General features: G+C 33.2%; 1 protein-coding gene across 1 annotated transcript; it reads right to left on the reverse strand.

The window, feature by feature from the left end:
- Positions 1-1,412: 1,412 nt before the first annotated feature.
- LOC114330951 (retinoid-inducible serine carboxypeptidase) lies at positions 1,413-53,175 on the reverse strand. The gene is made up of 8 exons (XM_028280402.2): positions 53,008-53,175; positions 52,126-52,401; positions 44,572-44,756; positions 42,104-42,214; positions 27,004-27,193; positions 18,312-18,536; positions 16,832-16,986; positions 1,413-1,565 (listed from the first exon to the last, which is right to left on the reverse strand). The coding sequence occupies exons 1-8, from the start codon at positions 53,051-53,053 to the stop codon at positions 1,497-1,499; spliced, it is 1,257 nt and encodes a 418-aa protein (XP_028136203.1). The 5' UTR covers positions 53,054-53,175; the 3' UTR covers positions 1,413-1,496.
- Between the last annotated feature and the right edge of the window lie 91,004 nt (positions 53,176-144,179).

The raw sequence follows: 144,179 nt of genomic DNA on the forward strand, positions 1-144,179 counted from the left end.
TTTATGTATTTAGCTTTTAGAGTCCAAGCTTCTACCCCATATAGTATTTGCGACCAAACATAACATTCTACGAACCTCAATCTAATGTCCATACTCAATTTCTAATTTGAGGCACTCAGAGCAACAGTGACCTAACCCACAAATTAAACATTTTTAGATTAATATATCAATAAAAGCAGCAACATTATCAACATCTTTCGATTAACAAGGGTCTACTCAACCTACCCCTATATTTGGCCAAATGGCTCTACATAATTTGTAGCGCCATGCCATAAGCATAATGGAAATAAGAATGCAAAGATTGCATTTATCTAACAACTTCGTTTTGGGGTTAGGTCACTGTTGCTCTGAGCACCTTATTTGTAAACATTGTCTTGTATTTTATAAATCCTTTTCGAGCTGGTTCTATTCTGACCTTTATCTCCTCATCTTGACCCAATTGTGAGTTTATAATTGCCCAATGTTAATAATTAAGTTACCCTCGAAAAATTAGCTTTTTAGTAGTAAATGGTGAAAATAGGCCTGGGATCCCAGACGAATATACATCTGATAGGCAGCATTTTTTTTAGAGTTCATTGTCCAACTTTCACAGCCATACAGCAAGCCAGAAAAAACCTAACATCTGAGCATTCGGATTCTGAGCTCCAGACTAAGGTCTAATTTAAAAAATGCTAAAAATGTAAGAAACGTCTTAGCAAGTGTAAAACCATAGTGAGGATATTTTACAATTGCATGCAAACCAACGAACTGTCAATACGGATGGAATGGCCACGTCCCATTTTAATAGTGAAGCGATATTGCCGCCAACATACAAGAGAGAGGTCCTAGAGAGAGACAGAGAATGACCGGAAAAATTTGACAGGCCGTGTAATTTGAGTTACCTATATAAATGGACCCGATTGAATCAGTATTGTCAGTTCGTTGAATGGCCCTCATATTTTAACTTGAAGGCTGATTGGCAGAACATATTTCAAAATTTAAATACTTTTTGTATTTACCAGAGTAAATAGAGTACAGAGTACCATACTTGGTGTTTAAATACTTTTCAGAATTTTTATTTGTTTTTATCAAAACAAATACTTTCCTAATATAAAGTATTTGGGAGATAAATAATTTTAAAACTATTTAAATACTAAATTAGTCAGTGTTTTATATAAAGTGAAAAAGTCCTGGATTATGTTTTTGTTACTTTTATATTTATAATTTTACTTTTATATTTCCCCGCTTTAAGTTTATGTAGGCAACTCAAATTACACGGCCTGACAAATCTTCCCGGTCATTCTCTGTCTCTCTCTAGAACCTCTCTCTTGTATGTTGGCCGCATTAATTATCTTTATGCCTATTCCATCCGTATTGACAGTTCATTGATGCAGATTTTTCAGGTTTTGATCTATGACAATGAAACACAGTGATTTTGTAAATAATTTATATTTTGTCTGGTTTCATTTAAAAATTTTGTGCATATTATTTTTCTCAACAATTATTTTACAAACAGACTAAACGGTAAAATTGTTTGTGACACACTCGAGTATGTAGTGCATGGCAGATGGATTGTCTTTTTGTACCTAAAAAATAAAAGATAATTAAATTTAACCCTAAAGTATTTATATCGTTTAAAAAAATAAATAAACCCAAATAATTTTTATTATGATCAACATAGGTACAGTTCCATTAGTGAAAACATCGGTACCTGGACAGGTTTTGTCGTTTTCTACTTCTTCTTCTTCACGTGTCATATCAGAATTATCCGACGTTGGCGATCACCATTGCGAAGGCTTCAAGATCTTCTGCAATATTGAATAATTGTCCTGCATTTGATATCTGAGTCCGTTCACGAAAGTTCTTTACACCTCTACGACCCTCTATTTTGTCTTTTAGGATCAGTTGTAATATTTTATACCGATTTCCTCTAACTATATGTCTCTGAGATGATTAAATTTGGAGGAAATCAGTTGTTAGAGAAAATCCATAAACTAATTAATAATATATGGGAACAAGAAATACTACCTGAGGAATGGACAGAAGCAATACTGTGTCCTATTCACAAAAAAGGAAATATGGCTGATTGTCAGAATTATCGAGGCATAGCGCTGCTAAACATAACGTATAAAATATTGGCTATCCATATTAAAAACAGATTAACAACGAAGGTTGATAAAAACATAGGAGAATATCAAAGTGGGTTCAGAAAAGGCAGAAGTACTGTGGATCAGGTCTTCACACTACGAGAAATACAGGCTGAAAGTTACGAATATAATAAAGACACCATGGTTATTTTCATTGACTTTAAAGAGGCTTTCGATCGAGTGAAAAGAAGCGAGTTATTCACAGCATTGCACGAGATGGACGTTTCTCCAAAGCTTATTAGAATTATAAAAGTAACTCTCCAAAGAACAATGAATAAAGTCAAGATAGACAATACTATAACAGAAAGCTTTGAGGTCAAATAAGGAGTGCGGCAGGGTGATCCGCTATGGTCTATAATGTTTAGCATATTACTAGAAAAGGTTATACAGGAAGCAAACATTAATAGAACAGGTCTGATCTACCACAAAAAACATCAGTGCTTGGCATTCGCAGACGATTTGGTAATCTTGGCTAGGAGCAAAATAGAACTTATAGAAACAGTCACGAAACTCGAAGAGAGGGCAGAAACCAAAGGATTGTATAAAAATGAAGCAAAAACAAAGTATATGGAATGGACAAATAAGCAATTCGTTCGGGGGCAATACATAACAATGACAACAGCGAAGGGAACACAGTATAAATTCGAAGAAGTTGAGAGATTTGAGTACTTAGGAACTGTCTTCACAAGAGATCCTAACTGTGAAGAAGAAATACAAAAGAGAATTATGTCGGGCAACCGCGCTCTATTTGCTCTTAATGGGTTGTTAAGAAGTAAAAATATATCACGAAGAGCAAAACTAAGAACTTACAAGACCGTAATAAGGCCGATAGTAACGTATGCTTCTGAAACATGGGTCACAACAAAAAAACATCAAGAGTTATTAGTTTGGGAGAGGAAAATACTGCGCAAAATCTTCGGTGGGAAAAACTTAAATGGACAATGGGTAAGAAGAACAAATAAGGAACTAACTGAGCTCTATCAAGATCCTAACATACTAGCAGTAATTAAGGCGCAAAGACTTAGATGGTTGGGCCATGTGAAGAGGATGATTCCATCTAGAATTCCCAGAATGGTACTATCTAGTGCATTGGCAGGGAAAAGACGAAGAGGAAGACCGAGGTCACGTTGGAGTAATGGAGTTAGAGAAGATATGAGAAGAATTAACGTAAGGAACTGGGAAAGAAAAGTGGCTGACAAAAGGGAGTGGAAAAGAATAGTACATCAAGCCATGGGCCTACTAGGCTCGTAGTGCTTACATATTATTATTATTATTATTATATGTCTCAGATAATATGACATTTTCCGGTGTTTAACAGTCTTTAGCAGTTATTTATCTTTGTTGACATTCCTTAGTACTCCTTTATTAGATTTTCGTGCTATCCAAGGTATCTTCAGCATCCTTCTCTGAATCAACCAATTCTCTTCATGATCGATACGTTTAACGTCTACACTTCTGCTTCATACAAAATTACAGACCAAACATAGCACTTAACAATTCTTTGTCATAGTTCGAAACTGAGATGACTCTTGCATCGAAATGACTTCATTTTAGTAGAAGTATTTAGTCATTGCAATTCTACGTTTTCTTTCCATGTCTGGATCTAGCTGGTCGTCCATTATCACAGTTCTCAAGTATGTCATTTTGTGAACTTTCTCAACTTGGACTCCATTTAATCGAAGTTTTGTATCTGGATGTAGGTCACGACTAAAAACTAAAAACTTGGTTTTGTTTGAGGTTATTTTAATGCCCATTTCCTCTCCTACCTCGTGAATACTGTCAAGCAGAATTTGGAGACCTTCAATATTATCTGACAGAATTACTGTATCGTCTGCATATCTAATCACATTAAGAAGTTCCCCATTGATTTTTATTCCATATGGTTCGACTAAACATTGAACAATATTGGCGACAAAATTGGCGTCGATTTCTACAGTGTTATTAATAGTATGTACTGGCTTTATTCAGGTGTCCTTTCTGACAAAGTTGTATCAGCCTTTCTCCTCTCTCGTTTGGTATACCCAAACCATAATATTTCTGACAATATCCACTCTTCATCAACTGTCTACCTATGCATTTAAATCCTCCATGATTATAATAATTTCTGAGGATTTTGGAGTAAATCGCCTGGAGGGGATGATTTCAGAAGCATCCCAGGAAATTTCACATATGATAAAATATTTATTACGGGAATTAGCCAATGGAACGATACAATGTATTGAACGAGAGGGAGGATATATTTAGCCATTAGTGGAATGATTGAAGATTAATTTTGCACTTACATTAATGCATAATATGTACAGTACACCTTATTTATTTATAAATTAGAAATATAATAAACTCAAAAACGAAAAGATTATTGTCTATTTATTAATCTCAAAGGATAAATGTTGGTTATTGAAAAAAAAAACCATTTACATAAATTTATAAATTAGAAATTTAACATGATTTTTAATTCTGGTTACTTTTTGTAATAATGTTTTATATTTCGTTAATAATAAAGGTACTTTTGAGCAAAATTTATATTTTTTACTAATAGGTCTGGATTCCGCGTATGAAAAAAATATTGATTAATAGCAAGCTGAAAATTTGTTAGTAGCTTAAGGGTGTCTAGTCGGATAAACTTTGATATAAGGGAACACTGGAACACGGGTAGTTTTAATTGTGGAACAGGTTAAAAATTTGGAACGGTCAGACCACGAAAACGGCACATTTATTTTGTCCGACAGAATAGACTTAAACTCTCCGAACAGAGCTTAAACTCTCATGCAAAAATTAGACTGCTATTTATCACCTGTCATAATTTCTGTCATTTGACATATTCTGTATGTTCCACTCATTAAAACGCCCATTTAGTGATAAATAGCAGTCTGATTTTTGCATGAGAGTTTAATCTCTGTTCGGAGAGTTTAAGTCTGTTCTGTCGGACAAAATACATGTGCCGTTTTCGTGGTCTGACCGTTCCAAATTTTTAACCTGTTCCACAATTAAAACTTCCCCTGTTCCAGTGTTCCCATATATCAAAGTTTGTCCGACTAGACACCCTTAAGCTATTAACAAATTTTCAGCTTGCTATTAATCAACTTTTTTTTCATACGCGGGATCCAGACCTATAACGACTAAAATAGTTTGATAACCTATTATGCTTCAATTATTGATTATGTTCAAAATAAGAGAGCTAAAAGAAACTACAACGTTAACGGGATTATATTGTTTCACATGGTCAATGAACCTTAAAATTTGAAAAGACGGAGTGCTAACATTTAAAGGGGTGCGTTTTTGAGAAAGGGGTGAATTAGAGTTCGATGCACTTTCAGTACCGTAAAATGGGGTGTAGTTGACCGTTTTCCAACTTCAACTAAAGATATTTTCTAGATAACAAAATTAAATATATCATATATTTTTGCATTATATGTGTATAAGTCTTAACTTTAATTTTAGTAGATAAAACAACGGGTATTTTAAAAAACCAAACTTGGAAAAATTAAATTGCTTCTTTGGTCAACTTCACCCCGAATGGGGTGAAGTTGACTGTGCATGGTTTTACTTAATAAAAATGATTTATAGTTAACTGGGATGAAGATAAACACACTAAAATGATTTTAAATTATAATAAACATTTTAATCAACTTTTTATTAAAAGAAAGTTACTTATTTAAAATTATATGCAGACAAGTCCAAAACAAAACATAGCTCGACCCTTCGGCAAATTTTGGCGCATTTAATACTTTTTTTATGTTACTTAGAGGAACATTGTCTTCGTCAAGAATATCAGGCCATATAAATTTTCCCCATTTTGAGAGTTTTAGGAAATTAACATTGTCCTTCACATTACATTTCGAACATTTGTACTAATGGTAGTGGCATTTTCTGGCCGCTGATCACAGTTTAAAGAAGAAGAATAAGAAAAAAGAAGATATTAGGCTTCTTGACACGTGACGTGGGCACATCACTGTTTTTTTCTGTGCGCGGCTAATCACACGCGTGTTCGAAATAATTTTATAAAAATTGTTAAAAAGCGTTTAAAATGCCAAAAAGTCATCAAAGAGTGATTGTTTATCCCGAAAGCGGCGGAAATATGAAGAGTTGCAACAGAAATTGGTAAAGTTGAGATAGATAATGGATGAAAAGGACTCAGGTATTTATATGATATCTTTTTTGATTTTCTTATGGTAGTTAAATTAAATTTAGCGTGAATAAATTGAGCTATATTTATTAATTATTTACAAAGTGACAATTTTAATCAACTTCAAACATGGAGACTTTAATTTTGTTGTTATCAATATATTTTTCTGTTCCCATAGTACCTGTTTTTTCGCCATCTTCCTGTTCGAGTAAAAAACAGGCACTATGTTGCCGGACTGCACTGGTTTTCCTATTAATGTTTATTTCGTAGAAAATGGGTTAACATAAATGACATGCAAAAACGTCACATTTTGCAAAGAAAAATTATATTGCTTGTCTCAATAAGGGTGCCTTGAGGTAGTCCAAAGTAATACAGACTAAATAATTAAGGATATAACAATAAATCAGAGGGTACTTTTAAGTTGCCCAGAAAATCTTTATGATTATGTGACCTGCTTCTATTTCTCAGAGGCACTTTATAGTAGCCCAGAAGTATAGAATGGAATATATTTTTATTTAACTAATTTTACATATTTTACTTCGAATTTATATCACAAGAATAGCAAGTTACTTACACAAAATTTGTGTTTGGCTTGTCTTCAAACATTAATACTAGGGGAGCGGGTATGTTTTAATAGCCCAGAAAACCTTTATGATTTATTTGAGATGCTCCTATTTCTTAGGCTCTATTTTACAGTAGCCCAGAAATTTAAAATACAATACATAATATTTATTTAAATATTTTTTTGTACATTTTACCTTCATTTCACTTTTCAAGCGTAGCAAGTTTACTTACACTAAATTTTTGTTTGGTTTTGTCAAAATATTAAAAATAATATTACAGAAACCATTGTGGAAGTGCATAGCCCGTCAGTTTCACTAAATAATACAGACAATGAGATCCAATGCAATTTGAGCATAATTGAAGATTTTGGGGCAAGTGAAGATCTACAACCAGCAGTACTTATTGAGGAGTCGCAACAACAAACAGAAGATTTTTTCATTGGAGAGGTACCTACACAAAAAGAATCTATTTCTCTAAATATGATTAACTTAATGGGGAAGACCCATTAAAAACTAACCTTAATGCTTCTGAAATGTTGCCAGATGTAGCAAAAAGGCTAAACTATTCTCTTTACAAAGGCTTAGACAAAAGTATTGTGGGTAAACTTACAGAAAAATTCTTACCTGCTACAAACTGCGAAAGACTTTGCCCACCTCAGTTGAATTCTGAGGTTTTATCTGCCATAAAAGATAAAAATAAAATTAGGGAAGATAAATACTTGCAAACTATGCAAACAATTTTAGCTGCAAGTATTATGTCCCTTTATAAAGAGGTCGAATTAGGATTAAACGAAAAAAAAAGGAATATCGAAACAATTGCCAATTCCATAAACTTCAATATAGAAGTGTTTTATAAGATGTCCTTGCACAGAAGATTTTTGCTCAGTTCTTCATTAAATTTAAAATTTAAAAAATTATTAGACGAACAACCTATAGATAAATATTTATTTGGGGAGAATTTGATTGAACTATTGAAAGAAAGCAAAGATACAAGATCGGCAGCTTTTCAAGTCAGCTCTATAATGAAACCACAAAAAGCCACTTTTTATCCGAAGACCGAGCCACAACGCCAAGCTGTTTTTAGCACTCAGCATACAACAAGAGTTCTTCCATAATCTAACAACTTCAATCAGCAGAGTTTAAACTTCAATCCAGCCTCAAACAGACCAAGATTTCGACAAAGCCAGTACCCAAATCATCCTCAACCAACATCGAGATACAAACAGTCGAGCAGACAACAGCACCAAAACCCAACCAGAACAACCAGGAGGTCATACTAAAGGTAAATAAAAAATCAGCAGGAAATGTGGCTAATTATTTTAAAAACCGGAAAAAGATTACTTCAGACATCAAAGTTTTAAGTTGGGTCCAAGGTTTTAATATTTTATTTAAAACAACAACGTCTCAAGAGAGATCACCAAAAGTTTTTCATAGACCCAAATGAGTCGTATGATTTAGCTATAAAGCAATTACTTGATAAGGGAGCTATTTCTCCTTCTTCACATAAAAGAGAGCAATTCCTTTCTTCATATTTTCTAGTGTCCAAAAAGGACGAAAGTCATAGATTTGTTTTAAATTTAAAACAGTTAAATTGCTTTATAGACAATTTTAAGTTGTAAGACTATAGGTAAACCCCACATTTTAAGTTGGAAGATTATAGGTCAGTTCTCAAGCTCATTTTCAAGGGTTGTTTTATGGCAAAAGTAGATTTACAAGATGCCTATTTTGCTATTCCTCTTCATGAAAATTTAAAAAAATATATTTAAAATTTGAGTACAAAAATATTCTATATCATTTCACTGCTTACCAGTTAGTTTGAATATCTCGCCTTTTATATTTACGAAAACCTTAAAACCAGCCTTAAACAATCTAAAAACAAGAGGCTTTACTTCTGTCATTTTTTTAGATGACACTTTACTGATTTCAAAATCATATTTGAAATTTAAAGAAAATATTGTTGAAACTTGTTCTATGTTTTCCCGCCTGGGATTTACTATAAATATAGAAAAAGTATACTTTCACCCACACAAATTATAACTTTTCTTGGTTTTACGTTTTATTCTAATAAAATGATATATTTTGCTCCTGCTGACAAAAAAAAAAAGAAAAAATAATTAATATTATTCAGACCATCAAAAATAAAATTACATGTATGATAAGATCATTTGCAGCTTTAATCGGTCAGTTGGTAGCAGTTTGTCCTTCAGTTAAATATGGAATATTATACTTAAAAAATTTAGAAAAAGAAAAGTGGCTTGCTCTTTCTAAAACTAATAGTTTTAACACAAAAATGACCATACCTAAATACTTGTAAAACGTACCAATTAGTGAACAAAATATAAAAGAATCTAATTATGTACTTGAAATATTTTGTGATGCATCTATTTTAGCATGGGGAGCATGCTGTAATGATAATAAAACTCATGGTTTTTGGAGTTATGAACAGCGAGAATTACACATAAATGTTCTTGAGTTATTGGCATCATATAATGACTTGAAATCCTTTTCCAAGGAATATAGGAATTGTAATGTTTGGCTAAGAATAGATAACACAACAGCTGTATCTTGTATTAACAAGATGGGGAGTGTGCAATACTCTAATCTTAACAACATTTGCAGAGAAATTTGGCAATACTGTGAAAATAGAAATTTAAAATACTTGCATCTTATATCAGTACAAAAGAAAATATTATTGCTGATTCAGAGTCAAGATCTTTTGAAAATAGGAACAGAGTATTCTTTAAGTGATAATTGTATTAATATAATTTTTAAGCAGCTTCATATTCCAGAAATCGATTTGTTTGCCACATATCTTAACAAAAAATGTGCAAGGTATGTATCTTGGAAACCTGACCCCGAATCGGAGAAAGTTGATGCCTTCACTATAGATTGGCATTGATTAAAATTTTATGCTTTTCCACTCCACCTTTTGCTATTATTCCAAGAGTTTTAGAAAAAATCATATGTGACAAAGCAGTAGGAATTGTGGTAGTGGCAGAATGGCCAAATCAGATTTGGTAACCAACCTTTAATAAACTCATATCAGGCAAAAAGATAATTTTAGGACCTGATAAAAATTTAATTTTGAACCCTTTTAGGCTTTCATATCCGGGACACCAACATCTTACCCTGACTATCGCATGTTTGTCAGGCAAGATTTTTTAAGAAAAGGTGTTCCTGAGCATTCTATCGCAATTGTGATTGCATCTATTACAACAAAAACACTAAATTTACATGATACAGTTTTCAAGAGATGGTGGAGGTATAGTATAGAAAAAATATGGACCCTTTTGCTTATGAATTATCAAATATTATTAATTTTATTAAATATATCGTAGATCAGGATTATACATATAGCTCTATAAACATTCATAGAGCTGCATTGGCATTGATAATAGATATACCAGAAAATCATAAAAACATGTTTAAAAAATTTTACAAAATTATATATAATCTCAAACCTTCATTGCCCAAATATCAATTTACTTGGGACCCTCAACCAGTATTATTTTATTTAGAAACATTATTTCCTCCCACAGGCCTTTCCTTGAAAGAACTTACTTGCAATCCCTATCTCTAATAAAAATTCAAAATATTTTCATGGATCAAGATAAAATTGCGATTTTGATACCAGATAGGATAAAGACTTCTTCGAAAAATAAAAATCAACCTATTTTAAGATTTCTCCATTTAAAAAAAAAACACAGTTGTGTGTAGCATCGACTTTATGTCACTATTTAGAGATTTCTAAAAATATTCGTCTTCAATCAGAGGACAAGTTGTTTATAACAATAAAAAAACCATATAAAGCAGCATCTACGCAGACTTTGAGTAGATGGCTAAAAGATGTTTTAAAATTAAGTAAAATAGACACCAATATTTTAAAGGGTATAGTGTTAGACAAGCATCTACGTCAGCAGAAGCTAGGGCTAGATTAAATAAGTATAGAAACTCTTAGAGAGACGGCGGGATGGACAGAAAATTCTCAAGTATTTAATATTTTTTATAATAAACCTCTAGCAAAAGATTACGGACTCTTTGAAAAAACTATATTGTCTGTTTAGTCCATATATGCTTCTGCGTTTGTTTATTGTTTGTTATACATTTGTAATTATATGTTTATATTATTATTATTACATAACAACATTAATTTTCTTATTATTTAAAAACATGACTCTTAATTGTTCTAATATATTCTCTCTTTTTTTTGTAAAGTTCCTAATAAAAAAAAAATGTAAAGTATCGATTTTTGGATTGCAATGTAGTTTTGTTTAATTATCGCACAATATTGCTTAATCTTTCAACAGCCTACCATTAGTACAAATGTTCGAAATGTAATGTGAAGGACAATTAATTGATTGGTTGACTTACCTGTTAAGGAAGGACAATCATAATTGTCCTATCTTACATTTCGAACATTTGTACGCTCCCTCCCTTTGATTCTTTCGAACCCACCCGTTTTTGTGCGATCAAAATAAAAAAAAAAAAAACAGTGATGTGCCCACGTCACGTGTCAAGAAGCCTAATATCTTCTTTTTTCTTATTCTTCTTCTTTAAACTGTGATCAGCGGCCAGAAAATGCCACTACCATTAGTACAAATGTTCGAAATGTAAGATAGGACAATTATGATTGTCCTTCCTTAACAGGTAAGTCAACCAATCAATTAATTAGCTTCATCATCTTTAATCGCTGAAATTTGTCCTACAAAATGTTTAATATTCTTCTTAGTTTAATATTCTATTACAACCCATGAATTTGCTTCTATATTATTAATGTGAAATTATTCTGTTTCCTCAGCAATATTACTTTGAATGTCTGCAAATTCATGGTCTTCTTATCCTTATGCTTATACACCCTCGGCATTTTACAAATTATTTATTTCGATAAGTAGGTAATTATCTTTAAAAATATTTTACGCGTCAGCTCCCTTCGCATTTCAAACTACGAATAAAGCAGCGTCGATTCAATGTAGGTCCTGCAAATTTTGACCTGATGACATCTTCACCCCGGCGGTCAACTTCACCCTATATTTAAGCGAAAAGTGCACAAGTTAACAAATTTGAAGATCGTAACGAAACTGAAAAAATCATTCAAAATTAGCAACTGGTATTTTTATCTACAGTTAATGATTCATTGAAATATTACCAACAATTGCCAATAATATTTTTAGTATAATGATTTTTATAACAAAGTTTAAGACTATTCATTTTCTTACAAATTAAGTTAATAATTTCGAGGCCGCGTTTTTGGTATATACAAGAAAAAAAACTCTTAATTTTACATAAAATATGTTCAACATACATTTACAATGAACAGAATTAGCATAAAATTTACTAATATTAATAACAAAAAAAAAATAAGCATGTTGGAATAATTTTCTAACTTTTCAGTCAAAGGACCAGGCAACACTCCTTATGGAAAAGTGGTCCCGGTCAAATTTGATGAAAGTTTGGTCAATGATACTTTTTGATGTGTAGATTAAAAAAGTCCATGGCACCTGGGTCTGAATAACTACTATTCTCGAGTTACAGCCTTCTGAAGTTATTGGATTCGGGTGCTCGGTTTACGTTAAGTGCACTAATTTACGGTCAAGTGAACGAAAATATTTATTATTTGAAGAAGAGAAACTCATGTTCTTCATACATACTTGCGTGTTGTATATGAATTCGTGGTCAAAAATAGTTGGATCGTATTGTAGTCTTCAGAAAGCCTCCGAAAAGTCTTCAGAAAACTAAAGAAGTGCAGTATAAAAGGTGCTGCTAGATCGATATAAGCATTATCATGTTTTCATGAATGCTTCTCAGTTATGGAATACCAGCAAAACTAAAGTTCCGCCTTATCTTTAGAAAACTACTGAACAGTGGCGGATCTAGGGGGATAGGGGCTCGTAACATGTTCCAGAATAATTAAAGAAAAAATTGTTGAAACATAAAAAAATACATTAGTTGAGATGAAACTTGTGCCGCATATCAGATATAAGACAGGTAGAGAACATGGACTTGATTTCAATACAAATAAAAAACAAAGTAAATGGTAGTTTGTTAATGCTAAATATTAATTAAAATTGTCTATGGAAAAATCGGGTTTAAATCATATTCGACTATTCGTGTGTTAACATTTTGCTGATTTCGGTTAGATGCATCATACATCGTGTTAACTAACGACCTATCAGGATACTTAACATTGGGTTGATGTCGTGCAAAGCCTAAAAACCATAACACACTGGTGATATGAGCACAAGTACCTACAGTTGTCGCACCAGATTGACAGGTACAGTAGTACCCGTTAATCGGTTCTTCTACAGGCTCATCTTCATCATTATCTTCATCAACCGTATAGAAAATGAATACTTGGTGTTTTGTAGCTTGCCGAAACCTAGAAAATATTCGAACTCTTATGAATCCCGGTTCATCCATATTCTCATCAATTTGAAACTCTTCGTCATTTTCTCTTATTATTTTATCTTGTATGTAAGATGGTGCCAGTTTAATTTGATATATCCCAATCGTAAGGTCTTTTAGGTAGTCTAAGTCGAAAACAGGAAAGTTAGCAAAATCATGATTATGAAGCCTTCTCATTTGACCATTTCTTCTATATGAATATACCTAAGAATGAATATTATAGTTGTTATAAAAATAACCCTACAAAATTATTCTCCATAATATTTTGTATTAAAAAGCTCATCATCATTGACTGTAGAACCCCTGGTGGACCTCGGTCTGTTCGAGAATCAGCTTCCATTCCATTCCATCCTCCGCCTTGGTTTTCCAATTTCGTACTCTTAACACCCGTAACTCATCTTCTCTGGTCCTTAAATCGTACTCTGGGCCATGGGCGCCCATACCCACGGGCAGGGGGGGCCGTGACCCCCCTGACTTTTCGGGTGCTTTGAATTATATATGGTTACTCAAAGTATACAAAATATAATGTGCAACATCTTCACGTTTGCCACCCCCCTAAAAATTTTTATATGGGCGCCCGTGCTCTGGGCTTACGTTTTTTCGTCACACTATCCGCTCTTTGGTTATAAATGTGTTTTGACGGCTCCATCTCGTTCATTTTCGTTAAATTAAGTTATTTCATTAATTCTGGAACATGTTACCGGTGGAATTACCCCTATCCCCCCTAGATCCGCCACTGTTCAGTAGTTTTCTAAAGATAAAGCCGAACTGCAGTTTTGCTGGGGTTGCATAACTGAGAAGAATTCATGAAAACATGATAATGCTTATATCGATCTAGCAGCACCTTTTATACCGCACTTCTTTAGTTTTCTGAAGACTTTTCGGAGGTTTTCTGAAGACTACAATACGATCCAACTATTTTTGACCACGAATTCATATACAACACGCAAGTATGTATGAAGAACATGAGTTTCTCTTCTTCTAATAATAAATATTTTCTTTCACTTGACCGTAAATTAGTGCACTTAACGTAAACCGAGCACCCGAATCCAATAACTTCAGAAGGCTGTAACTCGAGAATAGTAGTTATTCAGACCCAGGTGCCATGGACTTTTTTAATCTACACATCAAGAAGTATCATTGACCAAACTTTCATCAAATTTGACCGGGACCACTTTTCCATAAGGAGTGTTGCCTGGTCCTTTCAGCCCAGCGGTCAACTACACCCCATTTTACGGTACAAACACGTCTGCAAAACAATTGTTCCAGGTTAAATTTACTATCGAAATAAAATATCACTTTTTAAAGTCAAAAATGTTTTCTTTGACAAAAATATATTTAAAAAAAGCCAAAAAAGAAATCAATTTTGGTTTTTGCAATCTTACTTATCTTAAAAAATTGCACATAAAAAGTTACAACAGCCCGTTAAATTTACAAAATGAAAATCGATTTTCTCCAATATATCGAAAACTACATACACTGGGGTGCAAAATTTACCGGATACCTTAAAAATGGGTCATTTTGATGTCTACATATCGATCATTCCAATATATCGAAAACTACATACACTGGGGTGCAAAATTTACCGGATACCTTAAAAATGGGTCATTTTGATGTCTCAAATGTTCTGAAGCTGTTGTCCAATTTAAGTAATTTTTTTTTAGTATATTATAGTCTTATTCTTTAACAATATCGCTGTATTAGTATTGTTGCTAAACAGTTAAATTTTCATTATATACCGGGTGTACCAATCAATCTGTGTTTTTTCTCAAATTTCGCATCACCCTGTGGAATGTTCTAGCATTTATAAAATACTGAAATTAAAATCCAACCATAGCCTCATGTTTTCTCAACATTTTGTTTTTTGATTCATTCGCTTACATTAGACCATAAAAAAGTTAGACACCTTAACAACTAGCCATGTTTTTCATCAATACAAGGGTGTTTTTAAATAAGTATGGCAAACTTTTAGGGGTAATTCTATATGAAAAACTAATGACACTTTGCTTTATAAACGGTATGTCTGCAAATGCTTCGTTTCCGAGAAAGGGGGTCTTGAAATTTTTCTTACAAAGTGACGATTTATTTATTGCTTTAAAACCAGTTGAGATATGCAAATCAAATTTGCTGGGTTTTAAGAAGTCGTTTTTGCATATTTTTTGACATACAATTAAGAATTTATTGTTCACCATTGGCGCGCATACGGGTAATATGACGGCTCAGATTACCCGTATGCGCGCAAATGGTGAATATTAATTTTGTACTTGTATGTGAAAAAATGGTCAATAACTACGTCTTAAAACCCAGCAAATTTGATTTGCATATCTCAACCGGTTTTAAAGCAATAATAAATCGTCAGTTTGCAAAAAAAAATTAACACCCTCTATCTCAGAAACGAAGCATTTGCTGATATACGTTTATAAAGCAAACTATCATTATTTTTCATGTAGAATTACCCCTTGAAGTTTGCCAGCCTTATTTAACAACACATTGTATTGATGAAAAACATGGCTAATAAATGTTAAATTACTTAACTTACTTACGGTCCAACATAAGCAAATAAATCAAAATAGAAAATGTTGAGAAAACATGAGGCTATAGTTGGGTTTTAATTAGAGTATTTTATAGATGCTAGAATATTCCACAGGGTGATGCGAAGTTTGAGAAAAAACACAGTTTCATTGGTACACCCGGTATACAATGAAAATTTACCTGTCTAGCAACAATATTACTACAGCGATATTGATAAAGAATAAGGTTATAACATATTAAAAAATCACTTAAATCGGAAAACAGGTTTTGAAAATTCGAGACATCAAAAATGACCCATTTTTAAGGTGTCCGGTTAATTTTGCACCCCAGTGTATTGAGAGTTTGTATTGAAAATGGACATGTGGCAATCTTATTTCAGGAACATCTTAAAAAAATCAATAGTGAAATTTGTAGACCCCATAAAAATTTTATGGGGAGTTTGTTCCCGTAAACCCCCCAAAACTTTTGTGTGCGTTCCAATTTAGTTATTATTGTGGTACCATTAGATAAACACAATGATTTTAAAACTTTTTTCCTCTTAGTACTTTTTAGATAAGAAAGTTTATAACGAGATGAAAAAGAAGCCTTATCTCTATTAAAACTGGCTTATCGAAAAAATACTGAGGCAAAAAAGTTTTTAAGACATTGTATTTAACCAAAGTTACTAATATAATATTTAGTTGGAGCGTACACAAGATTTAGGTGGGTTTAATTGAACAAAACCCCCATAAAATTTTTAGGGGGTGGACAAATTCCACTGTTAGGTATTTTTTATGTTCCTATCATAAGAATGCCATATGTCCAGTTTCAATAAAAAGTTCTAATAGTTTTCGATATGTTGGAAAAATAGATTTTCATTTTGTAAATTCAAAAGAGTGTAACTTTTTTTTATGTGCATATTTGTACTAAGGTACTTAGCTCAATCGAACTGTTTTTGGTCGCAGAATATGTGATTTAATTTATGACTTCCCTTTTTGTTATACCCAGTATAATATTATCATTAATATTAATATTATCAATAATATATTATATTATTGATAATATTATATTAGTTGAAAATACAAAAATTTATGTACTCTTACCATATGACCAGCTCTATGAACCCAGTAGAAGCCAAAGTTTTGGTATTTTTTAACGAAACCTTCTATAATGCCATTTACAACAAATGGTTTTCTTTCTGATTGTTGCCACAAGTTTTTATCTTTGAAAGAAATATGGTTAATCCATTTTAAAGTTCCTAGAAAAATTACAAAATAATATTTTATTACGTTTTAAAATAATATACACTAATTTTTACCAAGTACCTATTTATGTAATACCGTCACCAAGTGACGGTATTACAGCATTGTAGCATTTCAACAAACTGAATTTACACAACGAAAGATCAGGAGCACTGGAGGCAACATCTGAGGAAGATGAATTTCTAGCAGTATGATGATGATGATCATGATTTAATATTTATGTTTATACTGTAATGAAAGGGAATCTGCGCACTTATGACAGCACATAATGTCAAGCTTCTTTACTTGTTAATTTTATTTAAATTGTTTTTTTTCTTGTTCGTTTTGTATATTAATTTCATCGTCAAATATTCTTTGTGACAAGTCTTGTCACAAACAAGGGGGTCACATTTTTACGGTACATACATGTGTCATTTGTCAATCCCCCTCCTTCCACTTCCACTTCCCCTACTCCTTATTTTAAAATTGGGAATAGGGGTCGTATGTTCACTCATTTGAAAGGTTATTCAATTATCTATTCAGTAATATTAATATTGACGTAATTATTTAATCCAAGAAAAATTATTTTGGATTATATTAATTGACACAAAAAGAAGAATGTATGCAATTTATTTAACTCAAAATACATTCTGCTGATGTCACAAAACAGAAAAAAATGTTTTTTGATAAATAAACACCCATCTGCCTCTTGGTAGGTTGAATATTGAATTTAAGCTACAAACAATGTTTATTTTTCAAATAAATAGAATGTATTTTGAGTTAAATAAATTACATTATACATTCTTCTTTTTGTGTCAATTAATTTAATTGAAAATAATTTTTCTTGGACACCCTGTATAAATAATTATGTCAATGTTAGTATTACTGAAGAGAGAATTGAATAAGCTTTCAAATGAGCTAGCACACGACCCCTATTCCCGATTTAAAAATAAAGGGCGAGAGAGTGGAAGGGAGGGAGTTGACAAATGACAGATATATGTACCGTAAAAATGTGTCTCCCTTATATCACAAATCGACCTGTGTCTTTATTTCCTTAAAATCTAATAAATACTACCAAATATCGAGGTCGACTCTTTTCTTTGGCCCACTCTGTATATTCCAACAGCATTGTAAAGTATTTTGGTGTGATGTGTTTATCTTGATTTAATAAAGATATTGTATTTTAAATGAAAGAGGTATGTAAATCTCAATAAAGAAAATATTGGCAAAAACTGTCGTAGTGTATAATCATAATCTAGTCTATAAGCTATATGCTTAAGTTTAATGAAGGGTTAATGATAAAAAATAAGTTTAAATGTTTTTTAGAACTATTGATACCTACCCGGTGTATCAGTAATTAAATCCAATTGTCCATTGTAAACAGTAACAGTAATATTTGTTGAATTTAAGAGCGTCTCCACCAAATGGGTAACGGGTTTCATGAAATCCGTATACAGAGCTTCAAACACTTTATCTGACTCTGCGACTCCTTCTGATTTAAGTTTTAAAGCATTTTTTACCTTAGCCAGTATTTTATTAAGATAGCTGTAATCTAAATCTTTATTAACTAAAAAATAAAGGTTTGGTTAGAAAATAAAAATTATTTAAATATGATAATGGACAATGGTAATATTTCGAAGAAACCAATTTTTATCAAGAATTATTCAACCATCAAAAATTACAAGTATATGGTGTATAGTACAGTATATGGCATAGAAGCATAATTTCTCAGACTTTTCGTTTGAATTAGTAAACGACACAGAGTGATAACGTTATTTCAGCCTTCTATGACCTCACCCAATGCTGGGTCTGACTATAGAATCAAACACGAAAGACCAACAAACATCTACTAAATGTTTCCCACTGAAGTGTTAGCTTTTAAAGGTGTTCTCTACTGTAATATTCATGAACGACAAAAATAGGTAATATTTTTTTCTTTCCTTTGCTCTATTCAACATGTATAAAATTTTACATCTTCTAGCACAAATTTGTAATTACTTTGATATATCTAAGACAGTATATGGCGTAAGAAGACAAGGACAAGAAAACAGGAACAGACTGGAAACAACACGATCGGAACAAGCGATCAACTACAAGCAGTAAAAGCCTTAATACAAAAATCGATAGAATATAACACATGACTGTACTTATCTTCTTAGACTTTCACAAAGCCTTCGACACCGTGGAACTAGACAGCATTATAAGTGCTCTGAACAACGATACAATAGACTACCGCTTTATAAAGTTACACTAGGTTCGCTTTCAAGATGCAGTAGAAATAAACAAACCAAGACACGTTAAATGCTACTAGGAGCACCCCCGAATCATAATAGACAATGTATAAACTTTGGAAATCAAGATTTGGGATTTACAATGTATATACATTGTAAATTATGATCGGTTGTGCTCCTAGTGGCATTTAACGTGTCTTGGTTTGTCTATTTCTACTGCATCTTGAAAGCGAACCAAATGTAGTATAAACAGTGTACCAGAATGCCGCAATGCTTGTAAAACTACATAATCCAAGCAGAGAAATACATATGAAATGAGGTGTTAGACGTTTCCTCATTGCTGTGTCGTGATTCCCTATAATACGAGCAACTATCTCTTTCCATCGGCTTCTATCCTGAGCTTCCCTCATGGATTCAGAGAATGTTTTTCCACTGGCTTTCTGTACTTGATCCGTCCATCGAGTAGGTGAGCGACCTCTACTTCTGCGCCCTTTAAGGTTTTCGGAAATTATAAGTCTCTCAAGATTATCATCACTTCTTCTTGCAATATGGCCGAAAAATTTAAAGACGGTGGAGAGGTAAATAAAGGAAAGTCGAGTCTGAATATTAAGCTCTTGGAGGATTGAGTGATTTGTTCTGTGTTCCGTCCATGAGATCCGAAGTATTCTTCTCCAGCACCACATTTCAAAGGCGTCAATCCTTTTTCTGTCGTCCGATTTCATTGTCCATGTTTCGGATCCGTAAATAAATATGGGACAAATGAAGGCACATACTAATCTTATTTTGGTGTTCTTCTACAAGGAGCGATCTTTCCAGATTTTCGATAATCGACTCCCTTTTGGCCATGCCTATTCTCCTACGTATTTCTGTTTCATCAAATCCTGTATTACTGATGTAGGATCCTAGATAATTGAACTCGTTAACCACTTCAAACTGGTCTAAGGCTCCTGTTGTCTGAAGTGAATTTGAATACCGGTTTCTTAATATTGTTTTGAAGCTATTTCCTTGTGGCATTTTTATAATCAACTATTTTTAATGGGAATAAACCACAGTTTTACCAAAAAAATTGTTTTATTAACGTTTCGAAGCCCAAATCGGGTTTCGTTGTCAAAATACAAAAACTATATAATATCGCAACTAATAAATATTGGCGATATCATTTTAAAGGCTTCTACTTTAAAATATATAATATACGTCTGAATTGCCAATATAACTGAGTCAGATTAAATAAATCATTAGAAGAATTTTTTTACTTAGCAACAACATTTTTGTTTATTTTAGTAGTATTGTATTTTGACAAAGAAACCCGATTTGGGATTCGAAACGTTAATAAAATCATTTTTTTGGTAAAACTGTGGCTTATTCTTATTAAAAATAGTTGAATTTGAATAATCTACTATCATAATATTTGTTTTTTGTTTATTGATCTTGAGACCACATCTATTGCTTTCGGCTTCCACTAGCTGCAGCAGGCTGGACATTTCTTCTTCGGATGAAGTTATTAATGTTTTATCATCTGCATATCTGAGATTTGAGATTTTCTTTCCTGCGATTCCATTAAATGGAATCCTTTTCCATGGCGGAAATACCGCCATTCCATTTGTCGATTGCTTTTCTCATTATATATTCCCCATAGAAATTAAAAAGACTTGGAGATATAATACATCCTTGTCGGACTCCTCTACCTATTTTAAAAGGATCGGACTTATGGTTTTCATTTCTTATTCTTGTTTCACTGTTCTCATATAGGCTTTTCACCAGAGCTGACAGATGATCAGAAACCCCCATCTCATGAAGAACTTTCCACAAGCCTGTCCAGTTTACACAGTCAAATGCCTTCTGATAATCCAGAAAGCAGATGTTCATCGGAATTTTGAATTCTCGTACTTTCTCAATGAGTTGTCGCATATTAAGAATTTGCTCCCTTGTGCCTTTACTCTTCACGAAGCCTGCCTGTTCTTGTGGTATTTGTCTATCCAGGTATGTCTGCATGCGACACTTGATGATTCTCAACAGAATTTTACTTGGGTGTGAAATTAGTGAAATGGTTCGGTAGTTACTACATTTTGTGGTTACGTCTTTCTTATGAATGGGAGTAAATAGTGCGGTACACCAATCACTGGGCCATTTGCCGATTCTCCATACATGATTGCACAGTCTCCACATTAATTGGAGACCATGTTCACCCATGTTCTGTAAAATTTCTGCCGTGATGTCATCGCAACCAGGTGATTTATTTCTTTTAACGTGTTTTATGGCTTCATGCGTGATGCACTATTCGCAACCCAAGTTTTAATTCAAAGATGCAGAGATGTAAATCATGACGTTTTCATGTGCGCGATTGATTTTGAAAAGGCCTTTGATAGAGTTCGCCATGAAAAAATGCTACATATTCTCAAAACTACTGGTCTGGACGGTAGGGACATTAGGATAATCGCAAATTTGTATTGGGGCCAGGCTGCATGTGTTAGAGTTGGGAATCAGTGCTCTGAAGAAGTAAAAATCAAGCGTGGAGTTCGACAAGGCTGTATATTGTCACCAATGTTGTTTAATCCTTACGCTGAAACAATCTTAAATGAAGTGTTGGAAAACGCAAAAGAGGGAATACTCATTAATGGTATGCTTATGAACAATATCAGATACGCAGATGACACCTTGATACTGACAGGATCAATTGCGTTATCGAATTCAAGCGTTATTGAACCGAATGGTGGCATTGTGCGCGATATATGGACTCAAACTCAACGCAAGAAAAACAAAGTTTATGGTTATTAGTAAACAGGCAGCCGTAAATAATAATAACTATAACGTAACAATCGGTAATGACTCAATTGAACGAGTAAGTAATATTGTATATCTGGGTACTCATGTTAATGAAAGCTGGAACCCTAGTACAGAAATAAAAAGCAGAATTGCCAAAGCAAGAACAAGTTTTATGAAATTTAAGAAAATCCTATGCAGTCATGATCTAAATTTGGAACTTCGCATAAGAATGGTTCGATGTTATATATTCCTAGTACTACTTTACGGGGTTGAAGCATGGACCCTGACAGAATCGCTTTTAAAAAACCTAGAAGCATTTGAGATGTAGGTCTACCGCAGTATTCTGAAGATCAGTTGGGCAGAAAGAGTCACAAACGAAAGGGTTTTGCAACGTTTGAATAAAAGTTGCGAAGTAGTGAACACGGTCAAAAGGCACAAATTGGAATACTTTGGTCACATAATGCGTCACCCAGAAAAATATGACATACTTCACCTTGTCATGCAAGGTAAAATAATGGGAAAAAGAAGTGTGGGCCGCCGTACAACTTCTTGGCTTAAAAACCTACGCCAATGGTTTGGGAAAACTAGCACTGAACTATTTCGTGCGACTGTAAATTTTTTTTTAACATCCTATTTATTTACAATCTGTAATAATGATTACAATAAGTAAATTGTTTAACAATTAAAAGAGACTTGCAGGAGACTGTCCAGTGACAATAACCTATGAAATCATAATTTTAGTACTTAACAAAATTATTTGTGACTAATAAATAAAACCCTATAAATATAACTCTATAATAAATAAAATATTTTTGAAAATTTAAAATTTAAAATCTTGTTCGTAGATCGCTTGGAGTGTGGCGCTTTAGCCTTCTGTTTGGCTCGGGTCTCATTAGGTTCTTCGCTAGCCTGTTGAGGTGGTTTTGTAGTCGGATGTCGTATTTTTGAGCGTAACTGGCAATTTCTTCTTTGACAGTCTTCATTTGGAGATCACGATTAATGAGTTCATTGGGCATGTACCACGGTGCATTTGTGATAATGCGCAAGGTTTTCGATTGGAATCTCTCCAGGATGTCGATATTGGATCTCGACGCAGATCCCCACAGTTGGATACCATAGCTCCATATTGGCTTAATCACTGCCTTATATACTAACATTTTATTGTACAAACTCAGTTGTGACCTTTTTCCTATCAGCCAGTACATTTTATTGAGTTTCAGACCCAACTGTTTTCTTTTCGTGAATATGTGTTTCTTCCACGTTAGTCTGCGGTCCAAGTGCATACCTAGGTATTTTACATCATCCTTTTGTTGTAGTACTTGATTATTTAATGAGACGGTTGGGCACGTATCTTTTCGATCAGTGAACTTTATATGTACTGACTTGCTTTCGTTTACTTTAATTCGCCATGTTTGTAACCAGATATTTATACTGTCGAGATTTGTCTGGAGCAGTTGCGAGGCGATGTACGGGTTTGAGTGAGCTGCAATGATTGCTGTGTCATCTGCATATGTGGCTGTGATGATGTTTTGGCTTGTAGGAAGATCTGCTGTGTAGAGTAGGTAGAGAATTGGTCCAAGGACACTACCCTGGGGTACTCGAGCTTTGATTGGATGTAAGTTGGTGCACTGATCTTTAACTTTTACAAGGAAATGGCGGTCGGAGAGATAGGACTTGAGGATTAGAAAGTAGTTGAGAGGAAGGACTTTTCTTATTTTGTATAGCAAGCCAGTGTGCCAGACTTTATCAAAAGCCTGCGAGACATCCAAAAAGGCTGCAGAGCAGTATTGCTTCTCTTCTAAGGCTTTGTTTATGGAATTGCAGACTCGATGAATTTGCTCGGTGGTAGCATGTTGTTGTCTAAATCCAAACTGGTTGTTGGGTATTAGCTGCTTTTCCACCAGGATTGGCTGTAATATGTCTAGTAAGAGTTTTTCAAAAACCTTTGACATCACTGAAAGTAGACTGATAGGTCTATAGGACTTAACTTCTTCTACAGGCTTGCCTGGTTTGGGTACTAAGATGATTTGTGCCACTTTCCACAAAAGGGGATAGTAACCATTTCTTAAGATTGCGTTAAAAATCTGTGTCAAATATTGCACGCCTTTCTTGGGAAGTTCTTTTAAAATTCTTGCAGTGATTAAGTCGAACCGTGGGGACTTTTTCGGATTCATATCTGTTTGGATTTTGTTGAAAACTTGTTTGGCTGTGAATTTCTTCAACGGTGCTTCTAGTTGGTATGGATATTCTAAATACAATTGAATATTATCTTCTGCATCAGAGTTGTTGTTTTGGGCATGTGGTTGGAACACTTCCTCCAGGTGTTTGGCAAAGACTGTAGCTTTTTCGTTGTTACTTTTAGCCCATCGTCCGTTACTGGCCCGGATAGGCGGATTAGAGAGTTGTGGTCTGTTAATCTTTCGTGTTGCCTTTCATAGCGAGTATTCGGAGGTTTCCGTGGCAGACAGATTTTGTAGATATCGATTTATGTCGTTGTTTTTATTGTTGTTTAACAAAGTTTTTAGTCGCGCTGTAGCTTGGTTTAATCTATTTTTAACCTGGGGTACGCGGGTTCTTTGCCATACTTTCCTTAGTCTTCTTTTTTCTGCGATTTTTTCTTTTATTTCGTTGGGTAAATCTTTGTGTATGATTGTTCTTGGTTGTGTAAGTGTTGACTGCCAGCCAGCTTCCTGAATTATCCTATTTAATTGATTTATTGCTTCGTCCGATTTTAGTGGGATTTTTAGGTCCAGACTCTCATCAATAATAGCCCGGAATTTAATCCAATTGGTATATTTACTACTTAGATATGGTGGAGGTTCTGTTTCGAGGATATTTGTGGATATCATAACCAAGACAGGAGAGTGGTCGGATGAAAGATCGAAACAAGATTGTGCTGTCTGGGATTCAAGTGGTATTCCTTTCGTCACACAGAAATCAACCAAACCGGAATTTTGTTTGTGTCTGTGGGCCAGTATATGGGTTCGCCAGTAGATATGTATTTAAGGTTCTTGGTTTCCATTGTCATGTATAATTGCCTACCTTTCGAGGTTATTAGCCTGGATCCCCAGTGAGTGTGTTTTGCGTTATAATCGCCGCCTGCTAGAAACCTATTTCCAAGTGTGTTGAAGAATTCTTGGTATTGATTTTTGGCTATAGTATGTCGTGGTGGACTATATGTTGCAGTTACTGTTAAGGGACCGTTCCAGTCTTCTATGCTAATACTTGTTGCTTGCATATAGTCTCTTTTAAACGTATTTAACTCGTGGTGTTTTATTGATGACTTAATTATGATTGCAGTTCCTCCATGTGCAGTGCCATCTGGATGTTTGGTGTTATATATTGCATAGTTGGGAATTCTCAGATAGCTTCTATTTGTAAAATGTGTTTCAGATTTTAACATTATATCGATGTTGTTTATTAGTATAAAAGCTTTAACCTCTTGAGCATGATTTGTTAGCCCGTTGGCATTCCAAATAGCTATTTTTAAGAATTTATGCGGCTGTAAATAAGACAATGATTGTTAATATGCTGGGCAACATGAGAGCCAACGATCGACAAACGGTCTCGGCACCTTAAGAAGAAGAAGATGGCTTCATCGACTTCAGACCTTAGAATATCTGGTTCTAGGGTTGTTGTTGAGACTTGCAGTGCTGTTATATAATTAATGTTAGAGGTTTCAGCTTTATAGAGTTCTGTGCAGTATTTCTTCCAAGTCTCCAGAACCGCATCCATATCTCTTACCATATTACCTGTCTAAAATTATTAATAACTATATAGATAGTATAAATAGGGAAAATAGTGGAATAAAAATATATGGAGAAATGCTTAATCATCTGCTTTTGTTCCGTCGACTTAGTACTACTTATCACCGAAGATCTGGGTGAAGAACAACAATGAACCTCAGTAAAACCAAATTTATGACAAATTTAGTTCCCAGGGAACATTAAGCCATCCAAAATCAAGTGGGCGAATTGACAGAAAAGGACATATATCTCGGTTATGAAATCAGAATAAACAAGGATAATCAGACTTGTGAATTTCAGCGACGAATAAGACTTGCTTTAGATGCGTATGATTCGCTAAGACACATATTTTTACGCGCAAAATCCCGATTGTTATGAAACGGAAGACATTTGACCAATGTGTTCTTGGTATTACGGCATACGAAGCAGAAAATCTCCCGCTCACAAAAACAACAGCACTAAAAATGCGGGGCTGGCACAAAGGCGCATGAAAAGATCAATTCTCGGCGTTAAAAATCAAGACAAAATAAGGAACCAAGACCTGAGGCAATGAAAAGGTATCACTGATGTCGTCAAACGTATAGCCAAGCTGCAATGGAATGGGGCAGATCACGTAGCGAAATATAGCAGAAAACTAATTGACTGCCGTTTAATAGAAGAAAAACACAGCAGAGAACGAAAACCAACACGCTGAATAGACAACATTAAACAAATGTCCAAGAAATGAAAACAAGATGAACAGAACCGTGGAGAGTGGCGAAAAATGGGAGACCTATGTCCAGCAGTGGGCGGGGGAGGTTGCATAATGCTGTGCTCTGTGAGTAAAGCGAGTTAAGCCCAAAAATGGTCGAAATTAGCCAATGCACTATCTGTATGTTAGAATTTGATATCTACATATGTGTATAATTTGTTAAGTCCAATTCCATTTTCTAAACTGAGATATTCATTTTTCACAAATGAAAAACATTCTATGTAAAGCGTATTAAGTCCTGAACTTAGACGCATGCTTATTTAAGAAACCGGAAGACTCAGTGTGTTAAGTCCCAAAATTGTGGGACTTAACACAGTGTACCTGTACACTAATGAGTTGTTAAGTTGACTCTCTGTGCGCCACGCGACGTTGCAAACTTTAAACGCGTTTATCTCAAAACGGTGTTTTAGGACTTAACTCTCTTTACGCACAGAGCACAGAATGATGATTCTCTGAGACCCAGAAATGTCTGAACGGTAAACAGCCATATGGGCCTAATAAAAAAAGAGAAAGTAGTTACTTAAATTTAAAAACAGTTCTTACCAAAATTAGGATCCGTATGAATCTTATTAAGAATATTGTAAAAGTCAACATTGGCCGTCTCGTTTACTATTTGAACTTCAGTTAGTGCCCAGTAGACTGTTGACATATTATAGTCCCCTTTTTCGTAACTTTTCTGAGCTTTTAGGGCTATACTATTAATCTGTTCAAAGCCTTTCTCGTCTAGTAGTCCCTGGAATATGTAACCTAATTAACATAGATGTGATATTCTAATATAATAGCAGGGCCGTCTTAACCATACGCGGCGCCGGGGTGCAAGACTCATCCTATTCATCTTATCAAGATTATACAGGGTGTCCTGAAAAGATTGGTCATAAACTATACCACAGCTTCTGGGGTCAAAAATAGGTTGATTGAACCTCACATACCTATACACAATAGTGAACACAAAAAAGTTACAGCCCTTTGAAGTTACAAAATGAAAATCGAATTTTTTCATATATCGAAAACTCTAAGAGATTTTTTATTGAGAATGAACATGTGGAATTTTTATGACAGTAACATCTTAAAAAAAATTAAAGTGAAATTTGTGCACCCCATAAAAATGTTATGGGGGTTTTGTCTCTTTAACCCCCCCAAACTTTTGTGTACGTTCAAATTAAATTATTATGGTCGCACCATTAGTTAAACACAATGTTTTTAAAACTTTTTTGCCTCTTAGTACTTTTTTGATAAGCCAATGTTTATCGAGATATTTTGAATATTTGTCGAATACACCACATATTTGTATATGGTTAAGTATGATTATAGACACCTGTTAAATCTGAAAATTTATTTATAACTTACATTTTTAGGTATATTTTGAAAAAGAAGCCACATCTCGATAAAAGGTGACTTATCAAAAAAAGACTAAGAGGCAAAAAAGTTTTAAAAACACTGTATTTAACTAATGGTACCACAATAATAGTTTAATTGGAACGTACACAAACATTTGGGGGGTTTAAAGGAACAAAACCCCCATGAAATTTTTATGTAAATATATTAAAAAAGAAGCCGCATCTCGATAAAAACTAGCTTATTCAAAAAATACTTACAGGCAAAAAAGTTTTAAAAACGTTGTGTTTAACTAATAATGCCACAATAATGAATTAATTGGAACGCACACAAAAGTTTGGGGGGGTTTAAGGAAACAAAACCCCCATAAAATTTTTATGGGGTGGTCAAATTTCACTATAATTTTGTTTTAAGATTTTCCTGTCATAAGAATGATACATGTCCATTTTCAATAAAAAATCTCTAATAGTTTTCGATATATTGAAAAAAATCGATTTTCATTGTGTAACTTCAAAGGGCTGTAACTTTTTTTATCAGCATATTTGTACTAAGGTAAGTTAGGTTCAACCGAACTATTTTTAACCCCAGAATGTGTGGTATAATTCATGACCAATCTTTTCGGGACACCCTGTATAGGTACGCTAAAATTAAAACTAATTATGTTGGCTTTCTTTATTTATACAGGGTGGGCCAAAGAAAACAGTCCACCTCAAGTTATTAGATTTTAAGGAAATGCCGAAACCGGTCGATTTTTATTTTTAAATTACAATTTTTTGATATATATTTCATATTAGTGACATCATCCATTTGGGCGTGATGACGTAATCGATGCTTTTTTTTAATGGGAATAAGAGTCGTGTGTGGTAGCTAATTTGAAAGGATGTTCAATTCTCTATTTAGAAATATAAACATTAATAACATTATTTATATAGGATGGACAAATAAATTAATCGACAGAAAAAGAAGAATCTATGTAATTTATTTAACTAAAAATACATTCTATTGCTGCAGAAAATAGAAAAACATGTTTATATATTTGGCAAATAAACATTGCTTTTCGCTTAAAGTAAATGTTCAAACTGCTAAGAGGTAGGTGGGAGACTCTTTGTGATTTTTGCAGCAGTACAATGTATTTTCAATTAAATAAATTACATACATTCTTCTTTTTGCGTTAATTAATTTAATTCAAAAAATATTTGTTTGGCCACTGTGTATAAATAATGATATTAATGTTTATATTACTGAATAGGGAATTGAACACCCTTTCAAATGAGCTACGCACGACCCCTATGCCCATTTAAAATAATGATCGATTACGTCATGACGCTCAGATGGATGACGTCACCAGTATGAAATATATGCTAAAAAATTGCAATATAAAAATAAAAATCGAAATGTTTCTGCATTTCTTAATCTAATAACTACTGCCAAATATCGAGGTGGACTGTTTCCTTTGGCCCACTTTGTATATTAAAAAACATGGTTTTAGTATTCAAAAGAGATCAATCTTATAAACTATACCATACTTTTTAAAGTAGGTATATCAAAGTCAACTTTTCTAGCTTTTAAGTTGGAAAAAGTTTTTATTGCTGCGGTGATATCTACATATTTTTACTTGATTTTCTATACTTATCACGGTAGACAAAGACTATAGTATAAGAGCTGTGAGACATTTTTGAGTAGGTATTTTAGGCAACCTGAAAATTTTTCAGGTGACTTTTCCATGATAGCTTAATACAAAAATGCCGGTCTGGCTGGAGCGTAGCGGTTATTTTCCCCAAAAATCCCCCCCAAAGTTAAAAAAGGGTAAAAATTGTTATTACAAAAAATATCATTGACGTGACTTTAAAGTAAATTTAAATATTCAAATATAAAGAAAATAAACAAGCCAGGCGATTTGAGGGCGATTTTAACTCTGCAAGATACTTGCATGGGCGTCCCAGGATTATTTTCAGGGGATGCATCTGAACTTCAGAAGATTTCATCTGAATCTGTACATACTATTAACGAGTATAAAATATACAACTATACATGCATAGCTATGTACATTCCTTCCGGACAGGGACGTGCAATTGTTATTTTGACAGGGTATTTTTTAATATTAAAAATAAATATTCTAAAAAAGACAGGTTTTTTTTGGTGAAATTTTCCAACTGCCATGTGATCAAACAATTTACGCGTGCATATAAATGAAAAGCGCTATAGGTAAGTACCAGTATGAGAAAGAGCGTATACCGATAGCTCTTTGCGTCCTCTGTTGTAACTGAGCGAGTCCGTTCGCTCAAGAAAAATCACGTGACGACCTGGCGACACCCATGTTGTTGTAAGTAACTTTTTTTTTATTAAAGGAAAATAATACGGACTATATAATAGATTTTGCAAATATGATAGAAAAAGACAAATTTATTATTATAAATATATAGGTAGCAAAGTATAAAACTATAAACTAAATTAATTCTGTGTCCGAATCTTGTACTTCTTCAAACTCCTCATCTGAGCTTAAATATTCGTTCTCTTTTTCTTCGTCAGACTCCACTCGAGACTCAGATTCCTCTTCTACCTGATCTGTAAATAGTTGTAATATGCATTTAGAGTTAATTAAAAATTAATTAGTGATTAATTAATTGAGTCGCTACGTAGTCTTACTTATGTAACCAATACTTATCATGTCAGGTTTTTTATTTCTTAATATAAGACCAAAGTAGCTCATTTTTTTCCTTCATAGTGTTGAGTATTTCTTTTTCCTTTTTCATCTTTCTTAATGTTTCCGTGTTTGCTATGTGTTGTGTCCATGATATTTTTTACATTATTCGATAACACCACATCTCACCAATGGCAAGTCTTTCTTCAGATGCGCCCGTGATTGTGCAGGCTTCGACTGACGAGTCTGACGAAGAAGAAGAGAATGAATATTTAAGCTCAGATGAGGAGTTTGAAGAAGAAGTACAAGATTCGGACACCGAATTTATTTAGCTTATAGTTTTATACTTTTCTACCTATATATTTATAATAATAAATGTGTCTTTTTCTATCATATTTGCAAAATCTATTGTATAGTACGTATTATTTTCCTTTAATTAACAAAAAGTTACTTAAAAAACTATAGTATATAATAGTTACTCTAACGTTTCGAGGCACAGCAACATGGGTATCGCCAGGTCACGTGATTTTTCTCGAGCGAACAGACTCGCTCCGTTAGAACAGAGGACGCAAACAGCTATCAGTATACGCCCTTTCTCACACTTCTGCTTACCTATAGCGCTTTTCATTGATATGCACGCGTAATTTGTTTGATGACATGGCAGTTGGAAAATTTCACCAAAAAAACCTGTCTTTAGAATATTTATTTTTAATATTAAAAAATACCCTGTCACAATAACAATTGCACTTGCCTGTCCGTAAGGAATATACATAGCTATGTATGTATAGTTGTATATTTTATACTCGTTAATAGTATGTACAGATTCAAATGAAATCTTCTGAAGTTCAGATGCATCCCTTGAAAATAATCCTGGGACGCCCATGCAAGTATCTTGCAGAGTTAAAATCGCCCTCAAATCGCCTGGCTTGTTTATTTTTTTTATATTTGAATATTTAAATTTATTTTAAAGTCACGTCAATGATATTTTTTGTAATAACAATTTTTGCCCTTTTTTTAACTTTGGGGGGATTTTTGGGGAAAATAACCGCTACCCTCCAGCCAGACCGGCATTTTTGTATTAGGCTATCATAGAAGAGTCACCTGAAAAATTTTCAGGTTGCCTAAAATACCTACTCAAAAATGTCTCACAGCTCTTGGACCACTATACTTATTAAAACCAATTATTTTTGATCAATTTAAGTTTAGAAAAAGACATTTCTCCTTTAGCTATTGTTACTGGAAAGGTTAAATATTATTCTTAGACATGTAGAAATATTTTGGGAAAACGGAGACGGAGAGTAAATTATATTAGAATATTATATAGCTTAAACTATCGAGTGGAGTTGTATCTATATTTTTAAAAAATATTGGTAACACTTCTAACTGATGGAATAGATCTTCATCATCTATATCAGATCTGTTTCCAAGCGCTAGTTTTTTTTGGAATTTTAAATATTGTGTTGTTTTTTAAGTTTTCTTCGGAGTTTCTCCAACTCAATATAACTTCCATGAAAGAAAAATTATAATTATGTTCCCTCAACATTTCAAATATTTCAATTAATTTTGCAATGGCAATGTCTAATATATAATAATAGAAGTTAACTTTAAAATTTTGTCTAGGCAGCGTTTAGACACAGCGATAAATCGCAGCAATTTATAGATATCAATCAAGTTGCTTCAATTTATCATTGTGTGTAAACGGTAAATCGCAGCGATTTATTGGAATTGAAATTGGATTGGAGTTGGTATCGGATTGCATCAATTTATTGTAAAGATCGAGTTATTTCAGTTTATAATCAATCGCAACAATTTATCGCAGCGTCTAAACAGCTTTAAAAGAATCAATAAATCGCAGCAATTTATCGCGGCGATTCGGATACACTGATAATTTTTACAATATGGTGATTCATTGTCACTCTACATTCAATATTGGTCAAAATAGTGTACGCATCACCTTTTTGAAATTATTGTCGGAATAATCTAAATGGGTTTCATATTTCATTTCTATATCGTAGGTATAGTAAGCCTTAATAGCCTTTGTAAAAAATACTAAATGTGCACTTGTATGTTTTTGTTATTTGTCGTTTTTTAAGGACAAAAAGCGCAAGTTTGAGCCTAGCAAGTGTTCAGATTGCGCCCCTTGGACTTGGCGCCCGGGTGCCTCGCACCCCTTGTACCCCCCGGGTTAAGACGGCCCTGTATAATAGATTCGGGTTAGAACGTCCTGCGAGTTGTCTGATGTCCAATTGCCATCGCGTCCTATCATTACAATATTCTTCTGTCAATCATCGTTCGCTCATTGATCTTCGAACTCCTTCCATCCACAATTTCTTTGGTCTTCCTCGTTTCCTGAGAGGAAGTCCTACTCTCACGTCCTCGAAGACACAAATGTGTAGCGTAACCACTGGGTACATGGCGCACAATGGGTGTACGTTTTGTAGCAGACTTGAGGGGGTGAAAGGCGAGTCTCCGGCGCCTGAAAACTGGAACTGCTCGACTATGGGAATAAACCCAAACAGAAAATTCTGGCCCTCCAGGTTGGGGGTTGTGACGATGGGCTTGCTCCTTATCTCACGTCAAAAAGACAAATGCAAAAAAGCCCAAGGGTAGCCTCGGAAATACAGAGATTAATATCAAAACGTTTTTTTCTGGAAACCATTTGTTAAAAACTGGCCATAATACAGCCAATTTTCTCTTTGTTTTCATCTTTTATTTATTTAGGAGCCCAATCTAGATTTCTGAAACCTTGTAGCACATATGTAGAAGATGGGTACTATCTACTTTTGAGACCAATCTGTAGTCTATAAAAAGTGTTTTATGTCTGGAAGTTAGTGCTTCAGATTCATGCAAAATATCGTTGATTAAGTTTTGTACATTAATGTACCGGGTGTCCCAATAAGAATGGCTCTCGGCCATATCTCAGGAACCGTTTATAGTAGAGCTTTGAAATAAAAAATTTTATAACAAAAGTTGCCTCAGGAAAAGCCTGGAAATTATTTTCATAATTGTGTGTCCACCGCTAGAGGGCGTAATTGAATATCAAAAATAAAAAAATCTAAATTTTACAAAATTTTCCTAATGAAGGGGCACTGGAAATCCGATTATTGTATTCTTCATAAAATTCTGCGCATATTTGATTTAACAAGTTTAACTCTACCTTTACAAATAAGAGGTGGGGGTGAGTGGGAACCTTGTTATGAAAAAATGGCTGTAAGTCCGGTTCTGCTAAATCAAATTTTGAAAACTGGGTCTTGTTGAAGACAGATCTTTTTCTTCAATGTAAGCGTGATAATTTTGAACCATCCTAATAAGTAATAAGCCAGCTGGGAAGCGTTATTTAATTTTTTTCAGAAATCTAGTTTTCTTTGGAAAATATTAAATACAAGTATGCATTTTTAATCATACTTTATAAAATAAGATTAAATTAGCAATAAAATAGCGAAAACCGCATGTCGATACCTTTTTTCTATCTCAGGATATCTCGAGAAACGTGTAAATTTTATACATAACTGTTACTATCACCGGTAAACTAAGTTAATGAAAAGTAGTGTGCTGTGAAAAAAAAAAACAAAATAACAGTTTCCAGATGTCAACGTATAAAAATATAATTAATTAAAACAACAATATAAAGAGAAACAATACTATTAAAATTAAATATAACACGGAACAAAAAGAACTACTTAGTGACGACCTAAATATTCAAATTGTTGGCCATCATACACTATTCTAGAATACATTATCCAGAGAATACTAAACGCCATTCAAAGCATATCGAGAGCAGAAATTGAGACTGCTGTTCAATCTACTCTTGAAAGAGTAAATGTTTGCAACGAAAATGATGGGCAAAAATTTGAACGTTTATGTCATCACTAAAAGTTGTTTTTATTTCTTTGTAATAGGGATTTTTAACGCTTCTCATTTGTTTCGAGCCTCTGTCATATGCCGTATAATCCGTGTATAATATTAATATACGAGATATGAACGAGGCTCGAAACAAATGAGAAGCGTTGAAAAGACCTAATATACGTTGACAGCTGGAAAATATTTCTTTGTTGTTTCCATAGCACACTACTTTTAATGAATTTCGTTTACCGGTGACAGTAACAGTTATGTTTTTAAATTTACACGTTTTGTAAGATATCTCGAGATAGAAAAAAGATATTAACATGCGGTTTTCGCTATTCTGTTGCTAATTTTGTCTAATTTTGTAATATGGTATTAAAAATGCATGTTTGTATTCAATATTTTCCAAGGAACACCAGATTTCTGAAAAAAATTAAATAACGCCTTCTAGCTGGCACATTACTTAGTAAGTTGGTTCGAAATTATAACTTTACATTGACGAAAAAGATGTGTCTTCAACAAGACCAAGTTTGCAAAATTTGATTAAGCAGAACCGGACTCACTGCCAGTTTTTCATAACAAGGTTCCCACTCACCCCCAGCTCTTATTTCCAAAGGTAGACCTAAACTTGTCAAATCAAATATTCGTAGAATTTTATGAAGAATACGACGATCGGATTTCCAGTGCCCCTTCATTAGGAAAATTTTGTAAAATTTAGATTTTTTAATTTTTGATATTTAATTACGCCCTCTAGCGGGGGTCCCATAATTATGAAAATAATTTCCAGGCTTTTGCTGGGGCGACTTTTGTTATAAAATTTTTTATTTCAAAGCTCTACTATAAACGGTTCCTGAGATATGGCCGAGAGCCATTCTTATTGGGACACCCGGTACAGTTCCTCATAAAACATTCCCATTGTATGCAGGTATCCCTTGACATTAAATCAGATATGCTAATTCTGAGCTGACCCCTGCTTGTTTTCCACAGTGCTTCAATATTAGCACATGTCCGTCTAATATACAGTGTGTAACAAAAATGCAGGCCATAAATTAAATCACATATTCCAGGACCAAAAATAGTTCGACTGAACCTAACTTACCTTAGTACAAAATATGCACATAAAAAAGTTAAGTACAGCCCTTTGAAGTTATAAAATGAAAATCGATTGTTTTCAATATATCGAAAACTACACACACCGGCAAAATTAGCCGAACACCTTAAAAATGGGACATGTTTGATGTCACGAATTTCCTAAACTACTGGTCCGATTTGAGTGATTCTTTTAGTATGATATAGCCTTTTTGTTTAAGAATATCGTAGTAGTAATATTGTTGCTAGACAGGTAAATACCACTTTATACCGGGTGTACCAATCATACTGTGTTTTTTTCTTAAAGTTTGGAACACCCTGTAGAATATTCTAGCATATGTAGAATATCAAAGTTAATACTTCGTTGTAGACTGAGGCTTTCTTAACATTTTTCTTTCTGATTCATTTACTTGTGTGAGATAATAAAAAAGTTATGTGCGTTAACAATTATCCATGTTTTTCATCAATAAATCCTCATAGTAGGGGGGGGAAAGTATACTAAATTTGCAGTTACTCGAGCGTTATGGGGACCTATTGGATTGTGAAGAGTATGTGCTAAAACCAGAAAAAGGTTAAGTTAAGTTTTCCATAAAGTGGGGGACTTTTCATTTTTTAATTTAATTTTCCATTTGAAACAATCATTTTTCTCCGACTATAGCGCTATCTATCCATAGTTTGAAAAAATCTGTCGAATAAAAGTTGTTACGTAAAGAATCCAAATCTGCAATAAAAATTGGGTGCTCCTATTTAAGATTTTAAATTAAATCCCCCACCCCACCTCCGTGGGGGCTCGTGACACCCCACAGAGAAGGGTTGGGGGGTAAATTAAAAATTTTAAATACGAACCCTGCGATATTTTGCGAAATGAACATCAGATCGTAAAAATGCAAAATACACCTTTTCAATATTTTTCAACAATCTACCGAATGGCACCACACAAGAGCCCCCACGGAGGTAGGGTTTAAATCTTAAATAGGAGCCCCCAATTTTTATTGCAGATTTGGATCCTTGACCTAAAAATAAGCAAATTTTATTTGCAATATTTTGTCTAATTATGAATAGAGGTCGCTATAATCGGAAAAAACGATTGGTGGAAAGGGAAAATTAAATTAAAAAATGGAGAGTCCCACACTTTATGGAAAACTTAACTTATTTTTTTTGGATTTAGAACCTACTCTTACACAATCCAATAGGTCCACATAACGCTCGTGTAACTGCAAATTTAGCATACCTGCCTCCCCTACTATGAGGATTTATTGATAAAAAACATGGCTAGTTGTTAAAGCACATAACTTGTTTATTTTCCAACATAAGCAAATGAATTAAAAAGGAAAATGTTAAGAAAGCCCATGTCTACAATCGAGTCTTAATTTTAATATTTTACATATGCTAGAGTATTCCACAGGGTCTTCCGAACTTTAAGAAAAAAACACAGTATGATTGTAACATCCGGTATAAAATGGCATTTCCTGTCCAGCAACAATATTATTACACCGATATTCTTAACTAATAAGACTATAACATACCAAAAGAATCACTCAAATCGGACAACAGGTTTAGGAAATTCGAGACACCAAACATGTCCCATTTTTAAGGTGTTCGGCTAATTTTGCCGGTGTGTGTATTAGAGATTTTTTATCGAAAATGGACATGTTGTATTCTTATTGGTATGAATATCTTTAAAAAAAATTATAGTGAAATTTGTGCACCCCATAAAAATTTTATAAAAATTTTATGGGGGTTTTGTTCCGTTAAACCCCCCCCCCCAAACTTTTGTGTACATTCCAATTAAATTATTATTGTGGTATCATTAGTTAAAAACAACATTTTTAAAACTTTTTTGCCTCCTAGTACTTTTTCGATAAGCCAGTGTTTAGCGAGATATTCTGAATATTTGTCGAATCTACCAAATATTTGTATTATGGTTAAGTACGATTAGAGAGACCTGTAAAGATGAAAACTGACAGAGCGTGTTGCGACATTATGAGTGAAATAAAAAATTGTAACAGAAAAAGATAAAAACTGAAGACGGAATTCAACCCAACGTGAAAAAGATTAAACGTAAGAAGAGATAGAGAAATTTCTGTCAAAATTTGGTACTTATGACCCTTAAAATAACACCAAATGCTAAAATTTATTAGCCTGTGGATAGTGTGGATGTCTCGTCAGCCGAGGGTATGATCAGTGGCGTGGTAGTTTTATGGTCAAACTACGTTTTGTTCTAATTTTTATCATTGTGAGAATTAAAAAAACCAACTAATATTTTTATCTCCACCACTGAGAGCGGTCAACTTTTTGGTTGCCTGTATTCTTCGGGACATTTTATCACAAAGTGTAAATATTACTAATTTTACCGTCTTGTGGGGTATCTGCGTTCTCTTTCTTTTCCACTATTATATATATTTATTATCTCTCTTTGCCGACGTTTAAATTAGGACCCACTTGAATCTCGCTTCAACACGCGCCTCGACCTCGTCCTGAGAATTCTCCATTAGTATCTGAAAGTTTATTTTATAATTTACATTTTAGGTATATTTTAAAACATTTTAAAAAAGAAGCCACATCTCGATAAAAGATCGCTTATCTAAAAAATACTAAGAGGGAAAAATTTTAAAAAATACTGTGTTTAACTAATGGTGCCACAATAATAGTTTAATTTGAACGTACACAAATATTTGGGGGGTTTAAAAGAACAAAACCCCCATAAAATGTGTATGTAAACATATAAAAAAGGAAGCCGCATCTCGATAAAAACGAACTTATCGAAAAAATACTAAGAGGCAAAAAGTTTTAAAACATTGTGTTTAACTAATGTTATCACAATAAAAATTTAATTGGAACGTACACAAGGGTTTGGGGGGTTTAAGTGAACAAAACCCCATAAAATTTTTGTGGTGTGTACAAATTTCACTGGTATAGTTTTCTAAATACTGCTGCGATAAGAATACCACATGTCCAGTTTCAATAAAAGATCTCTAATAGTTTTTGATATACTGAAAAAAATCGATTTTTATTTTGTAACTTTAAAGGGCTGTAACTCTTCTTAGGTGCACATTTGGACTAAGGTTAGTTAGGTTTAATCGAACTATTTTTGATCCAAGAATATGTGATTTAACTTATGACCTGCATTTTTATTACACCCTGTATATTTTACAATGTGTCTCACTGGGCATTAGGGTGGGCCGAAACTGGACTTCAGAAAAAAAACGAATCAAACAGGAACGCAATACCCGTAAAAAGATGCGTATATGTGTAAAAAATACTTGTGATTTTTTGTTTTATTTTGAAAAAATGTCTTCAGCCCTCTACCAGCCCTTAAGTGACCTTGAAAAATAAATAAATAAATTAGGAACACAATACCGCTCAAAGTTTGTCTTTTACCGTGTATAAATCTTTTGTTTTTTTCTTATTATTTTAAAATGATTTTATCAGCCCTCTACCACCCTCTAACTAAAATAAAATCTCAATTTTCCAACTTTTTCCAAACACAAAATGTAAAATTAACTCCGTATAACTTTAAAGCATAAAAAGTATAATAATATAATATAAAAGTATTTAATACTGATGGTCTTGGTCGTGAAGCCTCGGATACAATCGAACAGTCCCGGCTGAGATGGATCGTCGAGAGTTATGGTACTTGTCGTCGCTTATCTTCTTAGTGCGAAATAAGCTTTCGGGTGAAACGCATGTTTATTGTTTATTTGTTGAAAGCCAAGACGAATAGATTGTGTTTGTTGTATTTGCGTGAATACCTAGCACGACCATAAATATGGCTGCTTTAAAATTAAATATTACAAGAAGTAAAGTAGAATGTCCAATTTTCGGTAACCCAGTCGACTTAAACTGTCATGTTTTACCAACGATAGAACATGTGCTTCGATGTTATTTGTTTATTCGTTATGAACTGAAGTTTACTAAATATTTTGGAAAGGAACCAAGTTTTAATGAAGTTTGTGAAGTGCTTGTGCCAAAAATCAAAAGTATATGGGAATCAGCGTCAATTCCAACCGTGTCAAAGGACCGCATCATGCAATTATTACGTAAATATCATAATAAATATTTAAACCTTATCAGATATCCAAAAAGCAAAAGAAATGTTCAATATGAGTTAAAGATTACCAGCTTCAAAGAGGAAACAAGGGATAAGTTGTTCGACATTGCTGCCTGTAAGTGTGATTTTTCTGCATGCAAGTGTGATAAATCAAGAAAAGTACCAAAGCAGGAACAGGAATTTCTTTTGGATCAACGGTCCACTAGAGATATGGCTATAGGAACTGTTGATCGTGAAACAACTAAAAAGTTGAATGTAAGGACGGAGAGACAAACAAAAGAAACAGAACGAGTACAAAAATTCAAATCTGAATTTCACAATATTTCTATGCCCAGCTGTTCTACTGAGGTCACTAGGTTATCAACAGACTCTGACAATTCTTCTTCATCTGAAGCCTCACCTAGTGTTGCAAATATTGATTTACCGTCGAAACCATCCTGTAGTCAAATGAGGATAAAGTTGCCCACATTAGGTACCATATGTGACAAATATGGAATTTCTGACAGGTCAGCAGCTGCTGTTGCCACAGCTGTATTAAAAGATGTGGGAATTATTTGCGATAGTGATACCTCAAAAGTAATCGATAAAAATAAAGTTAGAAGAGCTCGTCAAAAGAACAGAAATATCCTTAGTAATGAGTTTCAGTCTACAAATAAACCCATTAAGAGTATTTACTTTGATGGCAGGAAGGACAAAACCTTAGTGCAGGAAAAGAAAGGTGAGAGATATCATAAAAGAACTATTGCAGAAGAACATGTGTCATTGATAGAAGAACCGAATTCTGTTTATTTGGGGCACGTTACCCCATCTGCAGGCTCAGCCAAGTCAATTGGAAAGGCAATAATAGACTTTCTCATTTCAAATAACTTCTGTTTGGATAATTTAGTGGCGATTGGTTGTGACGGAACCATAGTGAATACTGGACATAAAAATGGAGTTATAACATATATCGAAAATGAACTTAAGCGACCTTTGCAATGGTTTGTGTGTGCCTTACATGCTAATGAGTTGCCATTGAGACATTTATTTCAACGTTTGGATGGAGCTACTACTGGACCTCGTCAATTCTCTGGAGTGATCGGGAAATTATTGGAAAAATGCGAACACCTTCCAATCGTAGATTTTGAAATAATTGAAAGTGATCTCCCAGAACTAACAATACCATCTAAAGAATTAAGCTCAGACCAGTCATATCTGTACGACATATGCCAAGCAATATCAAATGGCAACGTCTATGAAAATTTAGCAAATCGTAGCCCTGGAAAGTTAGCTCATTCCAGATGGCTGACAATGGCAAATAGAGTTCTCCGCCTCTACGTTGGAACCGAACATCCTACATCAAGATTGAAAGATCTTGTTCAATTTATAATTAAAGTCTATGCACCAATGTGGTTTTTTATAAAGCTTAATCCAAGTTGCACACAAGCCAGTTTGCATGTTTTCAAATCCATTACACTATCAAGATATTTAAGAGATGATCTTAAAAATATTATAGATGCAGTTATCCAACGAAACTCCTATTATATTCATCCGGAGAATCTTCTCTTATGTATGTTAACAGATAATCGTCAATGGGTACGAGAATTAGCTTTACGGAGAATTATTAAAGCCAGAAAAGAGAAAAAAGTCGGAATAAGGCAGTTTAAAATACCAGAAATAAACTTTAATGCTGCGGAGTATTTTGAGTTAATAAACTGGAGTGAATGTGAAGTAACGGCCCCACCAATGTTAGCTGACATACCAGATGATGAGCTGAAACAGTTAATTGATAGCTCTATAATTGCAGACTTTGACTTTCCAAAATATCCATGCCACACGCAAGCTGTGGAGAGATGTGTGAAATTGGTTTCGGAATCATCTTTGCTAGTTACAGGGCCAGAACGCAGAGACGGATTTATTCGATCTAAAATAAAATCAAAAGACTTTCTTGTAACTTACGATAACAAAGCACAATTTAAAATTGAATGAACGCATTTTTCTATTGATTTTTATTTCGCATTTTAGTGTGTTTAAAAATAGGATATTTATATTTTTGTTTGTTTTCGGTTTCCAATAAACTTTTAGTTCAGTTCAAATTTTGTTTTATTTCCCAACACCCTATAAAATGTGCAGTAGTTTCCCATATTTACACACAATTTTTCAGAAATAATTGTGAATTTATTATTTTTATTTTTGATTCAAGATCATTATCTGTTGGTAGAGGGTAGAATATCTTATTCTAAATGTATAAAAAAAAATAACATGAACTCTTTGCATATAATTGAAACTTTTTACAGGTATTGCTAATTAAATTAAATAATTTTGATTTAGGGTTCACTTTAGGGGTGGTAGAGGGCTGAAGATGTTTTTTTAAAAATCCTAAAAAAAATACAGTGATTATACTTACCAAAAGGCATCTTTTTGGGGGTATTGTGTATTAAAACTAAACAAATAATTTTTTCGGCCCACCCTACTGGGCATGCTTTTCCACTGTGTATTCTGTTTTGTTCATAACCAGGCTTTTTCGTTGCTGCATTTTCCACAATGACACGGCACTCAAACTATTGTGATACTGTTATCTTCCCTGCTTAGAGTCTACTTTAAGAGCTTTGAGACTTTCTATAGCCTCTTTCTCTCTGGAATGTAGAGGTGCAGTAATCTGCCAGTGGAAGAGATATTTCTGATCAAGAAATCAAAAGTCTTACCAAGTTAAATAAGTATGGAGCCCACGTAAAAATATAATCCATAGGTGCAATCCACGAGTCTCCTAATCCGATTCCTTTAAAGTTTGCTTTGATCTGCTTTTCTTTAATTGCCTAAAAATTATAGAAAAACTTTTGTTAATATCATTGTCAGTGTTACTCTTAGTAATTTTACTAAAGGAAAGCTGAATCTTCCATTTAAGCGGTGTTAATAATGATAATAATTCAGTCATTCTTTTTTTCAATTTTATAAATATACAAAAATTAAGCAAAAAATATTAAAACGACATAATTAAAATAATAACCGGACATAATATATGTATACAGGGTGTTTCATTAGTAATTGTCCATACAGTAACTGGAGAAACCTTAGCACAAAATATGAAGATTTAACCTAAAACACTTAAATAAAATATTCCTCCTTAGCGAGATACAGAGTGTTTTATTACAAATGAAGAGTACAGGGGAAAAACAAGGAATGTCACTTTTTCACTAATTTTGGCTTTTCTCGCCATGTGGTAGCAAAAGCTGAGAACTATCGACTAGGCTATTGATTCAAGACAATAAACAGAATGATACATCTATATAAATTTTATAAGAATGTTTCGAATCCATTCGGAGGACTAGAATCCATTCGGAGGACTAGGATTGTCCGCACGCCACTGAACAAAAATAAGGAATGTTAGTTAGCAGTTTTTTGGCGCATCATTAAATTAATAAGTTAATATAGATTCATATTATATTACGATTATATAACAACCACTGCTATAATTCTGCTAAGAATCTCCTAAGTAGCTTTTAGGTATCATAAGATTTAAACCTTTATTGGGGTTTATCTCAATATGTATAAAATTTGACATTCCTTGTTTTTCCCCTGTACTCTTAAAATATCCTAAAATGATATTAGCCCATTGTTTTAACACCTTCCAATATTTTTTGTTCAAACTTGACAAACGGTTTACACATGTTAGAATACTTTAACTAGTGTTAAAAGATGGTTTTGCGCTGTTACCAGAGGCGTACTGTAGGGATATATACTTCATTCCCCCCTTTTCGCTCTCACAATCTACGCTACTGTCGTAATAATCATTTCAGCATGTTTTTTGATTCTTTGTTACTTTTTACATAAACATCATCCGTTTGTCTCAATACGATAGAGTGAGTAAGTTTTGAGTTATTTGCATTTAAAAGTAATGGATTCAATTAGTATTCAAGTATTATGTATTTTAAACATTAAAAATCAGATTATGTGTTTAATACAATCTATCGCATTGAGAGAAGAGGATATTTACGTAAAAAGTAACAAAGAATAAAAAAAAACCATGCTGAAATGATTTTTACGACAGTGGCGTAGATTTTGAGGGAGGAAAAGGGGGAAAAATTAAGTATATATCCCTACAGCACGCCTCTGGTAACAGCGGAAAACTATCTTTTAACACTAGTTAAAGTAAGGTAAAGGGACTCTTGTTGGAGTCATCATCGGATAGGCCTACGCCTCTCTGATGATGTCAATAAAATAGGAGTCGAAAATCGTCGATTCAGAGTGCTGGACTGCGCTCCCTGTTCTAAGTGAAAAATAAGATTGTTTTATCTTCGCATTGAAACTGAATAAAAATGGTATACATTTTTATTTTATATTAGTATTACTCCTATAGAGTAACCAGGTCCATTTTCCTTTGGAACTTTACCAAGCTGCAGACGGGGGTTGTGAATTGCAACTTTTTAGAATTCCTTCTTGTCTTCACTGCAGCTTCCATCTGACTTGCAACTTTTAGAAGCCATGGAGGTGTTACCAGGGAAATGGACCAATAAATTTTCAATTTAAAAATCTTTTAGTAATATTTTTAATATTTTTTAATATTACTGATGTTGCTATTAGGATTGAAAACTTTACCTTTCAGTTGCCAGACGACGCTAGTCACCTACTCCATATACGTTAGTTGCAATGAGGGGATAAGCTTTCATGGTTTGGTCACTTCGAGCAGAGAGCAGCAGGCCTACGTCTCTCTGATGATGACTCCAATAAGAGTCGAAAATCGTGGATTCAGAGTGCTGGACTGCGCTCCCTGTTCTAAGTGAAAAATAAGATTGTTTTGCCTTCGCATCGCAACTGAATAAAAATGGTATAGATTTTTATTTTACTAGTTAAAGTATTCTAACATGTGTAAACCGATTGTCAAGTTTGAACAAGAAATATTGGAAGGAGTTAAAACAATGGGCTAAAATCCTTTTAGGATATTTGTAATAAAACACTCTGTATCTCGGTAAGGAGGGATATTTTATTTAAGTGTTTTAGATTAAATCTTCATATTTTGTGCTAAGGTTTCCCCAGTTACTATATGGACAATTACTAATGAAACATCCTGTGTATTATATAGGTACCGAATTAATGATTTTACTTTTTTCTTTAATTGTTTTGTTCCGAGACAAGTCTAATTTTTATAATATTTAGATAGTTTAAAATGACTTACTTTATCTAATTCTACAGCGATTTCCACGGTCATTTTTCCTCCATAAGATTCGCCAAATATATACATGGGAACTGTTCTAAAATTTGGTAGTTTATCATAAAATTGTATTAGAAAATCCAAAAAGTCCCTTGCAATTTCAGAATTATTTTGAGCATATACACCACCATCGTCTACATAGCTAAAACCTAGAAGATAATTAAAAATATATATAACCACCATTTAGATCAGTGTAATAGAATTACAATAAGGTAGACCAACAGATAACTGTTGGTCTGCCCGCTTTAAATGGTATGTAGTTGCATTAAAGGTGCATACTTGTTTAAAACTCCATAGGATGGATATAAATACAAAATAATAATGCCCCTAGGAAAGGTATGGACCTTCCCAACACGCTGAATGTAAATTGAGTTGATTATATTACGACAATATCGTAATGTAATATATTGTGTGTAAAGTGTTACGAAAATAATTACATTATAATTAATAAATTGTCGTAATGTAGTCAATTCAATTTACATCCCACGTGTTGTGAAAGTCCATACCTTTCGTAAGGGCATTATTCTTTTTTATTTATATCCATCTTACGGAGTTTGATGTATGATGTTTGAGTTCTTACAAGTGTGCACCTTTAATGCAACTACATACTAGTATTTCTTTGGTGGCTCAGCTGGCATTCAACCTGTCTAATAAAGCACTGATGATGATTTTGTAATAAAATCGAAAACGTTCTGTGACGTAGCCCTTGAATGGATTTTAATAAAATTTTTATACCTTTTACAAAGGATTTTTTCCAATAAAATTTTTGTGATTGATGGTATAGAGCCAACTACGGGAAAATGCATTCTTTTTCTTGTGGATTTTATCTTTAAAAACATTTTATCGCCAACCGTCACTAAAGTAATTCATTATTGTACTCATTTGTCGCCATTTGCGGCAGTAAAGTAACACTTTATTGTACTGAAAGAAGAATTTTATTTTACCTGCCGCGATTAATCAAATTAACCGAGATTCAATATAAGTGGTCGATAGCAGTAATCGATTATTCATTTGAGTGAACTTAAAATTTATTTACTTTAATTATTAAAAATATTGTACATAATTTACGTTATTATTAATTAAATTTATGCCAAAAACTGAAATTATGTAGTATTTTGTAATTATATTCATATAAAATTAATCAAAACTTTACCGATTTTGTAATTATTTAATATTAATATTTATCTATCGATTAAAAATCGAAAGCGGCATGCAGAAGTCATCTGTCATCACTGTCATATTTAAAAAATTTAAATTGAAAATTATATTTAGTGTAATAAAAGTGTTAAAACGAATATCAAATTATAGTATATATAGTAGTGCTGCTTTGGAAATGGAAGAAATTACATATACGCCACCTAAAATACGCAAGAAATCGTTGGAGGCAGTTTCAGAGCTTCTCCCAGCAAAATCCATCGAAAAATACAATAGACAGTATGACATAATTGAAGCATGGCCTGAAAAAAATAGTATTACTAATTATAGTGAAAGTGTTTTACTAGCATATTTCTCTAAATTGTCTAAAGAATATTCTCCATCGACTATGTGGTCCTATTATTCAATGTTGAAGGCAACTTTGACCACAAATAAAGACATAGATATAAGCAAGTTTACGAATGTCTTGCATAATTATTGTACCTATGTAACAAATGTTACAAATTTTTCTGCTAAAATTTAGGAATACATATATTAATTTATAAGTAGGTATGTAAGTAGCAATTTTCTTAATAATTTCTACTCACCTATTTCTTTTTTTTATATCTAATATCGGCCTTGTCCAGCAAGTGGTTGCGTGGGGTAGTGGTATGTGTATCTAGTTACGGACGTGTTAGTACTTGGTTCGAGTCCCCCGTAAGAAAAAATTTTTTGTTTAATATTAATGGTTATTGACATACTTAGACTATTATAAGGACTTAAAAAATGATTAAAAATAATTAAATAATTAATCGAGCTGTTGCCCAATGACGTCACCCGACAAGTCCCGACAAGTTACCCCAATGACTTCACCCGACAAGTCGGATTGTACATTGTACAATAAAAAGATCGGCGGATCTCATGGCTGCACAACTTGTGTGAACGGTATCGATATGCTCATCTATGAAACTTTAATAATTTAATCCAAGATAAAGAAGACACCTTATTTAATCCCCGTTTCGGCTTAGGCCTCTTCAGGGCAACTTAAAATCAGAATAGCCATGATAATTTCCAACCACTGCCGTGAAAATGGCACCTAAAAAAGATAATCCTGTTACAGCTTGTACCTGTAGACCCAGTCTTGTTCTTCTTCTTGACTGGCTTTACAACTCGGGATGTGTCTTCGCCACATCTACTATAGCTCTCCATATTTTACGATCTTGCGCTTCTATTTCCTTTTATTGTACCCCAATCCTAGATAAATCGGCTTCAAAATCATCCTTCCAGTACATGACTGTACAGGTCCAGTGAATTGGTACTATTCTGTTTTTGGAATCACTTGTAGACACTAAATAATATTCGGTGTAGTGTATCGCAGTCCTACGGTCATTATAAAACATCTCCATTAAAGGTGTCTCTTGACTGGTGCATGTCCTTTAAGGAAACTTATTATAACACTAAGCTGATTCTTGGTTATTTTCTGTATTATTTCAACCCTATTACCGCATATATATCCAATATATATTTTGGCACGTGCTTGGCCGGGTATATTTTCCAGAAAGAGCTACATTTGTTGTGTTTGAATCCAGGGCCTCAATTTTTGACCCTTCGCTTCATTATCGAACGTATTCGCTTTGTATACTAAAAGGATACGAAACGAATACGTTCGATAACGAAGCGAAGGGTCAAAAATCGAGGCCCAGGCTTTTTGACACTGCAACGATCCTCTTCTAACCGAAGTGTTTTGTAGCTGATGCTCTTCTGGCAAATTTTTTAGCTCTTTCATTACTGTATATTCTTCGGTCATCTGGAACAGTCTGACACTGTCCCACCTCTTGAAATTTATGTGTAAAATGTTCTGGTCAAGTTTAAAAAAATTCTTTTCTTGTGCATCATTATTTTCTTGGTCAATATCAATATCTTATATTCCGGTACTCTTCTTTGAGTGCCATCACCGCGGCGAAGGTCGGCAACCGTCATAGCTATTCGTATTTTAGAGACGGCTGCTCTGAAAAATTCATTGATGTACATCCGTACAATTCTCTCAGGTTGAGCAGCCACGATATTCTGCGTCTCCATATGCATCTTTCTTTTTCCTTGAATATTTCCCAGCATACTCAATTGGAGCAAGTTTTCGGTACTACTGATATTAAAAAATATAATAACTTTTTAAATCACATTTTGGTTTCTTACTTACTTACTTAGTCCTAAGCCTTTCTACCTTTAGGTGTAAGGCTGGTGGAGTTGAGTTTGGCATTGTAGTATCCATGCTTTCCGATCTTGCGTTAGGTTTCTTGCACTTTCCAATGTCAATCCCTTCTTCTCGACTTCTTTCCTGATTTCATCTACCCACATAACTCTTGGTCTTCCCCTTTTGTTTGTCCCCTGCACTCTTGTTTCAAACACTCGTTTTGTTAGCCTCTCGTTCGACATTCTACACACGTGCCCGAACCATCTAAGTTGTCCCTCCACTATTTTTTTATTGATTGGTTCTAGTTTCAGGTTTTGTCTAATTTTTTTGTTTCGTATTTTGTCTGTTGTCTTTCTGTTTGCTATTTTCCTCAGGAACCTCATTTCCATAGCATTGACTCTGGATTTTTGTCTCCCCGTCAATGTCCATGTCTCGCTGCTATATATGATTGTAGTTCTAACTACTGATTTAACGACTGCCGTTTTTACTTTCTCCGGTATCTCTTCGTTCCCCAAAAATGTTGTTTTCATAGCGTTAAATAAGCTTCCGGTTCGTCCTATTCTCTCGTTTATTTCCACGTCTTGTTTACCATTTGATTCGATTATTACTCCTAGGTATTTAAAATATTTATATTTAAATATTTTAAATTTTGAATTTTAAATTTTTGATTACTAATTATGCAAAAACTTCACATAATATGTACCTTCCAATTTTGGGCTGAAAAAGTAATTTGTATGAGGAAAGAGAAACGAATATTAATAAAATGTTTCCTCGTTTTCTTTGTATACTCAAAATCGACATAATAATGCAAAAATATTTATAATTACATAATAGAACTACCTTTATACTCATTTTTATCTATAAAACAACATACATTTCCTCTTTTACTTAATACCAAGACCGCTCATTAGATTACTTACATCAAAGTAGTAAACCAAATCGCCTTTTTGTTTTTTTTAAGAATATACAAACTGCTAATCTTATGTTATGTAAATAAGCAGGTAAGTAGATGTCCCGATGTTAACATATTTCCTTGGCCTAAAAACGAGTAGGTATGCCTTTTCTTTATTTAATCTCGAATTTCTGTGAGTCGTCTCAAACTCACCTTGTTTAAATAAATTGCTTCAAATTTTCTGGAGAATATACGAACTCACATCACAAGGTCGGCTTCCATCTGATTTGCATTCACATAGACAGGAATTCTCAGTTCACGTTCCTGCGGCCGATTAGTTGAAGTAAAGTCTTGTTTGAGAATCGCGGAACAAACATTACATAACCGTGTAAGAGGCCCAAAATAAATTTTGATCACTGAGTTTTAAAATTATTTTTTTTAACATCCTATTTATTTACAATCTGTAATAATGATTAAAATAAGTAAGTTGTTTAAAAATTAAAAGATACTTGCAGGAGACTATCGAGTGACAATAACCTATGAAATCATAATTTTAGTACTTAAAATTATTTGTGACTCTAATAAATAAAACCCTATAAATAAACTAATAAATAAAATATTTTTGAAAATTTAAAATTTTGTTGGTAGATCGCTTGGAGTGTGGCGCTTTAGCCTTCTGTTTGCCAGGGGGCTCAATAGGTTTTTCGCTAGCCTGTTGGGTGGTTTTTTAGTCGTATGTCGTATTATTGGGCGTAACTGGCAATTTCTTCTTTGACAGTCTTCATCTAAAGATCACGATTGATGTATTCATTGGGCATGTACCAAGGTGCATTTGTGATAATGCGGAAGGTCTTCGATTGGAATCTCTCCAGGATGTCGATATTGGATCCCGACACAGATCCCCACAGTTGGACACTTTAGCTCCATATTGGCTTAATCACTGCCTTGCATACTAAAATTTTATTATACAAACTCAGTTGTGATCTTTTTCCTATCAGCTAGTACATTTAATCTGCGGTCCAAGTGCATACCTAGGTATAGTCCGTCCGATATAACTTTTCCCATGCGGTACGATTCATTTTCAATCAAATTAAGTCAAAACAGAAAGTGAAACGTACGCCGATGTGTGTAGTATATAGTATACAGTATACAAAATGTATATACACATCGACGTTCGTTTCAATTTATGTTTTGACTTAATTTGACTGAAAATGAATCGTACCGCATGGGAAAAGTTATAGCGGACGGACTATATTTTACATCATCCCTTTGTTGTAGTACTCGATTATTTAATGAGACGGTTAAGCACGTATCTTTTCGATTAATGAACGTTATATATACTGACTTGCTTTCGTTTACTTTAATTCGCCATGTTTGTAACCAGATCTTTATTCTATCGAGATCTGTCTGGAGCAGTTGCGAGGGCATGTACGGGTTTGAGTGAGCTGCAATTATTGCTGTGTCATCTGCATATATGTATCTGCATACATTTTTTTTTTCACGTAGAAGGCTGTTATTGCACATTTGAATATGGTTTTTAATTACAAATAACTTTTCATAATAAAATTTTTTGATATTTTGGAGTATAAAGGTAGTTTGCTCTTGAGCGAAATTAATATTTTTTGACATACCTCGTATACTGTTGACAAAATTTGATATCTGATGATTGCATCTTAGGTTTTAGACTATGCAGAGCACTTTATAAAGAATGACTTTTTTTCGTAAAATTGATATTAAAAAAGTTTCCCATATGGTTCAAAGTTACGCAGACACCCTGTATAATTGCCTGCATTTCGGGGTTATTAGCCTGGATCCCCAGTGAGTCTGTTTTGCGTTATAATGGCCGCCTGCTAGAAACCTCTTTCCAAGTGTGTTGAAGAATTCTTGGTATTGATTTTTGGCTATAGTATGACGTGGTGGACTGTATATTGCAGTTATTGTTAAGAGACCGTTCCAGTTTTCTATCCTAATACTTGTTGCTTGTATATAGTCTCTTTTAAACTTAGTTAAATCGTGGTGTTTTATCGATGACTTAATTATGATTGCAGTTCCTCCATGTGCAGTGCCATCTGAATGTTTGGTGTTATATATTGCATAGTTGGGGATTCTCAGATAGCTTCTATTTGTATAGTGTGTTACAGATATTAATATTATGTCGATGTTGTGTATTAATATAAAGGCTTTAACCTCTTGAGCATGATTTGTTAGCCCGTAGGCATTCCAAATAGCTATTTTTAAGAATTTGATCATTTTGTTAATTTAGTGACGACGGTGGTAAGAAGATTTAACAGTGTACCCATTTGTTCCATTAGGACTTTTATCATATTCTTTAGTTCAGCTGTGTCATTTGAGACGGGAGTATTGGTAGTAGCTACTTCTGTTTGATTTGTAGTACTATTCGTAATTTGTTGTGAGTTATTGAAGCAGCAAATGAGTAAGAAATGTTTGATCTCCTGCGAAGAGTTAAGTACGAAAGCAATAAAGATGGTCTAAAAATCAATAAAGCTAAGACAAAAATAATGGTGGTCGACAGATTCGACACAATTCAACTGACTAACATGTTACAAGAATGCCAGATAGTAAACACCTTTTTCTATCTCCGGTCTAGTATAACTTAAGATGGTAAATGTTAAGCAGAAGTTCGGAGACGTATTGGTATGGCAAAAAATGCGATGAGTCGCATAACTAAAGTTTGTAAAGACAGACCTATCTCTCAAAATATCAAGATGAGACTGGTGAATGTCTTTGTATTCTCAATATTTCTATACCGAGCAGAGACTTGGACTCTTCGCGCATGCGACCGCCAAAAAATGTATGCCTTTGAGATGTGGTGCTGGAGAAGAATGCTGCGCAAACCTTGGACAGATCATAGGACAAACGTTTCCATTCTAAACCAACTCAAGATTAAAAAAAGGCTGTCCACAATATGTCTGCAACAAATACTGCAATTCTTTGGTGACGTGGTTAGCAGAGTTGACGACAATTTGGAGAGATTAATTGTTTCTGGAAACGTTCCGGGGAGAAGATCAAGAGGACGATCACCAACTAGATGATCCTACCAAATAAATAATTCGACTGGAAACTCATTCTGCGAAGCTCTTAGAGCAGCTGACGATAGAGATCAATGGAGAAACATTGTTAGGAATATTGGAAGAAATCACGATCCTCAGTATTGGGGAAACGACAAAAGAGAGAGAAGACAAAGTGGGTGTCTTTAGTTTCATAATGTATAGCTTGATTTTGCAAATTCTGTCTAGTCCATTTTATTCGCCTAGAAACCGAGCTCTATAAATTTACTTACCTGTTCCAACGGGATTATCAACGAACAACACATTAGCATGCTGAACCCATGTTGTATTTCTCACATTCAAGTCTTCATCCAGAGGACCTATTTCTACAAAATTTCCTATTGCTGTGGATGACCCTCCAGGTCCTCCCTGTAACCAAATTATTAAGGGTCTTTCTGTTGGATGACTCACATTTGCAGTGGTGTAGTATAACCACCAAAATATATGCCCTTTTTCTCTTACATTTGCGTAACCCCAGTCTTGTTCTCCGGGTCCGAAACCAATTTTAGCTAAAGCAAATTAAAAAAAAACTTAAAATGAATCATAAAAAAATCATAAAAAATAAAATAAAATATTTTTAATAAAATTCCTAACACAATTTGGAAAATATAACTAGTATTATTCAAAATACTGCCATGGAAAAATATTAACGAAGAAGCCTGAACAAAGATGTCTTATAGTGTTCAAACAAAGTTCAAGATAATATAAAAGAGAATTAAAAACTCTCTAAAGAATGGAAAGGGAATAAATTGAACCCATATATTCAAAGCTACAAGTTCGCCAAAAAGGGAGTAGCAAAAAACTCATACTTAAAACACATTCCTATAAAGATCTATGAGAGAAACTTGATACCAGTGAGAAATAAACGAATATCTATAAAATAGCCAAAAGTAAAAGAGCGTGCAAAAAATTTCAACTTAATTTCCATTATGTTAATAGGAATAGTAACATTTTCTTATTATTTTAAGATATGTATATGAGAGATATGGACAACTGTACATAATATTAATATTAAAAAAATGCATATGTCTTATTTCGCTAAAATGCTGAAAAACACTGCAAAATATCCCTACAATAAAGTTTTTCCATAATATAAAAATGTAATCGAGACCTACCAAATGTTAACTCAAACAGTAGCAAGATAAGCGTGACACTTAACATGTTGACGAACCGCACAAAATTAACTAATAAATAGAAACCACGTTAAAATGTTTATCGGCTTGATTAACAAAAGCCATTAGCAATTGAAATCTTGATTATGTGACATGAGCTTAATTATGAATAATGGACTGCAAACATTTGCAGTATTTTAAAATGTAGTGCTATTTTTAACCAAGATTTAACGATTTACAATTGGAATATTGGTATTGAAAAATTAATAGTTATTAATTAAAGTATTGATTTTTCCTGTCGCCAGGCGACGGAGAATGCAGTCAATTGCCATCTACAGTCACTCCAGTCCATACATAGATTCCCTCCGATTTTATTTTGTTTCGCGCTAATTTCTCTGACACCCTCCAATTTTTCCTCCCTCCTATTTTTTCGTATCTCCCTCTAATTTTCCCTGACTCCCTTTAATTTTCGCTTACTCCTTCTAATTTTTCTTAGTCTTCTCGAATTCTTCTGAGTTCCTCTAATTTTCCTGACTCCCTTCTCTTTTATCGTGTCTGCTTCTATTTTTTCTTGACTTCCTCGAATTTTTCCTGATTTTCTCCTATTTTATCGTGTCTTGCTCTAATATTTCTGATATCCTTTAATTTTTCCTGCCTTTTTTCTATTTTATTGTATCTCCCTATAATTTTTCTTGACTCCCTTTAAATTTGTCTGACTCCTTCTATTTTTTCCTGACTTCCTCAATTTTTTTGACCCGTCTAATTTTCCTGACCCCTATAATTTTTCCCGACTGTTTATCGTGTCCTCCTCTATTTTTTCTTAACTCCCTCGGATTTTTCCTGACTACCACCTATTTTATGGTGTCTCGCACTAATTTTGCTCACTCCCTCTAATTGATTAAAAAAGCCATTAACAATTATTGAAATCTTGATTATGTGACATAAGCTTAGACTGCAAACATTTGCAGGATTTTAAAATGTGTCGCTATTTTTAACCGAGGAGTTAACGATTCTCAATTGGAATATTTAGTATAGTATAGTTAGACCCAAACCCAGACATCCAAAGTGAAAGTTATCCTCCAACACCAAATTGTTCTATATGGTCCACATAATGTTCAGAAAAAAGTCACACCATTTTGAGCGTCGGGTTTGGGGGGAGAGGGGGGAGAAATCTGCAAATTCGTATTTTTTTACGTTTTTCTTCAATATTTCTAAAACTAAGCGGTTTAGCATGAACAACCTTCTACACAAAATTGTTCTACATTAAATTAAAAAAAGGCCCTATGCATAACCCTTCTAAAATGAACGGTTCCAAAGTTACGGAGGTAGTATAGTATAATTGGTCCAAAAAAGGCCTAACCCAGACATCCAAAGTAAAAGTTTTCCTTCAACACCAAATTGTTCTATATGGTCCACATATTGTTCAGTAAAAAGTTACACCATTTTGAGCGTCCGGTTTGGGGGGGAGATGGGGGAGAAGTCGTTAAATTAGTAGTTTTTTTACGTTTTTCGTCAATATTTCTAAAACTATGCTTTAGCGTAAGGAATGTTCTATAGAAAAATGTTCTACATGAAATTTAAAACAAAAAAGGTTTTAAACATAATTGTTATAAAATCAACGGTTCCAGAGTTACGGAGGGTGAAAAGTGGAGGTTTTCGATACTTTTTATATTCACCGATTTCTCCCCCTCTCCCCCCCAAACCCGACGCTCAAAATGGTGTGACTTTTTTCTGAACATTATGTGGACCATATAGAACAATTTGGTGTTGGAGGATAACTTTCACTTTGGATGTCTGGGGTTTTGGTATAGTTATATCATAAATATTGCCCAAAAAATATAAAAAGTATCGAAAACTTCGACTTTTCACCCTCCGTAACTCTGGAACCGTTGATTTTATAACAATTATGTATAGAACATTTTTTGTTTTAAATTTTTCATGTAGAACATTTTCGTATATAGCACTGTTTACGCTAAAGCATAGTTTTAGAAATATTGACGAAAAACTTAAAAAAAAACTACTAATTTACCGGCTTCTCTCCCATCTCCCTCCCAAACCGGACGCTCAAAATGGTGTAACTTTTTACTGAACAATATGTGGACCATATAGAACATTTTGTTGTTGGAGGAAAAATTTACTTTGGATGTTTGGATTAGGCCTTTTTTTGGACCAGGTATACTATACTACCTCCGTAACTTTGGAACCATTCATTTTAGAAAGATTATGCATAGGGCCTTTTTTATTTCAAATTTAATGTAGAACAATTTTGTATAGAGAATTGTTCATGCTAAACCGCATAGTTTTAGAAATATTGGCGAAAACCTTAAAAAACTACGAATTTACCGACTTCTCACCCCTCTCCACCCCAAACCCGGCGCTCAAAATGGTGTGACTTTTTTCTGGACATTATGTGGACCATATAGAACAATTTGGTGTTGAAGGATAACTTTAACTTTGGATATCTGGGTTATGCCATCTTTTGGATCAACTATACTATACTAATTGGTATTGAAAAATTAATTGTTATTATGTAATTAAATATGGATTTTTCGCGTCGCCATGCGACGGGGGATTCAACCAATTGCCATCTACAGTTAGTTCACTTATTTTTTCTTACTTTCTCCAATTTTATTATGCCCTCTCTAATCTTTCCTGACTTCCTGCTATTTTTTCGTATTTTCTTTTAATTTCTCCTGACTCCCTCTAATTTTAGCTGACTATCTATAATTTTCGCTGGCTCCCTCTAATGTTTCTTGACTCACTGTAATTTTTCCCGTCTCTCTCCTATTTTATCTATCCTGTCTCCCTCTAATGTTTCTCGACTCCCTCCTATTTTATGGTGTTTCTCTCTTTTGCTCATTTCCTGGGTCGCTTCTATTTTATTATGTCACCTCCGATTTATCATGACTTCATCCTCTTTGATTTTATTATCCAATAATTTTTCTGACTTGCTGTCCCTGTAATTTTTCCTTATTTCTCTAATTTCTCCCCTCTTATATTATATCGTTCCCCTCTAATGTTTTCTGACTCCTTCCTAATTTATTATGCCTCGCTCTAATTTTTCTGACTTCCTATAATTTTTCCTGATTTAAAGTCCCTATAAGTATTTTATTTCTCTATATCTGAAATTATACTACAAACCATAATTGAGCCGTTGAAAACCAGAGTGGTCTAAGTCAAGAATTTTATTTTACTCACTCCTTGAATACGCTGCGCGTCAGAGAAAACGGGCACCCCAAAAAATGGGTCATTTTTAATGTCTCATATCTCCTAAGCCTGTTGTCCGATTTAAATAATTTTCTTTAACAATATCGCTGTAATAATATTGTTGCTAAACAGGTAAATTTTCATTGTAAACCGGGTACACGAATCAAACTGTGTTTTTTTTTCAAAGTTCCCAACTCCCTGTGGAATATTCTAGCATTTATAAAATACTAATATTAAAACCCAACTATTGCCCCAGGTTTTTTAACATTCTGTTTTTTTATCCATTCACTTTTGTTAGATAATACAAAAGTTAGGTACTTTAACAACTAGCCATGTTCTTTATCAGTACAGGGTGTTTCTAAATAAGTGCCACAGACTTTAAGGGGCAATTCTGCATTAAAAAATAATGAGAGTTTGCTTTATAATCGTATGTCCGCACAGGGCCCCCGCAAGGCTGAACGGCGCCCGCGTGCGGCACATATTTTAGCGCCCCTTAAATCTACTATTATCCACTTATGAAATAAATCTATATTTTTTATTTTTTACTTGTAATAAAACAACAGAAATTGCAGGAACTCAAATTTTATTTTTCTTGTAACTGATTTGTTGATGAACGCAAAAAAACAAGTAAAACAATATACCTAATTAGTTAAATCTGGAAATCCATACCTTAAATCTAAATTGAATTAAATGGGTGTGTTTCTAGATTTTACTGCAGCAAATTCTTTTATAATATCTTCAAAGTCAAATTTATTGACGAGCTTTTGCTATATAGCTAATATTGCCAAATTAGATAATCATTCCTCTAGCATATTAGACCTCAAATAATTTTTAATTAACTTTAATTTTGAAAATGATCCCTCACCAGAAGCCACAGACACAGTTTAGGTGAGGAGTGTTATTAATGAAATTGTGATATTTGGCAAAGATTGATGAAGTTAGATATTTTTATATATTGAAGATTATTAAGAGGAAATTTGATGAGTCAGGTAATAAAAATAATTTTAAAGCTTTTATCTCACTCAATAAATCAGTTGCATCAATATCCGCCCCCGATTATACTGGATCCGTTAGCTTTTGCTGAAGAACAAGACAGTTTTTTAAAATATCATGGTCACTCCACTCAATGTAAAAATATCACTAAAAAACCAAAAACATTATCATAACCAGACATCATAGATATTATTACCAGATCTACTATTTAACGAACTTAGTACCCGGGAGGTATTAGATAGAAGTTCAGCCACGATTTTCTGAGTCCTGCCATATGCAATACTACTGGAGGTGGTACTTACAATTTGTGGAAAATCCACGGGTTTCCTGTGACATTTTCCTGTGAAAATTAGATTTTCCATAAAAAAATGGGGTGCAATGAATTTCTGAGTCCTGCCATATCCATAGAATAACAGGATACTATCGATTTTATGGAGAACATTTTTTGGACAGAAGGGTTGCAATTCTATGGATATGAAGGGACTTACAAATTCTTTGCAACGCCCCTTTTTTTCATGCAAAATCTAATTTTCACAGGAAAGCCATGAATTTTTCCACAAATTGTAAGTACCACCTCCAGTAGTAGTGCATAGGGCAGGACTCAAAAATTCGTGGCTGAACTTCTATCTTATATCTCCCAGTCTATTGATCAATTATTCTAGTACTGTCTACTTTCTATGTTAAAGGTATCATTATCTGCTATATCTAAAAGATTCTCACAAATTTTCATTGTATAAAATTTGAATGGATTTATAACTTCTATCCTATTCGAACATCTTGTATCACTTTGGGGTTTTAGATTTTTTATCCCAGGAACATTTACTTCCCATCTTTTTGTGGAGGAAGAGAAAAATACGTAAAGTTCTTGTACAATATTAAAAAAGTTTACTATTTTATTTGACACTTTATATTCTGCATCATTCACTACTAAATTTAAGCTATTTGCAGAGCGTGGAACAAAACAGCTCGAGGGTTATCCTACCCTTATAATACACGCATATAGGCAACGTTATCATACCCATTACCTCTCTTGTCTCTTGTATTTAAATTTTGTAATTTTACTACAAAATTAAATAGTGATTCCTCTGTAGTGTCAAGTAAGTAGAAAGCTAAAAAACTCTCTTTTATTTGAACTTTTTTAGAATAACACAATATTTAATTTTTGGGATTTTGCTAGGTGTTCATAAAAAAATTATAATTCAAATTGTCTAAAAAAATGATTACCTCATTTGAAATAAATATTTGGTATTAACCAAACCTTCGGTTTGGCGCCCTTTTGTGGTTGCGCCCGCGTGCGTCACACGCGTTGCACGACCGGTTACGGGGGCCCTGTGTCCGCAAATGGTTCGTTTCAGAGATACGGGATGTTGATTTTTTCTTACAAACTGACGATTTATTTATTACCCTAAAACCGGTTGAGATATGCAAATGAAATTTGGCAGGTTTTAAGAGATAGTTATTGCACATTTTTTGACATACAACTAAAAATTTTATATTCACCATTGGCGTGCATACGGGTAATATGATCGGTCATATTACCCGTATGCGCGCCAATGGTGAATATAACATTCTAAATTGCATGTCAAAAAATGCGCAATACCTATCTCTTAAAACCTATCAAATTTCATTTGCATATCTCAACCGGTTTTAGGGCAATAAATAAATCGTCAGTTTGTAAGAAAAAATTTAACATCCCGTATCTCGGAAACGAAGCATTTGGGGACATACGATTATAAAGCAAACTCTCGTTATTTTTTAATGAAGAATTGACCCTTAAAGTTTGTGGCACTTATTTAGAAACGCCCTGTACTGATGAATAACATGGCTAGTTGTTAAAGTACCTAACTTTTGAAATGAAATAAAAATGTATACCATTTTTATTCAGTTGAAATGCGAAGGCAAAATTGCCATATTTTTCACTTAGAACAGAGAGCGCAAGCCAGTACTTTAATCGACGATTTTCGACTCTATTTGGAGTCATCATCAGAGAGGTGTAGGTCTGATGCTCTCTGCCCCAAGTGACCAATCTCCGAAAGCTTATCCCCGCATTGCAACTAACGTTAATGGAGTAGGTGTCTAACGACATCTGGTAACTAAAAGTCAAATTTTTTAAAGTTTCCAACCTAATAGAAACATTAAAAATATTTAAAAATATAAAAAATATTCCTAAGAGGTATTTAATTGAAAACTTATTAGACCATTTTCCTGGTAACACTCCATGGCTTCTAAAAATTGTAAGCCAAATGGATGCTGAAGCAAAGAAGACAAGAGGGAATTCAAGAAGAAGAAGACAGCAGACGGAAAATGGTCCAATAAGTTTTCAAATAAATATCTTTTATGATTATTTTTAATATTTTTAATGTTTCTATTAGGTTGAAAACTTACTTTGCCTTTCAGTTACCAGATGTCGTTAGACACTTACTCCATTAACGTCAGTTGCAATGCGGGGATAAGCTCTAGGAGATTGGTCACTTGGGGCAGAGAGCAGCAGGCCTACGGCTCTCTGATGATTCTGAATAGAGTCAAAAATCGTCGATTTAGAGTGCTGGCTTGCGCTCTCAGTTCTAAGTGAAAAATAAGACAGTTTTGTCTTCGCATTGCAACTGAATAAAAATAATATACATTTTTATTTTATTTTATATTCGTTTTACTCCTTTGAGTAACTTGGTCCATTTTCCGTTGGAATTTACCAGCTGAACAGACGGGGTCATGAATTGTAAGCTTTTGAATTCCCTCTTGTCTTCTTCGCTTCAGCATCCATTTGGCTTGCAATTTTTAGAAGCCATGGAGGTGTTACTAGGAAAATGGTCCAATAAGTTTTCAATTAAATATCTTTTGAATATTTTTAATATTTTTTAATATTTTTAATGTTTCTATTAGGTTGAAAGCTTTAAAAACTTTGACTTACCTAACTTTTGCATTATCCAACAAAAGCGAATGAATCAAAAAACAGAATGTTAAAAACCTGGGGCTATAGATGGGTTTTAATTTCAGTATTTTATAAATGCTAGAATATTCCACAGGGTGTTGCGAACTTTGAGAAAAATACTCTGGGCTAATTAGCAAAATACAAGGAAAAGTTATTTACCAGCAATGTTATTGCTGGAATCGAATCCTATTATTGTATGTATCAATAATATAGATATGCAAAGTCCGCAGATAGTGTGCTACTTTTTTTATAAACAAAATGGCGCCCGAAAATCGTGTTTTTTTCAATTTTTGCTCTATAACTCCACAGATTTTAACTTTAGACAAAAAATACCCAAATAAAAATTCACCGCAATTAAATTATGCATAGAGACGGATTTTTTCTCATTTACCTCGACGAAAACTTTCCCCGGAAAAAGCGGGTTTTTCCAACAAAATCTTTAATTTTCAACTAAACTTTTAGATAAGTAGTTGTTAATCAATAATTAAATAACTTGGTAACGTAAAGGCCCTTTCCGTATACATTACAATTCCAGAAGTCTATGGAAAATAAATAAACAGTTTAGCAACAATTAAAATGTTCATTAAAAATTTACGGTCGCTATAATAACGACAATAATTATGATGCATAAGAATAACTATGATTTTTTCATAAAAAGATACTATACTTATCTAATGTACTATACAGAATTGAAATTGGACTATTTAAGCGGCCTCAGAAATATTTTAAAATTATAAACAATTTTTTGGTTTATAAACAAATAGAATATCTCGGGAAATATTAAACTAAATTAAATTGTGAAAACGGTATTCGAAAGACAGCGGCAGGAAGCTTTTTTTAAAAGAAAAACGTTTAATTATGACGAGTAGTTCCTGAGATACAACCGGTCAAAATTGACCGGAATTTACGGCAAAAATATAAACAATAGGATCATAATTTTCAAACCATTACCTTTTTATTTTTTCCTCTTTCTCCACACCAATTTTCATATCTTTAAAATCCTCATAACATATATTATTGTGATAAAAACTATCGATAATACGTGTGAAAATTGTCAAAAATAGCAAAATTCCAATCAAAAATTAGGTTGGAGAAAATGTAACCCTCAAAGTTGAAAATCGGTATGCGTTAACAAAATGCATTTTCTCGGCTTCCCATGGAGCAATCTCCTTCATTCTTTTTTTTTTTGTTCCCTAATAACTCGAGTAGAGCCATCGACCTAATGCATTATTAAATGTCAAACTTGCTTTTGTTTTCTTATAATAGATTAATTTATTTATAAGAACAGAAAATTACATATTTTTTCCAGTTGTAAGCTTTTTTTTAGATAAACTTACTACAAGTGTACCTTTTAAAGTTAAAAACCTAAATATTCTCATTTGAAAGCTGTATAATTATTTAAACAATTTTTATTTAAACAAATTAAAATATTGTGTTATAACAAATAAATTAATTTATTATAACAAAACAAAAGCAAGTTTGACATTTAATAATGCGTTAGTTCGATGGCTCTACTCGAGTTACTTGGAAACAAAAAAAGAATGAAGGAAATTGCTCCATGGGAAGCCGAGAAAATGCATTTTTTTAACGTATACTTACCGATTTTGAACTTTGAGGGTTACATTTTCTCCAACCTAATTTTTGATTGGAATTTTGCTATTTTTGGCCATTTTCACACGTATTATCGATAGTTTCTATTATAATAATATATGTTATGAGGATTTTAAAGATATGACAATTGGTGTGGAGAAAGAGGACAAAAATGAAAAGGTGATGGTTTGAAAATTATGATCCTATTTTTTATATATTTGCCGTAAATTTCGGTCAACTTTGACCGGTTGTATCTCAGGAACTACTCGTTATAATTAAAAGTTTTTTCTTTTAAAAGAAGCGTTCTGCCTCTGCCTTTCGAAAACCGTTTTAATAATTTAATTTAGTTTAATATTTCCCGAGATATTCTATTTGTTTTTTAGCCAAAAAATTGTTTATAATTTTAAAATATTCCTGAGGCCGCTTAAATAGTCCAATTTCAATTCTGTACAGTACATTAGATAGGTATAGTGTCTTTTTATGAAAAAATCATAGTGTTTCTTATGCATCACAATTATTGTCGTTATTATAGCGACCGGAAATTTTTAATTAACATTTCAATTGTTGCTAAACTGTTCATTCAGTTTCCATTGGCTTCTGGAATTATAATATATATGGAAAGGGCTTTTACATTACCAAGTTATTTAATTATTGATTAACAACTACTTATCTAAAAGCTTAGTTGAAAATTAAAGATTTTGTTGGAAAAACCCGCTCTTTCCGGGGAAAGTTTTCGTCGAAGTAAATCGGAAAAAACACGTCTCTATGCAGAATTTAATTGCGGTGAATTTTTATTTGAGTGTTTTTGGTCTAAAGTTAAAATCTTTGGAGTTTAGTGCAAAAATTGAAAAAAACACGATTTTCGGGCGCCATTTTGTTTATAAAAAAAGTAGCACAATATCTGCGGAATTTGCATATCTATATTATTAATATATACAATCATAAGATTCGATTCCAGTAATGAAATTGCTGGTAAATAACTTTTCCCAAAAATGGCCTATTCTCCGATAATCAGCCCAGACTAAAAACACAGTTTGATTCGTACACCCAGTATACACTGAAAATTCACCTGTTTAGCAACAAAGTATTACAGCGATATTGCTAAAGGATAAGTCTATAACATATTAAAAAATTACTTAAATCGGACAACAGGATTAGGAGATACGAGACATCAAAAATTACAATTTTTTGGGGTGCCCGTTTTCTCTGACGCGCAGTGTATTATCATTTTTCTATCATATATTATTATTTAATATTGACATACAGTCTATGGTGCAAATGTTTGGAATAAATTCGTTATTTCGTAAGCCAGCGATTTTAAGGAAAAATCCTGAAACAGGTCAGAAAGAGAAAAAGAGAGAAAACAAAAGTAAAAAATGTAACTGAACATATAACAGGGTTAAAGTGGGGACACTGTGGGCCACAATGCGAGACAAGAAGATGGAAAGATGGAATGCTGAAATCCAAAACTGGAGACTGTGGAAAGGAAGAAGAGGAAGTGGAAGACCTCAGATGCCATGGAAGGGCGATATTTTAAAAGCTGCAGGAACTCACTGGAGAAGCGCAACCAAGGACAGACAGAAATGGAAAGAATTGGATATAGCCTATATCCAAATTTTTATAGAAATGGGCTAAACAAGAAGAAGAGGAATATCATACTAGTGACGTCATCCATCTGGGCGTGATGACGTAGTGGATGATTTTTTTAAATGAGAATAGGGTCGTGTGCTAGCTAATTTGAAAGGTTATTCAATTCTCGACTCAGTAATATATAAACATTGATATATTATTCATAGAGGGCGTTCAAGAAAATTGTTTTAAATTAAATTAATTGCCACCAAAAGAAGAATGTATGTAATTTATTTAATTCAAAATACATTCTACTGATATTTGATAAATAAACATTGCAAGAGGCAGATGGGTGGCAGCTGGAACATTGAAATTAAGCGAAAATCAATGTTTATTTGTCAAACAACATTTTCTTCCGTTTTATGATAGCAGTAAAGTGAATTTTAAGTTAAATCAATTACATATATTCTTCTTTTTGTGTTAATTAATTTAATTTAAAATTTTTTTTCTTGGACCCCCTGTATAAATAACTATGTTTATAATTTTTATATTACTGAATATAGAATTGAATAACCTTTCAAATGAGCTAGCACACGACCTCTATTCTCATTTAAAAAATCATCAATTACGTCAAAACGCCCAGATGGATGGCGTCACTAGTATGATATAAAATATGTCAAAAAATCCTAGTTTAAAAATAAAAATCGACCTGTTTCATTATTTTTCCTTAAAGTCGCTGGCTTACGAAATAACGAATTTATTCCAAACATTTGCACCATACTATATATTACAGTAACTTCGTCTGTGAGTGGGTGGATGCACTAATATTTTTCAAATATTTTAGCAAAATAGAACATTGTTAAACAGAATAAAATTTTTATGACGTAAACGTAAAATGAAATTCTTAAACTTAGACCACTCTGGTTTTCAACGGCTCAATTATTATCAAAATTTAATACCTGAACTTCCTGACAGATTTCATCTAAGAGTTCATATTTCCATTTTAATAGACAAAGGAACTTATTAAAAAGATATTCGCTAATATGTGCTTACAACAATCCCGAAAAATTATAACGACTCGTATAAATCTGCCCAAAGGCATGCACAACATTGTTCCTCTTTATACCGTATTCCAGCGGAATTAATGGGTATGATTTTTGGATGCTGAAAATCAACGAACAATTAAATTTATTGAAAAATAATTTAAATATTATATTTAAGTATATTAGTCCAGTCGGGTTAGACGAATAACAAGCCTAACCTTGCATTAGGAGCTGGCCCAAATTTTATTTTTCTAGTCCTTAGGAGGGGTCAATAGTAGTTTAAATTTAAAATCTCGACTGAATTCCGCCCGTTGGGTTAGCCGCCATCTTGATTTTAAGCAAGAACCGTTTTTGCTCAATATCTCCGCCATTTTCAATTTTTAGACAAAAAGTATTAGAACCAAAATGGTTAGAAATCTGATTTTTTTAATTTCTGTTAATAATTTTTTTTCATGCGGTCGATACTTTCCGAGTTATTGTGGAAAATAGTGACAGTTAGAGCATAATAATTATTGAATTATCTCGTTTATTATTAGTTTTACGACAAAAACTTTTCGACAAAAACGGTAGGCACTAAAATTATTTGAACTGCAATTTCTTACCATTTCTTTTGCACAATTTTTTTATGCAATCAATATTTTCCGAGTTAAGGGAGAAAATAGTGGAAGCGGAGGGGAAGCATAATTATTGAATTGTCTCATTTACGTACTACTTTACCACATACGTACTAGCTTAAATATTGATTTTATTAAAAAAAAATGAAAGAAATCAAAATTGTATAAAATTTAATTCTCTTCATTTTTGTATAGGTACATATAAGTTCCATTCTTTATCGAAGGTTGGAAATCATCATGTCTATGTGGACCATACTGATTGCCGCTCTAAATAGTTGTGCACTGTTGCATTCAAACCATTCCCTCAAGTTTTTAAGCCAGGGTATTCTACGTCTTCCCACATTTTGCTGTCCTCGAATTTTGCCGTCCATAAAAAGTTGTAATAATGAGTATTTGTACACTATCATCACATGTCCTAAATACTCAAGTTTTCGTCCTTTGATAATTAGTATCATTTTCGCTGTATTTTCTATCCTTCTGTTACCTTCCACGTTTGACATCCTTTAAATCCTTGATATTCGTAGGATTCTTCCCTAACACCAAAATTCAAAGACGGCTAACTTAATCAGATGCAGTTCAATTAGTGTTCACGCTTTGAAGCTATAAAAAAGAGTAGAGAACACGTCACACCCAAGTATCCTTAGACGAAGTTCTAGCCTTAAATCCTGACAACAAACAAACTTTTTAAGTTTAATGAATCTACAATACCAGCCAAAATAAACAGTAACGAATATAAAAAAATATATTTACGAATTAAATTTTATAACACATATGTTCACACTGTGCACCATGGCGTTGCAAACAAGCTTCATAACGTTTCTGAAGATCATTAAACATATTTAAGAAAAGTGGTTGCTGCAAATGTTGAACATAAATTATTATTCTTTGCCGTAGTTCTCCAACAGCTTCTGGCGGATTTTCCGAGCGAAATATGAAAACCTTCATCATACCCCAAATGTAGGCATCAGGTGGTGTTAAATCCGGTGAATAAGGTGGATACACGAAATCTTTGCGACGAGAAATTATTCTGTTCCAATCTTCCAATGGTTCGAATGGTTAAAATCTTCCAATAGATTTGATGTTTCAGTAGATGTTTCACTCATATTCAGTGTACGTGCTGTTCGTATAAGACTTCTTTGCGGAGAGTGGATGATTTGATTAAACACGCGCCCTTCATTAGCATTGGTACAAACTGTTCTTCGACGACCTGAAGAGCCTTTACGTTGACATAATACATTACCAGTGCGACAAAATTCCGCAACAACCTCTAGCATTACAGCTTAACTAGGGGACGCCTTGATAAAATGTTGTTGATATTTTTCTGACACTTGTTGAAGTGATACTTCTGTAGGCGCGTTGGGAGTAAATTTATATGTGCGCGAGTTCATCAAAAGTCTTGGTCCTGAGCGCAGCTAAAACGTTATATGTGCTCTGATTGGGTAATTACAATGACCTGTCAACAATTGTTCAATATGTCGGTTATTTTATTAATACGTCAATGGTTATGGGTAAACAAATTGTGTGTATATTAGTTTTTATTGTTGTGAGGACAGAGACAAAAAGCAAGTTTATAATTGTAGTGACTTTTTAAATAGTTTTTAAAATCAAGGGGTACGTACCTAATTGAAAATGTTTCAGTATTGTAATAAAAAATTACATACCTATTTTGGAAAATGTAGTACAGGCTAGCAGAGGTAATGCTTTAATTTACATAATTTGATTACCAACAGAATTTCTATCAAACGTTATCTAATATAATGCTTTTTTAGTCTATATTTTGTTGTATTCTAATATTTTAATTCCACAAGAATCAAACTTATTTGATTAAACTAAGAGAATAAGCAACTGTCAAAATATTTTAAAACTTTTAGTTGCTATATCTTTCCACATCACTCATATGTCTCGGTAGCTAAATTCTGCTTGCAGTGAGTTCAAAATCTAACAAGCTAATAGACGCAGGTTCAATCCCCAATGTAAATTTTTATTTTTTTATAGGTTTTATGATTGTAAGTATATTTATTATATTTTTTTTTTCAGAAAATACGTATTTAGTTAAAAGTTTTGTCAACAATTATTATTCAGAAATCATTTCTTTGTTTCATTTTTCAACGTGTTTGCGTGTCTTTTATTCTTTTATTTTTTTTTTAATATTTGGTATTGTTTTAGTAAAAACTTTTGGAAAGTAGTAAGTATTAAAATTAGTTTAATATTTAAATAAAATATAAATAAACTGTTTAAAGTATATTGGTTTCGTTGAAATCATATAATAGAAGTATAACTTCTTACGTGCGTAGTAGTGCGGCAGATTCCCGCAAATATTATAAGAATTGTGTATTTAATGATAGAAGCATATAATTTAGACCACATATACTACACATATAAAGGTTCAAAATTAGATACGAGGCCATATTAGATTTTACCTTTTACAAAAATGGCGGGCATTCAAAATGGCGACGATAAATATGTGACAAATAGCATGATAACTTTTAAACGAAAAGTCCGACTTCAACCAAATAGGGAGTTTTTGTGCACACAAATACGTAAACGTAACGCATCTTTTTGACATATACGCTTGCGCATTAATGGTTGAACTCCCGTATCGCGATACGTATTACCTAAGGTTACGGGCTGGTACGTTAGGTTCATACGCATCCCTATCGAGCCGAAAGTCACCGAATGCGCACGAGGATCTTGCCCGATTACCTACCAAATGAACATTTCATCAGCATACTATCCATTTATAAACATTTTAAGGTTATATTGGTTATTGGTTTAGTCTATTTGAGTAAAATTATTCTGTTTGTAATTGGAAATTGGAACTTCATAATAGATTTAAAATTTTATTGTTTTTAAGTTGTCTATTAATAAAGCAAAACAAACAAATCTTGTATTAATTTAAGAAATACAGTGATCACCACAATTAATAACTAGATAAACAAATTACCTAGTTTCAGTAAAATTTTCAAATAAATATTACCACACTATTTACATTATACCTACTGGAATTCTGATGTAGGTATACAATAATTTACAACTAAAAAGTAAGTATAAACAAAAATAAAAAAATTTTAACCTAAGGAAAAATAATATTTTTATATTTAAATAGAAGCAATTAAAACCATACAATTTCATTATTCATTTATCTTTTTTTACATTTGTATATTAATTGTATATTGTGTGAACATTGTTTTATTTTTTTGAATGTCAACGGAATTTAAAAGTGACTTTACGATTTGCTTTACGTTACGTTAAGGCAGTTACAAAAACTACCTATTTTAACATTCATCCTCTACGACACGTTAGTTGCTTTACGTATACGGAGATGCGTACGTTACGTAGCAACAAAAACTCCCTAATATGGTCTACGGGTTCTTTTTTTGATGTATAAGATCGAGCTATTGAACAGGAAGAATCGGTTTACCAAAAGTTGTGTTTTTTCTGATTTTTTATATAAAAATATGTTGTTTTTTTGACAATTCTTTCACCCTGTGTATATTAATTTTTCAAAAAGGTATTACCGGCATTGAAATGAGAGTAAAAATATTTTTTAGGAACTATTTTAAACTTTTTAGTTATGTTAATAACCATGTAATAAATGCATAACTTATCTTCACATGTACCTATGTGCGGCAGATTCGTGCAAATATTATAAGAATTACTGTGCATTTAATGGAAGGAGCATATAATTTGGACCACATATAATACACATACAAAGGTTCAAATTTAGCTATGAGGCCATCTCAGATTTTGCCTTTTACAAAAAAGGCGGGCATTCAAAATGTGCGACTATACATATGTGACTAATAGCATGATAACTTTTGAACGAAAAGTCCGATTTCAACCAAATTTGGTATATAGTATGTTCTTTTTTTGATGTATAAGGTTGAGCTGTTAAATCGGAGAAATCGGTTTACCGGAAGTTGTGGTTTTCCTGATTTTTTTGTAAAAATATGGTGTGTATTTTTTCAATTCTTTCACCCTGTATATATTAATTTTTCAAAAAGGTAATACCGGCATTGAAAAGAGCGTAAAAATATTTTTTACGAAATATTTTGAACTTTTTATTTATATTAATTACCATTTAATAAATGCATAACATATCTTCACATGTAGATACCTATGTGCGGTAGATTCGTGGAAATAATAATATAAGAAATATTGTGCATTTAATGGTAGAATCATATAATTTAGACCACACATACTACACATACAAAGATTCAAATTTATGTAGATGAGGCCATCTCAGATTTTGTCTTTTACAAAAATGGCGGGCATTCAAAATGAATCTCCGAAAAATATGTTTACGCTCTTTTCAATGGCGGTATTACCTTTTTGAAAAATTTATATATACAGGGTGAAAGTATTGAAAAAGAAACAACATATTTTTACATCAAGAAACAATGAAAATACAACTTCCGGTAAACCGATTCTTCCGTTTTAAGACCTCGATCTTATTTATCAAAAAAAGAACCTTTATACCAAATTTGGTTGAAATCTGACGTCTCGTTCAAAAGTTATCGTGGTATTAGTCACATATGTATAGTCACAATTTTGAATTAACGCCACTTTTGTAAAAGGAACAAAAACTGAGATTGCTTCATATCTACATTTGAACCTTTATATGTGTAGTATATGTGGTTATAATGATATGCTTCTACCGTTAAATGCACAATAATTCTTATAATATTTGCACGAATCTGCCGCACATAGGTACAAGTGAAGATACGTTATGCATTTTTTAAATGGTAACTAACATAACTAAAAAGTTCAAAATATTTCCTAAAAAATATTTTTACGCTCATCTCAATGGCGGTATTAACTTTTTGAAAAATACATATTTTTACATAAAAACCAGGAAAAACAGAATTTCTGGTAAACCCATTCTTCCGGTTCAAGACCATGATCTTATACATAAAAAAAAACCTATACAGGGTGTTTCATTAATAATTGTCCATATAGTAATTGGAGAAACCTTAGCAGAAAATAGGAAGATTTAACCTAAAATACTTAAATAAAATGTGGTTCCTTACTGAGTTACAGGGTGTTTTATCTAAAAATTTAAAAATTATTTTTGCTCAGCATTTTAAAACTATTTGACGTATTCTTTTCATGCTTGGCACACAGTTCGACTACTAGACACCCTACTAAATTATGATATACAAACGTTTCTAGCTACTATCAGAGGCGTACGACAGGGGATGGTGAATGGTTTACCCTTCTCAAATTCTACGACACTGGAGTAATGACTATTTTAGTGCCATTTTTAGATTTTCCAATACTTTATACGTAAATAATATACTCTCCATTGATAACGATAAAGTCATTAGTTTTCGAGATATTTGAAGTTAAATATGAAACGGCACAGATATTTTGATTAATTTATGATATGATTCATATTATGATTAAAATTTAAAAATTATTTGTACCCAGTACATAGTTTAAATTTGGCGTATCCTTATCATACTTGGCATAAAGTGTAAGCGTTGTACATCCTACTAAATTAAAATAAATAAACGTTTCTAGCTACTACCAGAACCGTACGACAGGAGATAGTGGCTGGTTAACCCTTCCCAAAATCTACGCCACTGACGAAATTTCTATTTTGGTGTAATCTTTTGATTTTCCCATACTTTTTTTGAAAATAATATGCTCTTCATTCGTAACGATAAAATGATTTCGAAATATTTTAAATTAAAAATGAAGCTACACAATACATTAATCAAAATAACCGTGTCGTTTCATTTTTAACTTCAAAGATCTCGAAAACTAATGACTTATCGTTACGAATGAAGAGTATAATATTTTCATAGAAAGTATTATAAAGTATTGGAGAATCCAAAAATTTAATTAAAATAGCAATTTCGTCAGTGGCGTAGTATTTGGAAAGGGTAAACCATTCACTTTCCTCCGTCGTACGCCTCTGGTAATAGCCAGAAACGTTTGTTTAACATAATATTTTGTATAGTACTTATACTACCTGCCACGTATGAAAAGGATGCGTCGAATAGTTCTAAAATGCTGAGCAAAAATAATTTTTAAATTTTTAGATAAAACATCCTGTGACTCAGTAAGGAACCACATTTTATTTAAGTGTTTTAGGTTAAATCTTCCTATCTTGTGCTAAGGTTTCTCCGGTTACTATATTGACAATTATTAATGAAACACCCTGTATACCAAATTTGGTTGAAATCTGACGTCTCGTTCAAAAGTTATCGTGCTATTAGTCACATATGTATAGTCGCCATTTTGAATTCCCGCCATTTTTGTAAAAGGCAAAATCCGAGATGGCCTCATATCTAAATTTAGACCTTTAGATGTATAGTATATGTGGTCCAAATTATATACTTCTCTCATTAAACGCACAATTGTTTCACATATCGGCTGCACTATACAAAATACACACACATTCCTGTTTTTAAACATGGGCCATTATTCAGCCCAACTCCATATGAGCGGAAATAATGTTCTACTAAAAAAACTTTTTCTTCGGTAAAATCAACCATAATGACAAATATTTTAACCGTAACGCAATGTCAAGATGACAGCTAATGACAAGTATATTAAATGATAAATGCAACTTGCGAGCGCTATTAATAGTGCAGCCCTCTCAATAGTGTTTCTTTTGGCGGATACCGTATTACAGTATCTCCAATATTTAATTCAATATTTGCATCTGATGATTTAGGCCTGATTGTGCATTTAGCATTTTTTGCCTAAAATAAACCTAATAATAAAACAGGCACTACGTATAAAATTAACGGACAATAATCATTAGATAACTACTAAAATTTCTTCCAGAATAGCAACATAATTTCATTGTAGCATTCCATATAGTATGGTGTGTCGAACAAGATAAAAGGAAGAAGAAGACAGCTGCATGTGCATATGAGCCCCACACGCACCTATGACCATTATTCCTCGAGGGTATCGTTGAAGTTAGACATACTATACACTCTATGCACAATACAAGGACGCCGACTCATTAACTTTATTGTGTAGGTTTGATGCAGCGTTGTCAAGATTGTTAGAATATACTGTATTAAAGTAAAATCTGGATTATGTTACCTATTAACCCATTGTTTTATAATAATTCTCGCTGGTTAATTAAATAGAGGAAGTAAGGGTATTAAATATAGCACAATGTGAGCATGACATGAAGCCAACATTTTAGCAAGAGGTAGAGGTAGATGTTGTTTTGTAAAATATTTATAACCCAGTTTTGTTTTTTAACGAAACACTAAACTTTTAACAAATTAACACTGCCACTGTTTTTTGTTACGTTCCATTGAATTTATTTTTAAAAACTATACTACATTTGAAAATGATTGATAGCCCAGTTTTATAACACAACTGATTAATCCACAATGTAAAGTCATGTCATAAATAAGTGACTAAGAATTTTTAAAATGATTTAAAATTTTCTTGTTTCAACACAAGAAACTAAGCTTGTTATGTTGTCTATGTCTTTCTGTCTGTTTCTCTGTCTCTGTCTCTATCTTTTTCTCTCTCTCTCTCTCTCTCTCTCTCTCTCTGTGTTTGGATTTCGATTCCTTCTTGTTTATTCTTTGGATAAACTATGTACTAGTTCCTTCCATTCTTGCCCAGTTTTTGACTTCGCTCCATTTTTTTCAGTTGGTTCAGTCCCCCTTAGTTCTCTTGTTGTAGTTGGTTTCCAGCTGTTGTCTTGTCTTCCTCTTTTTCTCTTCCACTCTAGAATTCAAGTGCTTGTCCGCTATATTGCTTTGATCTTTCGTCGAAGTATGACCAATCCATTACCATCTTTTTTTCGGTTTCACTAACGACAAATAGTAGTTTATTCTATGAATAAAGTTATTCGACCAATAAACTGCCATTTCTCCATTTTACTAACGTCAAATAAGAACTATTTTGCTTATTTATCAAATAAATACTTTACTCTTCGAATAAATTGCCAAGTTAATCTCGCTGTAAATATTTATAAGAAAGTTAATTCGCCAGTTTAACTTTAAATCATCAAAATTATATTGAAACAAAATATATAAACGTTTATTAAATTTTATTCGACTAATGGCGATTCATTGATTTATTTATTTTTTTTTTGGTAAAACCGGACCTTAGCTTTTTTGATTAGTTCATCGCAGACTTAGATTTGTCATTTGTCATTTTTGGATGTGACAAATCTGGTGATAAATTATATTATTGCTATTTATGGACGAGATATTGAGCATACTGTATCGTATACGCTGTGAGCTCGTACGTAGAAGGGATATTTACAAATTCGCGAGCGCCAGTAGTGACAAGTCTGTAAACGATTACTGGAAATTTGACGTAAATGTCAAAGTGATTAATTTAAAATAAAAATTTAAAACATTAATTATAAAAAGTATTAGTGTTATTACTATTACTATTAAAAGTATAAGTATAAAAGCTGTGTTATATATTTTTACCTTAAATATACAATACGTTTTAAATACTGAATTTAAGTTTTTTTAATGTTCCGTAATATCTAATTATAAATTAATATATTAATCTTACCGCCATCTACACGATAATTGTGAAAGTATCCGAAGTACGAAATTCATATTTTATCAATAAAACGTCAAAATGATTAGCAAAATCTTGAAAAAATCGATTATAATTTAATTACTTTTTTGCGTTGTAATTATTAAGCGATAACAATTAAATAATAAATTTAAAAATTACCAGTGAAAGTTGATTAGTAATCCGCCAGGAGCGACACCAGCGAAGCTCACAGCGTATAAGTACTAAGGACATGATAACCAGACATGATCTCACATGTCACGTAGGATTAGCCTGAGCAGAACATTTGGTAAATTAAACAAAGTATGTAGATCGAACCTACCCATATGCCTTAAAAGGAAATTATTTCATCGGTGTGTGTTACATGTACTCACTTACAGAGCGGTAACATTAACACCCACAAAAAAGATAGTGAACCAGATTCGAAATTCTCAGAGGGCTATGGAGCGCCAGATGTTGGATTTATCTCTGAAAGACTGAATCTCAAACGAAGAAATATGTCGTGAAACAAACACAACAGACTCTAGCGAAAAAAGCATCACTAAAATGGAATTTAAATGGAATCAGACAACCAATGGACAAAATGTGTTGTAGAGTAGGTAATTCCAAGACAAGAAGCACTACTTAGCAGAGGACGCCCATTAAACAGATGGACTGACGACCTGAATGTCAGCCTTCGTGTTAGCGATAACTGGATGAAAGCCGCACAAAACAGATATGGGTGGAAAGAGCTGAGGCATACCTATGTCCAGCAGTGGACGCCTATACATTGACGATTATTGTAGATTTATAATGTGTTTAGAATGTTAGATAAAGTGCAGAGGCTTGCTATAGCGCATAAATCATATGTTGGTGTACCTAGGCTAGAAACTAGATTAAATAATTAATTGAATACTTACTTTTACTTTTTCGTGTCTGGATCCGACTACAGTTCTTCTGCCCTATATCGGGCCACGTCTACACCCTTTGTATTTGCGAGCCATAAATCATCGAGGGTGCACTGTGATGGGTAAAGTCTGCATACTCAGGTCCTCCACGTTCTGTATTTACCCACATTCACAAAGTGCGTCGTTATCTGTCTTGATGCCCCATTTAATGAGGTTCTGTTTTACAGGGGCAACACCTGTGCGTATGCGGTTGAGTATCCGCCAGGTTCTCCAGTCCAGGTTCATTCCATTAGGTCGTTTTGGATGTAGGGGAAACAGTTCGGTTGGTTCGACGCTGACATTTCTCATAAACCTTTTTCTTGATTTAAGTCGGCTGGTTCCTGGCGGTTCGTGAAACCCGTATAATTGGTATCTTTCATCGAAAGTTTGCCTGAACTTCTCCAGATATTGTGAGTCACATCTACGGTCGTCTGGTAATGCGAATCCAGCTGCCTGGTACAGTAGGGGTAGAGGGGTAGGCTTCATGCAACCGGTCATTATCCTACATGTTTCATTTAACGCCATCGTGACTTGTTTGGCGTGTCTAGATCTACCCCAAACAAGACAAGCATATTCCCCTGTTGAGAAGCATAAGGCCTCAGCTGTTGACTTTAAGACCTGTGGGTTTGCACCCCACTTGCTCCCTACAAGTTTCCAGAGAAGGTTGTTTCTCGTAGAAACCTTTTGTCTTGTGCTCTGACAGTGGAATTTATACGTTCGTGACCGGTCTAGTATCACTCCAAGATATTTGGGCCTATCAGTATGTTCCAAGCGTTGTCCCTCCCAAGAAACATTCAGTTTTACATGCGCCAGATGGTTGTTGAAATGGAATGCACATACTTGGGTTTTTGTAGGGTTTGGTTTTAAATAGTTTTGTTTGTAGTAAGTTGACATCATGTTTAAAGCCTCTTATATTGTCTACTCCACTTGTGTAAGTATTTTTCCCTTTACGGCGATACCAAGGTCGTCAGCGTAAACAAAACTCTCAGTCTGAGGGTGCATTGGTTGGTCGTTGGTGTAGATGTTAAATAGGGACGGCGCCAGAACGCTTCCTTGAGGTAGGCCATTTTTTGGGTTCTCCATCTGCTCTTCTTTTCATTTAGCACAACGTAGAAGCGTCTATTACACAATAGTGATCCAATGATATTTACCAGGTCATAGTCCAGCACAGTGTTATAGATCTTAGTTAGCAAGGATCTGTGGTTTATCGTATCATAGGCCGCTGTGAGGTCTATCAAGGCTACTCCCACTATCTCTTTCTGTTCAAATCCCTCCTCTAGGTACTCTGTTAGGTTCAGCACTTGGCCTGTGCATGATTTACCTGGTCTGAAGCCTGCTTGTTGTGGGATTAGTTTTGCATATAATTTTTCCTGGATGCGGTTTAAAATGAGGCGTTCATACAATTTATACAAATGGCATAGCAGAGATATCGGACGGTAGCTACCCGGTAGTTCAGGGGCTTTCGCAGGTTTCAGAAGGGCTACTACTTTTGATTTACGCCACAGTTTTGGAATCTGGTAGGTAGAGGGACAGATGTTAAATAGATCGAGCACCCATTGTCTCGCTTTTTCCCCGAAGTGTTTATTCTGCTCTGTTAGGATTTCGCTCACCCCAGGTGATTTTCCTTATCCTCAAACCCTACCTTTGGAATAGACACTTCCAAGTAAGTAAAACAAAATCACAACTCTCTACCCAATAAAGTCTGGCATGCCTCAGGGGAGTGTACTTTATCCGGTCCTCTACATAATTTATACAGGTGAACTTCCCACTAGCAAAAATTCAACCATTGCATATTACAAAGATTCTGTCATTGCTTTTCAAATCCTCCAGACTTACTTGGATGATATTTAAAAGACTAAAATACCTGGGAATTAATCTGGAACGACGATTAACTTGGAGGACACATATATTTGCTAGGAGAAAATGTGGAAAGTCGTCCTAAAACCGATATGAAGCTACAGAATTCAATTGTTAGGCACAGCATCTTACCAAATACATCTAAATCCTGCAAAGATTCCAGTCGAAAGTACCTAGAATTATCGTAATGATATATGCTAAGTAACTAACAGTGTTATCTCTTGTGATCTTAAATAAAATCTATCAAAGAAGACGTATCCTGCTTGTCCCAGAAGTACGAAGAACGCAAAGAAAATCACCCCAATGGTGGGGAGTCTCAGTAGGGCTCAACCCCTACTGAAACGTCCCATTCAGCGACGATTGAAAAGGCATCTTCGATGTGATCTGCCTGACAGATTTTTGGAACTTTAGTATTTTTCATAGTGTGGTTTTGCTTAGTAGTTTCCAAAGCTAGATAAACCTAAATAAGTAAAAGGAAACTGACACTGGACGCTTTTTCTAAATTTGTTTTAAATGTAAAATTTAGAGATTGCAAATTAAATGAGGCATTGTTAAGAAAATGGTGCTTAAGGTACTAAAGTTTATTATCAAAACATTTATAGCAATGTGTTTAAAATAATAAAAAGTTAGTTGCTCATACATCGCAGAGCTGACTACACTGTTTTGCGAATAAACCGTGCAACGAAGACGGCAAGTTAATAGAATTCTCGCATTGAAGAAGGAAAGAGTGGAAGAGCAGGGCCTGGAGGGCCATAGGTCACCCTGCCGTCGTCCACCCGCACACCTTTTCAGTTCTCACGCCGATCAAGACAGCGAACGTCAGGTGCTTGGCTCGCAGCGGACGCCATTTGTTTCGCTTTTCTAGAGATACGATAAAATACAGCTTAAGAATTGTAAAAAAATATTTATAAATTGTTACTTTCTTGTCGTATTACAAGGCACCGAGAATTAGACACACAACATTAAGTACCTTATAAATATTTTCGCTTGAGGACTTGTATCGGATTGAACACAAAGCATAAAGCATGCCATCTGACTCTGAAAAATAAAAAAAGTTGACTTCAAATTAACTATGGATAAGAAGGCGCCTTGTAAAGTTATTTCAATGCAAATTTCAGAATAATAATATAGTTTTTTCTTTCTTCGTTTTGACTTTTCGTTATGTGTTGATATCTTCTCCGGCTTGATATGTGATTTTTCTCCACTCCTTCATTGCAAATGAAGTCTAGTTTTCAGTGTCCTAGGCGTAATCTGGTTAGCACTGTTTGTAGGCGGCGGTTGTCAGTTCTTAGACATCAAAGTTTGTCATTCTTGATAGATCGAAGTTTATATTTATGAGATTGGCACCACTCGGGCTTTAAGTAATACGTAAGACAACAATGCCGCACCAACGTAGATAAAAAATATATTTCTTAACCACTGACATCCCGACAAGTTGTTCAATACCGCACCGAAAATATATTTTGTCGTAAAAAGTGTTTTACAAGAGATTTATAGACCAGGGTGCATCTGTAAAAATATTAGTACATACATTTGTTGAAAGGTGACTCATATTTTTTTGCAGAAATTGCTTGAAAATAACTCATATAATATTATTTGAGTTACTCTCCCACTCAAAATGGTCCAGAACATTGTTTAAATCAGTGTTTTCAATCTGTGGGTCGCGACCCCCAGGGTGGTCGCGGATCCTTACTCGGGGGGTCGCCAACTGAAAGAAAAAGTTGAGGTTCTTAAAACACAATTTTAGTGGGTAGGATGTGCTTGTTTGTTTTTCAAAAGTTTATCAAATTGTGGTAATATTTTTGAAACGTTACTAATCAAATCATTTTCTAATTGCAGTATATATCTCTTTTTAGTTTTAATGTCTACCATTGAAGAAAATGTCACTTCACACAAGTATCAAGTGGCGAATTGCACTAATAATTTAACAGCTTCCCTTGCCAGCGCTGGACATTGGTGTTTTATTTTTATTCAAAATACGTCGACATTTGCGAATAAAATTCCATTTTAAGCATACCATCAGCAGCTAAATCTAAAAGACATTCCTTCATTTTTTGTTGACACCATTCAGATCTATCGATGTGTCCAACAAAGGGTTTAGAATTCATCTACTCCTATTTTCAGCTTCAGAATGAAACTCTGGAAAGTATGTCAAAAGTTACTCTTGTGAATTATGCAAGCTCTGTATAATGCAAGGAATGTGAGCCAATACTGCAACAATTGATCTGTTACATTGTCTGCATCAATCTTCTGAATACATGGAAAAGACTCAAACATTTTGTTTTGCAGTGAAGTTGACCACAAACGAAGTTTAGTCGTGGAATGCTTTTACTTTATCTTTAGCTGTTAATAATAATATATTCTCTTCTTTTTCTTCAAATTTAAATTGTTAAGGTGGCTAAAAAGATCTGCCAAAATGCTAATTTCAAGAGGCAATAGGGTTAGAAAAATCGTAAACATATTTACATTTTGCATCTGTGTGTGTGTGTGTAGAGGAAAGGGATGGCCTTAGACGCAGTCTATTAGCCACAGAATTTATTTTTATTCAAACGCATATTTATATTAGATGTATATAAGATTAAATATCGATATTAGCGTCTTTAACGAAATTTATTGTAGCATCGAAGACGTGTTTATTATTACTAGATAACACGGAACCAATGTTGAGAGGGAGAGGTGTGTTGAATTCTATTAAAGAATTATATAGTTTAGAGATAGCTGTGCTATTCTTTCGACACTCCAGGAACATATGGTTAATGTCACCTATGGACATGTCACAGTCACATAACGGGGAGTTAAGTATCCCTAATTTATGAAGGTGCGCCGGAAAACGGCCGTGATTCAACTTTAAGCGAGTTATAACTGAAGTATATCTTTTTATATAATCAAAAGTCGTATGCGGTATTTTATTTGGAAGTTGTGGATAAAGCTGGAAATAAAGATTTTTCGATATCTTGCTAAAATTATTGTAAGATTCTGTCCATCTGTCTTTAATAGATTTTTTTAATTTAGTAGATAAGTCGGTATGTGAAAATATTTTTACGAACTTATCTGATTTACAAGCTTCTTTCGCTTCATAATCAACCCTTTCGTTACCGATAATACCGCTGTGACCTTTTACCCATATGAGAATTATTTTTTTATTTTGCTGATTTAATTGGTACAATAAGTTTTTTATTTCACAAATTAATTCTTGATTATATATATTTATTGGAGATCCTTCAATAGCTTGCAAAACGGACTTAGAATCTGACATAATACAAACCGTTTGAACTGGATTTAGCGTGCACCATAATAGGCTTTTTTTTATCGCCAAGGACTCGGCGCTGTAAATAGAGAATATATCCGCTAGTTTAAATTTTTCGACATGATTGATGTGTGAAACAAAAAATGCTGCACCTGTTCCAACCTCACTTTTGGACACATCTGTAAATATTTTAGTTACATCTCTTCCAAAAGCATTCAATGTGGTGGTGAGTATTAGGTTATTTAAATTAGGGATTTCTGAATATTCAGGGTATATAATTGTTGGCCGAAATATGATACTTTGATAACTATATTGAAATATTGGATATTTGGGACTATTTAATATAAAAATTTCATAATGGTTGGTATTAATAAAGCCATCTGCCAAGGGAGGGGAATTTTTTATCCTCCAATAAGGTGTTGTAAGATTACATGTGTTAATAAAAGCTATTTTTCGGATCATACTCGCATTAAATGTTCTGTATTTAATTATTTGTTTTTCAGCTAAGTACTGTCTACGTAAATTTAATGGGGGTTCTTGTATTTCTGCAAGGACTGCTTGGTTAGGCGATGACATCATTAGACCCATACAAATTTTTAAAGCCTTATATTGTATACGATCAATAGTTATTAGATTCGTTTTGGATGACGCCCCGTATAATGTACAACCAAAGTCCAATATGGAACGAATATATGCTTTGTAGAATGTATACGATACAGTAACATCTGCTCCCCATTTTTTTTTGGAAACCACTTTTAGTAAATTTATGCCGTGTTCGGATCTTTTTTTAATATATTTTATGTGGTTAGTCCAAAGCAGTTTTTTATCTAGTACTATACCTAGGTACTTATATTCGTCGACGAATGGAATCGTGAACTCGTCTAGACATGCAGCTCTAGCAGTTCTAACTCGGTGACGAGTAAAACATACCAAGGCAGTCTTATCCTGAGAAACACTGAATCCCATGTCATTAAACCAACCTGTTATCAAATGCATACATTCTTTTAAGTCATCTAAACATTTCTCATATGAACCATGGCTGAAGTAAAAACATAAATCATCCGCGTATTGTATCATGTTGAATTTATCACCTACTAACGTATGCAGATCTGCAGTGTATATATTAATATAAAATAGGGCTCAATACAGACCCCTGAGGTAAACCGTTACATACTGTGTGTGGACCATGTAATACGTTATTATGATCACGTAAAAATATTTTTCTATTATGAAAGATACTTAAGATATTGGTACATACAGTTCTATTAATTCCAATTTTTTCCATCTTTTTTGATAAAATATTTAGGTCAACTACATCATAGGCCACTGTTAGATCTATGAATAAACATAATGTATATAGGTTTCTGGAAAAACTTATTTGTATATCTGAAACTAAGTGACTCACCGCATCTATTGTTCCTCGTCCTCTGCGAAAACCATATTGAATGCTTGGTAAAAGGGATCTATATTCCACAAAATGTTCTAATCTAAACTTAATTAATCTTTCGAATGTTTTGGTCACGCATGATATTAACGAGATTGGGCGGTATGATGATGGAATTTCTGGATCTTTATAAGGTTTAAGTAAGAGACAAATTATAATATTTTTAAAGCAGTCATAATATTTTTGTTTCCTCCACCAGTCATTAAATAATTGCAAAAGAAAATTTTTAGCAGAATATGGTAAGTTATAAATTATTTTATAAGTAAAGCCATCTAACCCGGGAGCTGTGTTCCGACTATTTTTGATCGCTAAATCCAATTCGTCCATTGTGAAAGAAGTAGACAATTCATCTTCATGATTAAATGGGAATTTGTTAAATGATTTTACCACAAAATTAGAAGCAGAAGGAGGACCTATTTTGTTTAGCATTTCCTCTATTAATTTTTTGGGAAGTGGTTTTTTGGGACAATGAAAATTTTTATTATTTACAGCTTTAACGAACTTCCAAATTTCAGTCAGTGGTGTATTTTTATTAAGTTTATTTAGGAAGTTAATCCAGCTACAACGTTGTTTGTTTTTAAATAAACGTTTAGCTTGGGCAGCTACGTTTTGATAAACTAAATAATTATTATGATTGGACTGAATTCTATAATTTTTTAAGGCCGTTTTCCGTTTTTCTACCATCTTACTACATTCCTGATCCCACCAAATTGGTCTTGGGGAAATGGGAGTAAAAGATTTTTTAACAGGCATAGACCGAGTCGCTGCATTGGAAATCATTTCGAAAAATGTTGATGCATTACTTGTGTTATTTTCAGTAAGTAACTGAGTAATATCTTTTTCCAAGAGTGTTTGGAATAATTCCCAGTCTGCGCATGTGTCATTCCACTTAGTAGATGGGTTTATTGAAAAATTTGAAGGATTAATTTGGATGTCGATAGCTATTGGGTAGTGATCCGATCCCATAGTGTCATTTAAGACCGTCCAAGTTAATTTATCAACTAAAAAATGAGAGCTTAATGCTATGTCAACGGCTGAATGATTTCCATTAGAGTTAATTCTAGTGGGAGTACCATCGTTTAATACAACAAGGTCTAGATGATCTATTGCATCTACTAAAATTTTTCCATGTCGATCATCAGGTATAGGTCCCCACCTATCATGGTGCGCATTAAAGTCTCCGCAAAAAATATATGGGACTTGAACTGCTGAAATAATTGTAGCCAGTCGGTAAAATTGACAACCACGTCAGGTGGTCGGTAAATAGACACTATTGATAAGTTTATAGAAGGTAAAGTAATTGCGCAAACTTCTAAATCTTTGTTTAACGACTGGATGATATTAACCTCTTTAAAACCGAGCCCTTGCGCTACAAAAATACCTACGCCACCATAACCATCAACTCTACATTTTTTAACTAAATTGAACCCTCTCAAAAAAAAGTTTTCGTCAGGCTTAAGCCATAGTTCTGATATAACAATGATGTCAATATTTGTACTGTTAACAAAATTAATTAAACTTGCTTTATTTGCTTTTAAAGATCTGCAGTTCCACTGCAAAATAAATAGTTTTTCTTTTTTAATATTATGGTTAGGAATCGGGAAGGTTAATAATATTCGGATTCAGATCCACTAATATTAATGTCCATTCCATCTGTGTGATTGTCGGTATCAAACATATTATTAACAAATTCTCTTATATCTGATTCTGCAAAAGTAACTGGGCTAGACGGAAAACTTTTTTGAAGTTGTTTAACGAATGTAGATAGTATAAGTACTGACTTTTCTTTATAGTTCATATATTCGTCCCTATAAGGATTAGGAAGAACAGTATTAGCATTTAATTTTAATTGGGGGGTTTTTTTTATTGGTGACATTTCTGTAGTGGGAGATAGTGGGAAGGTTTTCGTTTTTTGGAAGTAGGAATATTTGTTTTAATAAAGGGTTTCCTTAGTAGGGCTGAAGAACTCTGAGAAGATGTTTGCCTTACTTCAGGCAATGGTGGAAAGTTGTTAATATTATTTAACACCGAGAACCTGTTATTCGTAATAATTTTGGCGTAAGAAGGATTTACATATATATTTTCAGCTTCTTTAAAGGAAATGTTTTCCTGAGCCATAATATGTTTAATTTGTTTTTGTTTTGTGAAACTAGGGCATTTACGGGAGATTGAAGTGTGTTCATTGTTTTTACAGTAAATACAAACATTTTCTAATTGACACTCATCTTCCAGATGGTCCAAACCTGTGCATTTTTTGCATCTGCTATCTTTAGATTTGCACTGTCTGGCCGAATGGCCATAACGCAAACACTTAAAGCATTGGACAACCGGTTGTACATAAGGTTCTACTTGAAAATTACAAAGATTAATTTGTATGTTTTGTGGGATTTCATTGCCCAGAAATTGTACTATAATCATTTGTCTATTAACTAAACTGGAATTTCCGTCTGAGTCTATAATTTTTCTTTTCATTCTTTGAACGCTTACAATTTTTTTATTGGAAATAATGGCTTTTAGTAGATACTCCTCGGAGAAAGTCGTATCAACCATTCTGACGATGCCTTTTTTATGGGTGTAAAATTTAGGGATATATGCTACTAAATTATTTTGATTTATAACATAATGGTTTACTAGCGAATTAGCCGATTCCATAGTTTTAAATATGACTTTTACGCGGTTTATTCCTACTGCTTTTATATCCTCCACTTCTTTACTTAATTTCTCCTCCGGGAGTATATAGTGACCAATTTTAATTGGGAAAAGCCTTCCAATATGTTTTTCTTTACTTTCCACGAAAACAAAATAAGGACCTTTATCGCCTGGTCTATAACGATTTTCTAAATCAATAATATTATTATAACTAGAATCAATATTTTCTTTTTCAGTATTGTTCGGACAATAATTTAAATTTAAATCGGGCGGTTTCCCGCCCGTATTTTCCCCCATGGTTTATAAAATATTAGAAATGTTTTCAATTAATATTTGTAAATAAAATATATAAATCGTAAAATCAAAACCAAACTCTCAAATATAAATAGGAAACAATAGTTGAAATACTAGGTATTTCAATTAAAATATAATTAGCAGGTAATATACTTATCTCAGCAAAAAGTAAAAATACCAGCACACGAATTTATGTCCGCACTATTAGACTGATGAATTCGAACTGGATTTTGCATCTTGTAAGAACATTAACAATTCGACTCTCAGTTCCAGAATTCTTGTGGATAATTTTCTTTTGACCAACTGACCTCTGTGTGATAAAGGAGATTTTGATGAAGCGAGTCCATATCTTCACAAACGATTCTGAATGGCCGGGTTTGCAAAGCTTTACCTTTGATAGAATTTACAATTTTTATTACCTCCTTTAGCACGTTATTTATATCAGAAGGTACTACTTTAGAGCCTGTCGATGAAGAAAAGAGTGTGTCCAGGATATGTTTGTTGTTATCGATTTTATTTTGCAATGAGTCCGCTATTTTTGCCATTCATAGCTTTAACGCCATCGCTACAAACAGCTGTATATTTTTCCCAATCAATATTGTAGTTGCAAGTGTTTTCTAGAAACATATCGTACAAAAACTGGCCATTCGTGTTTGCAGGAAGTGCTTTGCAAAATATGATTTCTTTCATGATATTGTCATCTACTTCAAAACGATCAAATACTGCAAACTGTGCACAGTCGAAAACACCTGTAGATTCGTCAAACTTCAAAGCAAAATATTGGCTGTTCTTTAATGTTTGGCCCGCGTGAATAAAAGATAAATGTACCAAAATAGGAAAAAATTATTACTTAACATATGTAGTTGTTAATTAAATTATTTCTTTGACTTTCTATGATACCAGGGGGTCGCCAGGATATTTCAACCTATAAAGGGGTCGCAAAAAGATTGAAAGACACACGGGTTTAAATAATCAAAATGTCAAAAAATTAAGGAAAAATTCGAGTTTTTCTTGGTTTTTTGATTATAACTTTAAAAGTATTAATTTTCGGGAAAAATTGTCACCCGTGTTGCAAAATAACAATAATTTCGAAAAAACCATAAAAAAACAAGTAGTCGGATTTTACGTTTTTAAACCATTTATGCTACACTTAGAACCTTTACATTTCACCCAGAAAAACTATATGATATGTTAAAAAAATGCTGTAATTTTCATTAAGATCGGTTTAATAAATTTTTCAAAATAAATTTTGCAATCCAGCTTTCGCAAAAAAAATTCATTTTTTCAAAATGTTGCAGCACTGAAAATAAAGTAGGCAGCAATTTTTTTTCCATATAAAAGAATACTTTACCTTTCATTTCCAATTTGCAAAATTAAAATCGGTTAACTACCACGGCGTCAGGAATTTTTTTAAATAAACATTGTTAATTGCAAAATAAAAACAGATACTCTGTCCTTTGAAATAATACTTTTTTCAGTAAAAACTTTCTTTCTTCATATAATTTAACTTAGAAAATAATAGTACATTGTTTACCGGGTAGGAAAAGCTTAACATTCCTGGACGACTGTGAAGATTGCTAAGTCGAGGCGCAAGCCGAGACTTAGCAACACAGAGTCCTGGAATGTGGCTTTTCCTACGAGGTAAACATACTATTTTTCCGCAAATCGTTTAAAATTCGACAGATATTGATTGATTTAAAAAAAAACGCGATAATTTTATTCCCAAATAAATGGTGCTTTGAAATTCCTAATAAAATTACTTGGGTTACTATGGAAACGTATTGAGATTGAATTGTCAAACTTGACGCTTATAAATAGAACACTAACAACTGTACGGAAATATCATTTCCTTACAGTAAGGAAATGACATTTCCTTACAGTAAGGAAGTCCTGACTTTTTCTTCAAGAAATTTTGACAGGAATGTCAAAATTTCCTGGCGATTTGCGGAAAAAGTGTATTATTTCCAAACATATGCCATTGTTGAAACAATTTTTTACAAACAATAATCAAATTCGTTTGATTTTTGTGGAACTAAAATACGAACATACAACAATATATAGAGTAAGAAAATAATATATTAGAAACAGATTGGAAAAAATTTTGGTGGAAATCAACTTGTGTGAATCGAACACCGCTGTCCTGCGCGTAGCACCAAAAATTAATGTTTATTTAAAAAAATTCTTGACACCGTGGTAGTTAACCGATTTTAATTTTCTAAATTGCATAGGAAAGATACGGTATTCTTATATTTGTAAAAAAAAATAATAACTTGCTATCTGCTTTATTTTTAGTCCTGCAACATTTTGAAAAAAAAAAATTTTTTGCGAAAGCTGGATTGCAAAATTTATTTTTCAAAATCTATTGAACCGATCTTAACTAAATTTACAGTATTGTTTTAGCATATAAAGTTTTTCTGGGTGAACTATGATGTTCCCATTTTTTTAATATTATGATTATGCATTCGTGCATAATTTTCTTGAAAAAATAAAATTTATTTTACTTGGAGAATATTTTATTCTACAGTAGTGTTAAGAATCCTTCAGTAGTTGATGTAAAAAACAGTGGTACAAAACAAATTCATATTGAAAATGAAGAAGAATAGGCAACGGTATGACATACCGCATGTCAGAGTCTACGTCCTAAAACATCCACGTCAGTAGTTAAGAGTTAAGGGTTAATTTTAATTATAGTAGGGGAGCGAAGTATGCTAAATGTGCAGTCTCTCCAGCGCTTTGTGTACCTATTGTGTTGTGAACAGTAGGTCCTAAAACCAAAAAAAGTTAAGTAAAGTTTTCCATTTTAGTGGGTACTTGTCCATTTTTAATTTAATTTTCCATTTCCAACAATCGTTTTTTCCGATTATAGCGTCATCTATCCATAATTTAAAAAAATGTTTTGAATAAAAGTTGCTTATTTTTAGGCAAAGAATTCAAATCTGGAATAAAAATTTGGGGCTCCTATTTAAGAATTTAAAGTAACCCCCAACCCCACCTCCGTGGGGGTTCGTGTTTTGTACCATTCGATAGATTTTTCAAAAAGATTGATTAAGTGTATTTTGCAGTTTTTCGATCTAATGTATATTTTGCGAAATATCGCGGGATGTGTATTTAAAATTTTAAATTTACCACCACCCCTCTTCGTGGGGGTCATGTTTGGTATCATTCTATAGATTTTTGAAAAATATTGAACACGTATTTTTTAGTTTTTCGATCTCACGTTCATTTTGCGAATTATTCGCTTTTTATTTGTGAAATTTTATAACTCACCCATTCTTTACGCCTTGCTCAAATCGTCAGATTTTTGAAATATACACTGTTTTGCATGTCCTTAACTTACCTTATTTTAATCTGACAATTTCGAGTATTTTTAAGGATAGATTTTTTTTCGGGCCCCCCTTAACGAACTCCCCTGTGTTAAGAGGCAATATATGGTGGAGGTACATCTGCAGGACACCAGGTTTCTCCCCATATGATAATCTGACGCTCTCGAGTAACTGCAAAAATCCCCTCTTGGGCTCCCCTACCATTAGTATACTTCCGGTATTGATAATTTGGTTAAAAATAAACGATACAGCTGAATCATATTTTGTGTGGATTATTTAGTCTGCAATTTCTATTGTTTTTAAAATCCTTTAAAGTCCTTTATATCGTAAAAATCTCGAATGAAACCGTTTTAAGTTACAATCTGAAAAATAAAACACGAAATCCAGCATTAATTTCAATTGAACTGTAGACTGTAGTTACTTCATACCTATTATCTCTCACACAATCTCTGCTCCGGGCCATAGAACATCTCATCTCATCTCGCATTTCGAATCGGTCTCGATCGATCGATGTAATGGCAAAGGCCCAAAGGGACACTAGCCTGGTACTTGAAATATAAGAAAGCCAAAAGTACGTCTGCAATGGTAAATTAGTGAAATGTACACAGATTATGGAAACATTTTTTTTATTTTTGTAATATGTACATATAATTTACATTATGTCCTTAACTAAGAACAATAAGTAAATTATTTGACTGAAAATATTACCTGTAGAGAGAGATACATAATATAACCGCCAGAAAATAACATGTTAATTTCCCTAAAAAAGACAAAATGCATGGGTATAACAGCAAACCCATAAGTAGTGTTGCAAAAATGCAAGTCCAAGACGAGACTTAGAGAGTCTTGGTCTTGGTCTTGCACCAATACACCTGGTCTTGTTCTTGGTCTTGGTATTGCAGCAAGAGTCTTGCAAGTCTCGCAGTTACCCACTAGCCTATTGCTATTTATTAAACGTTACTTTAGATTTTAGAACAACGTAATAGTATAGGTACATTTTCAGCTTGACTTAACACACAGGGTGAGGCAGATAACCTTCCTATTAGAAATATCTCGAGAACTAAAAACAACAGAATCATGAAAATTGGAATAGCGGGTTTTGAAGAGTGATCTATTTAATAACAATATTTTTATATATTTCCTACTTCAAGTTATATTGGAAGTTGCTTATAACTTCGTTTTTTAAAATGGAACACCTTGTATATTTTTACATTTCTGAATTCTCTTCCATGTCTTCTTTCTAAAAGTATGAGGTTTTGTAATGTTATATAGGGTAGTTTAAAAGATAATTACATTTTCTTATTAATTTCGTAGCAACTTTCACACCCTGTAGAATTGTAGTTATTTGGCATCAAAAACTTTATTTATGTTCAAATGATTTTTAATATAGTCTACTATTGTTAAAAATTATTAGTATGTATATTTAAATGTTGCATTTGATATACAGGGTTGGTCGAAACTCGGAATGAGTATTTCCTGAGTTTTCTATAATGGAACACCCTGTATTTTAGTATTGTAATGAAATGATACTTTATGGTACTTTTTTATTTCTTAAGCATTCCCTATACCTAACTGCTTTAATTTGTGCTTAATTGTTAATCGCGCCAACAATGTAAGTATTTTGATAGCTCAACCATTATTGGTAATTTTTAGAATCAGTCTAGATTAATATGTATTCCTAGATTAATATGTGTTCCGAAAAATTATTTGCGATTGAATATGTTCACGGCCAACCTAATAAAATTTCAGGTATTTTTTGTTGCAATTAATATTTGGCTTGAATCACCAGTAACTCACAAACTAAAGGTTATAGGTTAGGTATAGGGAATGCTTAAGAAGTAAAAAAGTACCATAACATATCATTTCATTACAATACTAAAATACAGGGTGTTCCTTTTAAGAAAATTCAGAAAATACTCATTCCGTGTTTCGACCAACCCTTTATTCTAAGATTAAAAATTTAGCTATACATACTAATAATTATTCTTAAAAATAGTAGACTATATATTAAAAATCATATGAACATAAATAGAGTTTTTGATGTCAAACTACTACAATTCTACAGGGTGTGAATAGTGCTACGAAATTAAGAAAAAAAAAATGTAATTATCTTTTAAACTACCCTATATGACATTACAAAACCTTATATTTTAACAACCAAGACGTCGAGAAGAATTTAAAAATGTAAAAATATACAGAGCGCCCCATTCAAAAAAACGAAGTTATAAGCAACATCCGGTTTAATCGAAAGTAGGAAACAGATGAAAATATTTTCATTAAATAGATCACTCTTTAAAACGCCTCCGTTTCCATTTTCATGATTCTGTTGCCTTTGGTTTTTGAGATATTTCTAATAGCACCTTTATCTGCCTCACCCCGTAGACATAGTGAAAACCAAGCAAATTAATAAATGTCTAAACAACTCACATCGGTGGGGTTTGAACCCACGATCTAAACTATCCCTACCTATACTCTCACTAACTGAGCTATCTACCATATCCTACAGAAGTCAGTCTGTTTCTTTAAACATTTGCATTTAATAACCTTATATTATTACATATGTGCTAAAACATGGTTAAAACACAAAAACCCAAATAAATGACATAAACTTGACTGTATTAAAGAACATTCTCTGTCTAAAGTCTAAAGAAAAGAATTTTGTTTTACCCATTGATATAAAATTGCACACTCTGCAGAGAGGTTAAAAGTACAATGTTTAATCTTTATAGGATCTGGTATTTAATAGAAACCTACTAAGGAAAAACAATTGAGTGTGTGTTGTATTATATTTTTTATCAACTTTATAAAGTTTCAAGTTACTGTCGGCCCGGCGTCACAACACAGATTATTTTATGAAAGGACAGCTATTCACAAAATCTGAATAGACAATTACATACAAATCAATTTCAGAGCGAAGGTGTGCGTCGCCGTCGTCTACTAGTAAAGAATGTATTACAAAATATTTTATTTTTACATTGTAATAATTTATTATGACCTCTGAGTACGTGTCAAATAAATATGTCAAGTGTTCTTTTAATGAATATTTTGATTCGCTATGTATGTTATTGTATTGTTCATAATCCGCATAAGTCCAATTTTTCAAATTTTTGTTACATATTTTTTTTGCGTCTCTAAGCATATACCCGAACTACTATATTCCCTAAAATGACACTCAATCCAAACTGCAAGACGCAAGAGTCTCGCAGGCTTAGTCTTGTTCTTGCTCAAGTCTTGCACGGTCAGTTTTGGTCTTGGTGTTGCTAAAATAAAGCGGTCTTAGTCTTGGTCTTGGTCTTGCGAAAACGCAAGAACAAGACCAAGACTGCAAGACCAAGACTGATTTTGGGCAACACTACACATAAGACGCAAATTAGAGCTGGAAAATCAGGTAATAGAACAGATATGTGATGAAGTTTAAATATCTACTCTAAATTCACAATCGAGATGCAGTAGAAATAAACAAACACGTTAAATGTTACAAGGAGCACTCCCGAGTCATAATTTACAATGTATAAACTTTGTAAATCATAATTTGGAATTAACGATGTACATACATTGTAAATTATGATTTGGGAGTGCTCCTAGTAATATTTAACGTGTCTTGGTTTGTTTATTTCTACTGCATCTTGATTGTAAATTTAGAGTAGGCATCACACTATCTAGGTACGAAAAGCTTGAAACAGAAGTGGAAGATCAAGTGAATAGATCAAACAGAGCCGCAAGTTGCCTGAATAAAACGATATGGAGAAATAAATATATCTGAACAGAATTTACAAAACAGTAATGAGACCAATTATGATGTACGCGCCAGAAAAACACCAGACACAGACAGGACAAAAAGATTGCACGAAACAGCAAAAATGACAACACTTCGAAAAATCGATGGTAAGATACTATGGGACAAAGCTAGAAAGTACAGGTATACGACGGAGATGCGAGGTGGAGAACATTAATAAGTGGGTAAGAAACAGAAGAGCAGAATGGAATCGCCACATAAGCCGAATGAGTTTGTTTTCAAGAGATCGTTGAAAATTACGACCGATTTTCTAGTCCTAGTCTATTTCTTAAAATTTTATTTCCAGTTGTTTTCTTTTCATGAAAACGTAATTTTACCAGTTTAGTCTCCTATCAAGGTGGATGCCTAGGTACTTGGCAGTATCGGTCTGTGGGAGCTGTGTTTCGTTCAGAGTTACAATTGGGCATGTCTGTTTTTCATAGTGAAAGTAACATGGGTGGACTTACCCTCATTCGCGTTTATATTCCATTCTTTAAGCCATTGTTGAATATCTTAAAGGCCTTTATCAAGGGTTCTGGATACTGTAATCGAATCATGGTTAGAGGCTATTACAGAGGTGTCATCAGCAAAAGTTGCACTCGTTTTGTTACTTGTCGGTATGTCAGCAGTGTAGAGCAAGTACAAAATTGGTTCCAGGACACTTACTTGTGGTACTCCGACTTTTATTGGTCTTGAGCCTGCGTATTCATTATCTTACCTTACTAGGAAATTTCGGTTGGAAATATATCTTTTTAGGACTTGGTAAAAAAGATAGGGAAACTTTTCTTCAGCTTATTTAGGAGACCACTATACCATACCTTCTCCAGGGCCTGGCCAATGGCCAGGAATGCGGCATGACAATATCTTTTGTTTTCAAGATCACTCCTGATGTATATTCCTAGTCGATGTACCTGTTCTATTGTTTCATGTAATGTTCTGAGCCCAAAGCTCTTTCTTGGTTACAAAAAATCTACTCCTATCAATATTATTGAAATAGAAGATAAAGAACCATCATTTAAACTACGCAGACAGATTTGTACAGATAGGTTTAAACTTTAACTATTTAAAAATATATTTGTGTCTTGAATATATTGGATTTAAACCGTTGAAAGCTACAGAAAATTCACAAGTTGTGAAACAATTTTGTACAAAAATAGAATACCACCAATTTACACTAATCTTTCTGAGACTCTCTTTTCCAAGGTAATTCAAAAATATTATATGGATTCAAACCCAGCAGTAATATTACTAAAAAAAGAGTTAAGGGCATGGGCGCAAATATTTTACGGCTATTCCTACTTTTTCTGTATCTACACGGCAAATTACTTGTAGTAAAATTCTCACTGGTATGGATATGTAAACACTACTGGACAAATGTCATCAATAAATTTAAACAGATGGCTTTTGCATGTTCTTGAATAACTGTTACTTGTACAATTGCATAATTAATTCAGTTAATTAATATGATAATTTTTTCACTAACTATATATTCAGTGATTGTAATAATTTATATACTGAACAATAAAAACTAATACTCAATCGAGAAAAGAGGAAAAGTAATAAAGTGAATTTTTAATAATATATTGTTACTATGGAACGCTTACAATTTTGAACATCTTTAACAACAAAATACTTGGATCACAGAGTAAATCCTGCTGTATTCTCTGCTTGGATCTTCCATAAATAATAAACAATAAATAACTTTTTATTAAGTTCACGTCTTAAAAATCAATTATTTATCAAATACACTATCAATATTATTTAATCAACAACTCAAAATATTCCCGATGCCATGTCAAATATTTAAAATTGTCCACTGTCTTGTCACCATATTCTATTCGACTTAGTGCGTTGTATTATGACAAAGGTAGCGAATGTTCGATTTGGAAAATATCACCACAGATATGGTGTACATTTTTTTCAAATCCTGAAAAAACTAATAAATATTTGTAAAAATTTTAAACGCAGAATGAAAGACTAAATTATTATCGAGGGCCCAAAGTCCCTTAGAATAAATAAAAAGTTTCTTTTTAACGAGATATTTGAAATTAAAAGTCACACTACATTTTCTCTTAGTTTTTCACCCCTGTAACTTATTAAAATAAACATAACAGAAGTTTTCAGGTACTTTCGGTAAGGACCTAATCTTTCATTCTGCGTTTAAATTTTTCAAAAATACTTATTAGTTTTCTCAGGATTTGAAAAAATGAATTCCATTTAAATAACATTGGAGCCGAAACTACGTACCCATCCCCTTAAAGATATGTGGCTTATATGTCAATATATTTTTACTGGCACATATAAATATTAGATTTTAATTTTAATCAGAGCCCAAAACTTTCTTTAAATTATTTACACGCCATATTTTTTTCGGATCGTTTTCTCGTTGTCTCATACTCTCTTCAATTTTTTTCTACTCGATCTATAAAGAATAACTTTTTTCGTAAGACTGATAATAAAAAAGTTATCAATAGGTTCCAAGTTACGCAGACATAAGTACTGTATAAGGAATAAAAAAAAATTTTTTGTTGAACATTTATTATTGTTGAAGCTTATTACTAAATGTATTTTAGGTAAGTTTTACAGAAAAAAGTTTTGATCACTTTGTATAAACCTTTTTTGAGCTGGTAATTTTCGGTTTTTGTATTACATTTTTGTTAACTTTCTTAATTTTCTTAAAAAGAAATAGTGTATTTAATTTCTAAAGTAAAATAATTTAGTGCATTTTAAAGACTACATCCTAATCTTAAAAAAACACCTACAAAACTGTAATAGATCTGTTCAAACTTGAGTAATACCGTCTTAAAATGGTGTTAATTTTGTAAAACTATGAAATTTTCAAAAATTACATTTTTTGAGACGCCGTATCATTTGAATTAAATTTTTGAGATTTTTTTTGAATAAAACATCGTTTAGTAAGATGTTTTAAAGGTAAGTTGTGCAAAATTTAGGGTTGTATATTATAAGAAAAATTGTATTAGTTACACATTTTTAAATCATTTTTAAACAAAATTCATGTAAATCTCACTTTCAGCCCACACCGTACTTATGCCCATAAATTTTATTTCTCTGTATTATAACCATAAGATAGTTTAATTATTTTTCTTTCATGTCCAATTTGTAAAATTTTATTTGATTGATTAGTTAAAGAGTTGCATTAAAATAACTCAACCGTGCACTTCGCTGTACGCTAGTTTACAGTGCGCCAATGTTTGTGAGAATGGTGACTTTAGCGTTAAAAATAAAAAATTATAGAAGCTACAGATTTAATTTTAGAAAAATCTTTACATATATAAGGTTTTTTTGTACACTTTTCTGAATTTTGCAATGGTCCAGTCAGTTTGTTTCTAAAATTTATATTTTCTGAGTTATTAAAAAAAAACAACCAATTTCGCAGTTCATTTGTTTAATAAAAAATGAAGCACCCACTTTTTGAGTAGAACTTTTTGATATGTTGTTTATAAAAACATTTCTTAATGAAATTACAAAAAGTTCTATCTTGTTTGATTTTTTCCGAAGTGAAAATCTATATGCACTCCCCTATTTTTAATAATAAGCGGTAACATAGTATTGACGCAGCTGTAAATGTGAGTGCAAGTGAGATGCGTGATTGGACTGCCTGAAGGCATGTCTTTCGCACTCATCATGGACGGCCCTAATACGTGCATGGCGCTCATTATTATTGCTTAAAAATAATAGCTTAGTAATTAAATAATGACAAAAATTTCTTCAGGATCTTGTAAGGGGGGCTTTAAACTTTGATTAAGTCGCTTTCTGACTTTCATAGTAATAACTTTTAACCGAGTTATTAAGCCTTGAAAATCGCCATTTATCGTTTTTTTTTTTTCAATTTTAAAATGCTTTTACCTCGAAAACGATCAACTTTAGAGAAAAATTAGAAGACACCTTTTTTATCCAGAATGGTCCAAAAAACCTAAAAAAATTGTCCCGGCCGAAAATATTGATTTTTAACAAATTTGGTAAAAAAAATTGTTAAAAAAAATTTGGACCACTTTTCGCGTGGGCTACTTCTTGAATCTTATTCTGGAATGTCTCACGAATGTGATTATGCAAAAAAATCTTATGGGAATATTTTCTCCAAAGAACCCGCCGTTTTCGCCTTGTCTAATAATTAATTAATAATTAAAAAATGACATTTTTTTATGAATTCTAAAAATATTTTTCCGACCCGGGCAGTTATTATTTCAGATTTTTTGGGTCATTCTTAACAAAAAAATCTTGTGTAATTTTTCTTAAAGTTGATCGTTTTCTAGTTATAAACAATTTAAAACTGAAAAAAGAACGAAAGATGACGATTTTAAAGGCTCAAAAACATAAGTATAAATTGTCATTTTTAAAATTACTAAGTATCTAAATTCAAGTTCAAACCTTATTCTATCAATTCATGATAAGCCTTTGGGACTTGTTTCATTCTGAAACATTTTTTTGGTTGTTAATGCCCGTCTCACCATAAAAAACCTTCTTCATTAACAATTAAAAAAATATGTTTTAGAATTAAACATGCCTAAAATTCTTATCGAGACCTGATAGAAAAAGGTTTGAGCTTGAATTTATGTACTTGATGGTAACAAAAATTATATTTTGGTATTCGAAACTGGTTTCTTAACTAGTAAACAGTGTTTCCGATTAGCTCTTAGTTTTTATCAAAATTAAGGTGGTTTTACTTGTTAGAAAATTATCAAAGTTGGTATAATAGTGTATTATATAGTGCTTAATCCGATTTTGGGATCAAACTGTAAGTTAGATCATCTTTATTACTATTTTTTAATCAACAAACAGTAAACAACGGTTATAAATACCAGTAACGAGGTAATTAAGTAGCTTAATTACTAATGAACCTGTCCAAGCACAAGGGCCGTAATCAGGCAACATAGGCCCAATATGCAGGAAATTTCAGAGGAGAGATCTTCTGAACTTCAAAATTCTCAAGATGTCATTAATCCATCCAATCAATCAAAATTATATTCAACCGCTCTGACTCAACCTAACAAAAAATTCGCAAGCAAAAACCAAGCCATTTTATTCAATTCACTTCCAAATACAAAAATTGAAGATTATTTAAATGCCATAGCAACTAAAGTCGATCCCAATAAAATTCTCGCCATTTCCAGGATTGTAAATGATCGTATTTGCGTATATTTTACTACTGAAGAAACAGTCACCGAATTTTTAAGAACAGATAATGGAACAATAGTAATCAATCAGGAACGTATCCAAGCCAGGAAGTTAGTCACACCAAGCGAAAAACTGATAATTTCTAATGTCCCCCCATCAATACCTCACAGTATTATAGAGACTCAACTACAAAATTTTGCAATTCATCAAATAACTCCATTGGATTTTCTAAGAATAGGTACAACTAACTCTTTATTTAAGCATATCTTGAGTTTCCGACGTTATACTTACATTTCTCCTAAAAATCTGGAAAATATTCCTGAGTCTATATTAATTAACTATGAACAAATCAATTATCGAATTTATTTTTCACTTGAAAAACAGTCTTGTTACATTTGTAAAGAACAAGGTCATCTAGCCTCTCAGTGCAAAAAAAATACAAACACTCAAACATCTATCGAAAATTCATCACCTACTGCTCAACCAAATTATATCCAAAATTGCCACCCTATCATAACAGATGCTCAGCCAACTATCCATCCTTCACAATCTTCGCAACAATCCACCAGTCCACAATCAAAAGAAACAACCAATACTTCTCTATTTGATTCAAATCCCATTCAAACACCCATCCAGCCAGATAATGTTGAAATGAATAATCACAGCCAAAATCAACCTCCTACACCCTCTGACACTCAATCGTCTAAACGAGCGGTGTCAGAAATAACGTCTCCTTCAACATCAGTAGACCAGAATCCATTTAAAGAACCTCTGCGTAAATCTAAGAAAGCAAAAACTATTCCTGAAGATAATAAGACTTTAGCAGAAGATCTTATTAAATGCACTAGTTCTTTTTTCCAAGATAATTCTGACAACGGATATTTAACCCAGGAAGAACTAATTGATTTCTTTGAAAATGCATACGGCTCTGCAGATCCTCTCAGCATTGCAAAAACGTATACAGAAGATATCGAAGGACTACTCAATTTTTTAACTAAAATCCATCCAGCATTAACTCCCAAGTATCTGAAAAGTCGCTGTACAAGATTAAAAACTAAGATTAATAAACAGCTATTATTATCCGCTTTCTCTACTGATCACAGTGAATACAGCAGCGACGCCTCTGCTGAAATTTAATACAACATTCAACTGTATACTGCAATGGAACCTAAATGGGTATTACACCCATTTAGAAGAACTTAAATTAATTATAGCTAAGTTTAAACCATCTGTAATATGCCTACAAGAAACCCACTTCAAAGAAGATAACTGTCATAATTTAAGAAACTATACTCCGTATTATAAGAACAGAATAACTGCTAGCCATGCTAGTGGGGGAGTAGTAATATATGTCCATAACTCATTTAATACCGAAGTAATACGTTTAAGAACTGAGTTGGAGGCAACAGCAGTATCTATAAAAGGCCCCCACAAAGTCAATATATGTAATATTTATTTTCCTCCGAACTTAGACCCGTCCATAAAAGAAATAACTGAACTCTTCAATCAAATTCCAGAACCGCGTATTATATTAGGCGATTTTAATGCCCACAATATACTTTGGGGAGGTAAAAAAACAGATTCCTTGGGACGTAAAATCGAACAAATTGTTACAGATTCTAATATGAATATCCTTAACGATGGAAGAATCACAAGGTTCAATATTTCCACCGGCAATGGATCCCCAATAGATTTATCCCTCTGTGACCCTGTCTTACAACCAACTCTGTCGTGGGATGTGACATCCCATTTGCATGGAAGCGATCATTTTCCTATCCTAATTACGAACAATAACCATATCTCCTCATCAATTCCATCCAATAAATGGTGTCTGAAAAATGCAGATTGGTCTCTATATTCCTCTTTAATTTCACAAAAAATTTCTCAGTTGGTTCAGCCCTTTGATACAGACATTGATATTAACTCCAAAGTACTCCATCTCGTACAGTTTTTAACGTCAATAGCTCACGAGTCCATAGGTTATTCAAAATTTCCAAAAAAACGTGCTCCAGTCCCGTGGTGGAATTCCCACTGCGAAGCAGCAATTAAAGAGTCAAAAAAGGCGTTTTGTAAATTAAGAAGGCACCCAACTTTAAATAACCAGCTAGAATTCAAAAGATTAAGGGCGTATTGTAGATACACCTTAAAGAAGAGTAAGAGAGAAGCCTGGAAAAATTATGTATCATCTTTAAATTCATCTACCCCGACTTCTGAGGTTTGGCAAATGATAAGCAGAATGTACGGGAAAAAATCATTTAACACCATTCATTACCTAGAACATCATAACCATATTTATTCAACTAAGCAAGAAATAGCCTCCGTACTAGCAAACGTATACCAACAACATAGCAGTGACGAAAATCTATCTACAAGTTTCCTAGCCCATAAAAATAAATTTAATAATGCATGTATAAATCTTGATGACCACAATAATTTACCTCTAAATGCCATATTTACGATGGATGAACTGTTAGAAACTTTAAACAAAGTTAAAGACACTAGCCCAGGGCCTGACAACATCCCTACGACATTTTTAAAAGCTATGCCAACGGAAGGAAAACAATATCTTTTGGATCTTTATAATTTCATTTGGACAAATAATGTTTTCCCCATTGATTGGTACGATTCCATTATTGTACCAGTTCTTAAACAGGGCAAGAATAAATCGGACCCAGAGTCTTACCGACCAATCTCCCTAACATCTAATATGTGCAAAGTACTTGAAAAAATGGCAAGCAACCGACTAATGTGGTACCTAGAAGATCGACAGCTACTTAGCCCTATACAAAGTGGATTTAGAAAGTCCAGATCTACATTAGACAACATAGTGGATATTGAATCTGTAATTCATGAGTCATTTGGATGTGGTCAAGAATGTCTGGCTGTATTTTTTGATATAACGCGTGCATATGATACAATCTGGAGATCAGATATCATAAGAATCCTGTCAAGTTGGTCGATTAAAGGAAATATTATCAAGTTTATTAATAATTTTTTATATAGGCGAAACTTCAAAGTTCGAATAGACAACTTTCTTTCAGACTCTAAAATCCAATTAAACGGTATTCCTCAAGGGTCTACTCTTAGTGTTGCACTTTTCCTTATTGCCATCAATGACATCGCTAAGTCACTTAGCCCATTAGTCAAAGCCCGTCTATTTGCTGATGATCTTGTTATATTCTGTCGTGGTAAAAATATATCAACAATGACGACCCATATACAGCAAGCCATTTACAAACTAGAGAATTGGTCGAATACTACTGGCCTAGAATTTTCACCCACTAAAACGAAAGCAATGATCTTCAGTAAAACTCCAAAGAAACAAGTAAATCCACCGAAACTCTTCCTAAAAAATTTACCAATAAAGTATTCAGAATCGATCAACTTCTTGGGAGTAAAACTGGATAGCCGACTATCTTGGCAAGACCACATCCACTCTCTCCGTCTGTCAGTTCAAAACGGCCTTAACTTAATGAAAAGTATCTCTCATAAACAATGGGGCGCCGATTTCCAAACTCTTATGACTGTATACAAAACCCTAATTCGTTCAAAACTAGATTATGCTGCTGTTGCCTACAACTCAGCCAAAGGTTCACTATTGAAAGTGCTAGACACAGTTCATAATTCAGCAATTAGAATTGCACTGGGAGCACACTACACAAGCTCAGTTGAGTGTATGTATGTTGAATCAGGCGAACCATCCCTTCAACTCAGGAGAGAATACCTTAGCCTCATGTATGCCTTAAGAGTATCAACTAACCCACATGTACCTGTTTATAAAAACACATTTACAGATAGATTTCCATCGACATTTAATTGTGGGAAAAGATTGGATCCTCCGTTTTATCATCGAGTGAGAGCAACGTTACAGAGCTTAGACACAATAATTCCACACACTTACAATACTTTTAAAGTCAGCCAACACATATTACCATGGACAATTGCTCTCCCTGCTTGTAATACAAACCTATCTGCATTCAAGAAAGGTGACACACCAGCAAAAATCTTCAATCAGAGATTATTAGAGATATTAAATGGTTTTAATGATCACATCCATATTTATACCGATGCATCCAGATCTGCAAATGGAGTAGGAGCGGCTTTCACAACAGATAACTATAACAGTTCCTACCAGCTCCCTCCCCAAACCTCCATATTCTCAGCTGAACTCTTTGCTATCCTCCAGTCATTAAAATTTGTTAACACACATGACATCAAATTCTCAATAATCATTAGCGATTCCCTAAGTGCATTAACGGCCTTGAGGCGGGTATACCCCAAACATCCTATCCTCCTCTTAATTAAGGCGGAACTCTTGATATGCCAACAAAATCAAAGATTAGTTCAGTTCCTCTGGGTACCATCACATTGCGAGATAAGTGGAAATGATAAAGCTGACACATTAGCAAAAAATGCGAGTGAGAATCCCTTAACAGACATCATAACTACTTGCGTTCATACTGATCTAAAGCAATATTTTAAAAACAAGATCATGACAAAATGGCAAACAAGTTGGAACGAATCAAACTCTACATTAAGAACAATCAAACAAAGTATATCACCGTCGAAACATCCTACAAAGAGAAGAGACCAAGTGCTCATGTCCAGATTGCGACTTGGTCATACGAAGATCACCCACGACTTTTTATTAAAGAAGGAAGCCCCTCCGATGTGTTATGTGTGTGATAGTGAACTAACAGTGCAACATATAATAATAGACTGTCCCCTCTACGTTATAGAACGGCAACATCAACAGTTACCAACTACAATTAAAGATTGTTTAAGTGAAAGTAATTCATGTAAGACTCTTAATTTTTTACGTACTATAGGACTCATTAACCAAATTTAATATACCTAAATTTTGTAATTTGATGTAAATACAGTTCATTGCTAATAACCCTTGTGGTTGAAGCAAATTGTAAATAAAAAAAAAAAAAAAAAAAAAAAAAAAAAAAAAATTATATTTTTTACTTGTGTTTTTGAGCCTTGAAAATTGTTATCTTTCGTTCTTTTTTCAGTTTTAAATTAATTGTATATTACTCGAAAACAATCAACGCTAGAGAAAGATTACAAAAAACTTTTTTGTTTAGAATGATCCAAAAAATCTGAAATAATATCTGCCTGGGTCGAAATTTTTTTTTAAATTCATAAAAAAATGTATTTTTTTAATTATTAATTAATTATAGTTAGAACAATATTGGATCGAGCAACCCTTGTTTTTTTTAATTGTTAACATGCTAAATTACATATCCAACAATTTTTATCCATTAAACAGATGGGTGCAAATCGACCTTGTATCGGATCCTCTACTATAAGCCTACGGCAAATTAATTGGCTCAATCAAAGATAGAATTCAACCACTGTAGTTACAAAATAAATATTAAATTTGGGTGTTATCACAAGCTCCGAGAAGTCCAAAATCATCAAAAATACAAATTTTAGAGCAGGAGCTAAATTTAAAGAATTCAAAGAAAACAAGTGTTCATTAACTAAAACACTAATACTAAATTGATATAAAGACTTGTTTGTATAATATAATGAATTTAATCCACTATTAGTAGAATATAATCCTAGTGGTTTGACATTTCTCTAACTGGCCTATTCTATTGGTTCTTGTAAAAAATAGTAACGGTCAGTTATGTCGACGAAAGGTTTAGTGATTTATTCAATATTGGCGCTCATGCTTCAGGAGACTTTTTACTCCATTAGAATAATCCATTTAAGCGACAACTTTACTTACCGATCCATTTAAATTTGTGGGTGAGTTTAGAAAACGAAAACGAACATGATTATGATAATATAAGTTGATAATAGATTACAGGGTTTTTATAAAACAGATTTTTTCTAATATTTTTCTTAGTGATTTGAAAATCTGACTTCTATCTAATTACAATCACTCATACTTATAATACCGGGTGTCCACTTATATTTCCCCCATTTTAACTGCCTATGACTTCTAAACGGCTCAAGATAGAACTATGCGGTTTTCGCTGAAATGTTTTATTTTAGTAAAATTTTGTCTGAATGTATTAAGTTTTTTTTATATCGCTTTCAATAACGAAAAAAAAAGGTGGAATTTTGAAAAAAACTTAGTTGACTTTTCTTTTAACGGAACTTTGAAATAGCGGTCATTCACCCATCCAGCGATATAGTTTTCTAAAATCGGTTGTCAAATGACTGAGTAATAACTTTTAAATTGAGAGGTGCAACGTGGACATCACATACTAAAAAATAACATAACTAAGCAAATTAATATTATTTTATGCGATTTCCACATTGCATCTCTTATTTTAAAAATTAATTGCTCAGTCATTTGACAAGCGATTTAAAAAAAAACTTTATATCGCTGGCTAGGCCAACGACCGTTCTTTCTATTTACAAAAATATACTGGGTGTTTCACTAAAAAAAGTCAACAACGTTTTTTTTTTCTAAAAAATCCGCAATTTTTTATTTAAAAGCGATATAAAAAATTCAATCAATTGGAATAAAACTTCGCTGGATAGGCAAATATCGCTAGATAGGCAAATGACCGTTCTTTCAATTTACAAAAATATACTGGGTGTTTCAATAAAAAAAGTCAACAACGTTTTTTTTAAATCCGCCATTTTTTATTTAAAAGCGATATAAAAATTCAATCAATTGGAATAAAGCCTTCACTAAAATAAAACATTTCAGCGAAAACCGCATATTTCTATCTTGAGTTGTTTAGAAGTTATATGCAGTTAAATTGGGGGAAAATATAAGTGGGCACCCGGTATTATAATGTTTATATTCAGGTTCGGAAAGGTTTCCGCGGTTAATAGTCCAGAAAGCCACTGCGCATCCGCTACGAAAAATATTCCGATTCGGATTTTTTGCACAATCTTACTCAAAAAGGACAGCTTTTAACAAATTTCCATGTTGCCAGGTCCAAAAGTGGGACACGATTTTTTTTTGTTTTTTTCCTAAAAGAATTTTTTTGCATCGAACAAAGTTTTTTTAGATTTTTTGGATAATTTCAAACAGAAAAGGTCTTTAGTGACTTTTCTCTAAAGTTGATAGTTTTTGACATATAAGCGATTAAAAATTTAAAAATTGTGAAATCGGCCATTTTTAACCCTCAGAAACTTTATGAAAAACTGAAAATTTCGATGTTGCCAAGGTAAGAAGATATTCTTTGAACATCTATTGATAAAATGCCGAAGAGTTTTTTGCAATACAATATGGAAAACCCCTTTGTTTTTTAATTGCCAATCAAGCGGGCGCTTGATTGGCAACCGTTGCATGTAATATAATATTATGTAACATGCGTAAATATATGTGCGGAAAATATATTGATTCAATTTATTTTTTCACCATCTTGTTTGAAAATATCCCCTCTTAAAAATTTGTATGTTGCCAGGATCAAAAAGTTAAAAAAATTTTGAACGTTTGTTTTTTGTTTTTTCCTTAAACTAATTTTTTTGCATCGGACAAATTTCTTTAGGTTTTCTGGATCATTTCAAATAGAAAAGGCCTTAAGTGACTCTTCTGTAAATGTGATTTTTTTCGAGATATTAGCGATTGAAATTTTAAAAATTGTAAAATCGGCCATTTTTAACCCTTAAAAACTATGTGAAACACCAAAAATTTCAACGATACCAAGGTACGTAGATATTCTAAGAATAGCGATTGATAAAATCCCGAAGAGTTTTTTACAATTCAATATCGAAAACCCCTTTGTTTTTTAATTGCTACTCAAGCGGGAGCGACACTATTTTCAACCGTTGCATGTGTATATATGTATATGTAATCGGAGAATATTTTAAGTTTAAAAAAATGTTTAAAATATTTTTGACACATTTTTGACCCTGGCAACATGCAAATTTGTTAATAGGAAACCTTTTAAAGCAAGGTGGTGAAAAAAAAAATTGAATCAGAATATTTTTCCCCACGTTACATATTTACGCATATTACATACAATGTTGTATACATGCAACCGTTAAAAATAGTGTAGCGACCGCTTGATTAGCAATTAAAAAAAAGGGGGTTTTCGATATTGTATTGCAAAAAGCTCTTCGGGACTTCATCAACTTATCTTCTTAGAATATCTACGTACCTTGGTATCATTGAAATTTACGGTGTTTTACATGGTTTTGAGGGATAAAAATGGCCGGTTTTGCAATTTTTTAATTTTCAATCGCTTTTATCTCTAAAACAATTACATTTACAGAAGAGGCCCTTAAGGTATTTTCTATTTGAAATGATCCAGAAAACCTAAAAAAAGTTGTCCGATGCAAAATAATTAGTTTTGGGAAAAATCAAAAAACAAACGCTTAAAAAATGTTTTGACTTTTTGATCCTGGCAACATACAAATTTGTTACGAAGGGATATTTTCAAGCAAGATTGTTAAAAAAAATTGAATCGAAATATTATTCCGCACATACATTTACGCATGTTACTTATTATACATGTAACGGTTGCCAATCAAGTGCCCCTTGATTGGCAATTAAAAAACAAAGGGGTTTTCGATATTGTATTGCAAAAAACTCTTCAGGATTTCATCAATCGATGTTCAAAAAATATCTTCTTACCTTGGCAACATCGAAATTTTCAGTTTTTCACATAGTTCTTGTCCTGAGGGTTAGAAATGGCCGATTTCGCAATTTTTAAATTTTTAATCGCTTATGTGTCAAAAACTATCAACTTTAGAGAAAAGTCACTAAAGATATTTTCTGTTTGAAATGATCCAAAAAATCTAAAAAAACATTGCTCGATGCAAAAAAAAATAATTTTAGGGAAAAAACAAAAAAAAAAACCTTTAAAAAAATTTTGACCCACTTTTGGACCTGGCAACATGGAAATTTGTTAAAATCGGTCTTTTTTGAGTACGATTGTGCAAAAAATCCGAATCGGAATATTTTTCCTAGCGGATGCGCATTGGCTTTCTCGACTATAATACTAAAAATTAAAATTAATATTATTACAAATATGGATATAAACTTACAAGGCTTTCGGGTTGATTCTCCTTGATTGTTACTGTGATTCGACATCCTGTATGTTATCTTCCTTAGACCTTTCGGGATGTCAGTCTCTCGAGGCTCCATACACTACACTTCTGCATTACTCACAGTAATCCAGTGATTTTAAACAGTTTGGTTAGCTACTGTCAGCTATTAGAGTTCTAGAATAAAGTCTATGACATATGAAATCGTATCAGTATAGTAAGTGAGGCCTGTAAAAATAATATGGCGGAAAATAGTACTATACTACCCTTTGAAGTTATTACAAAACTAATCAAACCGCCTACGGGATGCAACATATACACTGAATAACTAACTACATGTTATAGTCGAGCAATTTCAAAAGCAAGTGACCAAAATGTGTTAATTTTTACAGAATACATAGCATCCATTCTCGCGGTGTAAAAAATGTTCCTATATCATACTCTACTGAATTTAATAAACGGCATAATAATATACCTTTAATGCAATTGTTGTCACGATGGTCTAAATACCCTAATATGAGGAACTGACCAGCAATGACACTACAGTCACTAAAGAAGCTTCCAGTATAGATCTACCATCCAATATCTATCTGCATAATGACACCAACAGAGAATCCAAAATAATAATAATGGGAGATTTAACGCCAAAATTGGAAGTAAGATTGAAGACTCTGAAAGCAAAATTGGAAATTTTGGATTCAGCACAAGCAACACAAGGGGAGAAAAACTTATGGAATTCCTGGAACAAGAAAACATGTATGTTATGAATACCTTCTACAAAAATAAACCAAACAGAAAGTGGACATGGGTTGCACCTAACGGGACCACCAAAAATGAAATAGACTATTTTCTCTCAAACAACAAAAGAATATTTGAAGACGTAACAACAATCAACAACGTAACAACGGGTAGTGACCATCGTATAGTTAGAGCAAAAATAAATATTAACATGAAAGAAGAGAGAAAAAGAATATTTAAAAAAACAACGCGAATAGATGCCTTTAAAGTAAAAACAAATGAAGAGCAATTCCGAGAGGTCTTAGCGGATAAGTTCAAATATGATCCTTCACATAATCAAGATGAAATTGACGAAATTAACAAAAACATCAATAAGAACCTTCTCGAAGCCGGACTAAAGGTCGCAAAGAAAACAAGTACTAAAGAAGACAAAATAAGCAACGAAACTAAACAACTAATGACGGAAAGACGACAACTACTAACGCAAAACAAACGCCATACTCAAGAATACATAGAACTTAATAAAACAATTAGAAAAGGAACTAAAACGCGACTTACAAAAATGGAACGAGAACTTAATAGAGCGAGTCATTGAAAACAACAGAGGCTTAAAATGTCTAAGACCGGCACTGGGTGTTCAAAAAATCATCAAAATTAAAGACGCCAATAGTAAGGAAGAGAAGGACAAATATAAAAATACAAAAATAGTCGAAGACTTCTACAAAAGCTTGTACAGCTCGCAAAGCCAGCCTAATGAATCAACAAAGGAGAACATCAAAAGAAAAATAAAAAACGTGGGATCAGAAGTACTACCAAATATAAAGGGATTCGAAATAGAAAGAACTTTAAAAGAACTAAAAAATAATAAAGCTCCAGACAGGACGGTATAATTGCCGAGCTCTTGAAAACAAGCAAAACAGTAACAATCCCTATACTAACAGAGCTATTTAATAAATGTCTCCATAATAGCAAGATCCCTAAAGACTGGAACGAAAGTCTAGTAATACTTTTACACAAAAAAGGGGACAAATGTGACCTAGAGAATTATAGACCGATATCGTTGCTCAGTCAAGTAAACAAACTATTCATGAGAATTATTAACAACCGGTTGACCTACAAAATGGACAATTACCAACCAGTGGAACAGGCTGACTTCCGCAAAGGATATTGTACATCAGACCATCTGCTGACAATGAGAACATTGATAGAGAAGGCAAATGAATACCAACTACTCGTATTTCTTGCCTTCGTAGACTATGAAAAAGCGTTTGATAGTGTCGAGATGTGGGCCATAGAACAAGCTATTAATAATTGTAGAATAGATTCGAGATATAGACAACTAATACATAATATATATGAAAATGCAACTATGATTGTACAACTAGACGAAAATACAAATCCCATCCCTATTAAGAGAGGCGTGAGACAAGGAGACGTAATATCGCCAAAGCTTTTCAACCTAGCACTAGAAGACGTCTTCAAAACGACAAATTGGTCAACCTATGGCATTAACGTTAATGGCAAGAGGCTAAACCACCTCAGATTCGCTGACGACATTGTGATTATAGCGAGCTCATTCGAAGAACTGCAAATTATGATGGAGGAACTCGCAGGCAGCTCCCAATACGTCGGCCTGAAAATGAACATGAAGAAAACAAAAATAATGACAAACACAGATGACCCCAGACGCATTACTATAAATGGTAGTGAGATAGAAAAAGTCCAGGAATATATCTACCTAGGCCAAATCCTGAAACAAGACAAAGAAAACCAAAGTGCGGAAATTAATAGGAAAGCAAGACTAGCATGGACAGGATTTGTAAAACTTGGTTGGATACTTAAGAACCGCAAAATACCTCAATATTTGAGGACCAAAGTGTTCAACCAGTGCATCCTTCCTATCATGACATACGGGTGTCAAACCTGGACCCTAACCAAGGTAAATATGATTAAACTAGCCACAACAGAAAGAGCTATGGAAAGAGCAATGTTAGGTATACGACTGTCAGATAAAAAGAGGAACGACTGGGTAAGATCAAAAACAAAAGTCGAGGACATAACAACAAAAGTTGCCAAACTTAAATGGAGCTTCGCAGGCCACACTGTTAGACAAAAAGACCAACGTTGGAATGCAACGATACAACATTGGAGACCTTACCAAAGTAAACGACCGAGAGGAAGACCACAGATGAGGTGGGTTAATGATTTTAAAAGAGTAGCCGGGACAAATTGAAAATATGTTGCTCAAGATAGAGACCGATGGAAGGAGTTGGGAGAGGCCTATGTCCAAACGTGGACGATAGAAGGCTAAGAAGAATGGCATTTAAAAATGTTCAAGGAATCAACTCATGACAAAAAGCTCACTGGACCAGTCCAGAATTCCGACTTACTTCATGATATCTAACAAGTTATGTCTTCCTTTGAACTACTACTTAGGCACGCAAAGTCATTCTAAGAATACTAAAAATTGAGAATCAAATGCACTATTCCACTATTGCATGCAGCTATTGCAACAGCACCTTGACTGTATATCATGTCCTGAAATTAAATTATTATTATACAACATCTTCTAGAAAAAATTAATATATTATTTTACATCAGCTGACAGCGACTACACAAATCTGTTCAAATATTTAAACATATTCAAATACTTCATAAATTTAAAAGTGTATGTTTTAGTCTTCTTCTTTTTCCTCGGATTTTTCCTTCTCAGGGTCGCTGTTCTTTACCCTTGCTTCTTCTTCTTCTTCTTCATTTACCATGTCTTTTTAGAACGTTGGTTACCATCATAGCTATCTTAATTGTATTCACTGCCACCTTCATAGCATGCTTGTATTAACACCATACCAATCTCGCAAGTTCTTCAACCATGAGGTTCTTCTTCGTCCTGGACTGCGTTTGCCTGCTATTTTTCCTTGCTTGATATTTTGTAGCAACCTATATTTGGGACCTCTCATTACATGTCCGAAATACTCCAGCTTTCTCTGCTTGATGCTTGTTATGATCTCTGTAGTCTTGCTGAGACGTTCTGGTATTATGTAGTTTCTACTCTTTTTCACCCAGGAAACTTTTAAAATTCTTCTATAGCACCACATTTCGAAAGCCTCAAGGCGATTTAGATCGATTTTATTCACAGTCCAGGACTCGACACCGTAAAGTAAGACCAAGAACACGTAGCAGCGAAGTAGGCGGATCCTCAATACCAATTTTAGGTCTCTGTTACATAACACCTTGGACATCCTCCTAAAAGCGGCTCTAGCATGCTCTATCCTAGATCTACCCTTCCTTACGAACTGTTTATACCCATCGTATCTTTTTCATTAAGAGCACACTCTCACACCATCACACCGCCAGTCCCTTCAGCTTTTCATCGATTTTCTTCTACCTCTCTTTCCATCAATTTCTATCTTCGCCCCGATTCGTTTTCAGTTCTGCATCTAACATGGCCAAACCATTATATTCTTTGTCCTTGAACATTTTTGGAGACTGTAGTGATCACTACTCTTTCTCAAATCAAGTCGTTCCTAATTCTGCGCCTTCTAATCTTATCCAACAACTACAGTATCATTTTTATTTCGAACGTACACGAACGCAGGCCTAAAAATACTCTTGTGTATCCATTCAGTCTTTCAGCTCTTTACCAAGATTTCGTAAGAGTACCCCGCTTATTCCTTTCTTGTTAAAACAATTAGTCCGTGTCATGTGGGCACTTTTCTCTAGTATCTCATTTTCCATTATGTGGAGCCAAGGTATTTAAACTCTTCTACTCCTAGTTTTTCTCCAAGCAATTCCATGCCTATAACCATTCCTGTTCCTCCAAACAACAAATTATACTCAGTTTTCGACCTGCTAACTATATTCCTCTTCTTCATCCATCCAACTTCTCCTTCAATAGTTCTTTACTCTTTTCTACTAACACGATATCATTAGCAAAGAGCAATGACCAAGAAATCCCCTTCCCCGTACATTGTCTGTCAGTATATCCATAAAAAGATTAAACAGGTAGGCACTCACTAAAGAGCCTTAAATAGTTATTTTCCTAACTAGTGCGGAAAGTGATAATTTCACGCACGAGACTGCCGTTGACTCGAACGACGCGATAGTGGAGTTCGGGCAAGCAGTTGAGTGCGGGGAAGACACTTTCCGCATGAGTTAGGAACAATATTTTTTCTAGGGAAAAAAGCCACAAAAATAGAGTGATATCAATTTCTATTTAAAAGTGAAAACAATTAATTCTTTGACAAGGTTGTCAAAACCACACTTTTAATATAATGGGTTACCACGACGACGATTCAAAACCATTGTAATTGTCTACTAATCTGGCTTTTAAATATTATGTCAAAAACATTTTATTTCATCGAATTATTAGTAGTAATTGCACAAGAGCTCTAAACTTATTGAATTTTTCCCGAGTGACACTTTGACAGTTTTAATTTCACGAGCCGAAGGCGAGTGAAATTATGTCGAAAGTGTCACGAGGGCAAAAATTCTATATTAATTTTAGAGATCGAGTGCAATTTGTTACGATTATTTCATGAATAAAACTGTTCAACACCAAAATTTTATTGTAATTTATTTATGTAAGTACAAATTAGTACAAATAAACACACAGTGGTTATAAATATTAATTTGACGGTTGAAAGTCATCACTTTTATAATTTTTAAAACATTAATGGTCATTAATTTCACTGAATGTATTTTTTTGTAGCAACGAAGGGCATCTGACATAATATACTTGACGACGGGAAATTATCAAAAATTATCGATTTAGTTTAGATTTATGTAGCTTTTTATTGGTCAGAATCTCCTATGAATGAAATCATCGCGCTAATTTCATTAAAACATGAACACAATAAGATAAATTTGAAATAAATTAGTAAATAATATCTAAACATTAGTTTATTAATGAAGAAACAGAGACACTAACCATAGATATACAGCAAGCAGCCTGGAACAATACCAAACAAATAAGAATAACCAAAGGACAAAATTATCCCAAAGAAATTCAAGAACTGGTGCAAAGAAAAAGGAAAGCCAGGAAGACATGGCAAAAAAGCAGAACTGCAGAAAATAAAAATGTATTAAACAACCTCACCCAACAGTTGAGAAGGGAAATAGATTTAATCAAAAATAAATCAGTAAACCAATATTTAAACGATCTGCCAGGTGATCAAACCACTGACTACTCGTTGTGGAAATGCACAAAAAGAATAAATAGACCAACGCAACAGATTCCGCCGATTAGAAAAGAAAATGGAACATGGGCAAGAGATGGAAAACAAAAAGCAAATCTTTTCGCTTTATACTTGGAGAATGTATTCCAAAATAAGGAAATAGGAAATAATAATCAAGCCGAAAACGAAGATGATGAAAGTACTGAAATTGATTTGAACTATACTGATCAAGACATAATAAAGCCTACTACTCCTAAAGAGGTAACCAACGTAATCAAAAACAATATCAATCCAAAAAAGGCTCCAGGATTTGACTTAAGAAGAGGAGAAATACTACAACAGTTACCTAGAAAGGCCATCATAAAAGTCACAAACCTTATAAATGCAGTATTCAGGTTGCAATATGTACCAATTACGTTGAAAACATCTGAATAAATCATGATTCCCAAACCAGGGAAACCAATCAATAATGTTGAATCATACAGACCAATATCTCTGCTACCAATTATATCCAAATTATTTGAGAGGATATTGCTAGCACGAATGCAACCTATACTCGACCACAGGGAAATTGTTCCTTCCCACCAATTTCGATTTCACAATAAACATTCAACAAAAGACCAAATTCATCGAATAACAGATACATATTATAGAGAGATCTCTGGAGGAGAATAAAATATGCTCAGCTATTTTTCTAGACATAGCAAAAGCATTTGACAAAGTGTGGCACAAAGGCTTGTTACTAAAATTAAAAAGATACCTTCCCAACTAATATACGTATACATCTAATACAATCATATTTGGAAGATAGAACTTTTAGAGTTAAACAGGAAGGCGAATATTCAGAAGTAGGAATCCGACAGGGCAGTGTTCTGGGACCCATACTATATTTATTATATACTTGTGACATACCTGTTACAGAAAATGTTAACTTAAAAAGGCAGTATAACTATTAACTAACCTTTGTTGTTTCTCTTCCCACAAATTTTAAAACGCAACAACCATACATAACCAAACCGTCAACCGTCCAAACCACAGCTGCGCTACAGCTGCCGTATTTGATAATTTTTGACATGTCATTTGAACATCCAATCAGAACAAAGTTATAATGCGCATGCGCCGGGATCGTAGGTTTTTACATATAAAAATTCACCCTCATATCGCGCCTAAAGAAGTATAACTTCAAAAATTAGTTTATTGCAGGTATTATAATATATTATAATGCCATATTACAAGGTATTTTACTTTCCCGCACGCCGTGCGGGAAAATTTACTTTCACGCACGCCGTGCGGGAAAGTGCAACTTTCGGAAACGAAATGCGTGCGTGAAAGTGGCTCTTTTAGCACGGCCGTAGAAAAATTAAATATATTCCGGTTGGTGTGTGGCGGAATTTAATTAAAACGACAAAGAAGTAATGTTTACAACCAACGGTAATCTGTTTATATTTTGTGTGAACAAGCGGTGTGTTGTTGACCTATATCGACAATCGAAGGGTGTGTGTTGTGCAGACGCTGGTAGTAGACTGACTGGGTCGAACGAAACCCCACTGTTTTGTCAACTGATTTGCGGTTTCTTAGATAAACCAGAGAAAGCCATAAATTGAGAAACTTTATGGATTTCAAGAATTTTGACATAACGAGGCTGGGGACATCGTAATCAATTAAGAAGTGTTTCTTTGAAAGAAACATTAATCTTATACAATCTGTTTAACGTTTCGTTTAACATCTGCTCTGTATTTACATGTGAATTTATATGACATATATTAGGTATTTCGTTTAGCGAAAAGTTATTAAAAATAAAAATTAAAATTAGCAGAAAATAGTAATTACAGCGTAATGCTATAAATACATTATTTGTAATGTTGTAATATTGTGCCATATTGTAATCGTATCTATGAATTTAGCGATTTACAACGAGTAAAAACTACAAATTGATAAAAGTCGTTTTTCGTCGTCGTCAACGACGAGCTCCGGCAGTTGTAGTGTTAAGCAACATGTGTTTAAAGTTGAGCAACTTTAAAAAACGTTAATCGTGCGTTAGTTTTGTCTAACAGTGCGATTTTTGGCGCTTATTTAATCTTAACTCGTAGCTTTAATGCATAATTTAAGTTCCTAAAGATCTAACCATAAACGAATTTAAGTTAATGGCTGAACAAACAATAATCTTGTAGTAATAAAGCTTATCCATTAACAGATATTTTCCTAATGGCAGCATGTTTCGGTGTTAAGCCCTTGAAACATTAATTTCGTTCCATATACCCACGTATCAGATGCAGGATATGAAATTTTGATTTATTTTCGGTGAAAAAACTCATATCGCTCGTCAAACAATGACAGTTACATGCTGGGTCCATTAGAGAAGCGTTGTTTTCTTTTTTTTATTCAGCTGTTATATATACTGTACGTTTTAAAAGGCAACCGAAAAAAATCCTCTACGAAATTGAACATACAATTTTTTAACTTTTGCCGATTGAATCAGTTGACAAGCAAAAATTTTATTTTTTCAATATATGTATATGCTCGTTCTCAGTTAAAAGCATAAAAATGATAAAAAATATTTTTGAAAAATAAAATGAACGAACTTTTGGTTAAAACTTTTTCCTTCCTGTATTAAAGTTAAGTAATTTCTTTGTTTTCGTTGATGAACAATGAGTAGAGAATATATGCCATAGAAAATAGAGTAAACTGAGCAAATTGTTATTTGAACCAAAGTGTCGCAAAAATGCATTTTTTTAAAATATGCGTAATATATGCATATATTTGCAGACGCTAATAATTATCTTCTTGTTCATAAATTTTGCATTTATAAAGTCATAAATTTGCCTGTTCAATGCAAATATATGCACACGTGTATTATCGTCTCGTTCATAAATTAACAATAATTTGTTTTTTAAAATTTATAATTAAAAGATTATGCTTTCCATAATGTGTACAAATGTTTATAAATTTAATGTCCGACTGGTATATTATTTGACAAATAATGACATGATTTCGAAGTTAGTTAAGTTAAGCATGATATAATGCCCTATGGCGTTTTGAAAAATATCGCCCTAGGGTATTAAATTTAAATAACTAGTTAAATACTGTCAACTTGACAAATAACAACCTAAGTAAAACTATGGTTACCACAATTACGATATGACTATTGCTGGTAAATCTACTTATTTTAAAAATAATTAATTGAAAATTCCTTCCTATTTTTTGCTTATATAAAGAATAGTTTAGTCGGACATTAAACGTTGAAGGCACCACGGGTATTATAGTCTAATAACGCTTTCGGTCAACGCATATCCCTCGGGCCAAAGCCCTCATACACCATTGACCTCAAGCGTTATTATCCTTATAATACCCTTGGTACCTTAATAACTATAACAACATCTTTCAATATTAACAGAAGTTGTTGGTGAGCTTTTAAACTTTTTTATGTTGGAAGCCAGTGGTTCAAGCTCTGGCACAGGATCACTTAATATAGTCGATTCGCTAATCTGAGACACAACTCTCTACACTACAATAACAATAAAGATGCATTAGAAATAAACAAGCACGAGGAGCACTCCCAAATCATGATTTGGGAGTGCTCCTCGAACACTCAACGTGTCTTGGTTTGTTTATTTCTATATAGTGCATTTTTATTGTGTTTGTAGTGTAGAAAGTTGTGTCTTAGATTAGCGAATCGACTATAATTGGTGCAGGATCACCTTGATGAACTTTCGCAACTTTTCCAAAAATTAGAAACCTGAGTTTTTGTTTAACACATTGCAATTTATTTCCTACAGATATGCCTATATTTTCTTGCATACTATAGGAAAATTATAAATAACCTGATTATTCAAATCAACTTCAGAGAGAGTAAAATTTTATTTTTCAAGATTTTTATGCCCTTACAAGAAATTTAAACTAAAAAGGGGTAGTTCCCTGGGTTGGCTGTATACCTTATAGTTAAACAAACTAGAACATGAAGTAAAAACCACTTCTATGTAAAAGGTATATTTACTAAACAATTTTTAAAATCCCAATGGATTCAATAAAATGTGTTCATCCGAACGTTTTCAAACCTATCGGTCCATCATCAGTGAATTTGAATACTTGCAAGATAGCCCCAGAACCAAACAATGGTTGTGATTATAAATAAATCTACATTATGTTAAAATAAAATTAAAAAGGCTAAACGCCGATGTTCAGGGATTAAACCTCTGGGAACATGGTGAAAATCTACCCGATGACCCAATCAACCATCCTCGGTCAACGATGACTACTCAAGTTCTCTAGAGTACTCTAGTACTCTAAGTTGTAGTACTACTATTAAGTTGTAGTATTTTAGTTCTTCAGCCCAGATTCTAATGTTATCTGCGAGAGCCTTTCAGTTCTTGCAACTAATACAATGTCATCAGCAAATGCACAGGCTTCAATTTTTATTTGTTGCAAATTTCTATACCCTATAGCGCATTTTTTAGTTTTTCCCAACACTTTTTAATAACTTCATCCATAACGGAAATAAATAACAGTGGGCTCAACACTCCACCTTGTCTAACCCCGTCGTTATTAGAAAATCCGCCGGAGATTAAGTTACTTGTCCTGACCTGGTTTTTTGTGTTGACATACAAACTCTTTATTACACTTACAAGTTCTTCATCTACTTCCTTGTTTATCAGGCTTTGCCATATTCCTTCTCTATTCACCACGTCAAACGCCTTTTTCATATCTAAAAACGCCAGGTACAGTGTATCGTTTTTTAACAGTATTTTTTCAGTAATTTGCTGTAGTGTGAATATATGATCTTGTACGCTGTGTGATGGTCTAAATCCACTTTGTATATCCGCCAGTCGAGGCTCAACTATTTCTCGTAGTTTCTTTTTTAGGATAATTTCGTAGATTTTCAACGCTGAGCAGAGAAGTGATATACCCCTATATTACTGCACCCTTTCGTGTCTCCCTTTTTGTGTAGAGGCAGTATTATTGAAATGTTCCAATCCTCTGGGATTTTTTTGTTTGTCCACGCTAAATTTAGTAGGTCATGTAATTCTTGTTTACCCTGTTGTCCAAGATATTTCAATAATTCAGCATCTATTCCGTCGATCCCTGCTGCTTTACCAACTTTTAGTTTTTCTAGTGCATCTTCAACTTCTTCCATCTTTATTTTAGTTTCATAAACGTCTTCTTGCCCTCTTTCAGGTGTTTCGTCTGTTATCTGTGTGCGATTCTCTGCTGTTGTATTTTCATTGTTTAAAAGTTCCTTGAAATATTCTCTCCACCTTTCTATAATGGGCTCATCCTCAGTTATTATATTTCCGTTTCTATCTTTTATCTGCTGTAGTTTAATTTTCGTTTTAATTCTCATATTCTTTAATACTCTATAAAATAATTTTGTATTTTGGGTACTATTTTCTTCCATAGTTCTTCCAAATTCTTCCCAGGCGTTCTGCTTTTCTTGTTTTATCCTTACTTTAACTTTGTTGCGCTGTTCCTTGTATTTATCGTATGCCTCTTGATTTCTTTTTTGTGGTGTCGCGAAAAAATGTCGCGCACATTTGAGCGCGTATCAAAAGGTCGCCGGCGAAAAAACAGCGCCGACGAAATAAGGTCGCGTGCAATTGATCGCGCGAAAAAAGATCGCGTCATGTTTTACATTATTAAAACCATTCAATTGGTTTTCAAAAAGGTTCTAAAGAAATTCTATTTGCATACTTTAACTTTATGCATTATGAGCCGATTAGTCTTGGAATTCCATCTAATTACTTTTTAATGTATTTTGGATGTATAAGAAGATGGGAAAAATAACGTATATCTAAATACTTTTTAATGTATTTTGGATGTGTAGGAAGATGGGAAATATAGGAGAATGGGAAATTATTTCATATGGTATTTTCAGGTTATTCAAGTGAATATACTTGAAAATTGAACAATTTTTAACATGAAGAAAGTATTTTTTTTGTTCTACGTGAATAATTTTAATATATGGATCTAAATTCAGAAAGGTACTTTCCTTCACACTTTTTACAGGCTTAGGACTGTCAGCAAAAAACTGGCGTGTTTAAAAGTGTTTGCTCTTCCTAATCGGATATCGTTAAAAATGTACAGTAATAATAGTTCTATTTACAGTATATATTACATACAAACGAATACCAGGTACCAGTTTACCTATTTTTGGTATTTTCAGAGACCGGTAATTAGCATAATTGGTTCTTAGTAGAAAGTCGTTATGCAGATTAGTGAAGAATAAGTAGTTTAGATAAGGGCACCTTATTGTGTAGGTATTTATTAGGAATTCCATGAAGTCATTACGATAAGACATTATTGGAAATGCTAAAATAAATATTGTACAAAAGTTCTTTGTCTAATTGTGCGTTATTCACTAATGTGGTAATTATTATTCCATATTCGCGAAACGTACTTTTATTACTTTTTAATGTATTTTGGATGTATAAGAAGATGGGAAAAACATCGTATATCTCATTATTCATTAGCTTGTCGATTTGTCAAGATGGTCTTAACTTACGTAAAGAGTCAAAAAGGTGCCAATATGTTGGTGTATAATGGATATATCCATAGAAAGGAAAAAACGATTGATCAAAAGACAATTTGGAAGTGCGCTCAGTACAATAAGCATAAATGTACCGGGAGAGTTCACACAGTGGGAGATGAAGTAGTGAAAAGTACAAGTCACAACCACGTTGCCGATGCGTCAATATTAGAAGCAAAAAAGGCTTGTAACAGAATGAAAGAACTGGCTCATCAAGTTGAACTAACAACACAAGGAATCATAGCTACCGTTTCACAAGAAGTGTCTGTGGGTGCAACTGGGCAGCTACCTTCTATTTCATCCCTAAAGCGAACTATTCAGAACACACGCCAAAGAGTGGAAGCTATTCCGGCAAATCCAAGAAGCTTAACAGAGCTTATTATTCCGGAAGAATACACCAGAAACAATAACGGCGAACCGTTTCTTTTATTTGACAGTGGTCCAAACGAACAGAGAATTTTAATATTTTCCACTGAAAGAAATTTAACTTTGATGGCGAGCTGTGAACACTGGTATGCCGATGGAACATTCACATGTACTCCTCTATTGTTTGGTCAGCTGTATACAATACATGGCGTACAGTATAGCAACGTTATTCCAACTGTTTTTGCTCTACTTCCTAATAAAACTCAGGCAACATACACTCGACTCTTCCATGAATTAAAAACGTTACGACCAGGTTTACGTCCTACAACAATAATGGTGGATTATGAAAAAGCAGCAATTAATGCTTTACAACAAGAGTTTCCTGAAGTCAGAATCCGTGGATGTTTCTTTCATTTCACACAATGTTTGTGGAGAAACATGCAAGGTACAGGACTGCAACAAGTTTATACAGAAGACGCGAATTTTGCTCTACATCTGCGACAATTGGCAGCCCTAGCCTTCGTACCTGAAGTAGATGTTGTTGCAACATTCGGAGAGCTACTGGATAGCGAGTTTTACACTCAAAATGAAAATTTACTAACACCTTTAATAAACTACTTTGAGGATGTATGGATAGGCAGATTGGATCGACGACAACAAAAAAGACCGCCAATGTTTCCAAGGAATCTTTGGAATTGCTTCGAATTTATAGAGGAAGATCTACCGCGTACTAATAATGCTGTCGAAGGTTGGCACAACAGCTTCTCCTCGATATTAAATGCAGCACACCCAAATCTATGGAAGTTTATTACGGGGCTAAAGAAAGAAGAGAGTTTAAATCGATTAAAAGTGGAGCAATACATAGCTGGAAACCAACAACCTCAAAAAAAAATTTATAAAGATACAGCGCGGCGAATAAAAACGATTTGTTTGCAATACGGGAACCGGCCAAATCTAGAATATTTAAGAGGAATTGCCCAAAATTTTCAACTGCAAGTATAAAAAACTAAAAAACAATTAAAAAAAAGAATTAAAAAAAAACAAACAAAAAATAAAAATTAAAAAAACACAAAAAAAAAAATAAAAAAAAAAAAAAAATTAAAATTAGAAAAAAATAAAAAAATTAAAATTAAAAAAACTTTTAAACACGCCAGTTACTAACTGCCAGTCCTAAGCCTGGATAAAGTGTGAAGGAAAGTTAAAGTATGCAAATCTGTTATTAATATAAATGTATTCTTTAACTATGATATCTTCAATAAGTACTCACCAGTGACAATGTATTAATGAAATTGTGCCTGTTATATAATTTTTAACCACAATATCATTATTTTATTTGGGAAATTTTATTTTAATAAAGATGGTAGCCCTTAACCTACCCTATCTATATGTAGTATATACCCTGTAAAATATATTAAGCTTATATTAAAACTTACTCTTAAATAACCAAGGGTAAATTTTGCGACACTGCCAAGTCGTGAAATAATACCTCTAGGTACTTTCCCTACAACATTTACAGTTAAAATTACCTTAATTCGACCATTAAATTGGTCGAACATTTTACATGATCAATTTCAAATAGGATTATTTACTTCCAATTATTTTCCTATTATTTAAAGTGGAAAATAAAACTAAAGTCATTTAGAAGTCAATATTGGGTTGACGAAATATTTTTTACCAATAGGTTAAAATGACTAATAAGAAAATATTTAACTGTTTGGGTCATTATTTAACAGCAATCCTTTAGTTCTATTGCATCATCTAAATCTGACCTAAGCCTGGATTAAGTGTGAAGGAAAGTTAAAGTATGCAAATGAAAACATATTTTCTGACGCGATCTTTTTTCGCGCGATCAATTGCACGCGACCTTATTTCGTCGGCGCTGTTTTTTCGCCGGCGACCTTTTGATACGCGCTCAAATGTGCGCGACATTTTTTCGCTCGACCAATTGTTGGCGACCTTTTTTCGTAGATCCCTTTTTTGTATGTACATTTTCCATAGCCTTTTCTTTTCTCTGACTTCTTTTTTAATATCGTTGTTCCACCAGCTTGTCTGCTTTTTATGATTATTTCTTCTGGTAGACCCGCAAACTTGCCCTGTTGTTTCTAATAGTATTGCCTTAAAAACAAACGTTTTCTGGTTATAAACAACTTAAACCTGAAAAAAGAACGAAAGATGACGATTTTCAAGGCTCAAAAACATAAATATAGAATATCATATTCAAAATTATGAAGCACCTAATTCAAGTTCAAACCTTATTCAAACTTATCAGTTCTTGATAAGTCTTTTGGACTTATTTCATTCTGAAACATTGTTTTTTAGTTGTTGTTAGTGCCCGTCTCCCAGAAGAGACCTTCCTCATTAATAGTTAAAAATATATATTTTAGAATAAAACATGACTAAAATTTTTATCGAGACCTGATAGAAAAAGGTTTTAACTTGAATTTATATGTACTTGATGATTACCAAAATGATATTTTTTACTTTTGTTTTTGAGCCTTGAAAATTGTCACCTTTCGTTCTTTTTCTATTTTAAATTGTTTATAACTCGAAAACGATCAACTTTAGAGAAAAATTACAAAAGACCTTTTTCGTTGAGAATGATCCAAAAAATCTGAAGTAGTATCTGCTCGGGTCAATTTTTTTTTAATTATCATAGTCGAGGAAATACAGCTAAAAAAATGGCAAAACCTCGCCATTTTTTCGTCCAGCATCGATTTATGCAAAAATTTGGGATTAGGCTCATTTTACCCTCTAGTTCATTTTCTATATTGAGCCGTTGTACGCTTTTGGTTTTTTAAGTGTGGAAACTACCCCTAGTTGTAAAAAATTATAAAATAACATTTTAAACTTTAATATTGTCAACATTTGGTTCTTATTAGAGACATAATGACTGTTTTATGCTTTAAGATATACTATCATAATATTTCAACCCTTAAAATCACCCTTGTTGGAGCTATATATAAAAAATTTACTTATCCGAGAAGAATAATTTCGGCTTGCATCGATTTACATAAAAATTTGGGATTAGGATCATGTCACCCTGTACTTCATATTCTATATCATTCTTACGGACGTTGATTATTTTTAGGGGTGTAAACTACCCCTTATTGTCAAAAATTATATAAAAACATTGTAAACATTAATATGGGTAATATTTAGTTTTGATTGGTTAAATAATGATTGTTTTATACTTTAGGATATAATATCATAATATTTCAACCCTTAAAAACAACCCTTAATAACATTACAGTTTTTATAAGTAGATATTTTAATAGATCTATACAGAAAAAAAAAGTATAATTAAAGAACTACAAAAACATTTATTTACACAAAAATACGAATTTACAAATATGTACAAATACAAATACAAATAGTTTTTTAGTCATCTTCCAGTATACTAATCGGTTCTGTGGTATTGTACATACATTGAAAATTATCCATAAGCGAACTATCCGAATCTTTCGACAAAAATTGGTTTTATAAATATTCCTCCTTCATTTTTGGCGACTAGAAGTTTTTTTAAAAATAACTTTGTAGGATTTTTAAAGAGTTATAAGACTGTGTAAACTAAACTCCATAAGATCCCTTAGTTTCTAATTAGGCTGGGTTTAAAGGGCTCTAATAAGGGGGTGTTTGCTCGTAAATAGATGTTGAAACAGCTATATCTCGCTATTTGTTCACTGTAATGAAAACTTATGCACAAGAGAATGTTTGTTATTAAAAAAGATACAATTTAGTAGTTCATCATTTTTTTCGTCTCTCCAGTATTTTCGGAGATATTTTGAAGTAAAAGGTGAAAAATGGGAAATTCCAAAAAATTAATTATTAATTGATGGATTCGACCGTTACTTGATGGAAGTTCATTTTATCTCACAATAAAACACTGAAAAACGTTTGTTTTTCTATACTTCCACAAAATTTATTACAACTATGTTATTACTACAGCTGTTTCGGCAAAGTGCCTTTCTCAAGTGATATATATATATATATATATATATATATATATATATATATACATTCATTTATAGTACAATCCTGAGCCTTCGATAGTAAAACTTAAACACAAACCTGAACCATGTTAACCATCCTGAACCTGTATATTGGTTCAGGATAGTTTTCCTTTTATAACTGACATATATTTTGAAACTTACAATATAAATAATTTTTTTAAACTAGTGGTGTCATCAGCGGACAAAACTGATTAACTTTCAATTCAATATGCCATTTGGAATCCGAGAGAAACCTGTTTGTAGTATGGTTCAGCATTGTATCTTTTAGTTCAGACATTTGCCACTTTGGCGCTGGAAACAATTTCACGAATATACATGATCTTTATGTATATATCACAATTAATACCATCCTGATCCATACCATGTGGCAACATTGCTTTGTCGTAATTTTGTGTAAAGATTCGGCGAATTCTATTTTTAGCCTGACAGATTTGTTAATAGGTATATATTATATTCTTTAGTTTTGTAACTTTGCAACAGTCGTTTGTTTTGGTTCAGGAACGTCGCTGTGTGCGCTCGATTTAAAAGTGAATATGAATAATAAAGGACGTTGTAAATTGATGGTTGATATGTGTTTATAAGTTAGGTAAAGTTAAGTTATACAGAAGGGATTAAAATAAATTCTCACTTTGAGAAAAAGGGTTTAAGGATTAAATGTATATTAAATTTCTAGAGAAAACATAACAGAAAATTTAAATCTTATTTAACAAAACAAAAACAACTTTGACATTTATTAATGTCAAAGGAACAAAAAAAATTGAAGAAAATTGCTCCATGGGAAGCCGAGAAAATGCATCTTTTTTAACGTATACCGATTTTGAACGTTGACATTCCATTTTCTCCAACCTGATGTTTTATTGAAATTTTGGTATTTTTGGTATTTTTCACTCGTAATACCGATAGTTTTTATTATTATAATATATGTTATGAGTCTTTTGACGATATGAAAATTTGTGCGGAGAAAGAGAACCGAAATAGAAAGGTGATGATTCGAAAATTTACCATCCTATTATGTATATCTTCGCCGTACATGCCGGTCAACTACATACCGGTTGTATCTGAGGAACCACGCATTGCAATTAAACAGTTTTTCTTTTAAAAGAAGCGTCCTGCCTCTTTCTTTCCAAGACCGTTTTCATAATTTAATTTAATTTAATATTTTCCGAGATATTATATTTGTTTATAAGGCAAAAAATTGTTTATAATTTTAAAATATTCCTAAGGCCGCTCAAATAGTCCAATTTCAATTCTGTAAAGTACATTAGATAGGTATAGTGCCATTTTATACAAAAATCATAGTTATTCTTATGCATCATAATTATTGTGGTTATTATGGCGACCCGAATTCTGGAAATAAAATCGATACCAAAAGAGCTTTTATATCACTAAGTTATTTAATTATTGATAAATAATTACTAACCTAAAATTTTAGTTGAAAATTAAAAATTTTTTTGAAAAAAACCCGCATTTACCGAAAAAAAATTTCGTCGAAGTAAATCGAGAAAAATCTGTCTCTATGCAGAATTTCATTAGGGTGAATTTTTATTTGGGTGTTTTTGGTGTAAAGTTAAAATCTTTGGAGTTGTAGTGCAAAGATTGAAAAAACACGATTTTCGGGCGCCATTTTATTTATAGAAAAGTAGCACACTATCTGTGGACTTTGCGTACCTATATTATTAATATATAGGATCATAAGATTCGATTCCAGCAATAAAATTGCTGGTAAATAACTTTTCCCAAAAATTGCTTATTCTCCGATAATCTGCCCAGACTATTCTTGCAGTTCTCAAATTTAAGTATTCTACTAAGAAAGAGCCATCCACAAATATGTGAAGAATTGGTTGACAGCAAGCAGCGTGAGAACGATTCGTTAATACTTGAAGAAGTGGTTGATGGAGCGGATCACGCGAATAACGTTTCTTCAATACCATTTAAAAAAACCGGTTGAAAGAGAGAAGCGCGAGAAGGACGAATCCCTAATAATACAGAAACTCTTAAATTTTGATAGTAAACAAAAAAGTGAACATCAAGTGGAGAAGGAAAGTGAAAAGGGGCAACAGACAAGCAGCAGTTCTGTAGCTAAAAGGATATCATCTCTTGCTCTAGAAGAGAAGGTAATAACTCAATTAAATTACGATCATGATCATCATTCAACCCGGTTCTATCCACTGTTGGATATAGGTCTCCCTCAGTATTTTCCATGCATTTCTGTTTTGTGCTGTTTGCATCCAATTTTTGTCGATCCGTTTTATTTCTTCAGACCATCTGGTTGGCGGACGACCTCTACTTCGATATGCTTCTTGTCTTGGTCTCCAGTGTATTATTTGCTGTGTCCATCTGTTATCCGACATTCTAGCTATGTGTCCAGCCCAGTTCCACTTTAGTATGGTATCCGTCACTCCTCTTCTCCGTCTTATCTCCCTGTTCGTAATTCGATTCCTACGAGAAATGCCTAACATTGAGGCTCTATTCCATGGCTTTAAATTACGATATAAGCAGTATAATATGGCATACAAAACAATTTGGTACTTTACGCTTTCCTAAACTCCAATAATTGTCAAACTAACAATCTGTGAGAAAGCCTATAACGTAAGGAAAGAAGCAGAATTGATTTTAATCCATTAGACATGACATACCCTGGTAAGTTTGTTTTGTCGTTTACGGCTCGTAAGACGGTTTTTTGTGTCCAACAAAACAAACCAAACTTAGCTACATGTATAAAAAGCCTATCTGACAAGTCGTAAATGACGAAATAACTTGATCACAAGATTTTGTGTCTAATAAAGTTAAAATCAACTATGATTATTTTTTTAATGTTACTTTACTTAAATCTTTCCTATTTCTTTTAACGTGTTTGATTCATTGTACATTTTTTTAGCCATTTGTTGAAAAAACGTTGAGGAAAAATTACAAAGATCCAAGGGATTTTTGCTTCTATTGCGAAAAGGATGTACAATCTCATTTTGCTAGACATATTTCTAAATGGCACTCAAAAGAAATTGAGGTAGTTAAATATTATGTCATAAAATTAATTTGAAAGACGATTGGCTTTGTCAAACTTAAGAAGGTAAATTTTATCGGAAATCGGGCAGACGCCGCATTAAGACCTGTTAAAGGACAAACCTTACTGATAAGTCGTCAAGTGCAGATAAATATCTACCGTGCAAGTATTGTTTGGGATACTATAAGAAAAAATGTTTACTTAGGCATACCAAAATTTGTCCGTCTAATAATTATGATAAGGATAATAATAGAAGACGAACGACCCAAAGCGACGGACAAACTACTTTGTTTCTACACCATTTTCTTAAACATGATTTATTAAAATCAAAAAAAAATTTCAGGATGCACGCAGATGACAAAAATATTATTGCCAAAAAAGATCCCTTAATTTGTCAGTATACATATTCGTACATAAAAGGCCGTCAAAGTAAAGGCAATATGGATTTGGTAAGAAAGAATATGCGAAGACTTGCAAAACTCTTACACTTTGCAAGACTAAAAAATCCAGAGATTAAGAAACTTATAGGTATTCTTCGCCTAAAGCATTTTCAACTAATAATTTCTGGAGTTAATAAACTGGCAAAATATAATCCAGAAACAGAAAATTATGAGTCACCAACGTTGGCCATAAATTTTGGGACATTTATAAAAAAATCTTGCGACTTAGCAGATATTAATCTTGTTCAGATTGAGGACACAAGCGATGAGAGAAAAGACCTTAAAATATTGAAAAATCTTATAGAATCCCAATGGTGCAATTAAGTTTCTGCACAAGCATGTACCAATTTCAATCAGAATAAATGGAACAAGGAAGAACTTTTGCCGCTTACTAACGACCTCAAGAAACTTAACATTTTTTTGCAAACAACTGCAGAAGAATTATTTTACAAATTGAAATCAGATGAGTATGATTTTAAGACCTATAATTCATTAAAAGACACACTGTATGCGCAAGTCATTCTTCTTAACAGACGAAGACCAGCAGAGGTGGCTCAGCTAAAGATCCAAACGTTTAAATGTATTAATTTAGGGGGTGAAAATGTTACCGAATTCGAAAAATGTTTTAACTCAAGCTGAAAAATGTTTATTAGAAACTTACAGTCGTTTTGTTATAAGAGGTAAGCGTGGAAGAGGAGTTACCCATGTTGTTATCACTATCAATGAAAATTCATTTCGATTATATTTTACACTGTAGAAATAACTTTGTAATTGAAAGTGACTTTGTATTTCACACCACTGGAAGAGGATTTGTTGATGGAACTAAAATTATTCATAAATATGCCAACAAATGTCAGTTGGAGAGACCTGCGAGTATAACAGCAACAAAACTTCGAAAGCATTTGACCACCATTACTCAACTTCTCCAATTTTACAATAATGATATGGAGCAATTAAGCAAATTCATGGGACACACATTACAAACGCATTGCAATTATTATCCTTTGTCTGAAAAAGTATATAAAACTGCTAAAATTTCTAAACTTTTACTTTTAATGATGGAAGGAGCTGAAAAATACAAAGGTAAAACTTTAGACGAAATTGACATTAACTTACCTCCTCTCTCTGACGCGCAAGGTGAAGAAATGGAAAATATATATTGGATGATAATCTAAACGCCGATTACCAGATTCCATCTACTTCAGCTAACTTAGATAATAATAAAGAACCACCAAAAAAAGGGCCATTTAAAAAAGAAAATCTTTATTGATAGGAGACAACCATGGACAAAGCAACAAAAAAGCATTATCGCAGATTATTTTTCCGACCATATTAAAAACAGAAAGCCTCCCGTTGAGGTAGAAGTGCATCAACTTATATGAGTCTCGAGGTATTTATAGAAAGAAAATGCACAAGTATCAAAGCTGTCGTTTATAATATATGTATAAAGGAAAACTTAAATATTAAACACTATTTTTCAAATATTTTTTAGTTGATGTTTAATTTTTTTTCACTATTTTGAAAGACATTATTGTTTTATTTTTGATCTGTATCACATTATTCTTACGCTTGTAGGCAATTGAAATTGCCATTACCTAAGCTATAATAAATAATAAAATCAAGTAATGCACAAATGTACCTACTTTTGATAATAAATTATTGTACCGAATACTTTCCTGATTTATTCCTTTTTTGTTAATTTGCATAAATTGCTGTCAACATAGGTACGTCATATTTTTGACATTCATTATAAGAACTGGAACCTGGAACGTATAGTTTATAGTAATATGATGCCATCGCTGTTAATTCGGTGGGACATAATATCGTTTTGCAATATTATGATGGGTTCGCCTTCTTTATGATATTCATTATGTGGGACGGATCTTTTGCAGTAATGTGATACCTTCGCCGACAAGTTTGTTACTGTTTAAAACCCTTTTTTAACTAATGAGTTTTATATTAGGTATTATTTTTAAATACTATGTAACGTTACTGTGCAATCCACTATGTATTTCATTTTTGCATTTTTAAACACTTGTTGTTGTTGAGATACAATCAAAACTTACGCCAACGAGTTTATCATTGTGTTTGATAAAAGAGGTTGCTTTAATTTCTTATATATAATACTTTATTACAATCAGTTTAATAGTTTGTTTTTGAGATATTTATAATTTGTAATTTTTTAAAGCCTGGATGTTTATTATTTTGAAAAATAAACTAACTAACTAAATAACTGCTGTCATTACTCCACAGGCTAGTGTTCTTGTAATCTGAGATCCCAATCCCAGGGACCACCATTATAAGAGACTAACATTATAAGAGTTTTATTCAATTTATTCTTCTCCGGAAAATAAATAAACAGAAGGGTTTGTCTATTTGTTCACTTAATGAACAATACAAATAATTTACTAGATAAATTGTAACTATCCAAAAAGGTGTAAACTTATGCATATGTAAAAGACAATTCTTGCTTTTCTTTGGTTAATTTTTATTTTGACTACTTACTGAAGCCATACGAAAATTTCCTTAAGAATCCCATTTCACTTAAAACTGGCAACATCTATTAGGCTCAGGTTTGTATATATACACATATGTTTGGGTTCAGAATTGACTGAAATAACAAGGGGATCAGGATTATGTCAATATTATGTAAAATCCCTATTTATATATCTTTAAAAATATTAAAAATTTCTTTTGTATATATACATTTTTGAAATCCCCGCTAGAATTAATGAATATAAGCGTGCCGTGGGCAACTCTAAATACTCTAGATATAGGAGGTTCAGGATTGTACGGTTTTCCAGATGGTTCAGGTATGATATAAAGATGTATATATATATATATATATATATATATATATATATATATATATATATATATATATATATATATATATATATATATACATATATATATATACATATTGATGTGATCTTGATTATTGATATGAGATAATATTTTTATATGTCATTTAATTTAATCAATACATTAATAATAATCTAATTAATTTACCAGATCACATATCAATATGTTTTCAATCTCAGGGCTTTTTATAAAATTAATTACTTACATACGTGGCTTCTAAGTATTACTCAATGGTTCCTAATCGGGATAGGAAAGAAAAGAGTAAAATAATAACACATATGGGTTACAATTGTAATCAAAATATTGTTTATTTTATTTAAATGGCAATCACTGCTTAATATTTGCTATATCTTATTATTCTTAAACATAACATTTACACATGGGAATCTTATTTCCTTTTGGTTTCCAATTGAAAGTTTTTATTAACATTTACTATTATGATTTATTAGCAACAATTCTATTTAAGTTTGATGAAGCTTTTCTGATATTATTGATTATGTTTCTTCAATTTTAAATGTGGTATTTAATACGAAAAACCCATACATTCATGTCCAAACAAATGAGACTGACCTTTTCCTGGTGAACTGAGAATGTCTTCACACAAGACCCGTTTCCTGCTATCCTTGGCTGCAATCAAAACCTCGTCCTGGCTTCCAGTAATGTTCTCCTCTGAAACTAGCTCGTATAGCTCTCGTTTCCTGCTTCTATCGTGATGCTGTGTTCTACCTTTTTCGAAACTGCAATCAGCTACCGGGAACTCTTGGCTCAAGGAGGTTCTTTTACTCTCAACCTGGCCTACCTCTCGTTCCACGATAGATACTCCACACTCACGGAACTACACCGGCTTTCTCACTCTCCGTACACTACCGTCTACTACTGGACTTCACTTCTCGACAGCTCAAAACATTCTGATCTCTATTTGTCATTCATTCCCCTACTTTCTAAATATCCCTTCCAGATTCACAAATCAAACTTCCACCACCAACTTTTATTCGCAGTCTTCCTCAAAACCAATTTTTAATCTTTCTAAATATGCTTAATGGATTTCAAAGAAAATAGTTAATTCCCATTCTAAAATTACTTTCTAATATATACAAATTTTAATGACCTATTCTCTATTTCCACTTAGTCTTATTTAGCATCGGCTAATGATCGAACCTTCCGCGAACAACGATAATGACCTATTATCGATTTCACTTGAGTTTTATTTAGCATAGGCTAATGATCGAACCTTCCGCGAACAACGATAATGGTACGCGCAATTCACTTTGTTTTTTCTAAGCGCATTGTCCCGTGTTCCGTAAGCTTTTTCTAATCACTTCTTAAAATTAAATATAACAATTTGTTGTATACAGGTTGTTCTAAATTTATATGCCCGTGGTTGAGAAAATTGAAAATATTTTATATTAAATTGAATTCTGTTTATAATTGTCAAAATTTAATTTTCATATCAAATAGAAATATAACAAATCCCCGCCTTGTATTCGATAAAATTTATCTGCATTTTTAAATAAATTTTCTCGAGGCAAAACCAAATCCCTGTATATTTCCTTACTTTAATCTACGTCTTATACCCCTTCTTCTTGTATTACTCTAATTAGTCCCACCTGTAGAGTAATTGTTTCCTTATTTTCAGTGTCCTCATCCTGTGTTAGAGAGTCGGCTATTATGTTGTCTTTCCCTTTTTCCCATATCAATCTTCTGTCTTTTTCCTCAGATTTTTCACATACTTTTACCGTGTATTCTGCATCCTCGTTTTCATATGCCTCCTCTTCAAATGCCACTGTTTCGATCATATCTTTTTCGCTTTCATTTGTTAGCTTTATTTCTTCTTCTCCTGAGCTCATCTCTTCTTTTGAGGAATCCCAGTTCTCTTTTGCTTTTGATACTCTCAATTTTTCTTCTTCTGGGCTCAACTCTTCTTTTGAGGAGCCACAGGTCTCATTTTCTTTTGTCTTTTTCTGACTTTTTCTCCCTTTTCTTCTTTGTCCTTGCTTCGTTGCCAAATTCATTTCCACTGTTTGTTCTTTACCTGATTCGTCCGTATTTTGTTTCTCCTGTTCCTTGTCCTGTTCTTCTTCTTTTTCTTCTGTTAGATTCATCGTATTATTTTTAAAATCTATCACTACATGTTTTTCTGCCAATTCGTCAACTCCTACTATCATGTCATGTGACATGTTTGGCATTATTACACATTGTAGTGCATACATCTTCTTACCCAGTCGTACCATTACTCGTATGCCTTCATTTATAGTTGCCAATGTCCGTTTGTTTGCGCCCACTAAATTTACCCTAGGTATTTTGTAAATTAAATTTGTTAAGTTAACTTCTTCTATTAGTTTTCTGTTGACCAATGTTATTTCAGATCCAGTGTCTATCATAATTTTAATTGGTTTCTCGTTGATAAATCCATCCACAAATTTTAAATTAACTCCATTTTTCTTTTCGTTGTTTCTTGCCAATTTAATAAACTCCTTGGGGTTACAAAAGATTCCTGTTTGATTTTTGGTTTTTAGTGAGCGCCGTCGTGAAAAGACGCCGGTTGCTCATCGTTGTTTATATTTTCGTCATAATGTCTCTCTCCGTCATATTCATCTGTCTGGGTATTATTTACTTCTCTTCTATTTTCTCTTGGTCTGTCGGATCTGTTTCGGTTTTCTCGATATCCCTGTTCATTTTGTCTACCATTATTTCTGTTTTCTTGATTTGCGAGTGTGGTGTTTCTATTCTGGTATTCTCGATTTCTGTCCTCATTCCATTGCCTATTTCTTTGTTCATAATTTCCTCTTCCGTTGTCTCTATTTTCGTTTTCCCTTCTGGGATTAATATCTCGTCTTGTATAGTCCCTCCTATTTTGATTTCTATCTCTGTAATCCTGTGTTTCTCGGGGCCTGTAATCTTCTCGCGACCTTCTTGATTTTCTTTCTCTTAAACGTGATTCTCTTATTTGTAGGAATTGGCATAAACTATCTATGTCTTTGTAGTTTTGCAATGTGATATGGTCTTCAAGCGTTTCTTCGAAATGTCTTGCAATCAGTTCGACTAATTGTTCCGATGAGTAATTATATTGTAAATGTTTTGCGTTATAGTAAATTTGTAATGCATATGTCCTTTCTGATATACCCATCCTATCATTGTATTTCCCATTTTGCAATTCCTTGTTAATTTCCAATTGTTGGACTTTTCCCCAGAAATAATTCAAAAATTTTTGTTCAAATTGTTGCCAACTGTCAAATTCTTCTTCTTTGCAATCGAACCATAGGCTTGCTTCATATTTTAGATGATTTCTGATAGTTTCTTTTGCTGTTTCGAAATTTCCGATGTGCTGTATTTTCTTTTTCAGGCTATTTATGAACGGCACTGGGTGTAATCTTCTTACATCCCCGCCAAACCTTATCTTCACGTCATCTGTGCTATGTATAACCATTCCTCTTCTTTCTCCTACATTTTGTTGAATATTGATTTCCGCAATCTTTCTTTCCATTTCTTCTCTGATTGCTTGAATAGCGTTTTCAAACTTATTTTCCAAATTTTCTAGTTCCTTTTTCTGGCCATTCGTTAACTCCTTTATTTTATCTTGAATTTTCATTTCTTGTTCTTGCATGTGATCTTTAATTTTCATTTCATACTTTTCTATGCGTTTCTCCATTTTCTTGTTGTTCTCTTCTATGGCTTGTTTTGTTTCCTTCTGATTTTCTTGCATTATTCTTTTTGTTTCATTCATTTTTTTTGTGTTTCATCCATTTTTTGTTGTGTTTCATCCATTTTTTGATCCATTTTATCCATTGCTTGTTTTGTTTCTCTTTGATTGTCATCCAGTTTTTGTGACTGGAGTTGCATCAGTTGTAATAGTTTATCTATTCCTGATAATTCTTGCTGTTCTGATGCCATGATTGTCGTGTCTAAAATATCTTCTTGGTCTGAATGTTCTTTTTGTTTTTTGTTGTCTTTGTTTTGGCTTCTTGTCACAGACATTTTTTTTTTCAAGAAGTACTGTCCCCGCCAAATATGAAATTTTACTAGTATGTTACCAAGACGACTTTTTCTCATCCAAATATTATAAATTGTCAATAAATATATCAAATGTAAATATCGTAAAAATAAAATATTAAATCAGTTATGTAAAATTTGTACCTAAAGAGATCTAAAATTTTATGTTATCAAATGTAAGTATCTCACTTTTTACCACAGGCATATAAATTTTCAAATACCGGCTTTACTCTTTCTATCCTTCAAATTTGCCACTAGAAATACTTTACAATGCTTTCCACGTTGGACGACAGTTGATGTGATCTTGATTATTGATATGAGATAATATTTTTATATGTCATTTAATTTAATCAATACATTAATAATAATCTAATTAATTTACCAGATCACATATCAATATGTTTTCAATCTCAGGGCTTTTTATAAAATTAATTACTTACATACGTGGCTTCTAAGTATTACTCAATGGTTCCTAATCGGGATAGGAAAGAAAAGAGTAAAATAATAACACATATGGGTTACAATTGTAATCAAAATATTGTTTATTTTATTTAAATGGCAATCACTGCTTAATATTTGCTATATCTTATTATTCTTAAACATAACATTTACACATGGGAATCTTATTTCCTTTTGGTTTCCAATTGAAAGTTTTTATTAACATTTACTATTATGATTTATTAGCAACAATTCTATTTAAGTTTGATGAAGCTTTTCTGATATTATTGATTATGTTTCTTCAATTTTAAATGTGGTATTTAATACGAAAAACCCATACATTCATGTCCAAACAAATGAGACTGACCTTTTTCTGGTGAACTGAGAATGTCTTCACACAAGACCCGTTTCCTGCTATCCTTGGCTGCAATCAAAACCTCGTCCTGGCTTCCAGTAATGTTCTCCTCTGAAACTAGCTCGTATAGCTCTCGTTTCCTGCTTCTATCGTGATGCTGTGTTCTACCTTTTTCGAAACTGCAATCAGCTACCGGGAACTCTTGGCTCAAGGAGGTTCTTTTACTCTCAACCTGGCCTACCTCTCGTTCCACGATAGATACTCCACACTCACGGAACTACACCGGCTTTCTCACTCTCCGTACACTACCGTCTACTACTGGACTTCACTTCTCGACAGCTCAAAACATTCTGATCTCTATTTGTCATTCATTCCCCTACTTTCTAAATATCCCTTCCAGATTCACAAATCAAACTTCCACCACCAACTCTCATTCGCAGTCTTCCTCAAAACCAATTTTTAATCTTTCTAAATATGCTTAATGGATTTCAAAGAAAATAGTTAATTCCCATTCTAAAATTACTTTCTACTATATACAAATTTTAATGACCTATTCTCTATTTCCACTTAGTCTTATTTAGCATCGGCTAATGATCGAACCTTCCGCGAACAACGATAATGACCTATTATCGATTTCACTTGAGTTTTATTTAGCATAGGCTAATGATCGAACCTTCCGCGAACAACGATAATGATACGCGCAATTCACTTTGTTTTTTCTAAGCGCATTGTCCCGTGTTCCGTAAGCTTTTTCTAATCACTTCTTAAAATTAAATATAACAATTTGTTGTATACAGGTTGTTCTAAATTTATATGCCCGTGGTTGAGAAAATTGAAAATATTTTATATTAAATTAAATTCTGTTTATAATTATCAAAATTTAATTTTCATATCAAATAGAAATATAACAATATATAGAAAAACAAACGTTTTTCAGTGTTTTATTGTGAAATTAATTATTCTTTAAACTCTAATTTTTCTAAAATTAGGCCTTTTAAATAGGTCAATCTTCTTGGATGTATTGGTAATACAAATATAAAAGGAATTACAGAAGCGTGAAGACCAATTTTTAATTAGGAGGGTAGTTAGGGGGTTGTTTTCACTGATTTTTTCATAGAGAAAAGCAGGTACCGACCTTTTTTTGATCATAAGTCGCTTAATTTTTAGGCTAGAAACTTTTTATTATTTTTTTAAAGGTCTAACTGTATGCTTAAAAAAAGATTATTTAAGTTTTCCTCGAAAAATGCAAAATTTTTTTCGTTATTTTACTTTGAATATTTCAAATTATGCATTTGACGAAAAAAGCTAACTTTTAACATGCCGTATCTCGGTTTGTGTTGGTCTTAAAGATATTACAGAAAAAGAATTTGGTTTATGTTACTAAAAGATACAATTTTGATATCTACAATTTTTTTGATTAAATGCATATCTTTCGAGGTATTCTCAAAAATCCTCTAAAAAGTCGATTTTTTCATCGAAAAACTGTTACATTTAAGCGCGAATAACTCGAAAGATATTAGTATTACGAATAAAATGTAAAAAACATTTTTTTTCTTAGAATTACTTTTTACATCAATATACATGGTTAAAATGTAATAGAAAATTCCCGCCCCCGAGATGGGGTGGCAACCACCCCCAAGGTTTTAGCGTACAACGTCATGATATAGAAAATGATCCTTGGACTATTCCCTACCTTCTGTGAAAATTTCAAGTAAATCCAAGCTGGACGAAAAAATTGCGAGCCAAAATGCTTCATTTCCTCGACTATCAAACAAAAATAAACAGTACTGAAATGAATATTGAAATGTTTATGATTATTTATATATCTATAATACATGATATATGGCCTTGCAAACATCATTCACGACGACGCACATTTCCGATAAAACAGATGTTAAAGATGCCCTCTGGGGGAAAATGAGGAAATGTCCACCCTAACAAGGTCCAAAATTAAAGAAAAAAAATTGTTCAAACATAAAAATATATTAGCTCATATGAATCCGAAACCACAGAAAGACAAATTCAACCCAATAAACACGCTAGTTAGGAAAATTAAGGGAACTTAATACCTATAAGTTATTATTTGTCTTTTATGTAATCTGAGTTTATCTTTTTTATGTCTTTTGGTTGGTTTTTCATTGGAAGTTTCCCCTAAAGCAAATTTCTCCTCCCAAGGGAAATTTCTAGATCCGCCACTGCCTCTGGCACGAAAAAATCTTTAATTTTAGTCCTTAATCCGAAATGGCAAACGGTGACCCCTTCAGTATTCCCCAGTGTACGCATCTGGCGGCGTTAGTTCTGGTGAATGGAAGTTCCAAAAATGATCGCACAGTATTCGAAGAGACTCTCTGGCAGTGTGACAGGTTATCTTGTCCTGCTGAAATCACTGTTGATTTTAAGCTTGGACCATTTTCTTGACTTTTTCCGTATGGCCGAAAATAGTACTCCATTATAAAAAATTTTTTGCAAAACTGAGAAAAATCCTGAAGTATCTAACATTAACATGATATTGACCAATGTTACAACAACGTTCGGAAACTATTCAATACGTTTCGCCACATGACACATACAAATTTGAAGCATACGAATTTCAGTACTGTTTATTTTGCCGCATACCGTAGTTAGAACAAGTTTAGATTGGGCAACTCTTGTTTTTTGTAGTTGTGAACATGATAAATTACATATCAAATAAGTTTTATTCGTTAAACAGATCGGTGCAAACCGACCTTAAATCGGATCGTCTACCATAAGGTGTGGTCCCTGATTCAACCTTTTCGTTTATGAATATTTTGTGTTAGTTTATCTAGATAAAAATAAATATATTCCGACTCGCCAGGTATAATTGGTTATTAATGTTCGGTTTAAAATGTTCGAATCTATTCTCGGCCATTATCAGTTGTTGTACATTAGCATCTTCTATATTATGAATCACGTGACGAAGACAAATTTAAATGCCCATGACGTTCATTTATCAAACGTGATGGGTAACAGCGATTTCGCTAATGGGTTAACAACACTTCTTAATGACTATTCTTTCCCTACGATGTTTCCTTCAAAAGATATACGTCTATGTGGCATGAAATAGCTAATTAATAAAAGCAAATTGTGTTACCGTAAAAAGCATTTGTTAAAAGAAAAATATTACCGTTTATTTATAAATCATATAACGTGTAACACTATGTACACTGGGTGAAAAAACCATGTAAACATATTTTATCCGCTTATGTGTACATATTTATCCGCTTTTAATGTTGAGTTGCTTTCTAATAAAATAGTAACGACAAATAAATGCGTAATGGTGTGATGATGAACAGAAATCTGCTTGGGAGGGTAAAACACAAGCTAGGTTTAAGAAACGTCAAAGAAACACAAGACAGCAGGGAAATTTATAACGAAATGAGAATACAAGTGACTAATCTATGTAGAACAAAAGAAAGAGAGTCTTTGAAAAAACAAGCACAAAAAATCTTAGAGTATCACAAAAGACACGAAAGCAGAAAACTATATAAAAGTATAAAAGGAAGCACACAGTCATTTAGACCAAAATTGACGATAAGCAAAGACAAGGACGGAGAACTAATAACATATAAGCTAAAAATTATAATAAATTATAAAAATTATAATGAAATTGTCATGTCACACCATGAAAATATGGGAGAGAGTAATTGATAGACGGATACGTGAAGAAACCGAAATATCCGATAATCAATTTGGCATTATTAAGGGCAGATCAACAACAGATGCAATTTTCATTGTAAGGCAACTGATGGAAAAATACAGGAATAAAGAGACCAACGCTCATATGGTATTCATTGATCTTGAGAAAGCATATGATAGAGTTCCTCGAGAGATTCTGTGGTGGGCACTCAATAAGAAAGAAATCCCTGGCGAATATGTAAAGATTGTGAGAGATATTATGTATGAGGGCGTAACAACTAGTGTTAGGAAAGGGGTGGGAGAGACTGATAAATAAATTTCAGGTGAAAGTAGGATTGCACCAAGGTTCGGTGCTTAGTCCTTATTTATTCTCATTAGTTTTGGACCAGATAACAGCGAAACTACAGGGTAGCAATCCATGGTGCCTAATGTATGCTGATGTTGTAGTGTTAATAGGAAATAGTAAAAGAAACTTACAACAAAAACTGATACAGTGGAGACAAGCTCTGGATGGCTAAAACTTACTTGGACAAAAACAGAGTATTTGGAAAGTTCATTTAAAGATGGAGTTACTATAAATAAAATGGTACCTTTGGATAGTGAAATGATTGTGAAAAGTAATAGTTCTAAGTACCTAGGATCGGTATTACAGAGTAATGGATAAATAGATGGAGATTCATGCAGTAGAATTAGGGCTGGATGGATGAAGTGGAAAGAAGCGAGTGGTGTGTTGTGTGACAGAAGCTGAAGGGAAAATTCTATAAAACAGCCATAAGACCGGCTATGATGTACGGAACTGAATGTTGGGCAGTAAAATAGAAAGAGGAACAACGAATACATGTAACGGAAATCAGAATGGAAATAAATGGATCAGTGGAGTGACAAAGAAGGATAAAATTAGAGATGAGTATATTAGGGGAAGTCTAGGTGTGGCACCAATTGATGCCAAAATGAGACAGCATAGGTTAAGATAGTTTGGTCATGTTCAACGTCGAGACGTTAATCACCCAATACGAAGAATAGCTGAAGTGCAGATTCCTGGAAGGAGTAGGAGAGGAAGACCAAAGAAGACCTGGGAGGAGACGATAAGGCAGGACATATTGGTAAAGGGGATTAACATTGATATGACCCAAGATAGAATTGTGTGGAGAAATGCAATTAGGGAAGCCGACCCCGCATAGGGATAAGGCAAAGAGAATTTCAGTCAGAATTAGCAGGGTCTACAAATCCGAGCTCCCTCTGCCGCCATGAATGTCTAATCGTTCAGCAACCTTATGGTCTCACAGAAAGCCACAAGTCTCTTCAAAAGTAAGTCCTTCACCTGGCTCGGCTGCGTAAAAGCCGATCCCGCGATCTGCCACCTCTGGTAGGCCAATCTCGAGCACTTCCAGAGGACATGTGAGGAGGTTTCCTCCTTATCATCACATAGACGGCACCGTGGGCCATCTGCCAATCCAAGCAGATGAAGGTGTCGCCGGAGTCTACAGTGACCGATGACCATACTGACCACCGGGGAGCACCTTCTACGGTCTAAAAGAAGAATTTGGGCTATGAGATTGTTGGATGGCCCCACTATGTAAACCCTAGTCTGTCTCAAACCTCCACAACTAGCCCAGGAATCCTGGAATCTCCGCAGAAGGAGCTCCTTGAGCTCCCAGTACTGAAGGGCACCCCAATCACAGGTTTGGGTCCCACAGGCAGAGTGGATGACCCCCGTCTTGCCAAGGCGTCAGCCCGTTCGTTCCTCTCAATCCCTTTGCTCCCGGTACCCATACTAAGCTAACCCTATTGGTCAGGGCAACATTCATCCAGTCCTCTCTTGCACTCAAGAACTAGCTTAGAGCTGACCTTGGCCGTTTCCAAAGCCCTTAGAGCTGCCTCGCTGCCAGAACAGGTAGAAATAGTACTGTCTGCCTGCCATCAGTGGAAAGACCTCGAAAAAGATGGAACTATAAAAATCAAAAGTCTAATAAGTCAGGAAATAAAATTCGAAATTATTTATCCTCTGAACATTCTAAGTTGGAAAAAAGCTTTTTAAGTTGGAAAAATAAAGCATAACAGAGTGGCGAAATACTCAGTAGAGGCTCTGAACTGTAATCAAATCTGAGCCATATTTTCTTTTCTTTTAGTTTATATTTTATTCACCTTTGGTGGATATTAAAGGAAATAGTTCGCTAAAATTATTATCACGGTGAATGACAGGACGTAAAATGCAATTTAGATTTCCCTTGTCGAGTATTTCGCCACTCTGTTAAGCTTTATTTTTCCAAATTAAAAAGCTTTTTTCCAAATTAAAAAGCTCAGAGGATAAATAGTTTCGAATTTTATTTCCTAACTTATTAGACTTATGATTCATAGATGGTGCTAGTAGCCTCTTTGGTAATTATTTTGATTATTTCATTCATAGGAGATTCTGACCAATAGAAAGCTACAGAAATTTAAATTAAATCGATAATTTTTGATAATCTCCCGTCTTTAAGTATATTACGTTAGATTCCCTTCGTTGCTACGAAAAAATCCATTCAGTGACATTAATGACAATTAATGTTTTAAAAATTATAAAAGTGATGAATTTCAATCGTCAAATATTTATAAAAACTGTGTGTTTAATGGTACTTACATAAATAAATTACAATAAAATTTTGGTTTTGAACAGTTTTATTCATGAAATAATCGCAAAAAATTGCACTCGACCTCTGAAATTAATATAGAATTTTAGAGCTCTTGAGCAATTACTACTGATTATTTCATTCATAGGAGATTCTGACGAATAGAAAGCTACAGAAATCTGAATTAAATCGATAATTTTTGATAATCTCCCGTCGTTAAGTATATTACGTCAGATGCCCTTCGTTGCTACGAAAAAATACATTCAGTGACATTAACCCATTAACCGCCAAGCAAAGAAATACTAAAATAATTTGTAATATATTTGATTAACTAGAGTAAAATAAACTTAATCATTAGTAAAAAAATTTTTTTACACTTTGATAATGGCAGGTGTCACAACAACAAAATGGTTCGTTTTCGAACCTTTGGCGGAAATGAGATATAAAAATTGAAATACACAATTTTATTTGTTGTGAAAAGTCTCAAAACATTTAGAGTGTAAATGGACCTGGAAGTTTTCATAAACAAAAATAATATGGTTAGAACATTGCCTACACCTTTTTCAGCTTCTTTGTCAAAAACGAAGTCGAACGGCCCTCTATCCTTTTTAGAAATTATTTTAGATATTTCAAATTTACACTTTCCAATCCTGTATCTTGCACTGTGCCAGTTGCATAAATTCGACAAATCGACATATTGTCTACTGTCTACAACACTACACATCCTCCCTTATGGAGCCCCCCCTCCCCCACCCTAGATTATAACAAAACTGAATACCAGAATACCCGTCTTTCTAAAGGTACGTATCCACTATGTTCGTAATATTGGACCACCGCGGCACTGCCGCACGGTCGTTGGCGCACTGTTGCACGGTCCGGGACCGCCAACCATCCACTATGTTCACGAACCCCTTGCACTCCGCGCTCCCTGCAACTGCTCCAATCGATACGGTATGCGTTCCTCTACATATAAACCGACACCAATTGGAACGCCGAGGCGGAGCGCGCACTGTTGCACGGTCCGGGAGTGCCTACCATTCACTATGTTTACAAACCTCTTGCGCTCCGCGCTCCATGCAACTGCTCCCATCTACATGCATGCGCTCCTCTACATATAAACCGCCACCTATTGGACCGTTGAGGCAGAGTGCACACTGTTGCATGGTCCGAGAGCGCCAAACCATCCACTATGTTCACGAACTTCTTGCGCTCCGCTCTCCCTGCAACTGCTCCAATCGATACGGTATGCGCTCCCTTACATATAAACCGCCCCAGATTGGAGCGCCGAGGCAGAGTGCGCACAATTGCACAGCCCGGGAGCGCCAAACGTGTCCACTATGTGGAGCAGTTGCAGGAGCTCGGAGTGCAAGCATAGTGGATACGTGTTTTTACACATAATAAAGAAATATCCCAACAAATTACTGCCTGTGCAATACTGTGCATCACCTTGAACTTATTCCTGATCAGACAGGATTATATGTCGACTTCCGCCAATGGTTCGTTATCGAACCATTATTTTCAAACACGAGATTTGATGACTCAGAAATTATTTTTTTTGTATTTTTATAACAATTGGTGTACAAATAGGTTAAAAAAATAATGTTTTAATTTATTTGACCACAAAAGTGTTATGCCGATAAAATTACTACAGTAAAAATAAAGTTGCGTCGAAGGATTGAAAATGTCGGACATTTAGAAAATATTTTTGTGATGAAAGCATGAGTTTGGAAATTAAACAAAATTAAATTTAGTTACACTTATATCTTCTGGTTGCTTAAAAAATACAAAAATTTAAAAAAAATTAACGAATTGCCAAAAAAAAATTCTACAAAAAAATGGTGCGTTTTCGCACCTTTGGCGCTAAATGGGTTAATGACAATTAATGTTTTAAAAATTATAAAAGTGATGACTTTCAATCGTCAATTATTTATAAAAACTGTGTGTTTAATGGTACTTACATAAATAAATTACAATAAAATTTTGGTTTTGAACAGTTTTATTCATGAAATAATCGCAAAAAATTGCACTCGACCTCTGAAATTAATATAGAATTTTTGCTCTCGTGACAATTTGACATAATTTCACTCGCCTTCGGCTCGTGAAATTAAAACTGTCAAAGTGTCACTCGGGAAAAATTCAATAATTTCAGAGCTCTTGTGCAATTACTACTGATTATTTCATTCATAGGAGATTCTGACCAATAGAAAGCTACAGAAATCTGAATTAAATCGATAATTTTTGATAATCTCCCGTCGTTAAGTATATTACGTCAGATGCCCTTCGTTGCTACGAAAAAATACATTCAGTGACATTAATGACAATTAATGTTTTAAAAATTATAAAAGTGATGACTTTCAATCGTCAAATATTTATAAAAACTGTGTGTTTAATGGTACTTACATAAATAAATTACAATAAAATTTTGGTTTTGAACAGTTTTATTCATGAAATAATCGCAAAAAATTGCACTCGACCTCTGAAATTAATATAGAATTTTTGCTCTCGTGACAATTTGACATAATTTCACTCGCCTTCGGCTCGTGAAATTAAAACTGTCAAAGTGTCACTCGGGAAAAATTCAATAATTTCAGAGCTCTTGTGCAATTACTACTGATTATTTCATTCATAGGAGATTCTGACCAATAGAAAGCTACAGAAATCTGAATTAAATCGATAATTTTTGATAATCTCCCGTCGTTAAGTATATTACGTCAGATGCCCTTCGTTGCTACGAAAAAATACATTCAGTGACATTAATGACAATTAATGTTTTAAAAATTATAAAAGTGATGACTTTCAATCGTCAAATATTTATAAAAACTGTGTGTTTAATGGTACTAATTTGTACTTACATAGATAATTTACAATAAAATTTTGGTTTTGAACAGTTTTATTCATGAAATAATCGCAACAAATTGCACTCGAGCTCCGAAATTAATATAGAATTTTAGAGCTCTTGTGCAATTACTACTGATAATTACCCGGAAAGGATGAAAGTATTTGATTTCAGTTGAGTGCCTCTACCCAGGTGCTCCGATGAGGAAACGGAGAACTATAACTTACTGGAGGCAAAGTCATGTTTACACAAAAAAAGAAACACGTATAAAAAACGGATAAAATAGGAAATAATATTTTAATTTTCATTATTGCAGAAGTATCTTTAGTGTACTTTCTAACATTATTATAACTAAACTCTCTATGGCCGTGTTTCTCAACGTGGGGCTCATGCCCCACAGAGGGGTAATTATTTGATTGTTAACGTGGGCAATTAGAAAATGGACTCGACACGAGTTTACCCCTTTCTGTCCGGGCCATTTAAATTCAATGATAGATTTCGGTGCAAATTTAACGAAAAAAGCAAATTCTTCAATAATTGCGGTAAATAATTATTAGGTATATATTTTGTAGGTATAATGTTTGCTAGACGAGACCAAAATATTAACTGGGTGTTTGGGTCGTCAAATAAACTTATAGAGAGAATTTAATAAAACCATCAATATCAGCATTTTTCAAAACGGTTCTTGAAAAAGATGAAGATGTAAGAACTATGTCACTCAGTAATAATACTTTTAACCCGGCACCTGCCACGTGGGGTGCTACTAGCACCCCATAGCACATTTTTATCAAATATTTGGTATTTCAAGTTTGGTAACCATGCTGTGCGTCATAGTAGCTTTCCATAATATTATATAGCATAGATGTGTTAGCGTTTGAAGTGGTTATTTAGTGGCATTCTGAACTTGTAGCTCTAAAGTCAAATTGGGGTGTCATCATCTGGCACTTTAAGTTTTAATTATTTTTTGTATTTTTGATAAACAGGTCAAATTTACATTTTTTATTGAAATAACTGATTTAAATTATTAATATAGACTCTATACTCACTAAATCTATTTTTTTTTAGATATATTACTTCACTTCATTTATTACGGCTTGGTACTTGCTAATTTGTTTATAACACCTTTTTCATTTTATTTTTTAACTTTTATAACATATTAGTGGCTAATAAGTTAATAAAACATGTTTTTTTATATTCTGGTGTTATTCAACACATTATTTCGTTTTTTAAAGTAGATCACAGAAAATTTTTAAGGGGTGCTGTTAGCACCCCACGTAGCAGTTGACGCCTTGCAAAGCCACGTGGCAGGTGCCGGGTTAACAGAATAATAGACGCAATGAGTAAAGATATGGGAAAAAATTGTTGAAATGATGAAAAGAAGTTGGTAACTTACGTAAGATATACTGGTAAAGGGCATTTTGCCGACGAAATTAGAAACCACCACTGCCATTTTTTGCTGCAAATATGATGGGCAAGAAAAATGACTGCTTAACATTGATGAAAGATGTGAATCCTGAAATGATTCTTGTGAATTGTGTTATTCATATCATAGGCAAAGTTTGGTAGCTGGAAACATTTATACTAAAATCACAATAAAGATGCACTAGAAATAAACAAACCAAGACACGTTAAATGTTATGAGGAGCACTCCCGAATCATCATTTACAATGTATAAACTTTGTAAATCATGGTTTGGGATTTACAAAGTATATACATTGTAAATCATGATTTGGGAGTGCTCCTCATAACATTTAACGTGTCTTGGTTTGTTTATTTCCAGTGCATCTTTATTGAGATTTTAGTATAGTCTGATCTAAATGAGGTATTACATTCAGTAATAAAGTGTAATAATGCTATTATAGCTAACACCAAATGTGAGCGTCTCTTCAAACTATTTTGTAAAAAACAAAATAAAGACCAAGTGAGACTTTTACTTGATAATGAAGTAAGATGCATTCTTAAGGAAAATTGTTTGAACATATTTATGGACCTGTTTGATACTCTTTGAAATAGTTTCATTGGCTCCAAAAATGTAAAGTAACTGATACAGCTTTACTTGTTATTGTCAATCATCTGAATATTCTATCGGCTGA

Source organism: Diabrotica virgifera, chromosome 7, assembly GCF_917563875.1.
Source record: "Diabrotica virgifera virgifera chromosome 7, PGI_DIABVI_V3a".
NCBI lineage: Eukaryota > Metazoa > Arthropoda > Insecta > Coleoptera > Chrysomelidae > Diabrotica > Diabrotica virgifera.

Bases quoted from the DNA above. Each gene is read 5' to 3' on its own strand.
- LOC114330951 (XM_028280402.2), bottom strand. From the start codon at position 53,053: ATGTTAAGTGTCACGCTTATCTTGCTACTGTTTGAGTTAACATTTG. The intron at 52,402-53,007 runs GTAGGTCTCGAT...AATTTGCTTTAG, and splicing joins ACTGTTTGAGTTAACATTTG to CTAAAATTGGTTTCGGACCC. The intron at 18,537-27,003 runs GTAAGAACTGTT...TTTATTTTTTAG, and splicing joins TCATACGGATCCTAATTTTG to TTAATAAAGATTTAGATTAC.